A 144179-nucleotide genomic window follows, 5' to 3' on the forward strand; every position below is an offset into this window, starting at 1 on the left:
TTGTCGCGAAGGATCATGCCGACTCCCGCCAACTACCGTCCGTCCACATTCAGCTTGACACGTCCGTCCACATTCAGCTTGACACGTCGCGGGGTAGACCACTGGAGCACGGTCGTATATGCTGCTGCAGCTGTTTTGACTTAATAAAGCGCTCCAAATTTCCATGTAAAAAACAACGCGCAAAGGCACATGGGTTGGCTCATTATACCGATTTCCTCCTCTACCCGTTTTCCTTGTCTGCTAATTTCCTTTTCTTTCCGGGTTTTCTTTTCGGGTTTCTGCTAGTTTTTTTTTCATTTTCTCTTGCCAATTTTCTTTACAGGATTTATTAATTCTTGATTTTCCATTTTATATTGTTATGGTTTTCCTTTTTATTTATCATTTATTGTCTATGTATATATTCTATAATATTCATAAATTTGCAGAAAAGTGTTCACGCTTATGTAAAAAAAATTCATACAATTTAATAAATATTCACCATAAAGCATACATGCACACTACTAGGAAAAATCTTATACACAGAATATTACCAGTAACGCGGTCTAAAATAAGGCGCTGCTGCTATTTAGCAGCAGCGCTTGTTGAAAACAGCGCTACTACTATACAAGTAGCAGCAGCGCGCTAGTAGCAAAACGCGCTACCATTAAAAATGCCACGACGTTGCCACCCTATTAGGTATAGTAGTAGCACCTGTATTGCAGGCGTGCTACTGCTATTGACTTAGCAGTAGCGGTTTATCATATCCCGCGCTACTGCTAAGTTCAACTTTACCTTCCCCAACCGGCCGCCCCCACTCTCCCTCTCCACTCTCACTCCCCCGCACCCCCTGTCGTCTGCCGCCGGCGCCGTTCACCGACCACCGTCGTCGCCCGCCGCCGCCGACGCTGCTCCTCCTCCTCCACTGAGGTAATCCCTCCTCCTACCTCATCCTCCTCTCTCCTTCCTCCTCCTCCTCCCTCCTCCCTACCGCGCCCCTCCCTCCACCTCCGGCCGCCCCCTCCTCCCTCCTCCTTCGGCCGCCCCCTCCTCCCTCCTCCTCCTCCTCCCCCTTCCACTCCTTCTCCGGTCGCCCCCTCCTCCCTCCTCCTCCCTCCTCCTCCTCCTCCCTCCCACCCCCTCCTCCCTCCATCTCTCCTAAACCCTAAACTTTTTTTGTACTGTTCTTGTATAATATAGTTTTTTTACTGTTTTTTAGTAAGAAAATTAATTATTTTTATTTATAGTAAGTGCTTAGTTGAACTAGTTGAATTAATAGAACTAGTTTATTTTTAGTAAGAAAATTTAGATATATGAAATTTGATGATCTAATTAAAATTTTACTATAGAACTAGTTTATTTTTAGTAAGAAAATTAATAGAACTAGTTTATTTTTAGTAAGTGCTTAGTTTAACTAGTTGAATTAATAGAACTAGTTGAATTTATGTCATTATCACTTTGTCATCAAAGAATGCTATATGAGATTTGATGATCTAATTAAAATTTTACTTGGTGGAATATGCAGGCTTTGTAGAGTTGTGTCTCCTTGGAGTGATCGTCATCCGAGCTACCTCTTCTTCCTCTACACCCAAGTCGGTGAGCTAAAAGGCCACCTCCTCCTTCTCCACTCCTCGGTGTTGAATAAAGTAAAACTAGGATATTTAGTTGAGAAATCCAACTCGGTGCCCAGGCTCATCTACTCCCGCTCAGAAAAAATTCAAAACAAATAGTAGAAAAATTCAAAAAAAATCCAATTTTTTGTGTGGTAGATAATTTGATGCATGAGGTCTGCTCCAAATTTCAACTCATTTGGACATCTGAGCAGCTCTCGGCAAAATAGACAAATCAGAGCAGAACAATGCGTAAACAGTAAACTTTTTTACAGACCCTAAATTTGTCTTTTTTGCCAAGAGCTGGTCGGATGTCCAAATGAGTTGAAATTTGGACCGGACCCCACGCATCAAATTATCTACCACCCAAAAAATGGAATTTTTTTAAAATTTTCTACTATTTGTTTTGAATTTTTTTCTGAGCGGGGGTGCAGATGAGCTCGGAAGTAGAAACTCCGCACTTGTATTTAGTTATGCTTCTTAACCAAATGAAGTGTTCGGGTTATAAGATATATTCAAAAAAATGTCAATATTGAACCATTGAAATGCAATGAGCACCGGTTTATGCTCATGTGCGAAGTGTTGATTCGTTTCCGAGTGGCCTATGTTTTGCCGGAGTGTTGATTCATTTCCGTTTCGGCAAATTTCAGGCGCTCGATTTGTCCTATTTTAGCAAAGCTCATGCCGGATTTTTCTGTGAATTTAAGCACGACTTGTGCTAGAATATGTAGGAAATATCGAGTGCCCCGGATTTGCTAGTAAGAGAATCAAACGAAATTTCGAGTTCACTTTAAATCTGTGGGGGCTACAGTTAAAAAATCAGTGAGGGAGAGTCTCCACCATATATGAGAGAAGAAGAATGCCGACTGTTGTCGTGGGGGTCGCTTCTTCTTCTTTTGCTTCTGCTAGATATTTGTAACGCACTAGGGAAAGGAGGAGTAGCAACCATCACCGATGGTAGCAATATGAGAGAGGGAGTGCCCACCATATACATGAGATGAGAGTTTAGGAAGGAAGACTCGACAGACCTAAAGTCAACCCGTTGCATATTGAGTAATAGTGATTTGTGTGTTGAGTTTCCTGCTTGTTGCCTTCGATCGATTTTCAATTAATGTTTCAACTATGAACATAGGAAATGTCTGAGGACGAAAAGGATTTTGGTATGTGCGAATACTGCGAAGACGAGCGCGGCCTGTGCGACAGAAATTTCTTAGTTGATGGTAGGCGCTTCAGCATCAAGCTGGATGAGACCTTCGAAGTGGATACAGTAAGTCACAACGACAAGTCTTTTTTCGTAATTAAGCATGACTTATGCTTCATTTGCTTCAACTTATAATTTTAATTTTTTACTACTCTACTAGTGTATCCCCTGTCATGCATGAATTTTTGTCTTCGATAAGATTGGTTTCAGTCCTATGAAAACTATGGAGGTAAAGAGAGTTCACTTGATGACCAAGCATGGTTATACTTTCGACCCAAAATTATACAATGCAGACACCTACACCTATTTTGAATGCAAAACTTGAAGAGTACTATGCAAGGCTTATGAATTTGAGCCTGATATGCTTATCACCTTTGATATTCGTTCGGAAGATGATACTGAAGGTAATATCGACATCTGGGTCGATGTGCAGACGCCTCCAGTTCTACCATTATGGGAGTTCTCAACCATATTTATGTCTTCGATATTGTTTATTCAAAAATAGTTGACAACTAATTTCTATTGACAGCTTATTTCCATTCAAGCAAACATGTCCGACGCTTGGTAGACATGATCGTCCACTGTCCCGGGGCTGAACTAAACTACGAGGAGATAAGTCATTATGTTTCATGGCTTGAGGATCTTGATGCTGTCAAGACAAATTATTTTCCTGGACTTGAACATCTTAGTACTCAAAACGTGCGACCAATAGTGTTTGTATTGAACTACAGTCACATCTATTTATGAAAGATGATAAGATTTTTACTATTTGTCCTCAGTGCATCTTTTGCATACATTATTTTTAAGTTAAACTTCATTGCTAAGTATGTTATTATACGATGTTCTTTAACAGGGACTCCCGATGATAGTTGTGCCTCATTGGATCGAGACTAAAGGTCACATGTCCATGGTTAGCTTACGGCCAAGACATCATACATTGCACTTTAGTGAATTCAAGATTTGTAAAAGCGAGCAAGTCTTAATAGTCAAAGACTGGAGCAAAATTGTGAAGGATCGCAGAGAACTACTAGGAGGCAGCAATCAGAAGCGCGGCCCACAATTAGGAGACATGTTCATCTGCATGCTCCAATATGATGAAGCAGGAGTGCTACACATGTTTTATGCTATTTTACCTGAGAGAGAGTAGCAGGAGTGATTAGCTAGCTAGAATGAGTTTGAAGATGATGATGTGCTACACTATGACTATGATGATTAAATAGTTAGTGTTGGTGGTAATGACTATGATGATTATTATTAGATAGTGTTGGTGGTGATTAGATAGCTACCGTAGCTAGTGTTGGTGGTGATTAGCTAGCTAGAAGGTGTTTGAAGATGATAATGTGCTACACTATGACTATGATGATTAAATAGCTAGTGTTGGTGGTAATGACTATGATGATGATTAAATAGCTTGTGTTGATGGATTAGATTTAAGTGGAGGCAATATGCGGTGCACATCCAAAGTACTACTAATCCAAACTAGATCAAGTTTGGATTAGTAGTATAGTTTCGAGATGCACCATATGCTGCCTCCACTTGAACCTAATCCACCTTTATTTCACACACTGTTATGGACATAATGATATAACAACCTCATAACTGGTATTGTACCAAAATTTGTATAATGGCGTATAAATACACTAAAAATAAGAAAAATGAAAAAAATATACTAGTAGCGCTGGACCGAAAACACGATAATACTAGTTATAATAGCAGTAGCACTGGGAACAACACACGCTGCGGCTATGTGTCTTAGCAGTAGCGTGTGCCGCACGCGCTACTATTAACGAATAGCTGTAGCGCCTTACTAGTAGCGCGGTGACACGCGCTATTAGTAGGCTTTAAACCCGTGCTACTACTAGGCTTTTTCCTAGTAATGGCAATTGTCAAAATTGTTTGCTTTTTGGCCCAGGACGGCGTCTTGAGACGTCGACTCTGCTCTATCTCTCTCCCGGAAGAATTTATGTAGTTCACCTGAAGTAGGATCTTTTTTCTACTGTTTGTTTTGTGATCGGATCAGCTGCTTGGTCATGAGAGCTTGAGGCTTGGAGACTCTCCAGAACTTGTCGTTCCCTAGCGAGTAGTGATTGAAAGTTGGGGTTTTCTATTCTCTGGTGGTGGTGCTGTCTGTGCGTTTTTTCTGTCCTCCGGCACCGCGAGCAGGGTGACCAGACCCAATTAACCTGGAACTGCCGGGCCTGGGAACACCCCAGCAGTTCGAGCTTTGCTGGATGTGCATCCCCAATGTGATGTTCTTGTAAGAGGCTCACCTTGATAGTTATCGGCTGGGTGTTTGCGGAAGGGATTGAAGATGGATCACAAAATAGTTTGTATGAGTGATGGTAGAAAAGGAGGTCTCGATCTTTTCTGGAATAGCCATGTTCATTGATGTAAAACTTAAAGGAACAACTAATACTAGTTCACGTTTGACTGGTATGTATGGACAATTTAAATGGGAAAATAAACACCTAACTTAGAGCCGCATGAGCCAGCTCCATCAGGCACATAATCTCCCGTGGCTTCTCAGAGAGATCTAAATGATAAGGTGGGTGGGAACACGAGACCACCAAATCCCCCTTTCCCCTCCTCCCACGACGCTCCCGCGAGCGTCCGGGAGGCTAAACCTAGCGCCGCCGCCCACCCTCCCCTCCTCCTCTCCCCCTCCCTTGCCGCCGCCAGGGGGCGTGAGCGGGCGAAGCCCGGTCGTCGCCGGCGGCGGCGAGGTCCTCTTGTCTCCTCGCGCGGGGGGAACGGCGCGAGCCGGATCTCTCGGGCCGGGACGTGGTGCTCGTTGCCGGGCGCGGCGGCGCAACGGCGCTCCGGCGTGGGCCTGCGATGGTGGCGTGGCGGCGGCGTGACAGGCAGCAAGGAGGAGGTGCAGGCCGGTAGGTGGTGTCGGCGGCGGCTGCTCCCTGCAGTGCCCCGGCGTCGCCTCTGGCGCTGCGGGTCGAGTTCGACCGGGTCGCGGGCGGCCCTCTCTCCGTGGCTCGGGTGGGGGAGGGGGGCGGCGTGACAGCGGTGGCGGTGGGCATCCCCGTTCAGCCGGGCCCTTTGCGGCGGGACGGCACGGGGAGACCCCCCCTGCTGGCTCCCCTTGGGCCCGGCGGCAGCCGATCTGGTTCCCCTTCCCCTTCTTCGGCATGCAGAGGCGACCGGTGCGCCCCGGTTGGTCCGGGCCTGTGGCTTCGGGGGCGAACATGGTTTGGGGGGAGGCTGGCTGGTGGAGGGGGGCGCTTCCGTGTGCCCCGTCGCCGATCTTGGCCTTGGGCTGCTCCGTCACCTCCCCCTTCCCCCGGACCGGCATATGGCCGCGGTTCCTCTCGTGGCAAGGTGTCCGCCGGTGGCTTCGGAGTCGGCTGGGGGCGTAGATCTGGTCAAAGGTATGCTCTTTGGTGGCTGTCGCAGTGGTTTGGTGGTAGGGCGGCGGTCCTGGCGGTGGAAGGCGCGTATGTCGTGGGCGGACTGCACGTCTCGGTTGCGGGCGCGCAGTCATGGCTGCTTGGGCGGCATGGCTGCGAGTGGTTGGCGGATCGGGGATGCGACGAAGGGATTGAAGCACCGGGGTTCATCACCTGTCCAGTTCGTGCACTGGCCAACGGTGGTGGCATTCGCGGATGTCGTGTTCCTCCTTGTAGGCTCCGTCGTGTTGCTCCCTCTCCTTCGTCTCGCTACGGGTGAAAACTTAATCTTTGGATCGGACGGTGGCGACATTCCGTGGTCGTACCCTTCTTGGAGGCATCGTCTTGGAGCCCTCGGTCCGGCGTGGTTCGTCACACACCCTCCCGGACGATTACTCTTGGTGGTCTCCGTCGGCGCTAAGCCGTTCCTTTTTTGCACATCTTGTAGGTGTTTGGTTGTCGTTGAGGGTGTGTTTCGTTGCCCGGCTTCCTTGTATCTCGCCTTGGGTATGTGTGGTGTGCGTTTATATCGATGCTTTGGATGTGAGTGGTTGTTGCTTTATAATATAAAGCGGGGGAAACCCTTTTTCGTAACACGAGACCACCTTAGTACATGCAGACTTCCCAAGATGCAATTGATGATTGTGAGCTGCACGATCTTGGTTCATCGGTGACCGCTTTGCATGGTCCAGAGGAAGGATAAAAGAGCGGTTTGATCGTGGATTGGTGAATGATGCCTGGTCTAATTTGTTTCATCGTGGTGCGTTGGAAAATTTGGAATTCAACCACTCTGATGATCGCCCAATCTTGGTTGATACTGAATACTATAACCGGCCATTGGCAGGTAACCGTGCACAATCCAAGAGATTTGCGAGCTGGCTTTGAGAGGACAGTTTCCAAGTTACAGTTGAGAAAGCTTGGAATGAAGTTGCAGCTGATCCCTTGGTGAGCAGTGTTTACGAGAAGCTTAACAAGATGCATGCTTAGTTTCATGATTGGGACCAACATGTCCTCAAGATACCCAAGAAACGACTCCGGAGAAAATTATGTCGGGGCCGACGAATGATGTAAGTGAGAAGGAAAGAAATCGCCGAGTTGATAGAGTATCTCATTGAACTTGATGAAATACAAATGATGCAACGGTCCAGAGCAAACTGGCTAAAGTATGGAGATCGTAACGCGAGCTTTTTCCAGGCGTTTGCATCAGCGTGGAGGAAAAAGAATTATGTAAAGAGACTTAAAGATGGAGGAGGGTGTTGGATAGAAGGTATGCCGGAGCTAAACAATCATATTTTAAACTATTTAACTCAACTATTTAGCTCGGAAATGCAGCACACAGATCCTAGTATTCTGGAAAAAGTGCAACGGGAAGTGACCGAACAAATGAACAATTTCTTGCTGGCCCCGTTCACTGCCAATGATGTTAGAGAAGCAGTTTGGAGTATTGGAGATGTAAAGGCCCACGTGCCAGATGGATTGCACATGATGTTCTTTAAAAGGTATTGGCACTTAATTGGGGAAGATATCACTAAAGAAGTATTGTCGGCTATCAATTCAAGAAAGATTCCTGATGAGTGGAATGATACAAGCGTTGTGATGATTCCCAAGATTGACACACCGAAATTGGTAACACAATTTCGCCCCATTAGTTTGTGTAGTGTGCTATATGAAATAATCTCCAAGATGTAGGCCTCTAGACTGAAAAACATTCTGCCTCAAGATATCTCTCCTACACAAAGTGTGTTTGTGCCAGGAAGAATGATCACAGATAACATCTTGATAGTCTATGAATGTGTGCATAAGATTAAGAATATATGAGTTGGCAGACTGGATTATGTGCAGTCAAGCTTGATATGCACAAAGCTTATGATAGGGTGGAATGGTCCTTTCTAGATGATATGATGGTCACCTTAAGTTTCGATAAGAGATGAATTGAGATGATGATGGCATGTGTGAGCTCAGTTATGTATAAAGTGAGGATCAATTTGCAGGAAACATACTTTTTTATTCATACAAGGGGTATTAGGTAGGGAGATCGCCTTTCTCCCTACCTATTTATTTTGGGATTTTCATTTTTATGCTCCTCCTTAATTAGTTCTACTCAGTTTTGCCCATGGCCCATAACATTCCTAACTTTTCCCCTCCACCACTCGGCCCATTCTCATAAATGACCAAATGGAACCTTGCCGTTGGGTCAAAGCAGTTGACCGTTACCTCATGCAGTTACTGACAAGTGGGACCAGGGCTCTTATGACAGGTGGCCCGAGGCCGCTTGTGGCAGGTGGGCCGAGTGATCTTATAACGAGTGGGACCTAGGGCTAGGCTATCACTATTTATCGCCTAAAATAGACCGACCCGCACGCCCGACCCCCATTTAGCCACCGCCCCCACACAGCCCCCACGTAGCTGCCGCCGCCGTCGTTCCGCCGTCACCTACTTCGTCCGTCTTCCTTGGGAGAGCTCTAATGACGCAGGTACCTTGTGCAGTGGCGTCACCCTTTGGCCCATCGATTCAAGGGGTACCAGGTCCTTGGCCATCAGGTAAGTATCAAATCCTAACCCTAGAAACCCTAATTCAAGCCCTACTAAATAGTCCTGAAATATCTAGTGAATATGTATAGAATTAGTTGATAGGGCCACTGGACTTAGCAAATTGGAATAATTATTTACCAATTTGTGAACTAATTAGTTAGTTTGGACCCCCCTCAATACTGATTTTTTGGTTCAATCAATTCTGCTTGTAGGTCAGTGATGGAAGAGTTCTGCGCCGGCGATGAGCTCTTGGTTTCAAAGTGCAAGGAGATAAGCTCCTGGTTTCGTAGCCAAAAAGCTCTCATGAAGCATGCGTTGAATCTGACGTTGGAAGCGTTGGTAGAGGAGGTGATGAAAATGATGCTTGTAGAAAAATGGGTGCTTTCTATTGATCGAAACTATGCTTTGGGCAATGAAGGAGGCGATGGAGGCGTCGGATCCTCAACAGTGAGCTCGCTGGCATGAGTACCGTTGTCGCCTCTCCTCTCTGAATTCGTAGGTTGAAGGGCCGGCGAATTTGCGGATTACCGAAGTGGTCGACGAGAAGACAGTGGATGAGGACAACATGGACGAGGAGGAGGTGGACAACGAGGAAGAGGAGAAGGATAGTGAGGAGGAGGAGGTTGCAGACAAGGAGAAGGAGATGGAGGAGGAGGATGTCGTCGATGGTCCCGGTTGGTGCCACGAACCGGGACTAATGCTCTTGGTATATAAGTAGCACTTAGGAATTTTGCAGAGTTCATCACCAGTTGCCCCCGACGACGCCGAGCACATTGACACCGCCAGGCTGCCCCGTCGCTGTCCGCCGCCCCTGCCGTCGCCGTCGCTCTCGTCGCCGTCGCCGTCGCCGTCGCCCGCGCCCCTTCCCCGGCCCGCCCCCGCCGTCATCGTCGCCGTCGCCGTCGCTCGAGCCCCTGCCCCGGCCCGCCCCCGCCATCGCCGCGCTCTCGTCGCCGTCGCCCGGGCCCCTGCCCCAGCCCGCCCCCATCGCCGCCGCCACGTTCGGTCCGGCCGCCGGCCTTCCCCTTTTTTCCATATATTATGATGTTTTTTTTTCAGATTATGTGCATATGTGTGTATATATGATTATACGTCCTATTTTTTTCAGATTTTTTGTTCGTATATATGATGATTTGTTTTTTTGCTTTTTTGTAAAAATGTATATATGTATGTATGTTCTCTGTGTATATATGTTCATACACGCAAAATTTAGATTTTTAGAAAAGTTTTATCTATGTATGTTCTCTGATTTAGTGCATTTTAGGTTAGTTTCATTTTTAGAAAAGTTTTATATATTTAGGAAGAAGGAAGAGAAGGAAGAAGAAAAAGTTTTATATATGGAAAAGTTACATTTTTAGAAAAAAATTATATATCTAGCTAGGAAGAAGGAAGAAGGAAGAAGAAGAAAAACTTTTATATATGCAAAAGTTACATTTTAGAAAAGTTTTATCTAGGAAGAATGAAGAAGGAAGAAGAAGAAGAAAAAGAAGGAGAAGAAAAAGGAAAATAATAAGAAGAGGAAGAAGGAGAAGAAGAAGGAGAAGAAGAGGAGAAATAAATAAGAAGAGGAAAAAAAGAGGAGAAGAAGAAAGGAATAGAAGAGAACAAGAAAAAAAATAGAGTAATTTCTATTTTTTTCTACTTCACCTCTATTCCTTTCTTCTTTTTCTCCTCTTTTTTTATTTTTTTCTTTATCGGGTATGTCGTTGTCGATATACCACCTCCCCGATAACTTCGACATGAGGGGGGTCGATATACCCCCTCCCGATAACTTCGACATGAGGAGGAATAGGGGGTCGAGGGTTTGAGGGTCGTCGAGGGTTCGGTTTCTTATGTTTTAGCGGGTCTGTAGTCGTCGATATACCCCTCTCCCGATAACTTCAACACGAGGGGGGGGGGTCGATATACCCCCTCCCCGATAATATTATTTTCCCATGTACGTATGTCGTCGTTGTCGATATATAACCCCCTCCCGATAACTTCAACACGTGGGGGGGGGGGGTCGATATTACCCCCTCCCGGATAACTTCGACATGAGGTGCGGTCGATATATATACCCCCTCTCGACTGTGATAACTTATACCGCGGGAGCACCCCCCGACCCTCTCGCTCGACCAAAACTCTCGAGGACACCCAAACCCTAGAAAAAAACGATGTCGGTCTCCTACCCCCTCCCGCCGCGCCCCTACCCGACAAACTATCTCGAGGCCACCCCACCCGCCGCGCCCCCACCCGCGTCGAGGCCACTAATTAATATGATTCCTTACTGTGATTAGCTAGCTAGTTCTACGTTTCCCACTAATATATCCATATGTCGTCATGTTTGTGTAATAATTGCCATGTTGTAATATTTGCAGAAACAATGGAGCACACACGAGACGAGGAAGCAGAACAGGTGTTGGGGGACATAATCTTAGCCGGAGGTGTTAGTGATATCTTCTCGTGTCTTAACGACAATGATGGTCTGGAAGAACAGGGTGAAGAAGCAGGCTACGGTGATCGAAGAATGGAGGAGGAAAGACATGATTATGATGGCTCCGGTGACCCAATGGCGGTGCAAGAAGGAGACCGTGATGACGGCTCCGATGACCGAACCGAGTCCGGCCAGGTATATATATTAGTTAAGCCTGTGCTGACTAGCTAATTGATGCATTCATTGTTTTGGTATATGTACACATATTAATTAACTCTCGTGTTTCTTCTTTTTTCTAGCCCTCCGGATCGAGCACAACTTCGGTAAGGAGACGAGGCCCGAAGAAAAAGTTGAGCTCGGATGAAAGGTTTGAGATCACAGCAATCGCGCGTGACGGTGAACCGATTGAACCCATCCGGACAAAGAACGCATTTGCTTCTCAGTGCGGGGTTCTTGTTAGGGACAAGATCCCGATCAGCATCCACCAATGGTATAAGCCTAAGAAAGAAGACCCTGAGGTGTCTTATGTCAATGATATGCAGAAAGATGATCTTTGGACTGAGCTGAAGGCAAATTTCACCCTACCGCCAGAGGAGGATCCGGAGAAGCCAGTTAAAGAGCAATTAATCAAGTCTTTTGCTCTTAAGAAGATGGCAGACCTATTCAGGAGGTGGAGGAAAGAGCTGAAAAATTTTGTCGACAAAGGAGAGACACCAGAATTCATCGGCAAATATGAGAAGATCAGAGATCACTGGCCCGCATTTGTGGCCCACAAGACATCGGAAAAGAGTAAGAAGATGGCGGCGACAAACAAGCAAAATGTCGCGAAGAAGAAGCTTCACCATCGCACGGGGTCAGGTGGCTACCTCAGAGCCCGACCTAAGTGGGCCAAGGCTGAGAATGATCTGCTTGATAAAGGGATCGAACCAGAGACAATGAACTGGCCAGACCGTTGCCGGACTTGGTTCTTCGGGGCTGGCGGAACCCTGGACCTGTAACAGGGAAGTGCCATTGGATGGACGAGCAAATGAAAATACCAGTCAAGAGGCTTCAGCACTATATCGATGCAGCGCAGCAAGGGACGTTCGTTCCAGACAGAGAGAAGGACGAGCTCACAATGGCCCTCGGGAATCCTGAGCACCCTGGACGGACACGAGGCACGCCAGGCTCCGTTCCGTGGAAGGTTGGTTTTCCGGACGCAGGCGGTTACAAATGCCAGGAGAGGAGGAAGAAAGTGCAGCTTTCCGAACTGCAGGCGCTGCATGAAAGGGTACAAGGGCTAGAGGAACGAGAAGCCGAAGCAAATCGTCGCAGCAAACGAACTGCCGAAGCTTCCCCCGAAGCTACCCCGCCATCTCAGCGGAGAAGCAGCGTGGCTTCCACCGAGCTGCTTCAGCCAGAGCATGTCTTGACGGCTCCTGCTAGCTACCCCGTGGATTTTATCACGGAGTCTCAAAATTGCCACCTTATGATGCAATGCCAGAACTTAAAAGTCAAGGTGGCTGTCGGCCAAGTTCGACCTTCTGAACCCGGCGCAACTTTTCACTGTCGTCCGATTCCAGAAGGATATGCTAGGGTGACAGTGGACGAAATAACGGAGGGATTTGAGGACCTCCAGCTTGACCACCCTACCGGTGAAGGGGAGACTCGGCTGGGTTCTGCTCTGAAGACTCCATGCATATGGCGGAAGGAGTTCATCAACATTCCGAACTGGACGCCTCCGCCTCCTCCTCCTCCTCCGGCGAGTGACGATCAGGGCACTCAGCCTCCTTCTCCGGCGCGTGGGGGCACTCCGCCTCCTTCTCCGCCTGCGCCGGTGCGCCCGAGCAGCCAGCAGTCTCCTCCTTCTGCGCCTCGCCAGCAAGGGCGGAAGAGACCCGCCACCGCCCCGGCTGCTCCGGCGCGTCGTAGTCCTTCTCCTCCGCCTCGTAAGCAAGCACGAAAGAAGACAGCCGCAGCCGGTCCGTCTGCTCCGGCGTCCAGTAGTACAGCCAGAGGCGGGAGGCAATACAAATACGGTCCATCGTCTCTCAAGCCTCTAGAGAAGTTACCGTACGAGATGACCGAGGAGGAAAATGTGAAGATCGTGCGGACCGAAGTGAACGACTTCTTTGAAGGGCAGAAACATCCACCTCCGCATGAGAAGATAGATCCGGTGAGAGTGAAGCATACTCTGGCTGCCCTGAGGAAACCACCAAAGTCTCCGCCGAAAGGCAACTATGAGCGCATCCTTGAAAAGTCATTTGTCCAAGCGGAGCGGTCGGGAAGTACTGTCAGTGATCAAAGGTTAGCAGAACGATGAGCTGGGAAAAAAATTGCCCAGCTCGGCGAACAAGCGAACCAATCGCTCCCCCCGCTCCAGGTGTCTAGCGATATCGTCGCTAATGTTCCGGGCGGGATGGTGGCTGGTTATAACAATCCTGGAGATTAGCTGCCCGACGATGTACATTATGATTTCTTGGAGGTGGACGAACACAGATACGTGTACGGGAAGCCTCTCGTCAAAGATGAAAGATCTCTAACGACGATGATGCAGAGATTCCATGATTGGTACATGAAAACCTGCCGAGAGTCTGAGGGGAGGAATATTTTGATGCTAAGAGTTAGAGAGGAGAATGACCTCGTTGGAATTGAACTGTTGAATGTTCCATTTGAGGAGTTCTTCACGTTTTTCAATCTAAAGGCCCTCGATAAATTAATGGTCACTTGCTACTGCCTGTAAGTAGTACTACTTCTGTCATTAATTAAGTCTTTATATATAGGTCAGCTCTTTCATTGCATGTATTTTTAATTATCCTCACTATATTATGCAGATTCAAGATCGCCGAATTGAAGAAAAAACAAGTCGGTGATATTGGGTTCATTAACACAAATCTCATAGATAAATATATGGTTGAATCTCATGCCAAAGATACCGAGGCCAAGCTGCTACAATCGTTTGTATTAAATCAAAACAAAGCTATAATACTCTTTCCTTACGAAGTCAAGTGAGTGTTACTGTCTTGTGCATATCCCTTATTAGTCGAGGTTATGGTAATGTAATTGATGAGTTATGCATGCTTGCGCAGGTACCACTATATTCTCCTAGAGATTAAGCTTGAGCAGGGACAAGTAACCGTCTTAGACTCGAGACGAAAAGATCCCACGGAGCATGCGGACTTGACTGAAATTCTAGAGAAGTAAGTTAAACCGATCATTATCGCACCATATCGGCAACTTTGTTCATTTCGTGATATCAAGTAATTGTTCTCTTTGTCTGGCAGGGTTTGGAAAAAATTCTCCTCAAAAACTCCGGGACTGCCGAAGAAGCTGCAATTTAGATACCCGAAAGTAAGTACTATAGTAGCATGTTCCACGCATCTCCTAGTGATTCAAGCGCTAGTTTCATCAATACCATTTAGCATGCTTGCTAATTATCAGTTTGATTGACCTCTATTCTTCCTTGTAAAGTGGTTGTGGCAGGAACAAGGGAATGATTACTGTGGATACTAGATTTGCGAGTCCATCCGCCACACGACCTGTGAGCGGGGCTACACTGCCAAACAATATGAAGTGCGTAAATAATAATATTCACAATTTTATTTTATTACCATCATTTGTGTTCAGTTTCATTTATTCATATATATGTATTGACCCCTTCTTCAAATTAGATATTTCGGATGCGGGATGAACTCCTAGCACCAGATCGTATGCGAGGAATTCAAGAGGAATTGGCGGCATTCTTTCTTGACCACGTGATCGCTAAAGACGGAGAATACCATGTGGACCCTGATCAGTTCGTTTTAAATTAGGAGATTATATTGTAAGAGATACTTATATTGTATATATGTAGCCAGTAGCGTCGGATAGATATACGAGAACTTGTTGTTCGACCAATCTCTCAGAGAAGGAGAGGTGGTCGATATCACTTCTCTCTGTATGCATATGTTCATGACGATCTTCTGTTTCCTTTAATTGCTTACTAGCTAGCAAGCGTGTCTAGTCCTCTCTATTCGTATATATAGTACGTAGCGTCGACCAAGCACGGAGATATAAGAGAGGACACTTCTCTCTATTATAATTAGCTAGCTAACACAAACACCTAAATTATTAACCCCCCAAAGCCGGCCCCGTGGGCTCACGAACCGGGTCCAATGCCCCCATGGGTCCCGGTTCTAGATCGAACCGGGACTAATGGGCTGACCCGGTCTGGACCAAAGCCCCCTTTTCTACTAGTATGACCAGGGGGGTTTGGAGATCATCGCACACTACTAGGGAAAAACCTAGTAGTAGCACGGGGTTAAGGGCTAGCAGTAGCGTGGGTGCCCGGCGCTACTTCTAGGGCGCTACAGCTAGTTGTTAGTAGTAGCGGGAGTCTGACCCCGCGCTACTACTACTTGTGTCTAGCAGTAGCGTGGGGTTGGACCTGTGCTATTGCTAAATAACAACATCGCCGGTTGTTTCCCCGCGCTACTACTATTCGTGCATATTTCATTTCTTTATATTTATACTGTATTTATACACCGCTATACAAAATTTATACAGTAGCAATGAAGAGGTTGTGGAAGAAACACAGATTATATTAAAGTGGATGGATCCAAGTGACCAAGTTGAATTAGTAGGAAGATATGACGTTGGAACATCACGCCATTATACAAGTGTTGAAGTGCTTGCAACTAAGATGGTCAAGGCTCCTCTCTTTCATGTTGAGAGGAGTCTTGACCACCTTAGTTGCAAACACTTCGAGTGATTTTACTTTAGATGATGCAACAACCTCCTTATATATGCCCCCAATGCAAATTGGACTTGATAGGCATTTTCTTCATTCGACACTTGTGTACCATCCTAACATCATATCGTTCTACTAATTCAACTTGGTCACTTGGATCCATCCAATTTAATCTAATACGTGTTTGTTCCATCCCAATGATATAACAACTCATCATCATCGTAGTCTGTTACTTGTATACTGCATTGAGTTTTTTCCCGAAGAGGAGGGGTGAAGCAGTATAGTAGAGATAAGTATTTCCCTTATTGAGAACCAATAGGAGCACCAAGCAAACTCCAATGAGCAGCGCCTACACACAAAAAAGCAAATACTTGCACCCAACACGGGCAAGAGGGTTGTCAATCCCCTTGAACTCGTTACTTGTAAGGATTAATTCTGATAGTGATAGATAGATAATAATAAAATTATAATAAAAAGTATAAAATTCCAGCAAGGTATTTTTGGTTTTATGTTATGATAAAGGTAAACCCGAGGGCCATAGTTTTCTAATAGTTTTTAGTTGATAGTTTGTAGTTTATATATAACACTTTGATTTAGTATGGTTAACTGAATTAGCAAATATTTAGACATAGTTAATAGTTTTAGTTGGTATATAACACTTTGATTTAGGATAGCTTCTAGGGTTTAGTTGATAGCTTATCTCCCAAGGAGAGCCGACAACTCCCGCATGAGATTCATGCTAGCACTTGCGGGCACCACATGGCTCCTCGAACCCTGGTGAGCAAGGACTACCGTGCAGGCTTCTATTCTCCTACAACAAGGCAGACATAGTGGACCTCGTCAACAAATGCCTGGGATGCTAGCTTCTCGCTAAAGCCAACCACTTACTGGCTAAAACCCTTAAAACAGTTGCAATAACATGTCTTTTTGTGGTCTGTGGGGTGAACATTGTTGGACCTTTGTGCAAAGGCAAGGGCGGTAATAAATACCTCTCCTCTTCACCAAGTGGATTGAAGCAAAGCTGGCCATCAGTCAAGCTGCCGAGACGGTCATTTAAATTTCTGTCCGATGTGATTCATTGTTAAGACATATGCCCCATAGCATCATCATGGATAACTGGAAGAACTTCACATCGGGAGCGGTCCAAGGTTACTATGAAGAGTGCAACATCAAGATGGACTTTGCTTCCATGTATCACCCGCGGACCAATGGGCAGGTTGAACGAGCCAAAAGACTTCCTCGGCAATATCAACCCGAGGTTGATCAAATCGCTAAGAATGTTGACGGGAAGTGGGTCGAGGATCTCGACTCTATCTTGTGGAATCTAAGGACTATGTCCAACTGATCTACCAACAGCACCGCATTTTTTATGCTTTACGATGCAGAAGCCAACCTCCCCAGGGACATGCTGCAGAGCTTTTTTCTTTCCCTTTTTACTTTTGTTTGGCATCAAGGTATAGAAAGGTACTCCAGTAGCAGAAAAGTTCAGCAAAAATATAGAATTATCCATCTGCTTAAAGTAGTAAAATATCCTGACTTAAAATCTACTCCCTCCGTCCAATAATATAAGAACGTTTTTTACACTACACTAGTGTAAAAAACTTTCTTATATTATGGGACAGAGGGAGTACTAGATTACAAGTGAAAGCATCGCACTTGGAGAGCACAAATGCAAACATAGTCTTGGTTTGTATAACACAGAATAGGTGGAATAAGCCATGATGAAACATCCAAATATTCACTTGCAGTCAGAATCCATAGCATAGTCATCAAAACAACGATACATCTGACTTGCCCTTCTTCAGAAGTTCCACATGAATGTTGTCCTTCAGCCATGCCATGTATATACATCTTCCAATTTATGCCAGCCAATGATATACTACTCCCTCCGTTTCTAAATATAAGACCTTTTAGAGATTTCAATACGGGCTACAAATTGATGTATATAGACATTTTTTGGAGTGTAAATTCACTCATTTTGCTCCATATGTAGTCCACATTGGAATCTCTAAAAAACAGAGGGAGTAATAGATGACAGAAACTAGAAATGTTCAACTTTCAGCATAATACACTTCAAACATAACTGCTTCCATCCAGTACTGCCAAAAGGCAGAAACAACAAATTCAATATACCACTCCATGACAATATAAACATATAACTTAGTTCGCTACAAACATTACTTGATCCATTACATCATTTTGAAGCATGATAACACAACCCTCACTTCATAACACCACAACTTTGTTTGTCATGTTACTACAGGATTACCGCCTATAGTCCAGCATGGACCAGAAGACCTTCACTTGAAGCTTGGCAGTACCACAAGAGAACTCTTTTTTCTCTTCACCACGGTGTTGTGGTGTGAATTCAACTTTCTGTTTTCTAGTAGCAGCACCACCAAGACCACGGACTGCAAAGCCAAGTGTGAGCATACCATCCAGACGGAGGGTCATGACACGCCGACGGAGTGTGATATCTGTACGGCCTTCACAAGACACCACACCGTCTTCCTTGCTATTATAAATCACAATCCTAGGTTGAATGCCATTTATGCCAGCCGTGATATTTCCACAGAAACGTCCCTCAAGTAACTTGATCTCGAACGTACCCTCGACAGCATGAAGAAGAGTTGCATACCTCACGTCCACAATACTAAACCAGCTCTCAAGAGTTTGATGTGCAACAGCAACCTTTTTGACTCTAGGCAGAACTCGTCCATCAATCATAAGCAAACCCTTGCTGATTTGCTCGCCTAGAGGCTCCTCGCCAACCTTGATTTTAAGATCAATCTCCAGATATATGAAATCAAGTAATACCAGACCTCGACCTGGGCCAGTTAAGATCAAATTTTCATCCTGTGAAAAGCAATAGCTCAAAAGATTAGATTATGATAATCCAAATATCAATAAAGCCTCCAACGGAATATGCAATAGAGTTACAAAATAAATAAAATCAAGAGGCACATAAGCAGTGATTTTCAAGCAAAGGCGTACGTACCCTTGACTTGATAGGTTGGCAATTGTCCCTGGTGCGGTTAAAGAGGTACATGCACTTGTGGTCGATGCTGTCTCTAGCGATGATAGTGCCATACACATTGATTGGGAAGCCTTTATCCGAGGATACTATCTTGACAGTAAGTATGTTTGCAGTGTCTCGGAGTTTCAAACCATGTACAGACCTCTTGGTGTATCGCATTGGAGGGATAGGCGCTGCGATGGAAAAAACAAAAGCAGCAGCAGCTAATTGTGAGGGACAAAAGAATTATGTAAAGCAAAAAATGCAATACAATTCAGTTTTCGTATTCACATTCATACTGCGAGAAATTCACTTTTCAGACCATGTTTGCGTCTCACTCAACACAGCAAACTATTCTTATTTCACTTAGACAGTAGTACAAATCAAATCACTCAACAACAACCGCATATATAGTTGATGCAAACAACACGAGACAGATAAATAACAAGACATGGTAAGAATGAAACATTTTCTGTTAACTTTAACAATTAGTCAGGGTTTGAGTCAGCAAGCATAACAAGTAAGGGTATGGAAAAAGAGAAGAGTTGCACAGGACGCAAATCTTTTCTGTTGTGTCTAGACAGGAATCTATGCTACTCTTGTTGGTGTATTAATTTTAAACAATGAGCCAACAAATGAGCAGTAATCAACAACATATAATGCGCAATTGTTGTGAATTATGAAATATGGGACTGAATATTGTGCAATTGTTCTACATAACTATCTGTAAGGGAGATTCCAGCAGTGGGGCTAGCAATCATGTAAACAACTTCCAAGAAATGTAAACACACAATTGGAAATGTACGCCTTTAAAACGGAATCGGGATCTAGGTTTCGATGGGCAACTTACACTCCTCGTTGATGTCGAAGACCGAGAAGTCGTTGAAGGAGTAGCGGGTGCAGACCTTGCGCTTCGTCTTGGGGTCGTACTCGACGATGGATGCCATGACCCGCTTGTGATCTAGGCCTCGCCGCCGTCTCTCCTCCGCCTTCCGCGCCTTCTCCTCTTCCTGCCGCGCCTTCTCCTCTTCCTCCCGCCGGGTCATCTCCAACGCCCGAGCTCGCCTGGCTAGATCCCTCGCCTCATCGTAGAAGATAGGCTCCACAAAGCAGAAGTCATCCTCCTCGACGCAAGCCATGACGATCCCTGTCGCAGCCGCCGCCGCCGCCGTCGCCGATGAAGCTAACCCTAAGTCGAGGCCTGCCCGGCTCCACGCCCTCCTCCTTTATTTCCCTATCGCTCTGCTGCTAAATCCTTCAGGCTAGGCCAAGGCCCAACTGGCCTGCTTCTTTGGATGGGCCCATTTCTGACAGCTGACGACCAATTTGTAGGAATGTTCAAGAACCTAGAGCCAGGTTTTGGGAAGGTTACCATCACCAAGATAGGTATTTTTATATTCTGTTTGTACTGGTTTTGGTTATCGTTCTTTTTTATTTTTACTTTTATTTTATTTAAAAATGTTATTTTTCGCTTTATTTTTACTAGGTTCAACATTTTCAGAGTTACCATCACCAAGAATGTTATTTTTATAGCCAAGTTTCAACATTTTCAGAGTTCGTTTTGTAGTGATTTTCAATTTCACAGTCATTTAGCTCTCTAAACAAATCGGTAAATGACTGAAAAATAGCAAATGATGTTAGAAAGTGTTGAAAATTGACGACGTCGCTTTGAATGGTGCATAAGGAACGCAAAAAAATTCTGGAGTTCAAATAAGTTTAAAAATATAAAGTGCCCGCGTAACAGATGAGTTCTCGTCCGAAACCCTGATACTCCGAAAGAGATTGTCCAGTTTGTACATGAAGTGCGTCCAGTTTTTGCCGTGACCCTCTCTATTCTTTTGCACATGCTATGCGGGTGAAATGATGATACCATGCCAAGTTTCAACATTTTCAGAGTTCATTTTGTAGTGATTTTCAATTTCACGGTCATTTAACTCTCTAAACAAATCGGTAAATGCCTGAAAAATAGCAAATGATGTTAGAAGGTGTTGAAAATTGATGACGTCGCTTTGAATGATGCATACGGAACACAAAAAATTTCTGGAGTTCAAATAAGTTTAATAAAATGAAGTGCCCGTGTAACAGATGAGTTCTCGTCCGAAACCCTGATACTCCGAAAGAGATTGTCCAGTTTGTACACGAAGTGCGTCCAGTTTTTGCCGTGACCCTCTCTACTCTTTTGCACATGCTATGCGGGTGAAATGATGATACCATGCCAAGTTTCAACATTTTCAAAGTTCATTTTGTAGTGATTTTCAATTTTACGGTCATTTAGCTCTCTAAACAAATCGGTAAATGACTGAAAAACAGCAAATGATGTCAGAACGTGATGAAAATTGATGACGTAAACATGTAAAAATATACATAATTCTACACATAGAGTTCAATGAAGACCAAGTGCTTGTGATAGTTTGAAAAGTAACATATTTAAGGTGTTAAAAATCCTGCTAGGGGAGCGAGGTGGGACTAAAAACAGCCTGCCACAACCTCTTTAGTATCGGTTCATACCACAAACCGGTACTAAAGGGGCTCGCCGGGCCCCGGCCTCTTTAGTACCGGTTCGTGGCATGAACCGGTACTAGAGGTTCGTTCCGAACCGGTACTAAAGATCTCCTCCCGCCTAGCCGTTGGAACCGGCACTAATGGACACATTAGTGCCGGCTCAAATTCAAACCGGGACTAATGTGGCTCACATTTGACCCTTTTTCTACTAGTGATACCGCCACTAGTGAAGCCGAGGAAGTTGAAGTTCCGCTGCTTCTTCCTTTTCTGACACATGCCCTGTTGTCTTCTTGACGCAACTTGTCTTTTTGGTCGTTGTACATGATGTATTCCAAACACTCATAGTGAAATAAAACAAACCGATGGTGTTTTTCGGAAAAAAAAGTTGCATTCTTCTACAACGTCATAACCGAAGCCATGCCGAAAGAGACTCAGATGTAGATAATGAAGAAATTATGTGGAATTCGGACAATACCCAATTAAGATTTTTCTTCTTCTTTACTTTGATGGATCTTGGAGGCTACAATAGGGATAGCCGAGTCCATAGGAGCCTGGTACACCGCACGATCATAGCATCCACAATTGGGATATATAATCTTCAATAAGTATTCATCAAGAATTTCCTGGAGACCTACAAGCGGACAACAATGTGTGGCATCTTGCCCTTTGTGTTCAAGAGGAGAGGAGGGTGAATCATACTAAGACTACATCCACCGTTTCTCCCTGAAGAAGAACCACCCGAAGGACATCACAAAGGGCGAGGTCATCTCTGCCTTTCAAAAATGTGTCTGGGACGAACTCCTGACTCACATGTTAGGGCGAGTATGTCCTAGGACCACTCGCCAGCTCTTTGACCAAACCAACAAGTACACCGTCGTCACTGAGGCCGTCCACATTTAAAACAGATGACCGAAGAAAAGGAAAAAAGTATCCCCATGTCTTTTCAAAGCTAAAGGATAGTGTCAAGTAGTCTATGAAAAACAAAAACCACAACAAGCACAAGAGTGGCGCGGGGCACTAGTGGTAGTGGAGGTGAACTCATTGACGATGCCGACATTACAATCAGCGCTCTAATCATCTATTTGAATGGCGTCAACCACCTCCCCATTCTCTTCACTTCACCTGCTATTTAGTCACCTCACCTCTCCTATCATCAACCGGAGCACACCTCCAATCCCACTGGGCTATAGTCACGTGTGGTAATAAAGGCCCAGTAACCACATTGTGGCCCAAGCCCATGACTCAGAATCCACGTACACATCTTCACCTTGCCGCACAAGACATGCAAACTTCGATAGACGTACCACAGATTCGTTAGCTAGGACTAGCTCTCATACGAGGCTAGAACAACCAATCCAATTCCAAACAAGCAGGAAGAAGGGTACTACATCGACCCGAAGATCTGAACCTGAGTAAACCTATCTTCATGTTCACCACACATAACACTGTTATGCCGCATCAGGTAGGGGTTGCGTGTGCCAGAGACGGGTCTGGATTGGATCCAATTTACATTCTGGCGGCATCGTTGAAGGCCAGAGCTTCCGCTATGGTTCGCTCAACTTCACCTACGACTCGGCGGGACAACGAGCGGTCACCGACAGTCTTACCTTAGGCTGCAGACTCAAGTTCAGGGGTCATAGCACAATCTTCTCTTCTTGTCTAACGAACATATACACACCACTTTGTTAATTCCAAATAATGAAATCATACATCATAATTCATCTTTACTAGAAAATATTACATCATAAACTCGTCTTTACCCAAAAAGGATACATTAAAAAATTCATTTGAGGAGTGTTACCAGAATAAATTACATCATCAACTTGACTTTACGAGAAAAGGTTACATCATAAAGCTCGTCCAAATCTTCCAAGTAGTTGCTAGTTTATTCATTCACTACTGCTGATTTATTTTCCTCAAGCATTTGTTAAGGAGATATATCCATTCTTTCTCATCCACTCCATACTCCAGTGGTTGTTAACGTTCTTGTAGGTCCAATAAGCCCGTCCAAAGGTGGCTTGCCGATACACATCCATTTGTGCATTCCCGAACCTCTGGTAATCTTCCTTCGTTGCACCGGATACCTTCCACTCAGCCACCCATTCACCTGCACAAAACATGGGATGCATGAGATGTTGTAGACCTACTTGGTTTTCACTGGAAACACTTAAGTTCATGTATGACAGTATGAGTTGCGGAAAAGAATGACGGAGCTACAGCTGGGTGAGGGGGAGCCATGCCCCATCTATACTTCAAAGTTTCATGTGAAGTAGTAAAAGAAATTGTGTTTGGCTACCACAATGATTGGTAATTTCATCTATTGGTAGCCCCTTCCCTGGCAAAAATTTCATGCATGCTCCAACTTCCAAGCAGGACCCGATTTACAATATCACACACTTACCAACAAATGTGAGAGCGCCAATTCTCCTTGAGAGAGTCCTGAGATCATTGGCAATGGTGTTCCTCACGTAATCAATGTTCTGCTGCACAGTGAAAGTACTAAACTTGTTGTCGAACAGTGTGTAGTAGTGCACGTCAATGACAGATCTCGGGAACATTCCAGCGAAGTCGAGGAGCTCGGTCGAAGGTGCCGCCAGATGGTTGGACATGATCACATAGGTCGTGAGCGAGTGCTTTGTCACGCCCACGATGCGGCTATATCTCCCACGTGTCGAGGCACGACTTAGAGGCATAACCGCATAGTGGTTTTGTCGCAAGAAGGGTCATCTTCACACAATCCCATGTAATGAACAAAAATGGGATAAAGAGTTGGCTTACAATCGCCACTTCACACAATACATAAATATTATTCATGTTGGAAATATGCCCTAGAGACAATAATAAATGGTTATTATTATATTTCTTTGTTCATGGTAATTGTCTATTGTTCATGCTATAATTGTATTGTCCGAAAATCGTAATACATGTGTGAATACATAGACCACAACGTGTCCCTAGTAAGCCTCTAGTTGACTAGCTCGTTGATCAACAGATAGTCATGGTTTCCTGACTATGGACATTGGATGTCATTGATAACGGGATCACATCATTAGGAGAATGATGTGATGGACAAGACCCAATCTTAAGCATAGCATAAAAGATCGTGTAGTTTCGTTTGCTAGAGCTTTTCCAATGTCAAGTATCTTTTCCTTAGACCATGAGATCGTGCAACTCCCGGATACCGTAGGAGTGCTTTGGGCGTGCCAAACGTCACAACGTAACTGGGTGACTATAAAGGTGCACTACGGGCATCTCCGAAAGTGTCTGTTGGGTTGGCACGGATCGAGACTGGGATTTGTCACTCCGTGTGACGGAGAGGTATCTCTGGGCCCACTCGGTAATGCATCATCATAATGAGCTCAATGTGACTAAGGCGTTAGTCACGGGATCATGCATTGCGGTACGAGTAAAGAGACTTGCCGGTAACAAGATTGAACAAGGTATTGGGATACCGACGATCGAATCTCGGGCAAGTAACATACCGATTAACAAAGGGAATTGCATACGGGATTGATTGAACCCTCGACACCGTGGTTCATCCGATGAGATCATCGTGGAACATGTGGGAGCCAACATGGGTATCCAGATCCCGCTGTTGGTTATTGACCGGAGAGGCGTCTCGGTCATGTCTGCATGTCTCCCGAACCCGTAGGGTCTACACACCTAAGGTTCGGTGATGCTAGGGTTGTAGAGATATGTGTATGCGGAAACCCGAAAGTTGTTCGGAGTCCCGAATGAGATCCCGAACGTCACGAGAGGTTCCGGAATGGTCCGGAGGTGAAGAATTATATATAGGAAGTCAAGTTTCGGCCACCGGGAAAGTTTCGGGGGTTACCGGTATTGTACCGGGACCACCGGAAGGGTCCCGGGGGTCCACCGGGTGGGGCCACCTATCCCAGAGGGCCCCGTGGGCTGAAGTGGGAAGGGAACCAGCCCCTAGTGGGCTGGGCGCCCCCCCATGGGCCTCCCCCCATGCGCCTAGGGTTGCAAACCCTAGGGTGGGGGGCTTCCCACTTGCCTTGGGGGGCAAGGCAACCCCTTGGCCGCCGCCCCACCCTAGATGGGGTTTGGCCGGCGCCCCCCCCTCCCAGGGGGCCTATATAAAGGGGGTGGAGGGAGGGCAGCAACATCTCAGCCTTGGGCGCCTCCCTCCTCCCCTGCTACACCTCTCTCTCTCGTAGAAGCTCGGCGAAGCCCTGCCGGCATCCCGCTACATCCACCACCACGCCGTCGTGCTGCTGGATCTCCATCAACCTCTCCTTCCCCCTTGCTGGATCAAGAAGGAGGAGACGTCGCTGCACCGTACATGTGTTGAACGCGGAGGTGCCGTCCGTTCGGCACTCGGTCATCGGTGATTTGGATCACGGCGAGTACGACTCCGTCATCCACGTTCATTGGAACGCTTCCGCTCGCGATCTACAAGGGTATGTAGATGCACTCCTTTCCCCTCGTTGCTAGTATACTCCATAGATGCATCTTGGTGAGCGTAGGAAAATTATAAAATTATGCTACGATTCCCAACAGTGGCATCATGAGCCAGGCCTATGCGTAGTTACTATGCACGAGTAGAACACAAAGCAGTTGTGGGCGTTGATGTTGCCAATTCTTCTTGCCGCTACTAGTCTTTTCTTGTTTCGGCGGTATTGTAGGATGAAGCGGCCCGGACCAACCTTACACGTACGCTTACGTGAGACAGGTTCCACCGATTGACATGCACTAGTTGCATAAGGTGGCTAGCTGGTGTCTGTCTCTCCTACTTTAGTCGGAACGGATTCGATGAAAAGGGTCCTTATGAAGGGTAAATAGAAATTGGCAAATCACGTTGTGGTCATACGTAGGTAAGAAACGTTCTTGCTAGAAACCTACAAACCACGTAAAAACTTGCAACAACAATTAGAGGACGTCTAACGTGTTTTTGCAGCAAGTGCTATGTGATGTGATATGGCCAGAAGATGTGATGAATGATATATGTGATGTATGAGATTGATCATATTCTTGTAATAGGAATCACGACTTGCATGTCGATGAGTATGACAACCGGCAGGAACCATAGGAGTTGTCTTTATTATTTTGTATGACCTGCGTGTCATTGAATAACGCCATGTAAATTACTTTACTTTGTTGCTAAACGCGTTAGCCATAGAAGTAGAAGTAATCGTTGGCGTGACGACTTCATGAAGACACAATGATGGAGATCATGATGATGGAGATCATGGTGTCATGCCGGTGACGAAGATGATCATGGTGCCCCGAAGATGGAGATCAAAGGAGCATAATGATATTGGCGATATCATGTCACTATTTGATTGCATGTGATGTTTATCATGTTTTTGCATCTTATTTGCTTAGAACGACGGTAGTAAGTAAGATGATCCCTTATGATAATTTCAAGAAAAGTGTTCCCCCTAACTGTGCACCGTTGCGAAGGTTCGTTGTTTCGAAGCACCACGTGATGATCGGGTGTGATAGATTCTAATGTTCGAATACAACGGGTGTTGACGAGCCTAGCATGTACAGACATGGCCTCGGAACACATGCAATACACTTAGATTGACTTGACGAGCCTAGCATGTACAGACATGGCCTCGGAACACGGAGGACCGAAAGGTCGAGCATGAGTCGTATAGAAGATACGATCAACATGGAGATGTTCACCCATCTTGACTAGTCCGTCTCACGTGATGATCGGACACGGCCTAGTTAACTCGGATCATGTTTCACTTAGATGACTAGAGGGATGTCTATCTGAGTGGGAGTTCATTAAATAATTTTATTATATGAACTTAATTATCATGAACTCAGTCTAAAATCTTTACACTATGTCTTGTAGATCAAATGGCCAACGTTGTCCTCAATTTCAACGCGTTCCTAGAGAAAACCAAGCTGAAAGATGATGGCAGCAACTATACGGACTGGGTCCGGAACCTGAGGATCATCCTCATAGTAGCCAAGAAAGATTATGTCTTAGAAGCACCGCTAGGTGAAGCACCAATCCCAGAAAACCAAGACGTTATGAACGCTTGGTAGCAGCGTGCTGATGATTACTCCCTCGTTCAGTGCGGCATGCTTTACAGCTTAGAACCGGGTCTCCAAAAGCGTTTTGAGAAACATTGAGCATATGAGATGTTCGAGGAGCTGAAATTGGTTTTCCAAGCTCATGCCCGGGTCGAGAGATATGAAGTCTCCGACAAGTTCTTCAGCTGTAAAATGGAGGAAAATAGTTCTGTAAGTGAGCACATACTCAGAATGTCTGGGTTGCACAACCGCTTGACTCAGCTGGGAGTTAATCTCCCGGATGACGCGGTCATTGACAGAATCCTTCAGTCGCTTCCACCAAGCTTCAAGAGCTTTGTGATGAACTACAATATGCAGGGGATGGAAAAGACCATTCCTGAGGTATATTCGATGCTGAAATCAGCGGAGGTGGAAATCAGAAAAGAACATCAAGTGTTGATGGTGAATAAAACCACTAAGTTCAAGAAGGTCAAGGGTAAGAAGAATTTCAAGAAGGACGGCAAGGGAGTTGCCGCGCCCGGTAAACCAGTTACTGGGAAGAAGTCAAAGAATGGACCCAAGCCTGAAACTGAGTGATTTTATTGCAAGGGAAGTGGTCACTGGAAGCGGAACTGCCCCAAATACTTAGCGGAAAAGAAGGCCGGCAACACCAAAGGTATATGTGATATACATGTAATTGATGTGTACCTTACCAGTACTCGTAGTAGCTCCTGGGTATTTGATACCGGTTCGGTTGCTCATATTTGTAACTCAAAACAGGAACTACGGAATAAACGGAGACTGGCGAAGGACGAGGTGACGATGCACGTCGGGAATGGTTCCAAGGTCGATGTGATCGCCGTCGGCACGCTACCTCTGCATCTACCCACGGGATTAGTTTTAAACCTCAATAATTGTTATTTAGTGCCATCTTTGAGCATGAACATTGTATCTGGATCTCGTTTAATTCGAGATGGCTACTCATTTAAATCCGAGAATAATGGTTGTTCTATTTATTTGAGAGATATGTTTTATGGTCATGCCTCGTTGGTCAATGGTTTATTCTTGATGAATCTCGAACGTGATGTTACACATGTTCATAGTGTGAATACCAAAAGATGTAAAGTTGATAACGATAGTCCCACATATCTGTGGCACTGCCGCCTTGGTCACATTGGTGTCAAGCGCATGAAGAAGCTCCATGCAGATGGACTTTTGGAGTCTCTTGATTACGAATCATTTGACACGTGCGAACCATGCCTCATGGGTAAGATGACCAAGACTCCGTTCTCCGGAACAATGGAGCGAGCAACCAACTTATTGGAAATCATACATACCGATGTGTGCGGTCCAATGAGTGTTGAGGCTCGCGGAGGATATCGTTATGTTCTCACTCTCACTGATGACTTAAGTAGATATGGGTATGTCTACCTAATGAAACACAAGTCTGAAACCTTTGAAAAGTTCAAGGAATTTCAGAGTGAAGTTGAGAATCAACGTGACAGGAAAATAAAATTCTTACGATCAGATCGTGGTGGAGAATATTTAAGTCACGAGTTTGGTACACACTTAAGGAAATGTGGAATAGTTTCACAACTCACGCCGTCTGGAACACCTCAGAGAAACGGTGCGTCCGAACGTCGTAATCGCACTCTATTGGATATGGTGCGATCTATGATGTCTCTTACCGATTTACCGCTCTCATTTTGGGGCTATGCTTTAGAGACTGCCGCATTCACTTTAAATAGGGCTCCGTCAAAATCCGTTGAGACGACACCGTATGAATTATGGTTTGGGAAGAAACCTAAGCTGTCGTTTCTAAAAGTTTGGGGATGCGATGCTTATGTCAAGAAACTTCAACCTGAAAAGCTCGAACCCAAGTCGGAGAAATGCGTCTTCATAGGATACCCTAAGGAAACCATTGGGTATACCTTCTACCTCAGATCCGAAGGCAAGATCTTCGTTGCCAAGAACGGGTCCTTTCTGGAGAAGGAGTTTCTCTCGAAAGAATTTAGTGGGAGGAAAGTGGAACTTGATGAGGTGATAGTCACCCCTTCCGAACCGAAAAGTAGCGCAGCGCGGGAAGATGTTCATGTGGTGCCTACACCGACTGGGGAGGAAGTTAATGATGATGATCATGAAGCTTCGGATCAAGTTGCCACTGAACTTCATAGGTCCACAAGGACACGTTCCGCACCAGAGTGGTACGGCAACCCTGTCCTGGAGATCATGTTGTTAGACAACGGTGAACCTTCGAACTATGAAGAAGCGATGGCGGGCCCGGATTCCGACAAATGGCTAGAAGTCATGAAATCCGAGATAGGATCCATGTATGAAAACGGAGTATGGACTTTGACTGACTTGCCCAATGATCGGCGAGCCATAGAAAACAAATGGATCTTTAAGAAGAAGACAGACGCGGATGGTAATGTGACCATCTATAAGGCTCGACTTGTCGCTAAGGGTTATCGACAAGTTCAAGGGGTTGACTACGATGAGACTTTCTCACCCGTAGCGAAGCTGAAGTCCGTCCGAATCATGTTAGCAATTGCCGCATACTATGATTATGAGATATGGCAGATGGACGTCAAAACGGCATTCCTTAATGGCTTCCTTAAGGAAGATTTGTATATGATGCAGCCGGAAGGTTTTGTCGATCCTAAGAATGCCAACAAAGTATGCAAGCTCCAGCGCTCAATCTATGGGCTGGTGCAAGCATCTCGGAGTTGGAACATTCGCTTTGATGAGATGATCAAAGCGTTTGGGTTTACACAGACTTATGGAGAAGCCTGTGTTTACAAGAAAGTGAGTGGGAGCTCTGTAGCATTTCTCATATTATATGTGGATGACATATTATTGATGGGAAATGATATAGAATTCTTGGAGAGTATAAATGCCTATTTGAATAAGTGTTTTTCAATGAAGGACCTTGGAGAAGCTGCTTATATATTAGGCATCAAGATCTATAGAGATAGATCAAGACGCCTCATTGGTCTTTCACAGAGTACATACCTTGACAAGATATTGAAGAAGTTCAATATGGATCAGTCCAAGAAGGGGTTCTTGCCTGTATTGCAAGGTGTGCAATTGAGCACGGCTCAATGCCCGACCACGGCAGAAGATAGAGAAAAGATGAGTGTCATCCCCTATGCCTCGGCCATAGGGTCTATTATGTATGCCATGCTGTGTACCAGACCCGATGTAAACCTTGCCGTAAGTTTGGTAGGAAGGTACCAAAGTAATCCCGGCATGGAACACTGGACAGCGGTCAAGAATATCCTGAAGTACCTGAAGAGTACTAAGGATATGTTTCTCGTTTATGGAGGTGACGAAGAGCTCGTCGTAGAGGGTTACGTCGACGCTAGCTTCGACACAGATCTGGATGACTCGAAGTCACAAACCGGATACGTGTATATTTTGAATGGAGGAGCAGTAAGCTGGTGCAGTTGCAAGCAAAGCGTCGTGGCGGGATCTACATGTGAAGCGGAGTACATGGCAGCCTCGGAGGCAGCACAGGAAGCAGTCTGGATGAAGGAGTTCATTACCGACATAGGGGTGATTCCCAATGCGTCGGGCCCGATGACTCTCTTCTGTGACAACACTGGAGCTATTGCCCTTGCGAAGGAGCCCAGGTTTCACAGGAAGACCAGGCATATCAAGCGTCGCTTCAACTCCATTCGTGAAAGTGTTCAAAATGGAGACATAGATATTTGTAAAGTACATACGGACCTGAATGTAGAATATCCGTTGACTAAACCTCTCCCTAGAGCAAAACATGATCAACACCAGGACGCAATGGGAGTTCGATTCATCACAATGTAACTAGATTATTGACTCTAGTGCAAGTGGGAGACTGTTGGAAATATGAGCTAGAGGCAATAATAAATGGTTATTATTATATTTCTTTGTTCATGGTAATTGTCTATTGTTCATGCTATAATTGTATTGTCCGGAAATCGTAATACATGTGTGAATACATAGACCACAACGTGTCCCTAGTAAGCCTCTAGTGGACTAGCTCGTTGATCAACAGATAGTCATGGTTTCCTGACTATGGACATTGGATGTCATTGATAACGGGATCACATCATTAGGAGAATGATGTGATGGACAAGACCCAATCTTAAGCATAGCATAAAAGATCGTGTAGTTTCGTTTGCTAGAGCTTTTCCAATGTCAAGTATCTTTTCCTTAGACCATGAGATCGTGCAACTCCCGGATACCGTAGGAGTGCTTTGGGTGTGCCAAACGTCACAACGTAACTGGGTGACTATAAAGGTGCACTACGGGCATCTCCAAAAGTGTCTGTTGGGTTGGCACGGATCGAGACTGGGATTTGTCACTCCGTGTGACGGAGAGGTATCTCTGGGCCCACTCGGTAATGCATCATCATAATGAGCTCAATGTGACTAAGGCGTTAGTCACGGGATCATGCATTGCGGTACGAGTAAAGAGACTTGCCGATAACGAGATTGAACAAGGTATTGGGATACCGACGATCGAATCTCGGGCAAGTAACATACCGATTAACAAAGGGAATTGCATACGGGATTGATTGAATCCTCGACACCGTGGTTCATCCGATGAGATCATCGTGGAACATGTGGGAGCCAACATGGGTATCCAGATCCCGCTGTTGGTTATTGACCGGAGAGGCGTCTCGGTCATGTCCGCATGTCTCCCGAACCCGTAGGGTCTACACACTTAAGGTTCGGTGACGCTAGGGTTGTAGAGATATGTGTATGCGGAAACCCGAAAGTTGTTCGGAGTCCCGGATGAGATCCCGGACGTCACGAGAGGTTCCGGAATGGTCCGGAGGTGAAGAATTATATATAGGAAGTCAAGTTTCGGCCACCGGGAAAGTTTCGGGGGTTACCGGTATTGTACCGGGACCACCAGAAGGGTCCCGGGGGTCCACCGGGTGGGGCCACCTATCCCGGAGGGCCCCGTGGGCTGTAGTGGGAAGGGAACCAGCCCCTAGTGGGCTGGGCGCCCCCCCATGGGCCTCCCCCCATGCGCCTAGGGTTGCAAACCCTAGGGTGGGGGGCTTCCCACTTTGGGGGCAAGGCAACCCCTTGGCCGCCGCCCCACCCTAGATGGGGTTTGGCCGGTGCCCCCCTCCCAGGGGGCCTATATAAAGGGGGGAGGGAGGGCAGCAACATCTCAGCCTTGGGCGCCTCCCTCCTCCCCTGCTACACCTCTCTCTCTCGTAGAAGCTCGGCGAAGCCCTGCCGGCATCCCGCTACATCCACCACCACGCCGTCGTGCTGCTGGATCTCCATCAACCTCTCCTTCCCCCTTGCTGGATCAAGAAGGAGGAGACGTTGCTGCACCGTACGTGTGTTGAACGCGGAGGTGCCGTCCGTTCGGCACTCGGTCATCGGTGATTTGGATCACGGCGAGTACGACTCCGTCATCCACGTTCATACAAGGGTATGTAGATGCACTCCTTTCCCCTCGTTGCTAGTATACTCCATAGATGCATCTTGGTGAGCGTAGGAAAATTTTAAAATTATGCTACGATTCCCAACAATTCATACATCATCCAAAATACAAACATATAGACCGACTACGGTCAAAATCCAGATGAAAATAAGACAACCCCAAATGCTAGATCCCCGATCGTCCCAACTGGGCTCCACTACTGATCATCAGGAAAAGACACATAGTAACGACCCCGTTCCTCGTCGAACTCCCACTTGAGATCGACCCCATCATCTGCACTGGCATCGTCGGTACCTGCAACTGTTTTGGTAGAATCTGTGAGTCACGGGGACTCATCAATCTCACACCCGCGAGATCAAGACTATTTAAGCTTATAGGAAAAGGATGGTGTTGAGAATATAGACCTTAGAGTCACCCGCCAGGAGGGGCCGGGTTACTCATATGGTCATTGCCAGAAGCCCGGCGCCAAGCCTGAAGACGGTGGGCCAAAGATGGGCTCAAGACCCGGATATGGCTTAAAGCCCGTAGTTGCAATCATTATTACGCTAGAACTTGTAGTGTAAGGCAAGGATAGTTGAGAGTCCGAGCCGGACACTCTTATGAGACGGCCGGGACTCTGAGAGCTGCTGGGCGTCAGCCTCCCTATATAAAGGGACGACCCGGCAGCGGTTTAGAGACAGGAACAATCTCATCGAAAGCCAGGCATAGCGGTTTAGCTCCCTGGTGATCGTAACCCTAATCAATACCACCTCAAACTAGACGTAGGCTTTTACCTTTACCGTAAGGGGCCGAACCAGTATAAACCCTCGTGTTCCTTGTCCCGCATTAACCCCTTCAAGCCTCCTAGCTGCGATGGCTCCACGACTAAGTCCTAGCTCGAGGACATCTGCTGTGACAATTCCATGACAGTTGGCGCCCACCGTGGGGCCAGCGCACGGTGGATTTGAGTTCTTGAAGGGCAGCTTCGAAGGGCTCAAGGGATACGCTGTGGGCCGGATGACCAAGAGTCGTCGCGGCAAGCTCTACATTGACGATGCAAACTGGGCCCCCGACGCCGGCTCAATTGAGTACGGGTACCGGGTCCCCTTCGGCGGAATTCATGTTTTCATTGGCAAGATTGGTGAGCCGGTCCCTGAGCCGGGTCTCTGCGCCGATCTCATCGAGACGGCTCAGCGTGCGCGACCCGCCCGGGCCCGGCCGGCCTTAAGGCATGCTTTTGTGGGGTGTATCCATGGAGGACTCTCTGATCGATCTGGATCTGGTGATGAGACGGCCGCCGGCTCTGACGGCGAGTCGGCCACCGAAGAGTCAAACTCGTTGTATCAACTTCAAGATGGCAGGCTCATGGGTTGTTCCGATGGTGACAGTATTCCGGACCTATTTGAGCCGCCAAGCCGGGTTGGAATCTTTATGGCCGGTGCGCAGCCTGTTCAGAACCCCGCTGCTGGGGCGGGAAACCCGGTGCCTTCTCCGGCTCAGGTGCTGATGGATCTCATGGACAAGATGACGGCCCTGTTAACCGCCACGGTTGACCCGGCAGATCAAGCTCAGCACGATGCGGAGGTGGCACAGTTAAAATTGGATCTAGTGAAAGCTAAGGAGGGTCTTGCGGCGGAAGGGATCAGGATGGCTGCGGAGAGGGCGGCTCTTGATGCCCAAACTCAGCTGATCCAGGCGCAGTCCTTCCAACTCACGATGGATCGGAACGCGTCCAATGAGGTCATGAGAAGGAGGCATCAAAAGACCCAATCTCGACTCCCTCCGGTTTACGATCCACGCAACCTCTTCAACACGCAAGGTGCAGGGTCTAGTAACCCGCCAGGGGTCATAGTGCCCGGGTCTGGACCCCTTATTCAGCCACGGGTGATGGGGCCTCCCCAGGTGCCCCCTGCCCCGCCTCAGTACGTGCTAATACCCCCGGGTCATTATAATAACCCGCTGGAGAACATGGTTGCTGCGGCAGCACGGCTGGCGGCTCTCCCAGTTGACGGCGACTCTCCGACGGCTATTGAAGCCCGCCGGGTCAGGGAACTCCTTCAGACAGCACTGGCACAGCAAGAGGCGTACTCCTACAGCCGGGACAGGATCCACTCGACCCCTCGCCCAGGCCGGAGCCCGAGTTATAGCAGGCACATGGTCTCAGCGACCGGCTCAAGTAACGTCCAACGCCATGACCCGCCCCCTGGCCATGGCCCGGTTCATGACGGAGCCTTCCACGCAGCAGACCAGGACAGAGCGCGGCAAGAGGCGGAGCAGGTGCCTCAATTGACGGCTTACCAGACCCCCCCGGCTTATCCGACGACTTCCGTTGACGTGGGTATCCCTACCAGGACTGGGGGTGTCCCTTGTTTAGTGCCAGCTATCCGCAATGAGCGTCTACCCAAGGACTTCAAAGGCCCTAGGAAGGTGCCCAACTACACGGCTGACTTACAACCCGCAGCCTGGATCGAGAGTTACGAGATGGCCATGGAACTACTGGAGGTCAGTGAGGCGGCAATGGCCAAGTACTTCACCATGATGTTGGATGGGACTGCCCGCACTTGGTTGAAAGGGCTACCACCAAACTCCATCGGGTCTTGGGCTGAGCTGAAAGCCCGGTTCATCCAAAACTTTAAGGATACCTGCAGGCAGTCTATGGCAATTGTGGATTTGACTAACTGTAAGCAGCAGGAGGGTTAATCCACGACGCATTGGGTTCGCCGGGTTAAGGAGATCATACACTCGTCAGATAAAATGGATGCCGGCTAAGCAGTCTTAATGTTGGAGCAGAATTGTCGTTTTGTGCCCCTGAAGATGAAACTCGGGCGGCTTAAGCGCGACTGCAATGATATGGGTACACTAATGGCGGCTCTTGTCAAGTACGCCGATTCTGATGGTACCAAGGATCCCCCTTCAGATGATGAAAGGACAGGGAAGGGAAAGAAGAACGACAATGGCAAGGGTCCTCAGCATAACCCGGGGAACCAAGGAGGAAGCAAGCGCAAGGCTGATGGCAGCTTAGAGTTTGTAGCCAACGCCAGCTCACAAGGTAATAACCAGCGACGCAAAGGGAGGCCCCCTCCCCGAGGCGGCGGGTCAGGCCCGACGCTGGAGCAACTATTGAATGAGACTTGTCCAAGGCATGGCACTAGAGAAAAGCCAACGACTCATCTATGGAAGGACTGTGCAATCATGAAGGCCTTTAAGAATTACAATGGCCCGGGCGGCGGCTCTGGCGCCGGCGGTTTTCATGGCCCGGGCGGCGGCTCAAATTCTAATCCTCAGAACGGTCAAGGGGGCTTCAATCAACAGTCTGGCTAGGGTCATCAACAGCAGCAGGGGGTTATCAGACCAATCCAAAGCAGCTTAGCGGTGGACAATACCATGTGTTTACCACCAGCCTGTGTAAGCGAGATCAGAAGCTTCATAAGAGGGCTGTGAATGCTGTTGAGCCGGCGGTTCCACGCTACTTGCGGTGGTCTGAGCAGCCTATAGTGTGGAGTAGGGAGGATCACCCTCCCCGGGTGGATAACCCGGGCCACTTGGCCCTAGTGGTGCCTCCTCAAGTGGGGGGATATAAGTTCACTAAGGTGCTCATGGATGGAGGCAGCAGCATCAACATCCTCTATTATGAGACGTTCCGTCGTATGGGGTTGATTGATAAGAACCTCAGCCAGTCCAACACTATTTTCCATGGTGTAGTACCTGGTAAGTCGGCTTATCCAGTCAGCAAGATCTAATTGGAAGTGGCTTTTGGAGATGAGAACAACTACAGGGTGGAAAAATTGACCTTTGAGGTGGTTAAGATAAGAAGCCCGTACCATGCTATATTTGGGCGGCCGGCTTACGCCAAGTTCATGGCTCGGCCGTGTTATGTGTACTTACAGCTCAAGATGCCGGGTCACAACAGGACCATTACGGTTCACGGCAGCCGGAAAGTGGCCCTGGAGTGTGAGGAAGGCGATGCAGCTTATGCAGAATCTGTTTGTGCAACAGTGGAGTTGAAGTTTTACAAGGACAATGTTGACCCAACTGATATGACCTCTCTGAAAAAGCCGACTACGGAGCATGAGCCGGCAATGAAATTTAAGTCAGCTGATGAGACTAAACTTGTTGATTTCGTTCCAGGAGACTCATCTCAGCAATTTAGCATCAGTGCCAATCTGGATCCAAAATAGGAAGGCGCGCTCATCGAGTTCATCCGTGAGAATAGGGACATCTTCGCATGGAAACCTTCTGACATGCCAGGTGTACCTAGAGAACTCACTGAGCACACTCTCAATGTTGATCCGAAATTTAAGCCGGTCAGGCAGTTCCTTCGGCGGTTTAATGAAGAGAGGCGGAAAGCTATTGGCGAAGAGGTGGCCCGGCTTTTGGCGGCCGGGTTTATTGTTGAAGTCTTCCACCCAGAGTGGTTGGCTAACCCGGTGCTTGTACTCAAGAAGAACGACACCTGGCGGATGTGTGTGGACTACATGGACTTAAATAAGGCGTGTCCGGCTGATCCTTTCGCTCTTCCCCGTATTGATCAAATTATTGATGCTACGGCCGGTTGTGCGTGTTTAAGTTTCCTGGACGCTTATTTCGGATACCATCAGATTAAAATGGCGGTTAAGGACCAGGAGAAGACGGCGTTCATCACTCCCTTTGGAGCCTTCTGCTATGTGTCCATGCCTTTTGGGCTCAAGTGTGCACAGGCGACTTACCAGCGTTGTGTACAGAACTGTCTTCATAAACAGATTGGGCGCAATGTTCACGCTTATGTGGACGATATTGTGGTTAAGTCCATAAAAGAGGAAACCCTGATAGATGATTTAAGGGAAACCTTTGATAATCTCCGGGTCTACAAGATGATGCTTAACCCGGCCAAGTGTGTTTTTGGTGTTCCTGCAGGCAAACTTTTAGGTTTCTTGGTTTCTGACAGAGGCATTGAAGCTAACCCGGAGAAGATCAAAGCTATCACCTCCCTGGCTAAACCGGCGTGTATAAATGACGTTCAGCGCTTGGCGGGTCGCATCGCTGCTCTAAGCCGGTTTATAAGCCGTTTGGGTGAGAAGGCCATGCCATTACATCAGTTGATGAAGAAAACCGATAACTTGTCTGGAATGATGCAGCTAATACTGCCTTTGAGGAGTTGAAGAAGCAGCTGGCAGAGCCTCCAGTCCTTGCGGCTCCGGTTGATAAAGAGCCCTTATTATTATATGTGGCGGCGAACACACGAGCCGTCAGTGTGGCTATGGTGGTGGAGCGCAAGGAAGAGGGTAAGGAGCATCCGGTTCAGCGGCCGGTTTATTATGTCAGCGAAGTGCTCATCGAGTCCAAACAGCGGTACCCGCATTGGCAGAAGCTTGTTTACGGTGTGTTCATGGCGAGCCGGAAACTTAAGCATTATTTCCAGGGTCATCCCATCACTATGGTCAGTTTTGCCCCTCTTGGTGACATCATTCAAAATAGAGAGGCCACAGGGAGAGTGGCTAAGTGGGCTATCGAGCTGGGACCTCACGGTCTCAAATATGTGCCACGCACTGTTGTTAAATCTCAGGCCTTGGTGGATTTCATCAATGATTGGACAGAGTCACAAGTGCCCGAGCAAAAGCCGGATAACACATATTGGACTATTCACTTCGATGGGTCCAGGCAGTTGGAGGGCTCCGGGGCTGGAGTTGTATTGGCTTCCCCTAAAGGTGACAAGTTCCATTATGTGTGACGGTTGATGTTTCTTTGCACTAACAATGCGGCTGAGTACGAGGCATTGCTCCACGGTCTTCGGATGGCTAAGGAGATGAGCTTGAGCCGGGTAAGGTGTTTCGGCGACTCAGACTTGGTGGCTCAACAAGTATCAGGCAAGTGGGACTCTAAGGACCCTCTCATGGCGGCTTATCGCCGCGAAGTTGATGCCATTGCTGGGCACTTTCAGGGTTACCAAGTGGAACACATCGATCGCAGGAAGAACGAGGCGGCGGATGCTTTAAGCCGGCTGGGCTCTCAGCGAAAACCGGTGCCGCCTAACACTTTCCTGGACGTCCTGTATAACCCTTCTGTTAAGCTGCCTACAGAGGAAGACTTGGCTGTCCCTGACCCGGAGGCACGACTGGTGGCGGCTCTCCACATCATACCAGACTGGACAATGCCCTATTTGGCTTACATGACCCGGGGGGAGTTGCCTGAGGATGAAACTTTGGCCAGACAAATAACCCGGCGGGCTAAGTCAATGATTGTTATCAATGGTGAGTTGCATCATCGCAGTGTTACAGGAGCTTTTCAGTGTTGTGTCTCCCCTGAGGAAGGTCAAGAGATCTTGCGTGAGATTCACGAAGGGGATTGCGGCCATCACGCCGGCTCAAAGTCTCTTGTGGCCAAGGCTTTTCGCCATGGTTTTTATTGGCTGACGGCTCATGCTGATGCAGAGGACTTGGTCAGTAAATGTGATGGTTGCCAGAGGTTCTCACGACGGGCTCATGTGCCGGCTCAGGAGCTGAGGATGATCCCAATTACTTGGCCCTTTGGGGTCTGGGGAGTTGATATGGTTGGGCCTTTCAAACGATCCAAAGACAAGAAGACTCAGCTATTGGTGGCGGTTGACAAATTTACCAAGTGGATGGAATCTGAGCCAGTTAGCAAGTGCGATGTGGCCACGGCGGTTCAATTTATGAAAAAGGTGATTTTCCGCTTTGGCTTTCCGCACAGCATTATAACTGACAATGGCACCAATCTATCCAAAGGCGCCATGGAAGAGTTTTGTCAACGAGAGCATATCCGACTTGATGTCTCCTCAGTTGCTCATCCTCAATCCAATGGACAAGCTGAGAGAGCTAATCAGGAGATTCTGAAGGGTATCAAGCCCCGGCTTTTGGTCCCTTTGCAACGGACGCTGGGTTGTTGGGTGGAGGAGTTGCCCTCCGTGTTATGGAGCATCAACACTACTCCTAACAGATCTACAGGCTTCACGCCTTTCTTCATGGATTATGGGGCAGAGGCCGTCCTCCCCAGTGACATCCGTCATGACTCACCTCGAGTGGCGGCTTATGTTGAAGCAGACAATGAACAGGCGCGCCAAGATGCTCTTGACTTGTTGGACGAACAGCGTGATGTGGCCGCAGCTCGCTCCGCGATTTACCAACAAGACCTGCGCCGTTATCATAGTCGCCGGGTTAAAACCCGGGTCTTCCAGGAAGGCGATCTCGTGCTCCGGCTCATCCAGGATCAAACAGATGCGCACAAGCTCTCCCCGCCTTGGGAAGGACCCTTTGTGGTCAGCAAGAACTTGCACAACGGGTCATATTACCTCATTGACATTCGGGAGCATAAAGATTCACGTAAGTCGGAGGAAGAGACCCGTCGGCCGTGGAACATAGCTCAGCTTCGGCCTTACTACACTTGAGTCACCAGCTCTCGTGATGTACATATTTCTCTCAGCCATGTATATATTATGATAAGCAATAAAGCAGGACCTCTGTCCCTTTTTCTCCTCCAAATATGCACATGTTGTTTTCATTGCAAGATTACACGATGACTTGAAGGAGGATCCGGCTTATGATCGTATTCGAATCTAGCCATAAGCAACAAGGTCACTTGGGGGCTTCCTGTTCAAACATGGGTCGTATTCGAACCAAAGAGAACATAGCTGTCGATACCCATTTGATTGGCAAAGTGCCGAGCTCATTGGGGAGTTTTCCTTGATCATATTTGAATCATGGTTTCACCCCTTTGGGAACCGACGTGAATCATATTCGAATCAGCGTCGTTAAACAATTCTTAAAATCACTTGGGGGCTTCCTGTTCAAACATGGGTCGTATTCGAACCAAAGAGAACATAGCTGTCGATACCCTCTTGATTGGCATCGCCACACCCACTGGGGGCTATATGATCGTATTCGAATCTTAGCATAAACCCTTTGGGCCGGATCTCTGGTCGTATTCGAATCGGAAGCCCCTAAGTTCTTCTAGTTTATAGTCAGTTTTGTCTGATTATTCCAAGTGTGTACGGCCGGGTCTCACTTTGCCGGTTTAACTTGGGTTTACAGTATTGCTGAAACGCAATGGGTGTTATAAGGCAGGTAAACCGGAGTTGCGGTACCAACCTTCTTATCCGGGTTATCTAAATCGGGAGTATGCTTGCAGGCCGTTAAGTATGTTCTTACGGCTGTATTCAAGATATCATTGAAGACAAGTCCTTTTTTGATTCATATTCCGGGTTATCTAAAACTTATGATTCTCAGGGCAGTAAGCCGCCTCGAGACTTGTGATTTGCCCTTCTATGCAGGATAATTAAAGGCACCTCTTTTGAGGTTAAGAAAAACAAAGGATTGCTTATGACCCGGAGAAACATCAAAGAGGCAACTTCAAAAGACTTCAGCATTCAATACGTGCACGATGGAACGGCAGAGATAAACTGTTGCACCTACTCTATTACAAAACTCATCAAGTCTAAAAGGGTGGAGCATTGTTTGGTAAACCGGCTGCGGAAGTTAAGACGCTTGCTGGGTGGAAGTCTCCGGCTCATCTCTTCCTTCTCCTCCGGTTGATCCCAAGACCCGGAAGGTTGATGACTTCCAGTCGATGCCGCTGAGAGCTTCGAACTGGGCTTCCTCGTCAATTAACCCGGAAGGGTCAATCTCCGGGGCGAAAGTGTGCTGACGAGCCGGCGGGATCAAGTTGAGGGCTTCATAGCGCGGAGTAGGAATCCTCTGATTTTCTGCGTTGTAGCCCGGCTGGTACTTGGTCAAATCTGTATCGTTGCCAATAAGAGTGGCCACCGGGCGTACGGCCTTCACGCAAGCTGCGAAGTCCTTCTGATCAAAGGCGGTGCCGTCTTCCTTCAGGCTTGGGTAGCCAAGGACGATGTCCGTCGGGTCTAACTCCGGCAGGAACGCCTTGGCCCGGCTTAGCGCGGCGATCGCTCCGGCTCTTGCAGAGGCCCGTCGCAGCTCTTGGATCCGTTGAGGCAGTACAGCGAGCCGGCGAAGGACTTCTGCCAGGTGAGTCGGCACCTCGTTGGATAGGGCCACCACAGCTAAGGCACGCAGTGACCCGGTGTAGAGCTGCTCCACCAGGGTATACACGGCCTTCAACTTGGTTACCACGCTCTGGTTGAGGTTGGCACTTCTGGGACCTGTTTAACAGAATCAGATAAGCCGCCGACAAGGATGAATTATGAGATGTAAAAATTCTAAACTTGATGAAAGCCGGTGAGGCGACTTACCGAAGATCGCGGCCACCATCTGGGACACTTGGCGCTTTAGGCCGGAGAGCTCGGTGGTCTTCTCGGAGAGAGCCTTCTCCGCCTGTTCAGCCCGGGTCACCAATGTGGCCTTTTCTTCGGCCCATGCTTTCCGCTCAGCGTCGAACTCCGTCTTCAGCTTCTCTTGCGCGGTGATGCTGGATACAAACTTGGCGTTTGCCTTCCGGGTCTCCATCTCCTGCATCTTCAGCCGGTTCTTGAGATCAGCCATGTCGGCCTCTAGCTTCTTGCCAGCAGCCTGCATACATTTCCGGGTTATGACATGAACAGTTACTATATAAGTCCCAAGCATTTTCCAAGCAAAGACACTTGGCACTTGGGGGCTAATGCATATTGAACGTATCTATCTACAAACTGCCGGCTCAATTGAGTAAGCCGGAACCTAAGTCTACAACATATTCAATCATAAGTCGTCGACTTGGGGGCTAGCATGGTAAAGGTAACTATGCAGTAAGTAAGAGGACAGCAGAATGATACCTCAGACTTCTGCTGGATCTGGTTCACCATGGCAACCTCTGCGTCCCGGCTCTTGTGCCCTTGGCTGATGTAGCCAGAGACGAGCTCTCCGATGCTCAGGTTGGCGTAGTCGGAGAGGTCCAGGTTCACCTGGTGGGGCTGCAGAAACTCCCCCTTAGTGGAGCACTTGGCCAGCACGGTAGGTCTCCCCGGCTCAACGAACTCCGTCCGGGTGATTACCACGTCCGGGTCATTTGTTGGTTGAGCCGAGCCGGAGGCCTCCGGGTTAGCAGAAGCTTCTACAGGTGCCGTGTCCATTGGAGTGGTGGCTTCGGGGGCGGAGGCAGCTGGCGGTTCTTGGATCGTCACCTCCGGCTCAGGCAAATCCGGCTCTCCGGCCGACTTGGTTTTCTTCGCCCTCTTGGTGAGCTTTGCCTGGGCACTGAAAGAACAACAAAGGTTAGTATAAAAAGTATGAGCAAAGACCAGAACAAATATAAGAGGGTTATCATTACCCGGGCACGGTCTTGAAAGCCGGCAGACTTGACTGCATAGAGTCGCCGGAAGAGGGGGAGGTCTGCTGATAATTTGAATCAGAAGAATTGAGTGGCTGACGTATAATACCCGCCAACGGATGAAAATGGTACAAGTGGGAAATAACCTCAGTTCGGCGCTTCCTTGATGCGTCAGGTAACCCGGAGGAGAGGTCGGTGTCCTTGTTGGTCCGGGTGTGACGCCGGCTCTCATGAACCTGTCGCTTCAAAATAAATTGAGGATCTTGATAAGCTAAAGGATGTGAAAAGCTTACTTTCCGGGTTACCCTTCGGACTTTCAGCCTTGGCAAGGGCTCCGAGTCGGAGGAAAGTGACATTACCTCTTCAACCACCGGGTTACTTGCGCCGTTGTCATCCTGTCAATGAACAAGTATTGATAAGGCGGATAGCAGCAAACAACAAATATAGCAAGGACTTAAAAGCTCAGGGGTTACCTCTGACTCGGAGCTGTCGCTTAATTGCATCAGCTCTGAAGCAGTAGGCCTGCTTCCTTTCTTGCGAGGGGCGGTTTTATTGGCGGCTTTCTTCGCCTTTCTGGCCTTCCTGGCTGCCTCATGGTCATATTTGACCCGCCAGAACTTATCATCAGCCTGAAAAATTATATACAGAAGAAGATAGGATGATCAGATTGGCGGCTTACCGCTGGGGCTGGGTTGGTCTTGCAGAAGGGGGCTAACCCGGTCCTTCCGTAGTCTGCCAGGCTCTCGTTTAAAAGAGCCTTGGTCATCTCCTCTGCAACGTCTTCAGGAAGATCGTTGCGGCTGTGTCTCTGAGGGTCATCCTTTCGGCCCGTGTACTCACACATTAAGCCAGGGCGGCGGCTCAACGAGATCACCCACCACGATATCCAGACCCAGACCAGATCAATTCCATTCAGACCATTGCCCAGGAGAGCCTTGATCTTGTTGATGGTGGGGAGCAGAGGTTGGCGCTCCGCTTGAGTCAGCTTGTCGGACAGTGGGTGAGTCGGCTCTAGACACGAGGGGCGAAAGCTGGGCAATGGACTCTCGTCAGCCGGTGACGTGTCTTGGCAGTAAAACCACGTCAGATTCCAGTCCTTGGGGTGGCTGGGTGGCTCTGCGTAAGGGAAAAGGCAGTCCCTACGCCACTGGATGGAGATGCCACCTAACTCCAGACTCGGCCCATTGGCGCACTCATTCTGACGGTTCAAATAAAAAATCTCTCTGAAGAGCAGCAGACTAGGTTCTTCTCCAAGGTAAACTTCGCAGAATACTTGGAAGTTGCAGATGTTGGACACTGAGTTGGGTCCTATGTCCTGAGGCCGCAGATCGAAGAAGTTCAGAACGTCTCTGAAAAACTTTGAACCGGGCGGTGCGAAGCCCCGGCTCATATGATCCGCAAAAATCACTACCTCCCCGTCCTTTGGCTGTTGTCTCTCTTCTGACGGGTCAGGGGCGCGGTAGGACATGACGTCCTTCTTGGGCAGATATCCGGACTTAACAAAATCCGCTAGGGTCTCATTGGTGACATTGGACCTCATCCAGTTGCAAGTAATGGAGGCTTTGGGAGCTTTGGGAGGCATGGTGAAAATCGGCAGTCTATGATAAAAGGAAAAACGCCCGGGTTAATTATGAGCCGGAAAAAATCTACGGTTCAATGTCAAGGTGGCGGCTTATAAAGGGGACTAATGGTATACATTTAAGTGCATTGGGCTATTTAAGCCGCTCGAGGGATTGAGAGTAATTTGATTGTCTACAGGCTTTATCACAGCTAAGCCGGAAATTTTATGGCGCATGGTTTTCTTTAAGCCGGAAGGATCTACGGCGCGTGGTTTCTTTAAACCGGAACTGTAAACCGCCGAGATTCAATGATTGCAAATTTTTACTAAGTGTGGTAAAACAGGTTTCACACATCGCAGTAAAAGTTTTGGATCAAAACAGTCGGGCAAAAGAAAAGTTTCTAGACCTAGAAACAGATGCTGGAGAAGTTCTTGGGCTCGAACATGGTTTTTATGCAGTAAAAAGAGAGCTGCTTGCATGTAAAATGGGTGCTAAACAGTCACCGCAACGGTTCTATGTAAAGTCTAAGATCAGTAAAAATCAAATCTACTGAGGCCCATGACGAACCACGAAGAACACGGACAAACTACTCGAGCCCTAGTGCGGATCTACCCTATGGAGTGGCGAGGACTCACCAGAGCTGAAGAGGAGCGGAGGTAGCCGCCGTTTATCTGGACCGGGTGAGGGTGATGCAGCGGCCAAGGTTGACGAAGTCCGGGGGCGCGACGGCGGCGACAGTAGCAGAGCTCGGGCAAGGGAGCAGTGGCGCGAGGAAGAAGATGAAGGAGAGAGAAGTGGCTGAGAGCCCGTCGGGCCGGCCTATTTATAAGGCGAGCTCATAAGTGGGCGCGAGAATCAAGGAGACCACGGCGTGGTTATCTCCCCACGAAACGCCTCGATTTTCAGGATGACAGTAAAGAAAAAGATCCGTTGCGGATCTGGCGGAGTAAAAAACGAGCTTAATGGAAGATGACGTCATGGCAGATTATCCGGAGTCCGGAGGATGACGTCACGCCGGGTTATGGCCTTCACACAATTGTAAGCCGGAGGTTTTCTGTCGAAGGAATGGAAGATTGACATGAGCCGGCTCAAATCAATCTGGGGCCTAATGTTGAGAATATAGACCTTAGAGTCACCCGCCAGGAGGGGCCGGGTTACTCACATGGTCATTGCCAGAAGCCCGGCGCCAAGCCTGAAGACGGTGGGCCAAAGATGGGCTCAAGATCCGGATATGGCTTAAAGCCCGTAGTTGCAATCATTATTACGCTAGAACTTGTAGTGTAAGGCAAGGATAGTTGAGAGTCCGAGTCAGACACTCTTATGAGCCGGCCGGGACTCTGAGAGCTGCTGGGAATCAGCCTCCCTATATAAAGGGACGACCCGGCAGCGGTTTAGAGACAGGAACAATCTCATCGAAAGCCAGGCATAGCGGTTTAGCTCCCTGGTGATCGTAACCCTAATCAATACCACCTCAAACTGGACGTAGGCTATTACCTTCACCGTAAGGGGCCGAACCAGTATAAACCCTCGTGTTCCTTGTCCCGCATTAACCCCTTCAAGCTTCCTAGCTGCGATGGCTCCACGACTAAGTCCTACCTCGAGGACATCTGCCGTGACAATTCCACGACAGATGGTGTAATGAGGTGGAGCTGCAGCGGCAAAAGCATATATGGTGGCTAACTTACGCAAAAGAGAGCGAGAAGAGAAGCAACGGAACGGTCGTCATCTAGCAATGACCAAGAAGTGATCCTGAACACCTACTCACGTCATTCATAACTCAGGCCGTGTTCACTTCCCGGACTCCGCCGAGAAGAGACCATCACGGCTACACACACAGTTGATGTATTTTAATTGGGTCAAGTGCCAAGTTCTCTACAACCGGACATTAACAAAATTCCCATATGCCTCATAACCGCGGGCACGGCTTTCGAAAGATAATACCCTACAGGGGTGTCCCAACTTAGCCCATCATAAGCTCTCACGGTCAACGAAGGATAAACCTTCTCCCGGAAAGACCCGATCAGTCTCGGAATCCCGGTTTACAAGACATCTCGACAATGGTAAAACAAGACCAGCAAAGCCACCCGAATGTGCCGACAAATCCCGATAGGAGCTGCACATATCTCGTTCTCAGGGCACACCGGATGGGCAAGACGTCGGGTTGGCATAGACCTTGGTTGCCCAGGGGGCGCCGGACATCGCCCAGTTTGGGCCAGCACTCGAAGGAACACTGGTCCGGGGGTTTAAAATAAAGATGACCCTCGGGCTCGCGAAAACCCGAGGGAAAAGGCTTAGGTGGCAAATGGTAAAACCAAGGTTGGGCCTTGCTGGAGGAGTTTTATTCAAGGCGAACTGTCAAGGGGGTCCCATAAATCACCCGACCGCGTAAGGAACGCAAACTCAAGGAATATAATCCCGGTATATCAGTAACTAGGGCGGCAAGAGTGGAACAAAACACCAGGCATAAGGCCGAGCCTTCCACCCTTTACCAAATATATGGATGCATTAATTAAATAAGAGATATTGTGATATCCCAACATATCCATGTTCCGACATGGAACAAACTTCAACTTCACCTGCAACTAGCAACGCTATAAGAAGGGCTGAGCAAAAGCGGTAACTTAGCCAAACAACGGTTTGCTAGGAAAGGATGGTTAAAGGCTGACATGGCAATATGGGAGGCATGATATAGCATGTGATAGGTAGCGGAGCATGGCAATAGAGCGAACAACTAGCAAATCAAAGATAGAAGTGATTTCGAGGGGTGGTCATCTTGCCTGCAAGGTTCTCAGAGTTGTCGAAAGCTTGATCCTCGTAAGCGTACTCAACAGGTTCCTCGTTCACGAACTCGTCTCCCGGCTCTACCCAAGACAAGAACACAACCAAACGGAACCACAATCAACAACGAGAAATGCACAAGCAACATGATGCAAAACAAGTATGATATGCAAGATATGATATGCGATGCATATGCGTGCTCCGGAAGAAAAAAGATGAACAAGGCAGTAACTTGGCAAACCAAGCATGCCACCGGAAGGATGAGATGATTTCGGTCGAAATCGATATAAAGATCACCGGAAACGGATGCACGGTTTGCAAATGGCAAGCAAAACAAGAATGACACGAATCTGCGATTAACAGCATGATAGCACTTAAAATGCAACAAGCAACATTGCTACAGCACTCCAACATAGCAACAAAGCATATTACAGTAATTTAAAGGAGATGCTTGACAAAAGATGAACACTGAGCTACGGCTAGATCACAACATATCAAGCTCAAACAAGCATGGCAAAAGTGCAAAAGATAACAGGATCACAGACTTAGTGAAAAACTGGACATGGCAGAAAACAACATCAGGTAGCAATGATCAGGCATGGCAGTGTTCTACTAAATGCATATGACAAAAGTCCCTTACTGACCACAAGCCAAAAAGGATCAGAAGATATGATGGCAAGCATGTAAACATAGCAAGTTTCGTTATCAGGTTTCAGACTTAGCAGAAAACAGAGCATGGCAGAAATAATAATATTTAGGCCTCTTTGTGAGCTTGATGCACTCACTACATAGAAATGCATGACAAACCAAGCATATCTACAGCAAGATGGCATGTTTATGAAGCTAACCATGGCAAGAACAATAGCATAGCATTTATGGATCAACTACAATAAGCTTGGCAAAATTGCATATCATGTTAATAATCTGCCAGAAATATTTTATAGCAAAAGTAGAGCAAGCTTGAGTCATGCTATGGCACTCCATAATTGCAACCAAGGGCAGGAATGGATCAATTACAACTATAGCTACAAAACATTCTTACTGAACATCTCCAAAATATGCATGGATCTCTCTGTAGCATCAAGTTTACATGGCAACAAAATAACAGCAGACAAGGACTTGGAGAAATCACTGTCCCTGAAATCAGAAACATTACGGAGCCTACTTTGCATGCTTGTGCTAGTCACCACAGAGATCACAAAAATACATGTACTACACCACTGGACAGATGGCATGGTATAGTTCAAAACACAAGTAGAGCTCACGCCCATAAGATGCACAGATTAAATGATACAAAAATGACAAATCTCCAAGTTCTGATAAGAACCAGCAGATAACAGCAACTAGCCCTCTTCCAACAGAGATTTGGGCATCAGGATGACCTCTAATGAACATGGTGCAATTGAACAAAATGAAGAGCATCATGAGGCGAACAATTTGACATATTACACGCGTGAATCGGAGCTATGCACAGTGAGTTATGCAACGAGGAACAAGTGCACATAATAACAAAATGCAAAAAAACTTTGGAAAATTGAGGGGCTCGGGGGAAAACTCAACCGTACGGCTCCGGATCTGGATCAAGCCCGTGGCTCGTGCTCGGCCTCGCCGGCGATGGACGGATGAGGAGAGGTGGCCGGCGATGGCGACCGACGCCGGAGGAGGAGGGGAGGCCGGAGGGCGCGGCGGTGGAGCACGGCGCCGGGCGGCGAGCGGCGCGGGCGTGCGGCGGCGGCGGCCGCGAGCAAGGCGGCGGCCGCGCGGGCGCGGTGGAGGCGGCAGGCGCGGGGCGGCGAGGGTTCGGGCCGGCGGGCCCGCGGCGGGCCGGGCGGGCCGGCGCGGTGGAGATCCAGCGGCGACAGGTGGCGGCGCGCGATTCGTCGGTCGGCGCGGGCGGACGTGTCCGGCGCGGGTGGACTTTGTCCGGCGGCGCGAGGTGGAAGACGCTAGGGTTTAGACTGCGATTTCGTTTCGGGAGGGGATGCTCTTTTATAGCTAGAGGGAGCTAGGAGAGTCCAAATGAGGTGCGGTTTTCGCCCACACGATCGTGATCGAACGACCTAGAGCATGGAGGAGAGTTTGGTGGGTTTTGGGCTGGTTTTGAGGGGGTTTTTGCTGGACAATCAAATGGACTTGCGGATGCCCGGTTAACCGTTGGAGTACCAAATGGAACGAAACTTGACCGGTAGTCTCCGGGTGGTATATTAAGGCCACTTGACAAGCCTCGGTCCATTCCGAGAAAGTTTGACACCCACACACGAAAGAAAACAAGAGGGGTGCGCCGGAGGAGATAGGAGCGCCGGATTGCAAAACGGACAACGGGGAAAATGCTCGGATGCATGAGACGAACACGTATGCAAATGCAATGCACATGATGACATGATATGAAAATGCATGACATGACAAAATGCAAAACGAAAGACAAAACCCGACCACGGAGGGAATATCATATCACATAGCCGAAAATGGCAAGAGTCGGAGTTACAAATATGGCAAGTTACATGCGGGGTGTTACAACACTCCACCACTACGAGAGGATCTCGTCCCGAGATCTAGGACTGAAAGAACTCCGGATATTCGGAACGGAGATGGTCCTCGCGTTCCCAGGTGGCTTCCCGGTCGGAATGGTGCGACCACTTCACTTTCAGGAATTTGATTCACTTGTTGCGAGTCTTGCGCTCAGTTTCTTCAAGAATAGCAACGGGGTGCTCATGATATGACAAATCTTCTCGGAGGTCAATCTCTTCGAAGTTGATAGTGCGCTCAGGCGTCTTGAAGCACTTGCGGAGCTGTGACACGTGGAACACATCGTGCACGTTCGCGAAGTTGGAAGGAAGCTCAAGTTGATAGGCGAGGTCACCTCTTTTGCCAACGATCTTGAAAGGACCCACGTATCTAGGGGCAAGCTTCCCTTTGATACCGAAGCGACGAGTGCCTTTCATTGGAGAGACGCGGAGGTAGACATGGTCTCCGATCTCGAAAGCCAAATCACGATGCTTACTATCATAGTAGCTCTTCTGGCGCGATTGCGCGGCTTTGAGATTATCACAGATGACTTTACACATTTCTTCGGCTTCAGTGATTAAGTCATTGCCAAGAAGTTGGCGTTCACCAGTCTCTGACCAATTGAGAGGAGTACGACACTTTCTGCCATAGAGAATATCGAATGGGGCCTTGCCCGAACTCGCTTGGAAGCTGTTGTTGTAGGAGAACTCAGCATATGGAAGACAATCTTCCCATTTTATGCCAAAGGAAATGACACAAGTCCTGAGCATATCTTCAAGAATTTGGTTGACTCGCTCGACTTGGCCACTAGTTTGAGGATGGAAAGCTATGCTGAAGCGAATGTTTGTGCCCATGGCCTTCTGGAAGGAGTCCCAGAACTTAGAGGTGAAAATGCTTCCACGATCTGAAGAAATCAATTGTGGAATGCCGTGCAAAGAGACAATTCTGGAGGTGTAAAACTCTGCCAACTGAGCTGCTGTGATAGATTCTTTGATTGGAAGGAAATGAGCCACTTCAGAAAGCTTGTCGATGACAACGAAGATAGCATCATTTCCACGCTTGGACTTTGGAAAACCAGTCACGAAGTCCATTTCGATATGATCAAACTTCCATTCTGGGATAGCAAGAGGTTGGAGGAGACCAGCTGGTCGTTGGTGTTCTGCTTTCACTCTTCGACAGACATCACATTCATTCACGAACTGAGCAATTTCTCGCTTCATTCGAGTCCACCAATACGACTTCTTGAGGTCATGATACATCTTCTTACTTCCAGGATGAATGGAAAGGAGAGAATTGTGCGCCTCGTTCATAATGACTTTCCTTAGATCACCTTTAGGAACCACAATCCGGTCCTCGAAGAATAAAGTGTCTCTGTCATCAATGCGATAGCACTTGTATTTGGCAAGACCCTTGTCGATACCACGTTTTACCTTCTTCACCATGGCATCAAGGAGTTGTGCCTCACGAATTTGATCTTCCAAAGTAGGAGAGACTATGAGGTTGGCAAGGAGGCCTTGAGGAATAACTTGGAGATTCAGCTTGCGGAAAGCTTCACAAAGATCCGGTTGGAAAGGCTTGAGAATTAAGCTGTTGCAATAAGCCTTCCTGCTTAAAGCATCTGCAATGACATTGGCCTTGCCTGGAGTATATTCAATACTCGGATTGTACTCTTGAATCATTTCGACCCATCGAGTCTGCCTGAGGTTGAGGTTGGGCTGAGTGAAGATGTACTTGAGACTCTTGTGATCGGTGAATATGTATACTTGTCTTCCCAACAAGAGATGTCTCCACGTTATTAATGCATGGACAACTGCCGCCAACTCAAGATTGTGAGTGGGGTAGTTCTTCTCGTTGGGCTTCAACTGACGAGAGGTATAGGCCACAACTTTCTTCTCTTGCATTAACACAGCACCGAGACCTTGGAGAGAAGCATCACAGAAAACTTCATACGGCTTGGATTCATCAGGAGGAGTCAAGACAGGAGCTGTGACTAGTTTCTCTTTGAGAGTGTTGAAAGCAACGTCACACTCAGGAGACCAGACATACTTCACATGCTTCTAGAGGAGGTTGGAAAGAGGCTTTGCAATCTTAGAGAAATTCTCAACGAATCTTCGGCAATAGCTTGCAAGACCAAGAAAACTGCGGAGCTGCTTGACATTCTGAGGGGGTTCCCAATTCACAATTGCGGATACCTTCTCGGGGTTAACAGCGATGCCCTTGGCAGAGATGATGTGACCAAGGAAAAGAACTTCATCAAGCCAAAACTCACATTTGGAGAACTTCACATAGAATTGATACTCTCTGAGCTTGTCGAGCACCAATCACAAATGTTTGGCATGATCCTGCTTATTCGTGGAGAAGACCAAGATATCATCGAGATACACCAGAACGAATTCATTGGTATAGGGGTTGAAGATGAAATTCATCATCCGAGAGAATACTGGAGGAGCATTGACAAGGCCGAAAGACACGACAGTATATTCATAAGAACCAAAGCTTGTTCTGAATGCTGTATTGGGAATATCTTCTTCACGAATGCGAATCTGATGACAACCCATACGAAGGTCAAGCTTCGAGAATACTTTAGCACCTTTGAGTTGCTCAAATAGCTCATTGATGTTAGGAAGTGGGTACTTGTTCTTGATTGTCTTCTTGTTCAATGGACGGTAGTCGACACAAAGTCGGTCGGTGCCATCCTTCTTCTTGACAAAAATAACACCACAACCCCATGGAGAAGAACTCGGTCTGATCAAACCCAGACGCTCTTGTTCATCGAGCTGTTTCTTTAATTCCTTCAGCTCGTTGGGTCCAAGCTTTTATGGACGCTTGCAAACGGGTTCAGTGCGAGGCTCTAGTTCGATAACGAACTCAACTGGCCGATGAGGAGGCATACCCGGAAGCTCTTCTGGAAAGACATCTTGATACTCACAAACGACTGGAATTTGAGAGATAGCATTCAATTCGCCCTTCTCATTGAGAGAAAATAACCAAATGGTTTCATCACGAGCGGCAAAAACAATCACATCCTCAGAAGAGTGTGTCAAAAGAATTTCCCTGGCAGCACAATCAAGTTGAGCCTTGTGCTTAGAAAGCCAGTCCATCCCGAGAATTAGATCAATATCCGAGTCACCAAGAACCATTGGAGAAGACAGAAATTTATAATTGCCCATCTTGATAGAAACATCGGGAGCTGTTGAGGATATAGACCTTAGAGTCACCCGCCAGGAGGGGCCGGGTTACTCTAATGGTCATTACCAGAAGCCCGACGCCAAGCTTGAAGACGATGGGCCAGAGATGGGCTTAAGACCCGGATATGGCTTAAGGCCCGTAGTTGCAGTCATTATTATGGTAGAACTTGTAGTGTAAGGCAAGTATAGTTGAGAGTCCGAGCCGGACACTCTTATGAGCCGGCCGGGACTCTGAGAGCTGCTGGCGTCCGCTTCCCTATATAAAGGGATGACCCGGCAGCGGCTTAGGTACAACAACAATCTCACTGAGAGCCGGGCATAGCAGTTTAGCTCCCTGGTGATCGTAACCCTAATCAATACCACCTCGACTGGACGTAGGCTTTTACCTTCACCGTAAGGGGCCGAACCAGTATAAACCCTCGTGTTCCTTGTCCCGCATTAACCCCTTCAAGCTTCCTAGCTGCGATGGCTCCACGACTAAGTCCTACCTCGAGGACATCTGCCGTGACAATTCCACGACAGTTGGCGCCCACCGTGGGGCCAGCGCACGGTGGATTTGAGTTCTTGAAGGGCAGCTTCGAAGGGATCAAGGGATACGCTGTGGGCCGGATGACCAAGGGTCGTCGCGGCAAGCTCTACATCGACGATGCAAACTGGGCCCCCGACGCCGGCTCAATTGAGTACGGGTACCGGGTCCCCTTCGGCGGAATTCATGTTTTCATTGGCAAGATTGGTGAGCCGGGCCCTGAGCCGGGTCTCTGCGCCGATCTCGTCGAGACGGCTCAGCGTGCGCGACCCGCCCGGGCCCGGCCGGCCTTAAGGCATGCTTTTGTGGTGTGTATCCATGGAGGACTCTCTGATCGATCTGGATCTGGTGATGAGACGGCCGCCGGCTCTGACGGCGAGTCGGCCACCGATGAGTCAAACTCGTTGTATCAGCTTCAAGATGGCAGGCTCATGGGTTGTTCCGATGGTGACAGTATTCCGGACCCGTTTGAGCCGCCAAGTCGGGTTGGGGTCTTTATGACCGGGCGCAGCCAGTTCAGAACCCCGCTGCTGGAGCGGGAACCCCAGTGCCTTCTCCGGCTCAGGTGCTCATGGATCTCACGGACAAGATGACGGCCCTGTTAACCACCATGGTTGACTCGGCAGATCAAGCTCAGCACGATGCGGAGGTGGCACAGTTAAAATTGGATCTAGTGAAAGCTAAAGAGGATCTTGCAGCGGAAGGGATCAGGCTGGCTGCAGAGAGGGCGGCTCTCGATGCCCAAACTCAGCTGATCTAGGCGCAGTCCTTCCAACTCACGATGGATCAGAACGCAGCCAATAAGGTCATGAGAAGGAGGCATCAAAAGACCCAATCTCGACTCCCTCCGGTTTACGATCCACGCAACCTCTTCAACACGCCAGGTGCAGGGTCTAGTAACCTGCCAGGGGTCATAGCGCCCGGTTCTGGACCCCTTATTCAGCCACGGGTGATGGGGCCTCCCCAGGTGCCCCCTGCCCCGCCTCAGTATGTGCCAACACCCCCGGGTCATTATAATAACCCGCTGGAAAACATGGTCGCTGCGGCAGCACGACTGGCGGATCTCCCAGTTGACGGCGACTCTCCGACGGCTATTGAAACCTGCCGGGTCAGGGAACTCCTTCAGACAGCACTGGCGCAGCAAGAGGCGTACTCCTACAGCCGGGACAGGATCCACTCGACCCCTCGTCCAGGCCAGAGCCCGAGTTACAGCCGGCACATGGTCTCAGCAACCGGCTCAAGTAACGTCCGACGCCATGACCCGCCCCCTGGCCACGGCCTGGCTCACAATGGAGCCTTTCACGCAGCAGACCAGGACAGAGCGCGGCAAGAGGCGGGGCAAGAGCCTCAATTGAGGGCTTATCAGAACACTCTCCCCCCCGGCTTATCCGACGACTTCTGTTGAGGATATAGACCTTAGAGTCACCCGCCAGGAGGGGCCGGGTTACTCATATGGTCGTTGCCAGAAGCCCGGAGCCAATCTTGAAGACGATGGGCCAGAGATGGGCTTAAGACCCGAATATGGCTTAAGGCCCGTAGTTACAATCGTTATTATGGTTGAACTTTTAGTGTAAGGCAAGTATGATTGAGAGTCCGAGCCGGACACTCTTATGAGCCGGCCGGGACTCTGAGGGCTGCTGGGCGTCAGCCTCCCTATATAAAGAGACGACCCGGCAGCGGTTTAGGGACAAGAACAATCTCATCGAGAGCCGGGCATAGCAGTTTAAGCTCGCTGGTGATCGTAACCCTAATCAATACCACCTCAAACTGGACGTAGGCTTTTACCTTCACCGTAAGGGGCCGAACCAGTATAAACCCTCGTGTTCCTTGTCCCGCATTAACCCCTTCGAGCTTCCTAGTTGCGATGGCCCCACGACTAAGTCCTAGCTCGAGGACATCTGCCGTGACAATTCCACGACAGTTGGCGCCCACCATGGGGCCAGCGCACGGTGGATTTGAGTTCTTGAAGGGCAGCTTTGAAGGGCTCAAGGGATACGCTGTGGGCCGGATGACCAAGAGTCGTCGCGGCAAGCTCTACATCGACGATGCAAACTGGGGCCCCGACGCCGGTTCAATTGAGTATGGGTACCGGGTCCCCTTCGGCGGAATTCATGTTTTCATTGGCAAGATTGGTGAGCCGGGCCCTGAGCCGGGTCTCTGCGCTGATCTCATCGAGACGGCTCAGCTTGCGCGACCCACCCGGGCCCGGCCTGCCTTAAGGCATGCTTTTGTGGGGTGTATCCATGGAGGACTCTCCGATCGATCTGGATCTAGTGATGAGACGGCCGCCGGCTCTGACGGCGACTCGGCCACCGATGAGTCAAACTCGTTGTACCAACTTCAAGATGGCAGGCTCATGGGTTGTTCCGATGGTGACAGTATTCCGGACCTATTTGAGCCGCCAAGTCAGGTTGGAGTTTTTATGGCTGGTGCGCAGCCTGTTCAGAACCCCGCTGCTGGAGCGGGAAACCCGGTGCCTTCTCCGGCTCAGGTGCTAATGGATCTCACGGACAAGATGACGGCCCTGTTAACTGCCACGGTTGACCCGGCGGATCAAGCTCGGCATGATGCAGAGGTGGCACGGTTAAAATTGGATCTAGTGAAGGCTAAGGAGATCTTGCAACGGAAGGGATCAGGCTGGCTGCGGAGAGGGCGGCTCTCGATGCCCAAACTCAGCTGATCCAGGCGCAGTCCTTCCAACTCACGATGGATCAGAACGCGGCCAATGAGGTCATGAGAAGGAGGCATCAAAAGACCCAATCTCGACTCCCTCCGGTTTACGATCCACGCAACCTCTTCAACACGCCAGGTGCAGGGTCTAGTAACCCGCCAGGAGTCATAGCGCCCGGGTCTGGACCCCTTATTCAGCCACGGGTGATGGGGCCTCCCCAGGTGCCCCCTGCCCCGCCTCAGTACGTGCCAATACCCCCGGGTCATTATAATAACCCGCTGGAGAACATGGTCGCTGCGGCAGCAAAGCTGGCGGCTCTCCCAGTTGACGGCGACTCTCCGACGGCTATTGAAACCCGTCGGGTCAGGGAACTCCTTCAGACAGCACTGGCGCAGCAAGAGGCGTACTCCTACAGCCGGGACAGGATCCACTCGACCCCTCGTCCAGGCCAGAGCCCGAGTTACAGCCGGCACATGGTCTCAGCAACCGGCTCAAGTAACGTCCGACGCCATGACCCGCCCCCTGGCCATGGCCCGGCTCATAATGGAGCCTTTTACGCAGCAGACCAGGACAAAGCGCGGCAAGAGGCGGAGCAAGTGCCTCAATTGACGGCTTACCAGACCCCCCCGGCTTATCCGACGACTTCCGTCGATGTGGGTATCCCTACCAGGACCGGGGGTGTCCCTTGTTTAGTGCCAGCTATCCGTAATGAACGTCTACCTAAGGACTTCAAGGGCCCCAGGAAGGTGCCTAATTACACAGCTGACTTACAACCCGCAGCCTGGATCGAGAGTTATGAGATGGCTATGGAGCTGCTGGTGGTCAGTGAGGCGGCCATGGCTAAGTATTTCACCATGATGTTAGACGGGACTGCCCGCACTTGGTTGAAAGGGCTACCACCGAATTCCATTGGGTCTTGGGCTGAGCTGAAAGCCCGGTTCATCCAAAACTTCAAAGATACCTGTAGGCAGCCTATGTCAATTGTGGATTTGACTAACTGTAAGCAGCAGGAGGGTGAATCCACGACCCATTGGGTTCGCCGGGTTAAGGAGATCATACATTCATCAGATAAGATGGATGCCGGCTCTGCAGTCTTAATGTTGGAACAGAATTGTCGCTTCGTGCCCCTGAAGATGAAACTTGGGCGGCTTAAGCGCGACTGCAGTGATATGGGTACACTAATGGCGGCTCTTGTCAAGTACGCCGATTCCGATGGTACCAAGGATCCCCCTTCAGATGATGAAAGGACAGGGAAGGGAAAGAAGAACGGCAATGGCAAGGGTCCTCAGTTTAACCCGGGGAACCAAGGAGGAGGCAAGCGCAAGGCCGATGGCAGCCTAGAGTTTGTGGCCAACGCCAGCTCACAAGGGAATAACCAGCGACGCAAGGGGAGGCCCCCTCCCCGAGGCGGCGGGTCAGGTCCGACGCTGGAGCAGCTGTTGAATGAGCCTTGTCCAAGGCACGGCTCTAGAGAGAAGCCAGCAACTCATCTGTGGAAGGATTGTGCAATCATGAAGGCCTTTAAAAATTACAATGGCCCGGGTGGCGGCTCAGGCGCCGGCGGCTTTCATGGCCCGGGCGGCGGCTCAAATTCTGGTCCTCAGAGCGGTCAAGGGGGCTTTAATCAATAGTCCGGCCAGGGTCATCAACAACAGCAGGGGGGTTATCAGACCAATCCAAAGCAGCTTAGTGGTGGACAGTATCATGTGTTTACCACCAGTCTGTGTAAGCGAGATCAGAAGCTTCATAAGAGGGCAGTGAATGCTGTTGAGCCGGCAGTCCCACGCTACTTGCGGTGGTCTGAGCAGCCCATAGTGTGGAGTAGGGAGGATCGCCCTCCTCGGGTGGATAACCCGGGCCAATTGGCCTTAGTGGTGGCTCCTCAGTGGGAGGATATAAGTTCACAAAGGTACTCATGGATGGAGGTAGCAGCATCAACATCCTCTATTATGAGACTTTTCGCCGTATGGGGTTGGTTGATAAGAACCTCAGCTAGTCCAACACTATCTTCCATGGTGTGGTACCTGGCAAGTCGGCTTATCCAGTCGGCAAGATCGAATTGGAAGTGGCTTTCGGTGCTGAGAACAACTACAGGGTGGAGAAATTGACCTTTGAGGTGGTCAATATAAGAAGTCCATGTCATGCTATATTTGGACGGCCGGCTTACGCCAAGTTCATGGCACGGCCGTGTTATGTGTACTTACAGCTCAAGATGCCGGGTCACAATGGGACCATTACGGTTCACGGCAGCCGGAAAGTGGCTCTGGAGTGTGAGGAAGGCGATGCGGCTTATGCAGAATCTGTTTGTGCTACAGAGGAGTTGAAGTTTTACAAAGACAATGTTGACCCAATAGATATGACCTCTCTGAAAAAGCCAACTACAGAACAAGAGGCGGCAATGAAATTTAAATCGGCTGATGAAACTAAACTTGTTGATTTTGTTCCAGGTGACTCATCTCAGCAGTTTAGCATCAGTGCAAATCTGGATCCAAAATAGGAAAGCGCGCTCATCGAGTTCATCCGTGAGAATAGGGACATCTTCGCATGGAAACCTTCTGACATGCCAGGTGTACCTAGAGAACTCGCTGAGCATACTCTCAATGTTGATCCGAAATTTAAGCCGGTCAGGCAGTTCCTTCGGCGGTTTAATGAAGAGAGGCGGAAAGCTATTGGTGAAGAGGTGGCCCGGCTCTTGGCGGCCGGGTTTATCGTTGAAGTCTTCCACCCAGAGTGGTTAGCTAACCCGGTGCTCGTACTCAAGAAGAACGGCAATTAGCGGATGTGTGTGGACTACACGGACTTAAACAAGGCGTGTCCGGCTGATCCTTTTGCCCTCCCCCGTATTGATCAAATCATTGATGCTACGGCGGGTTGTGCACGTTTAAGTTTCTTGGATGCTTATTCCGGTTATCATCAGATTAAGATGGCAGTTAAGGATCAGGAGAAGACGGCGTTCATCACTCCTTTTGGAGCCTTCTGCTATGTGTCTATGCCTTTTGGACTCAAGTGTGCACAGGCGACTTACCAGCGTTGTGTGCAGAGCTGTCTTCATAAACAGATTGGGCGCAATGTTCACGCTTATGTGGACGATATTGTGGTTAAATGCATAAAAGAGGAAACCCTGATAGATGATTTAAGGGAAACCTTTGATAATCTTCGGGTCTATAAGATGATGCTTAACCCGGCCAAGTGTGTCTTTGGTGTTCCTGCAGGCAAACTCTTGGGTTTCTTGGTTTCTGACAGAGGCATTGAGGCTAACCCGGAGAAGATCAAGGCCATCACTTCCCTGGCTAAGCCGGCGTGTATAAATGACGTACAGCACTTGGCGGGTCGCATCGCTGCTTTAAGCCGGTTTATAAGCCGTTTGGGTGAGAAGGCCATGCCCTTATATCAGTTGATGAAGAAAACTGATAACTTTGTCTGGAATGATGCAGCTAATACCGCCTTTGAGGATTTGAAGAAGCAGCTGGCAGAGCCCCCAGTCCTTGCTGCTCCGGTTGATAAGGAGCCCTTACTACTGTATGTGGCGGCAAACGCACGAGCTGTCAGTGTGGCTATTGTGGTGGAGCGCAAGGAGGAGGGTAAGGAGCATCCGGTTCAGCGGCCGGTTTATTATGTCAGCGAAGTGCTTATTGAGTCCAAGCAGCGGTACCCGCATTGGCAGAAGCCGGTATATGGTGTGTTCATGGCGAGCCGAAAACTTAAGCATTATTTTCAGGGTCATCCCATCACTGTGGTCAATTCTGCCCCTCTTGGTGATATCATTCAAAACAGAGAGGCTACAGGGAGAATTGCTAAGTGGGCTATAGAGCTTGGACCTCATGGACTCAAATATGTGCCACGCACTGCTGTTAAATCTCAGGCCTTGGTGGATTTCATCAATGATTGGACAGAGTCACAAGTGCCCGAGCAAAAGCCGGATAACACGTATTGGACAGAGTCTCAAAGGGTGGAGCATTGTTTGGTAAACCGCGAGCCGAGTTACGACGCTTGCTGAGTTGAAGTCTCTGGCTCGTTCCTATCTTCTCCTCCGGCTGATCCCAAGACCTGGAAAGTTGATGACTTCCAGTCGATGCCGCTGAGAGCTTCGAATTGGGCTTCCTCGTCAATTAACCCGGCCGGGTCAATCTCCGGGGCGAAAGTGTGCTGACGAGCCGGCGGGATCAAGTTGAGGGCTTCATAGCGAGGGGTTGGAATCCTCTGATTCTCCGCATCGTAGCCCGGCTGGTACTTGGTCAAATCTGTGTCGTTCCCGATAAGGGTGGCCACCGGGCGTACGGCCTTCACACAAGCTGCGAAGTCCTTCTGATCGAAAGCTGAGCCGTCTTCCTTCAGGCTTGGATAGCCAAGGGCGATGTCCGCCGGGTCTAACTCCGGCAGGAATGCCTTGGCCCGGCTCAGCGCGGCGATCGCTCCGGCTCTCGCAGAGGCCCATCGCAGCTCTTGGATCCGCTGAGGCAGAACGGCGAGCAGGCGCAGGACTTCTGCCAGGTGAGTCGGCACCTCGTTGGATAGGGCCACCACAGCTAAGGCACGCTGTGACCCGGTGTAGAGCTGCTCCACCAGGGTATACACGGCCTTTAGCTTGGTGACCACGCTCTGGTTGAGGTTGGCACTTCTGGGACCTGTTTAACAGAATCAGATAAGCCGGCGACAAGGATGAATCATGAGATATAAACATTCTAAACTTGATGAAAGCCGGTGAGGCGACTTACCAAAGATGGCGGCCACCATCTGGGAAACCTGGCGCTTTAGGCCGGAGAGCTCGGCGGTCTTCTCGGAGAGAGCCTTCTCCGCCTGTTCAGCCCGGGTCACCAGTGCGGCCTTCTCTTCGGCCCAGGCTTTCCGCTCAGCATCAAATTCTTTCTTTAGCTTCTCTTGAGCGGCGATGCTGGATACAAACTTGGCGTTTGCCTTCCGGGTCTCCATCTCTTGCGTCTTCAGCCGGTTCTTGAGATCCACAAGGTCCGCCTCTAGCTTCTTGCTAACAGCCTGCATACATTTCCGGGTTATTAACAGTTACTATATAAGTCCCAAGCGTTTTCCAAGCAAAGTCACTTGGCAATTGGGGGCTAATGCATATTGAATGTGTCTATCTACAAACTGCCGGCTCAATTGAGTAAGCCGGAACCTAAGTCTACAACATATTCAATGATAAGTCGTCGACTTGGGGGCTAGCATGGCAAGGGTAACTATGCAGTAAGTAAGAAGACAGCAGAAGGATACCTCGGATTTTTGCTGGATCTGGTTTACCATGGCGACCTCAGCGTCCCGGCTCTTGTGTACTTGGCTGATGTAGCCAGAGACGAGCTCTCCAATGCTCAGGTTGGTGTAGTCGGAGAGGTCCAGGTTCACCCGGTGGGGCTGCAGCAACTCCCCCTTAGCGGAGCACTTGGCCAGCACGGTAGGTCTCCCCGGCTCAACAAACTCCATCCGGGTGATTACCACGTCCGGGTCGTCTGCTGGTGGAGCCGAGCTGGAGGCCTCCGGGTTAACAGAAGCTTCTGTAGTTGCTTGGGTTGTTGGGGCAGCGGCCTCAGGTGCCTTGTTGGTTGGAATGGTGGCTTCGGGGGCGGAGGCAGCTGGCGGTTCTTGTGCCGTCACTTCCGGTTCAGGTAAATCCGGCACTCCGGCTGACTTGGTCTTCTTCGCTCTCTTGGTGAGCTTTGCCTGGGCGCTGAAAGGACAGAAACGTTAAGCACAAAGAGAGTAAGTACAGACAAGTATAATATGAGATGGTTGTCATTACCCGGGCGCGGTCTTGAAAGTCGGAAGACTCGACTGCATAGAGTCGCCCGAAGAGGGGGAGGTCTCCTGATAATTGGAGTCAGAAGAATTGAGTGGCTGACGGATAACACCCGCCAACGGATGAAAAGGGTACAAGTGGGAAATAACCTCAGTTCGGTGATTCCTTGTTGCGTCGGGTAACCCGGCGGAGAGGTCGGTGTCCTTGTTGGTCCGGGTGTGACGCCGGCTTTCATGAACCTGTCGCTTCAAAATAAATTGAGGGTCTTGATAAGCTAAAGGATGTGAAAAGCTTACTTTCCGGGTTACCCTTCGGACTTTCAGCTGTGGCAAGGGCTCCGAGTCGGAGGAAAGTGACATTACCTCTTCAACCACCGGGTTACTTGCGCCGGTGTCATCCTGTCAATGAGCAAGTATTGATAAGGCGGACAACAACAAACAGTGAATATAGCAAGGACTTAAAGGCTCAGGGGTTACCTCTGACTCGGAGCTGTCGCTTAATTGCATCAGCTCGGAGGCGGTAGGCCTGCTTCCTTTCCTGCGAGGGGCGGCTTTCTTGGCGGCTTTCTTCGCCTTCCTGGCCTTCTTGGCCGCCTCATGATCATACTTGACCCGCCAGAATTTGTCGTCAGCCTGAAAAATACAATGATGATTTCTTCAAACGATTCAGATGAAAGTTATATACAACAGAAGATAGGATGTTCAGATTGGCGGCTTACCGCTGGGGCTGGGTTGGTCTTGCAGAAGGGGGCTAACCCGGTCCTTCCGCAGTCTGCCAGGCTCTCGTTTAAAAGAGCCTTGGTCATCTCCTCTGCAACGTCTTCAGGAAGATCATTGCGGCTGTGTCTCTGAGGGTCATCCTTTCGTCCTGTGTACTCACACATTAAGCCGGGGCGGCGGCTCAATGGGATCACCAGCCATGAGATCCAGACCCGGACCAGGTCGATTCCGTTCAGACCATTGCCCAGGAGAGCTTTGATCTTGTTGATAGTAGGGAGCAGGGGCTGGCGCTCTGCTTGAGTCAGCTTGTCTGACAGTGGGTGAGTCGGCTCCAGACGTATTGGGCGAAAGCCGGGCAGCAGACTTTCATCAGCCGGGGACGTATCTTGGCAGTAGAACCCAGTCATGTTCCAGTCCTTTGGGTGGCTCGGCGGCTCTACGTAAGGGAAAAGGCAGTCCCTACGCCGCTGGATGGAGATACCACCTAACTCCAGACTTGGCCCATTGGCGCACTCATTCTGGCGGTTTAAGTAAAAAAGCTCTCTGAAGAGCAGCAGACTAGGTTCTTCTCCAAGGTAAACCTCGCAGAAGACTTGGAAGTTGCAGATGTTGGACACTGAGTTGGGTCCAATGTCTTGAGGTCGCAAGTCGAAGAAGTTTAGCACGTCCCTAAAAATTTTTGAGCCGGGCGGTGCGAAGCCCCGGCTCATATGATCCGCAAAAATCACTACCTCCCCGTCCTTTGGCTGTGGTCTCTCTTCTGACGGGTCAGGGGCACGGTAGGACATGATGTCTTTCTTGGGCAGATATCCGGACTTGACAAAATCTGCTAGGGTCTCATTGGTGACATTGGACCTCATCCAGATGCAAGTAATGGGAGCTTTGGGAGGCATGGTGAAAGTCGGCAGTCTATGACAAAAAGGAAAAACGTCCGGGTTAATTATAAGCCGGAGGAGATCTACAGTTAAAAGCTAAGGTGGCGGCTTATGAAGGGGACTAATGGTATATACCTAAGTACAGCGAGTTATTTAAGCCGCAGGGGGGTTCAGAATAAATTAATTATCTACGGCTTTATCACAGCTAAGCCGGAGGATTCTACGAAGCATGGTTTTCTTTAAGCCGGAAGGTTCTACGGCGTGTGGTTTCTTTAAACCGGAATTATAAACCGCCAAGATTCAATGATTGCAGTTTTTTACTAAGTGTGGTAAAATAGGTTTCACATATTGCAGTAACTTTTTTGGATCAAAATGGTCCGGCAAAAGAAAATAATTTCTAGACCTAGAAACAGAGGTGAGGGAGTTCTTGCGCTCGAACAAAGTTCCTATGCAGTAAAAAGAGAGCTGCTTGCGTGTAAAATGGGTACCAAACAACCGCCGCACTAGTTCTATGCAGATCTGAGAGCCATCATTTTGGTATTCATGAATAATCCCGGAGAGGAAACCGCTATCGGCTTAGGCAGATCAACAGTATGCAAATTGTTCATGGATGCAAAAGGTCTTGATATGAACGAAATAGATGCACCAGTATCAAAAAGAACTTTTGCAGGAATATCATTAACAGGAAGATTACCCATTATCACATTAGTATATTCCTCCGCTTGAGCTGCATTCATCATGTTCACCTTTGCAGACTTTGGATTATGCTTGACCACTGCATTGCTGGAAGATCTGACAGGAGGAGGAGGAGGCAGGCGCCTTTGGTTGAAGCATTTGTTAGCATAGTGACCTTTCTGCTGACACTTGTTGCAAGTCACCTCTGAGAGTGGACGGTGATAAGGAGCATTGGACTTTGGAGCTTGATTCTGAGACTTGTTCTGATAGCCAGAGTTGGAAGAGTTGGAAGAACCATGGCCACCTTTGTTCTTCTGCTGGTAAGGCTGACGAAACGGAGGAGGAGGAGGCAACCAGAACTTCTGTTGCTTAGCTGTCACAAGTGAGGAAGAAGAAGACTGAACTGCGTCCCTGACTCTTTTCTTAGAAGCCTCACACTTGAGCTGAGCAGCCTCTTGCTTCAGTGCCATATTGTAGAATTGATCAAACTGAGTAGGCTCAACAAGAACGAGAGCTAACTGCAGATCCTCTTTAAGGCCACCTCTGAAGTGATAAATCATGCTCTTCTCATCAGGAACGTCTTGTTTAGCGAAGCGAGCAAGTTTCTGAAACTGGATGTTGTATTGATACACAGACATGTTGCCTTGCTTGAGATTGCGGAACTCCTCACGCTTGCTCTCAACAACACTTTGTGGAATGTGGTGCGCTTTGAAGTCCCGACAGAAGTCAGTCCAAGTGATCACACGACCTCCTCTGGAATCTTTGTATTGCTGAAACCAATCAGCAGCTTGGTCCTTGAGCTGGAAAGAAGCGAACTTGACATAGTCCTCAGGCCTGACATTGCTACATTCAAAATGCTTGTTGATGTCCACGAGCCAATCATCGGCATCCGTGGCCTCGGCACAGTAGCTGAAAGACTTGGGCTGATTTGCGAGAAACTGGTTGAGAGTAGCAAAGTGAAACTGATTGTTGCCTTGACCTTGATTGCCTTGATTGCCTTGCCCTTGAGTACGTTCTTGCAAGAGTTACAGAATCATCTGAGCATTGGCGTTGGTGGCTGCCATGATAGCTTGCCATGCCTCCGGAGGTGGAGGTGGTGGCGGAGGGTTCGCTCGACTCCCTTCATTGCGATCCGGATTCTGACGCGTTGGCGGAGCCATCCTGAAGAGGGTGACATCCGTTAGCATCTTGATAGACAAATAGATAAGTAGAATCAACAGATAGAAATTGCAACATATAGTCTTCACAATAAACATTCAAACGAGGATGAACAAATGAATTCCGTAGTAAATCCTCACACTTCCATAAGTTGAGAAGCCACTTAGAAAAAGATATGGAATCAACATATGATTTCGAAGCAACTCGAATACCACAAAACAAAACAAAACAAAACAAAGTATTGGCTTGCAAAATAAGCCGGAACAAACATATGATAAAGATTTCGTCCGAAGTTCTCGTGGTGGGGCCCACACGGGCTCAATCGTACAGCACCATAATGTACAAGGATGTGCACATGACATACGAAGCGTCCCCGAGTCGGCATAGCCATGGACTCTTTAAGACACTACGAGGCCACTGTAAAATCAACCGTGTACAGGCGGACCACTAGACGTCGAACCCCAATCTCATATCATGCGTCTGTCGGAAAGATATCCTAAGGCTACTAGAATTCCCACTTATAAACTCCCGAAACTTTCTGGTTATGCAATCTGGTGTTGGGGATACAGGGGACACAAAATATATCACCCAAACTAGCAATCCCTAGATCCAGCTGTATCCATCCGTCAACACATAACCAAGAAATCTTCGGAAATCGTTTACCTCAACCTTCGAAAAACATCCGTTATACAAGTTATGGCAATACTCCCGAACTCCCGCCCCAGTACTTGGTGGCGTCGAGGTGATCTCACCAACAACTGCATAAAAGAGATTTCGATGTCGGCGAAACTCAGGTATTTCAGAACTGCAACGATAAAATTGTGACGACAACACCTCGGAGCTCAACTCCCCGGGGCACTGCCACATCCCCTAAATGTCAGGAAGCACCAAGAACAATGTTCTCGTCACAAAACCATCGGAACGATTCCAAGACACCCGCGTGATCCTAAAAAAAATTTTATTGAAATTTGAGGAGAGAATAGTCAAAACTTCTACGTCAGGAGACCTCACCAGAGCGACGAAGGGACTGAGGAGTAAAAAGAATCCTACTCTCCGATATATATAATCCTAAGACTCAAAACATTTTTGTTCTAGACTCAACAACGCCAGCGATTCGATCAAGCAGGGGGCTCCTAAGTCGGGGATGGCTCTGATTACGAACTTGTCACGCCCACGATGCGGCTATATCTCCCACGTGTCGAGGCACGGCTTAGAGGCATAACCGCATAGTGGTTTTGTCGCAAGAAGGGTCATCTTCACACAATCCCATGTAATGAACAAGAATGGGATAAAGAGTTGGCTTACAATCGCCAGTTCACACAATACATAAATATTATTCATACATCATCCAAAATACAAACATATAGACCGACTACGGTCAAAATCCAGATGAAAATAAGACAACCCCAAATGCTAGATCCCTGATCGTCCCAACTGGGCTCCACTACTGATCATCAGGAAAAGACACATAGTAACGACCCCGTTCCTCGTTGAATTCCCACTTGAGATCGACCCCATCATCTGCACTGGCATCGTCGGCACCTGCAACTGTTTTGGTAGAATCTGTGAGTCACGGGTGAAGGGGAACGCGACAGAAAACAAAAATTTTCCGACCTACGCACCAGCCCAGGACCACTATGGAGACTGCATACATGGTTTGATATTTTTCGTTACCGACTCGTAGCGCAGCGGAAAGTAGAGTCGATGGCGATCGGCGGTGCAGATCCCCGCAGCTAGGATTTACAACCTCCCAACCGCGAGGATGTATACCCTCATCTGCTCCTCAGACAGCCCTCCGGGAGGCGGTCGAACAGCCCCCCGGACGGTGTCGCGGACAGACCTTCGGGAGGACCTTCGAAACTCGAACGGTCACTCGGACAGCCCTTCGGGAGGACCTTCGAAACTCAGACGGTCACACGGACAGCCCTTCGGGAGGCACTCACGAACTAAGACCGAAACTACGATCTCTCTACAGAGTTGCACACATACGGTGTCATCTATCCGGCAGGGCTTCGCCGTCCAGAACTAGTTCCTGCCGGAACCCAGACAGCCTTACGGCTCTACGAAACTCTTTTCGTGGGAGGGAGAGAAGAAGCCAGATAATGCATGGCATGTGTATGAGAGCAAGGGATGAGTGTGGAGGGCTGCCCCTCCACCTCTATTTATAGTAAATCCCAAGGGGGTAGGGTAGTTTCACAAAAAACCCAAAATGCACATGAATGAAGTCCTTCCACAAGGACCTAGGAGTGAAACCTAGGAACAAGAGGGTCCCCAAGGGGGGATACCCCATGTGGCCGGCCACACCCCCATGAGGGGCCCAAAAAATGGCTCCTATCCATCCATGTCATCCCCAAGATCTTTTGGAGCAAAGCCCCAAAAGGTGGCTTTCCATAAAGTAATCATAAAGCTGATTTTCACTATTCACGACGACATTTTTCAGCGTCTGATCGAACTGAAAATATTTATGTGGGCTAAGAACATTTCAAGTACCCACTAAAATGATTTTCAACGCGTTCCGAACAATTCCGGTTTTAGTGATTTTCATCTGCGAAACGCATCTGAAGTGGCTCCGGCAGCTCCGGAACATTTCCGGTTTTTATCTCAGAAAATTCCAAAAAGCTTCCAGAATGATTCTGGCATCCTCCAAGAATTATCAGGCATGTGCCGAAACCAATTTTACTTAATGGTGTATCCCGAAACAACTTTTCGGTATGATCGAAACTTATCCGATGACCTCTCTCTGCGGTACGATTCCGCTGTCCGAAACTTTTCGGTGTCCGAAACTTTTGGCAAGAATCACTCCTTGGCGTTTTAAATGCTAAAAGGTTTTAGCATCTTGTCAATATGTATTCATTGCTTAGCCCCATTAGGTAAATCTATCTCCATAGATCATCATGCCTAATATTGAGGCTATTTAGCCTAAGCACTTCATCGAAAAACTATTTTCAAATGAAGTCCTAGTTTGTGTCAAGAAATTTATTTCCAATTACCAATGTGCCAAGCACATAAGGTTTTTTAGAAATATTATTACGCTCCCACTTACTTTCTTGAATTACAAGCATCTTCGTTACCCATTGATGAAGTCAAAACCCCTTTGACCATTTCATCAAAACACGAAGATTCCAACTCCATTTTGCTCTCTTTTGTCCATTGCTGGAACTCTGAAGTTTGCATACCTACTAGCATCCTCTGGATCGACAAATTACTTTGGACTGCATCATATACAAGGCCTAGCTTTCATTTCCATCAGATGGAAATCCTTTTATCATCCATGTTTCATATCTCATGATTGAAATATGTATTAATTGCTAGTTCAACCCGAACCGACTTTAAGCATCGCTACGATGAAAACAACCTCATCGTATTATTTCAACAAGTCGAGCTTTATGGATAAAACATTTTATCCGTATCAGTTTTAAGTTCCATAAATATTCGTTAGACTCTAAGTCTTCCGAAAGGTGTATCAAGGTTTTAATCTTGAATCACTTATATGGAAACTAACTCGGGTTGTATTGGCATTTAGCCAATTCCGGAGTCAGGGCCCATCAACACTTCCTTGTGTATCGTAGGTATAATGTTGTCTAACAACAATATCTCGTTTGCGCACCAGAGAGGTTTGCACGAGCCTTGCCTACGTGGTTCAGCTGCAAGTTCGACCGAAGTTCATACATTTTATTGTAGAGACTTCTGTATCAGTCGCAGTAGGAAACTCTGGAATTTCTTCCAAGGTCTCTTTCCTTTGATCTGATGAAGATACTGTTTATCTCGTCGAGTTGCACTATTCTCCCACTCACCTTTTAGAAAGAACCATTCTCTTTAAAAGCACACCGTTTCGCGGCAAAACTATTTGCCTCGGTATAGTGAGGGAGGAATACCCAACATTTTGGTATAACCTACAAAGTAGCACTTGTCTGATTTGGAATAGGTTTGTAACCTTTTACACAAGCCCCATATTCCAAATGTTAAGAAAAGATATAACATGGTTGGGCATACCATACCATGGCTTCATTTCAACAGACCCGATGTAGCTCTTTTCAGTGTAAAAGCCGCAGTCTCTAAAGCATCACTTTAAAAGGGATAATGGCAAATTTATTTATGTCATCTTTGACCTTACCATGTCATAAATGGTTTGATTACATCTCCACGGACTTTCCACTTGCAGTGGTGTTCCGGGAGGTGCAAGTTTATGAAACCCCTTTCACAACTCATCAGACATTCGCTAAACATGTAACTCAAATATTCCTTTGTGCAATCAAATTGCAGAAACATAATTTTCTTGTTACAATAACTTCTACTTCATTTTTGAGAACCTTTCGAATGATTTCAAAAGATCCAGACTTACGTCTCATCAAGTAAATATCCATATATCTACTTGAGTCATTTCTGAAGATAAATAAATCCACCACTAACAACACTTATCGGACTACACACATCAAATGTATGATCACTAATAAGTTTGTTGTTCGTTCCTTATGGCCTGTGAACGGTATTTTAGTCACTTCACTTTTCGGAGGAAAGTTGCAAGTGTCAGATGATTCAAAATCAAAAAGACTTCAAAATCCATCATAATGGAATTTTCCATGCGGGTTTCTCCAATGTGACCAAATGTAGTGCCACACTTGTGTGGTATTCTTTTAGTCTTGCGACATTTAGCGTCAGTGTTATGGATGTATCATATTACCCTCAATATTCATAACATACGTCCCATCGATGATGGAAGTATGGCCCTTATGTTATTCATAATACTTAACAACAATTGTTGTTTTTATGAACAACTCTTTTGCAACAAACATTGTGCAATGGGCTAGAGTGTATGAAACTCTAAAATGAATTATGAAAGTAAACCCAGAGGTATTGTATTATTATCAATATTCATAACATACATCTCATTCATAATGAAAGTATGGCCCTTGTGTTATTCATAACATCGAACATAAAAAGTTCTCTTATGAACAACCTTCTTGCAAGATGCCTTATGCAATGGGATAGAGTTTGTAAAACTCTAAATGAATTATGAAAATAAATACAGACGACAATACACCGATGGAAGGTATAGTAACATTTACTATGTTCCCTGTGTATACCTTAACCTCATTTCTAGCTAGTCTTTCAGGCCATAGTAGTTCTTACATCGAGTTGCAACAGAATGCAATCGAGCGGGCATTTTTGTGATGAACTCACAATACCCAAGAATTAGTGATTAACATGTTTAACCATAATTCGCAAGAACTATATCTTTGACCAGCCTTCTATACATCAAAAACTTGTATGACATTCATACATGAGCTGGATATTCCAGTCTTCTTTCCTTTTGCCTTTATACTTCTAGCAGTTTAACTTTTAGTATTTCTCCTACTCTCAGAAGAAGCACCCAACTTAAGAGTGGCATTAGCCCCGGACTTCCTAGGCGTGTAAGTCATACTAACACCCTTTGGACACTTCCTTTCTCTTTAAGTTGTTGTTTTATTCACCTTCCATTATATGACAGGCGTTCTTCTGGATCCCTTTCCCAACAGTCAAATGCATAGTAAACACTTTTACTAATACTTGCAAACAAACATTGCTTTGTTTGTATCTGAAAATAATTTTCAGTTCCATGAATATCATATAACTATCCCAACTTTCGAAGTTTGGGTTTCATGGAAGCAAACATATTCCACTTGACCGTAACAGAATTCTAGCTTTTGGATCAAAGGACGAGAGTCACATGATCCATAGCATTAGCGGGAGGATACGGAAAGCATGCGATAGGACAAAGTCCTTCTCGGCACTTTTGAGGACAATCCTCATATTACGGTACCAATCGTAAAGTTTTAACCAGATATTTAACAGCTATTCAATTTTAACAGGGAAGGTGGAAACGCGAGCCATTATTCTACAACTATTTTGCATATAACACTTAGACAATGTTCATAATTAATTGCACTAAGAATTAAACATGTTAATTCAACAGTGCGCTCCCACTCAAATCAATATCTCTCAAAATTGATTGTGAAGGATACAAGACCCACATTTCAATTGTTCGCCATTGGTGTAACACCACTGATGACGAAAAATCTCAACCGGTAGGCCAACTTGCCAATCACATCTCTATGTGACTCTTGTTCATCTTTCGATGCGTGTGTTCCGAGCTCATGACGGTCATGCCTGAACGTCAAGACAACCAAGTGATCTCGCTGCGAGGTCTCAACTCACCCGCCTCACACTTCTCTAATCGTTCGTACCCGTGTGACATGGCGCACCCCGAAAAGATAAGTGCCGTGACGGTGCTACACTTGGGAGAACACTAACTACTTGGTATTTTAAGTGAGAGATCACCCTAATAAAAGCGACTACCGCGCAATCAAGAAGGGTGCATCATAAGGGATAAACATCTCAGGCAATTCATAATAGCATGATATGGTATAGCCCTTTCTGACGGAGAAGTCTTTCATTTCTTCGTCTTCGGCATTCGCGTCGGTGTTCACCTTCGCGAAGATTGCCACCACCTTGTCGATGCACCAGATAATATTGCTATCTCTATAGCTAACAAAATAATGCGTTACAACAAGGTTGACACGCAGGTCATTAAAGTGCAATCATATGGCTCCAACCATCATGCCGAATCATGACACGCAGGTCATGTTAATCAAATTACATCATATAGTCATCTCATACATAATCGAATTAGTATGAGCACTGCTATACCACATCATATGCACATCCTGCAAAACCAAGTTAGACGCCTCTAATCGGTTTATGCAAAATTTATTTTACGTGGCTTCTAAGGTTTTGACTTAAACCGCAGCGACCAACGTTTTATCATCAAGTATGATTATTCAAGTTGCTAGATTAACATCTCGGGGTGTATGAAACACGGGATAATTAAATCTCGAGCCCCATACTAAACTTCGTCATACGCATGACCCCCGTGCAGATCATATCTGCAATGCCCTTTCATCTGTGAATTTCATCTTTCTTTTGACTACGGCAGAACCCAAAGAACTGATAGCACTTCCATGATCAATCAGGATCACGGATTGCCAGAACTTTGTCAAATTCCACCATGCTGTCTCGAGATTGAGCAAACGCAAATTCTAGGGAAGCAACAAGAACCTCGGGTAACAGATTTCATCTGTCACCCGCATAAATAATTTTCAGCAATAGATCTCATCTAGTACCTAATTATATTATGCAATACCCATACATCTCCATGTATTCTAGATCGAAACCTGCATCTACGCATAGCACGGCTCTTGATGCCACTGAAGGGGAACGCGACAGAAAACAAAAAATTTCCGACCTACGCACCAGCCCAGGACCACTATGGAGACTGCATACATGGTTTGATCTTTTTCGTTACCGACTCGTAGCGCAGCGGGAAGTAGAGTCGATGACGATCGGCGGTGCAGATCCCCGCAGCTAGGATTTACAACCTCCCAACCGCGAGGATGTATAACCTCATCTGCTCCTCAGACAGCCCTCCGGGTGGCGGTGGAACAGCCCCCCGGACGGTGTCGCGGACAGCCCTTCGGGAGGACCTTCGAAACTCGAACGGTCACTCGGACAGCCCTTCGGGAGGACCTTCGAAACTCGGACGGTCACACGGACAGCCCTTCGGGAGGCACTCACGAACTAAGACCGAAACTACGATCTCTCTACAGAGTTGCACACATACGGTGTCATCTATCCGGCAGGGCTTCGCCGTCCAGAACTAGTTCCTGCCGGAACCCAGACAGCCTTACGGCTCTACGAAACTCTTTTCGTGGGAGGGAGAGAAGAAGCCAGATAATGCATGGCGTGTGTATGAGAGCAAGGGATGAGTGTGGAGGGCTGCCCCTCCACCTCTATTTATAGGAAATCCCAAGGGGGTAGGGTAGTTTCACAAAAAACCCAAAATGCACATGAATGAAGTCCTTCCACAAGGACCTAGGAGTGAAACCTAGGAACAAGAGGGTCCCCAAGGGGGATACCCCATGTGGCCGGCCACACCCCCATGAGGGGCCCAAAAAATGGCTCCTATCCATCCATGTCATCCCCAAGATCTTTTGGAGCAAAGCCCCAAAAGGTGGCTTTCCATAAAGTAACCATAAAGCTGATTTTCACTATTCACGACGACATTTTTCAGCGTCTGATCGAACTGAAAATATTTATGTGGGCTAAGAACATTTCCAGTACCCACTAAAATGATTTTCAACGCATTCCGAAACAATTCCGGTTTTAGTGATTTTCATCTGCGAAACGCATCTGAAGTGGCTCCGGCAGCTCCGGAACATTTCCGGTTTTTATCTCAGAAAATTCCAAAAAGCTTCCAGAATGATTCTGGCATCCTCCAAGAATTATCAGGCATGTGCCGAAACCAATTTTACTTAATGGTGTATCCCGAAACAACTTTTCGGTATGATCGAAACTTATCCGATGACCTCTCTCTGCGGTACGATTCTGCTGTCCGAAACTTTTCGGTGTCCGAAACTTTTTCGGTGATTTTCTCTCAGACTCCCTGTCTAGTATTCAGCAGATAGATGACCCTTAAGCGTGTGACCCTATAGGTTCGGTGAAGTATAGACATGACCCGGAACCCCTTCCGATCAATGATCAACATCGGAGCCGTGGACACCCATATTGACCCCTATACCCACACGAATAAATATTCGAGTGAACCTCCATTTGCCGTGTGCTATTCCTGTTGCTTCGCGATATGTTACAAATACCCGAGGTGAGACATGTTGGCATTCCCGTGGATCAACAACTTGTCCACTATGCTAGTTACCTCGTTACCGGTATTGTTCTCTTTTCTCGTTATCGTATTCCGGCATCCCCGTGATCAAATCACAAAGTGTCTGGCCAGACGATGATGGATACCGTAACACCGAGAGGTCCCAGAGATATCTCTCCATCGTCGGAGGAGCAAATCCCAATCTTGAGCTATCAAGTTACTTGACACACTTTTCCATGAACCCGTAAGCCGCCGTAATAGCCACCCATTTACGGATGACGTTTAACAAACCCCAAAGTTCATGAAGCAAGCATGAAGAAACTCGATACTCTCATGGTCTAAGGAATCATGCAAACGTTAACCATCTCTGTGTTATGTACCAATAAACTTGTGACGAATGAATCTCATAGCATAACATCAATCCGGGTCGATTCAACACAAATGTTCTCTTAACATTGTGCCCTCAAAGTTGCTGGCATAGACATGCCCATGACCAAGAAAACAGAATCATCATGCAACACTTGAGCTAGTCTTAGAGGCCAGACTAGGAATACTTCTTACCGTTTATTATTCCACACGTGCATTTGAGTCTTCCTCCGAGCCTCGTGGATATTGCAGACTCGAGAATCATTGCAGTTATAGCATGGAACATAAACATAATTATGAACTCGGAGATAAATAATATCATTTATTATTGCCTCTAGGGCATATCTCCTACAACTGGGACTCAGCAATCTCACACCCGCGAGATCAAGACTATTTAAGCTTATAGGAAAAGGATGGTGTAATGAGGTGGAGCTGCAGCGGCAAAAGCATATATGGTGGCTAACTTACGCAAAAGAGAGCGACAAGAGAAGCAACGGAACGGTCGTCATCTAGCAATGACCAAGAAGTGATCCTGAACACCTACTTACGTCATTCATAACTCAGGCCGTGTTCACTTCCCGGACTCCGCCGAGAAGAGACCATCACGGCTACACACACAGTTGATGTATTTTAATTGGGTCAAGTGCCAAGTTCTCTACAACCGGACATTAACAAAATTCCCATCTGCCTCATAACCGCGGGCACGGCTTTCAAAAGATAATACCCTGCAGGGGTGTCCCAACTTAGCCCATCATAAGCTCTCACGGTCAACGAAGGATAAACCTTCTCCCGGAAAGACCCGATCAGTCTCGGAATCCCGGTTTACAAGACATCTCGACAATGGTAAAACAAGACCAGCAAAGCCACCCGAATGTGCCGACAAATCCCGATAGGAGTTGCACATATCTCGTTCTCAGGGCACGCCGGATGGGCAAGACGTCGGGTTGGCATAGACCTTGGTTGCCCAGGGGGCGCCGGACATCGCCCAGTTTGGGCCAGCACTCGAAGGAACACTGGTCCGGGGGTTTAAAATAAAGATGACCCTCGGGCTCGCGAAAACCCGGGGGAAAAGGCTTAGGTGGCAAATGGTAAAACCAAGGTTGGGCCTTGCTGGAGGAGTTTTATTCAAGGCGAACTGTCAAGGGGGTCCCATAAATCACCCGACCGCGTAAGGAACGCAAACTCAAGGAATATAATCCCGGTATATCAGTAACTAGGGCGGCAAGAGTGGAACAAAACACCAGGCATAAGGCCGAGCCTTCCACCCTTTACCAAATATATGGATGCATTAATTAAATAAGAGATATTGTGATATCCCAACATATCCATGTTCCGACATGGAACAAACTTCAACTTCACCTGCAACTAGCAACGCTATAAGAAGGGCTGAGCAAAAGCGGTAACTTAGCCAAACAACGGTTTGCTAGGAAAGGATGGTTAGAGGCTGACATGGCAATATGGGAGGCATGATATAGCATGTGATAGGTAGCGGAGCATGGCAATAGAGCGAACAACTAGCAAATCAAAGATAGAAGTGATTTCGAGGGGTGGTCATCTTGCCTGCAAGGTTCTCAGAGTTGTCGAAAGCTTGATCCTCGTAAGCGTACTCAACAGGTTCCTCGTTCACGAACTCGTCTCCCGGCTCTACCCAAGACAAGAACACAACCAAACGGAACCACAATCAACAACGAGAAATGCACAAGCAACATGATGCAAAACAAGTATGATATGCAAGATATGATATGCGATGCATATGCGTGCTCCGGAAGGAAAAAGATGAACAAGACAGTAACTTGGCAAACCAAGCATACCACCGGAAAGATGAGATGATTTCGGTCGAAATCGATATAAAGATCACCGGAAACGGATGCACGGTTTGCAAATGGCAAGCAAAACAAGAATGACACGAATCTGCATGATAGCACTTAAAATGCAACAAGCAACATTGCTACAGCACTCCAACATAGCAACAAAGCATATGACAGTAATCTACAGGAGATGCTTGACAAAAGATGAACACTGAGCTATGGCTAGATCACAACATATCAAGCTCAAACAAGCATGGCAAAAGTGCAAAAGATAACAGTATCACAGACTTGGTGAAAAACTGGACATGGCAGAAAACAACATCAGGTAGCAATGTTCAGAGCACGAAATCAACATGCTACAGGAACTTAACATAGCAAAACAAGGCATGGCAGTGTTCTACTAAATGCATATGACAAAAGTCCCTTACTGACCACAAGCCAAAAAGGATCAGAAGATATGATGGCAAGCATGTAAACATAGCAAGTTTCGTTATCAGGTTTCAGACTTGGCAGAAAACAGAGCATGGCAGAAATAATAATATGTAGGCCTCTTTGTGACCTTGATGCACTCACTACAGAGAAATGCATGACAAACCAAGTATACCTACAGCAATACAGCATGTTTATGAAGCTAACCATGGAAAGAACAATTGCATAGCATGTATGGATAAACTACAATAAGCTAGGCAAAATTGCATATCATATTAATAATCTGCCAGAAATATTTTATAGCAAAAGTAGAGCAAGATTGAGTCATGCTATGGCACTCCATAATTGCAACCAAGGGCAGGAATGGATCTACTAAAATTATAGCTACAAAACATCCTACTGAACATCTCCAAAATATGCATGGATCTCTCTGTAGCATCAAGTTTACATCGCAACAAAATAACAGCAGACAAGGACTTGGAGAAATCACCGTCCCTGAAATCAGAAACATTACGGAGCCTACTTTGCATGCTTGTGCTAGTCACCAAAGAGATCACAAAAATGCATGGACTACACCACTGGACAGATGGCATGGCATACTTCAAAATACAAGTAGATCTCATGCCCATAAGATGCACAGATTAAATGATACAAAAATGACAAATCTCCAAGTTCTGATAAGAACCAGCAGATAACAGCAACTAGCCCTCTTCCAACAGAGATTTGGGCATCAATATGACCACTAATGAATATGGTGCAATTGAACAAAATGAAGAGCATCACGAGGCGAACAATTTGACATATTATACGCATGAATCGGAGCTATGCACAGTGAGTTATGCAACAAGGAAAAAGTGCACATAATAACAAAATGCAAAAAAACTTGGGAAATTTGAGGGGCTCGGGGGAAAAGTCAACCGTACGGCTCCGGATCTGGATCGAGCCCGTGGCTCGTGCTCGGCCTCGCCGGCGACGGCCGGAGGAGGAGAGGTGGCCGGCGATGGCGACCGACGCCGGAGGAGGAGGGGAGGCCGGAGGGCGCGGCGGTGGAGCACGGCGTCGGGCGGCGAGGGGCGCGGGCGTGCGGCGGCGGCGGCCAGTGGCGGGCGAGCGCGGCGCGGGCGGCGGCGATGGCCGCGGCGGCGGCGGCGGCGAGCAAGGCGGCGGCGGCGCGGGCACGGTGGAGGCGGCAGGCGCGGGGCGGCGAGGGTTCGGGCCGGCGGGCCCGCGGCGGGCCGGCGCGGTGGAGATCCGGCGGCGACAGGTGGCGGCGCGCGATTCGTCGGTCGGCGCGGGCGGACGTGTCCGGCGCGGGTGGACTTTGTCCGGCGGCGCGAGGTGGAAGACGCTAGGGTTTAGACTGCGATTTCGTTTCGGGAGGGGATGCTCTTTTATAGCTAGAGAGAGCTAGGAGAGTCCAAATGTGGTGCGGTTTTCGCCCACACGATCGTGATCGAACGACCTAGAGCATAGAGGAGAGTTTGGTGGGTTTTGGGCTGGTTTTTGTGGGGGTTTTTGCTGAACAATCAAATGGACTTGCGGATGTCCGGTTAACCGTTGGAGTACCAAATGGAAAGAAACTTGACCGATAGTCTCCGGGTGGTATATTAAGGCCACTTGACAAGCCTCGGTCCATTCCGAGAAAGTTTGACATCCACACACGAAAGAAAACAAGAGGGGTGCGCCGGAGGAGATAGGAGCGCCGGATTGCAAAACGGACAACAGGGAAAATGCTCGGATGCATGAGACGAACACGTATGCAAATGCAATGCACATGATGACATGATATGAAAATGCATGACATGACAAAATGCAAAATGAAAGACAAAACCCGACCACGGAGGGAATGTCATGTCACATAGCCGAAAATGGCAAGAGTCGGAGTTACAAATATGGCAAGTAAATGCGGGGTGTTACATGCTTCCTGACTGTGTTGTACGCGTCTCGGTAGTACCTTTTCTGGCTATCCAGGGACACACCAGGAGCCAGCGGCTCGTAATCAGCTCCACCGCGAGCAGGCCTGGTCTCCCAGCATACCTGTATATATGCACATTAAATGTAAAGAGGAATAAACAAGGAGATCAAATTACTCAGCTGGTTTCCTGAATGCTAGGAATAATCTTGGCGTGTGCTGTTAGGTTTATTTTAATATGTTATTGAGATATTTGGTGTTGCCTTTTTTCTTATTACGGCAAACTTTGTAGCCAATCTAGATATACTAAGAAAATGTGACTAAAATTTTGTTTCACTTTTTAGGTGAATTAATTAACAGATACTCCCTCCGTTTCTAAATATAAGTCTTTAGAGAGATTCCACTATGAACCACATATGGATGTATGTAGATGCATTTTAGAGTGTAGATTCATCCATTTGCTCCGTATGTAGTCCATAATAAAATCTCTACAAAACATATATTTAGGAATGGAGGGAGTAGTACATACCTAGCTGCGAGGAAATCAATCACTTGCACGGTTTGCGCGATGTTGGAGTCGGTGGTTCCCCAGCTCTGTGTGCTGTCCCTTGTAGAGCAGTGCTCATTGGGGCTCTGCCCCCAGGAGCTGCATGCAAGTCTATGATCACGCCCAGCTTGTGTGCCCTGAATGTACACAAAAATATTCATAAATAGTTCCTTTCAAAAATTATGGATAACAAATCTGAGGGGTCTTATTCCAGTTTGTGAATTAGACTACGTACTCTGCCCATCTGAAGGCGTTGTCCAAAGCTTGGAGAGAGCCTCCATCTGAAGGGTTATCGTCGCTGGCGATCCACCATCCCACCGGGATCCTTACTGCGTTAAGACCGTTTGCCGCCATGAAGCTGAAGTCGTCTTCCACGATGTATGTGTACCAATGGTTCTGCCAAGTGCCAGACATGGAATCAACAAAATTGAACTGCCAACAAATGATACTTATTCGGAATTGCTTGAGATACTAAGCTTGATTTAATCACTAGAACACTGAAATTAAATCAATATAATAACTCTAAAGACTATGGAGCTACCAATTGAAACACCAGATAGCTTGCTAGGCTAGAGATACAAACCCAAAAAGAATTGGCAATTTGTTTTAATTGAAACATTAGCTACCAATAAATAAGTCAGGCTCATCTTACTTACCCCTCATGACCACTGCAGCTTTCTCTGCGCCGTAGCCATTGCAGACTTGGTACTCCCCTTGCAGCCCCCCGACTATGGTCACCGCAAACACCGACGGGTCATCGTCCCCTCAGCTCGTGCTGTCGCCGAAGTCGGCACTACTACAAAAACAGCTATAGCCAATATGAACAATAATGGCGCACTGTGCATGTGGTGCGCCATTACTAAATAGCAATGGCGCATCATGTGTTGGTGCGTCATTAGTGTGTAAATACTAATGGCGCACCACATGCACGGTGCGCCATTAGTAAAAAAAAATATTTATTTTATTTTTTCAAAACTAGTAATGGCGCATCAGGGGATAGTGCACCATTACTAGTTAAACTAGTAATGGCGCACCACACCCACAGTGCGCCATTAGTAATTATGTTTCAAATTTTTTTTATTTTATTTTTTAAACTACTAATGGCGCACCGTGGGAGTGGTGTGCACGATGCGCCATTAGTAATTTGGCCCAAACATTCCCCCGAATGCACCCCCCGACCACCTTTTCAGTTTCAAAAAAAAAGAAAATGATAGAAATGTCAAAAAAATAAAGAAAATAAGATTCCCATGTGATATGTGGTCTAGTTGTTAGCAAAATTTACAAACATGAATTTTTGACTTTTTTGCAAAATCTCTCGAGAATTTGTAAAATGGACATAACTTTTGCATACGAACTCGGATGAAAAAGTTTTTTATATGAAAAATTATCTACTCAAAAAGATACATCCGAATTTAACACCCGTTAAACATTTTCAAAATCCTCAAAAACCTAACAGAAAAAAAGATACGGGGCTTTTAAGATCTGGAGAGGCAAAAAATTTCAAACTTACTAATGGCACACCTGCCAATGGTGCGCCATTATTATCTTCCCGCCTTCAAAATTCAAAATAAATCAAAAAAATAAAAAAAGTTAGTAATGGCGCACCTGCCCACGGTGCGCCATTACTATGCCGTATATATGGCTGGGCGTGGTCCTCTCCTCCTTACCTCTTCATTCTTCTCCTCCACTCCACCTCTCCTCCACTCCATCTCCTCCTCTCCTCCACTCCATCTCCCCTTCTCTCCTCCACCATACTACCCTCCTCCTCTCCGGCGACCTCCTCCTCCCTCCTCTCCTCCCCTCCCCTCACGGTTTCTCCTCCCTCCCTCCTTTCCGGTGAGCTCCTCCTCCTTCCTCTCCTCCCCTCCCCTCATGGTTTCTCCTTCCTCCTCTCCGATGCTCCGGTGAACTCCTCTCCGGCGACCTCCTCCTCCTCTCCGGCGATGTAGGCGAGCGCCTCTCCGGTGACCTCGGCCCTCCTCTCCGGCGAACACCTCTCCGGCAAAAGAACACGACAAAAGAACGTACAAGATCCAAAAACGAGAACAAAATTTGAAAAAAAAAACGAGCAAAAAAAAGCAAAAAATGGACAAAAAATCGCGATCCAGATCCAAATTCAAAATTCAAAAATAGCAATGGCGCACGGTGGGGGTTAGACGGTGCGCCACTACTATTTTCCCGCCTTCAAAATTCAAAAATACTAATGGCGCACCGTGGCCTATACTAATGGCGCACCAGTGGTTCGCCATTAGTAAAAAATACTAATGACGTGGTACTAGTGGCGCACCAGTAGTGCGCCATTAGTAGGCAAAACTGGTGCGCCACTAGTAGGCCTTTTCCTAGTAGTGCGGCCGTCAATGAACCATCTTTGTTTGCCTGCCAGTAATGAGAATTGACTTGTAATTTAGGAGTATGAATATAGTACTAAGAAATTAATGAGGTCAACTGAGTAGCACTTCAAAAAAGAAAACATAAATATAATGAGGTCAACTGATCAGGACAGTGTTTATTCTCAACAAAATAACTGACCAGGACAGTGTTACCTGCAGGAAGAGCCCATTTGGTGCTCTGATCCTCATCCTATTCTGGTTGTTGTCATTGCGCACTAACTTGAACGTCTCGGACGGCCCCGGCGTGGTCACCATTGCCACCACAACGCCGGTGCTCCCGACGCCCACGAACTGGTTGCCGAACACCTTGAAGTTGAAGGTCGTCTGGTCGATCCGCCAGAGCTTGAAGGTCTCCCAGCCAGAGGCTGAAGCCCAGTTCGCGATCAGGGCGGCGCCGCCGCCCTGCTCTGCGGCCACATAGGCGTTCTGCGTCACGGACTTGAACTGCAGCTGTGTGCCATCCTGCTCGGCAGAATCACGAGATCAAGAAAACAGCTTTGCGTTTTCTGATAAAACAGCGAGAATCTGGCTAGCTATAGGTCAATTGTTTACCAGGAGATCTTTGTTGGGGATGTCGTCAAAGAGGGAGGGCAGGATCCAGCCCTCGGTGACGAGCCAGCCGCCAAGGTTCACCGCCCGGATTCGGGGGCGAGGAGAAACCGGATTCAGGGGCGGATTAATTGACATCTGGGCTTGGGAGAGGCAGCACAGCCATGAACAGCAGTACAGGAGGATGAGGCAGACGCAAGAGCTCCTCATATCGCTACCACCTAGCTAGCTCTTTGTAAAGCAAAAGCTCTCTGTGTGTTGTGATCCTATGGTCTGCTCAGGTAGCTTAAATAGGAGATTAAGTGGGTCAGTGAAGAGAATATCTAAATGGTATATGGCAGAGTGAGCTGGACGAGTAAGGTGGCTCCAGCTCGGCAAGTGTGGCTATACATCAATTAATAGATATTCTCTTGTATTTTACATTTCTTTATCTTTTGCCCACATATTTTGGAGCATATCCGATGGGTCCCACAAACCTTTATTTTTCGGAAATAAAATGTTCTGAAAATATTTTTTTCAAAAAGGGTCAGATATATCTTTTTTGCATTTTTTAAATTTTCCAATTATTTCAAAGAACAAAAATAAATCTATTTTTAATTTTTTAACCGCTCTGTCATTTTCAAAAACATTACAAACATATTTCAAAATGACCACATAAATTTCAATTATTCCAGTCATATTTTCATCAAATTGAGAAACATTTCATACATGTACCACACATTTCACTGTTCAAAAGAGTTTACAAACATAATTTATAAACATTGACACAAATTTCAAGTAGCCCAGTCATATTTTAATAAATTTAAAAGTTTACAAATACCATTCGTAAATATTCACACAAATTTCAATGACTCCAGCGTATTTCAATAAGTTTCACAAAACTTTACAAATACCATTCTTAAATATTCACAAAAAAAATCTTGGGCGATTGAGGGTGGGTTGTATTGTAAATTTGCTAAAATATCTCATAAGTATCAAATCATCTGAGGGTGGCACATTTCAGTCTGCTATGTAGCGGTTCGGTTAGAAAAAATGGGTTCCATAAAAGTACTGGTTGTTGTTGTCAGACTGTGAATTTGCTTGCATTGAATATGCTTTGTTTAATAGAAGGCTTGATAGCCTGACTTTATATATAAAGTTCATATAGACAAGAAGTCGGGGCGGTAATGATGGATGTACCCGCTTTATAGAGAACCACTTAACAAGCATTAGCATGAAATTGTAAACAAAACGAAACTACAAGGGTAGCCAGCTTAATTAAACACGCTCCACTGCAACCACTAAGACCGATGACTCCATCACTGCCCTAAGCAAGGCACTTGGGGCCATAGCTTGGCTACGAGGCGAATTTGAAGAAAATTCAAATGGAAGATCCACGTGATGAAAGCTTTGTTACCACTATTCCACAAGGCGTATGATAGTCGCAGATCCCAACCAGGTGAGAGAATGAGAATGGTCCGAGATGCTTTGCATGATAGCGAAGAAATCTCCATAGGACGAAGAGGCCCATGTACGCCTAATCATACCCTGCCACAGGACCCCCAAAATGATGACATAGTACCCGTGAAGATAATGTAGTCTTGGTTTTCAGGCATTGGAAACTATTGACAAAACCTATCCCCTGGGCCATGGCTTTTCTGAACTTGATTCCCGCTGTAGCCGAGATACGCTACCAAAGACATTTTATTTATTTTGAGAGGTAGTCTAGCTTTCCAAATATCCTTGCATTCTAAGGTGTTGGTACTACTATGAGGAGCCGGTTAAAGGGAACTTATGGGGAATTTTCTTGACTTTTGCCGCACCCAAAAAATGTAGTGACCCACTGTGACCAACTACACATGCGCGAGCTGTGCTTCGAGCTCACCTTCATTGGGGCGCCACCTAATGGATTGCCGAAACCTAGACCGGCTAAGGTCAAAACAAAGAAATTTTGAATAAAGATCTCCGTGATGAAAGCTTTGTTCCTAATATTCAACAAGGCATATGGTAATGTCGCAAACCCCAACCATAAGAGACAACGAGAATGATCCGAGATGCCTTGCATGATAGCAAAGAAATCCCCATAGGACGTAGAGGCGCACATACACCTAATCGTCCCCCTGCCGCAGGACACAAAAAATGACGACCTAGTACATGATGTCAAACTATGTTAAACTGTGACCGTGTGCATCATTCAACGCAAAGGTCAAGTGTTATCTTCCTTATGGAATTTCTTTTACCATTAGCACTCCGCTAAGGATGGGTGTAAGTTTATATGCCGGTATTTATTTTACAGGTATATATTACTGGTCAACACGTGATTACTCGCTGGGGCGCGTACCATAAACTAGCCAAAATGTTGGGAGAATTTGAGTCCAGGATCTCAGTTTATCATTCCATTTAGACATTTCATCTTTTTTGTGTGGGGAATTTAGAAATTCATCTTGTGAACGACAGTGGATATGTACTGACTTTTATCCTTCATAATAGAAGCCCATCGAGACAATATTGACATGTACTGAGGATTGACTCTCGATCCAAGATGTGGACACACCAGCGAGCGCCAGCGCCGGTGGATGGCGTTGAGCCCGGCACGTTGCCGGAATATACAGCTGAATCATCCATTAGTTCGGCCGGCCGGCCGGCAGCAGAGGTTCATGTGCCCGCACGTTAGGGCTGCTACGGTTTAGTCTCGGTCCCTGTTGACACCGCTTACTATATTAAGTGGAGCGGCATGTCGTCGGTTAAGGCCCTCCCCAGCGTAAGCTCAAATGCCGTTAAATTATTGCCAACTCTGTGTCAGAAGTATATGAGGGTGTTACTGGCGATGCAACATGCGTGTAGACGAATACGAATGATGCATGTACGACTAGTGAACAAGAGCCCTGCATTATCACATGCATAACCAAGCCTCTATATCCGGCGAGCTTTTCATCCCCATGTTTTGCCACTTGGCGGATGGGGACTGGGTAGCCTATAGAATGCAGCCACGTGCATTACTTTGGTAGGGCATGGGGTAAAAATCTAATGTGGATGTAAACTTTCTGCTAAAATTTCCCTAACGTGTGTTGCGAGTTTGTTGTGCGGCTAGCAAATATGTGTGTGTTTGTGGGCCATCATTGGTTGTTGACTTGGGCTTTGGTTCTTTCCTGAACGGTGCCGCCTCCCATCGTTAGTCTAGGCTAGCTATAGTTGTTGACTTGGGCTTTGATTGTCCTGAACGGTGCTGCTTCCCATTGTTAGGTCTAGGCTAGGCCACCGCTTGGCTGCACAGGCGGAGCTCCCGGTAGGGCGAGGCAGGGCGCCCGCCCTACCTTGATTTTGTGCAGAAAGATTAGTACATGTAGTCATACGCTGTCGCTGGCCGGTTCTATGGGCGTGGAGTCATGTTCGCTAGAAAAAAGAAGACTTGCTGCTGCTGCTGTGCATCCTTCGCTATAATTTCAGCCTCAAAAAAATATAAATTTCTACATTTTCATGTTGTGAATTTATGATGTAAATTTTCATAGTAGCTTCACAATCTAGATGGCATTAAAGCTTCATTATCCATTTGTTTTCAGGTCTACTTAAATATGCTTGCATTTCCATTGTATTTGAATTAGTTTAAAATCATGTACAATTATCAGAGCATATTATTATTGTGTATATGCTATTTGATATTTCATCAAATTATATATCACTCCCTCCGTCCCGTAATATAAGAGCGTTTTTGACACTACACTGATGTAAAAAAACATTCTTATATCATGTGGTGGAGGGAGTGGTCAGTGTTCGCCCCACCTAAAACTTTTTCGTCCTCCGCCACTGCTTGGCTGCCTGTTGTATTTTTCTTCATGTTCCTCTGCAAACACGTGTGTGTGTGCGTGCTACACGGTGGTGCTGTTCGATTTGATGAGCTTCTTTTCTTTGGATAGGCCAGCGCAGGGCACACACGACTCTGCGGCGGCGAGCACGAGGCAGGTGGCTTGCAGGTCGACCATGCACGGTGGGCGTTGGCAGGGCTCAGTGTTGCGCGCGGAGGCCATGAGAGCACGTGTCAGCGAGCCGAGGAACGGGTTGCAGGCGGATGCGTCGATGTGTAGGGTAGATACGACCTGTTGCGCGCAAGGAACTCGCCGAGCTCCGGCGAGATAAGGCCGGAGAGCAGCACCATCTAGATGGCCAGCATGTCCAGGTGCTTAAGTCTGGCCGAGCTCGCCGCGAGGGGGCAGAGATGCTGGTCTCTGCGAGGCCGGGCATGGTGAGGTTGGAGCAGTCGAGCAGATGCCGATAAGATCTCTAGCTCGGATTCGAACACTCCGATGGAGGATGCCATGCACTCGACCATCACGTCGCGCATGCAGAAGGTGGGGCTGTCCAAAGGAGATCACGACCTTGAAGGTGGAGCGGATTTTTGGCGCAGCCGGCGCCAGCGTTCTCCCGATAGTTTATGGACGGCCCCTTTTTTCTGTCTTTCTTTTACTTTTGAGCATTTACTTTGCTATATAGGGTTTCTGTTGTAAACTAGATACGTGATCTTTTACATGTATGCATAGATCCAATCATGCACTTGTGGTGTTGGTTGTGTGTTTGTCTGCACAGACAAAAACACGCAGCAAAGTGCAAGAGGTCTCCGGCTGCCAGTTTTGGGAGGAGTGGCAGCTCCTTTTCACGAAAAGCTCAAGGGCTAGCTCAGGCATGGAGCTGGCCACTAGAATCCACCAGCAGAACTTCGGTCTGGAGGTCACCGGTTAGCTGACCGCAGCCACGGTCACCAAGATGATGGTCCCATGTTGCAGCGTCGAGGATATCATCAACGACGCTTCCGTCATGGAGAAGACGGCGAAAGACGGCGGTCCACTGAACGAACCTCTACTCCTACTTCCCGGGGTCACCGTGTTGGCCGCTCTAAGAAGAGACTCAAGTACGCCATCATTCCCCTAAAAAAAAGTACGCCATCATCGTTGTAGACACATTCTGCACGTACGCGCCCACGTCTAACCTCCTATCCATACTCTCTACTACAATGTTAGCTAAATTGAGTCATTTCGGTTAGACTGTTAGCCTGGCTTCCTCCAACACAATGTTGCATGTGTGCGCGTAGCGAACTGTTTTTCTGGTCAGTTTTGGGTATTTGGGGTAGACTATTTGACTACGTGCGTGAGAATATGAACAAATGTGTCTACGATGGGTGACGAGGAAGTTATTTGCTAAGACTAGTGCTCCGGCTGATTACGTTAAGCGGTTCTATTTTTTTTATTCGTGTGTGTTGGATGTGGGGATTTGACGCGTGGTGTTCGACATGTTTCTTCGTAGCCGTTTCTTCTTAGTAAAAGGAATGTTTTACCGTGGACATGTTGTGTTTTGCTAGCTTTTTTTTTGAACTGGTGTTTTGCTACTTTGGTGTTGTTATCCATGGTGGTCTGCGGTGTCATTTCGTTGTTATCTGTTTCATAGTTGCCTCTGGCGAGTGCTGATGTTTTAGGTGGTTCTGATTTGCTGACTGCTTTGCCATTTAAGGCACGAGCAAAGATTAAAAAAAAAAGGCTAAGCCAGTGCCACAAGAAAAGTAGTAATAATACATTTCTTCTCTCATTTTTTCTAGGTGGTCATGTGGTGATACTTTCCATCCTTTATGTACCAACTAACGAAAAAGAATTGCATTCCTGTATAGCACTGGCTTTAACAGCACAGCTACAAGATTACCGATATGGCCATTGGAACAGACAACACAACACTATTCAAGCATGGATAATCATTGATATTATTACTACGAAAGCAACCAGGCATCCGTGAACTCAACCAATCGATGTTCACTGGCAGTGCAAACAACAATACTGGATGAATCCGAGGAAAGTGTCGCTCAGGTCTCACTTGGTCACCTCTATAACAACCACATCATAGACATTGATGATTATAGCATTCAAGCTTCAGGTGCAGAAAACACATACTTTGTTCGCAAAATAGATGGTTCATCACTATATATTTGTTTTTTGCTAATGGTGTATGGTTTTTCTTCAGAATTGTTCCCTACATAAATATGGAAATTTGGTGCAAGCAGAATTTGCCATCAGAAAAGATAGTCTCAAGTTTCTTATTGTTTTAGGACGACATTTCAACGAGGGTCTCTATTCATATATTTATGTACTATTCGCCTAAGATTTGATTCAGCATGCACCTCTTTGCTCTCAAATTAAGGCCTGCCTTTTTTTTTGTTCTCTTCAAAATCAGTGGAAGAACAGAAGAGCTCGGGATGTGCTTTCTTTGGAGAACAAAGAGAATGCTACTCTCCATTTTGGATGAAAAGTAGAAGTTTCTGCTAGGTACTTGAGGCCAACTTTTCGAGTGGTTGAGAGTCCTAAAAGACATGGTATTATTGATGCATAACCAATTGTATCTTTACTATAAAGACGCACACATCATCTATCTCACATGAAATTAACAAAACCGAAATAATCGAACCAAACAAAATAAAAATCATGAGTTAATACCAAACACATGAAACTACATATGAAGATGAAAACCAAACACACTGTGACAAAAACCATACAGTTAAACTTACATGAACCCGAAAAACTCTTGGAAAACACAACAAACCAATTAGCCAAATAGTCAACGCTCTTTCTATCCACACATACAAAACTTTATGTAGCGTCTAGATAATGTTTGAAGATTTTAACATCCGTACCAATATGATGTTTATACACACAGCAATATTAAAAAAGTGAACATGCAACAATTGAGTAGTTAATCAGATAATTATCAAATAAAGTTTAATACCATCGTATACAGATTTTCTCACACGACATATCAGCAGGCGCGGCGTGCCGCTGCACGGACATGGCTATGTAGAGCGGACTGTACACGGTTTGAATATGTACATTTTATTGAAAGTGCATAAATGTGTGTCATTTTGTTTGTCAACATACATCATGCATGGTTCTAATAAATGTACTTCTTTCCCATCTTGAGCTCTTATATCACCTTCCTTGTGTATGCATCAATGTGCTTTTCTTCATGTAATAGCATATAACACGCGTGAAGCCATCACATATATTTTCTTTAGCTTATAATAATGTTTCATGATTCTATCACGACATACAGACGGGCGCGGCGTGCCACCGTGCAGGTTAAGCTAGTAGGAATGATACATGGGATGCGTTCAGGTAACAAGTTTAGTAATACGTAGCACCGCAGATGCGGGATCTAAAATTCTAGATGCTCCTGGTCTGGTAACTCTTAAGTTATACTACAAGTTGGAAATAGTGAATAATACTATTCCTAGTGGTTGTTTGGATAGCGGATAATAACCTCCAGTTTTTCCCTGCAAAACATAAAATAAAATACGGAAAAACTAATGCCCACACATGTTGGCACATTGCCCACACGCCTCCTTCACCACTCATTTTGCCACGTATGAACAGATCACATCAGCAGAAATCTTTTTGGTTTTTGGCTTAAAAATGTTTTATCTCCTAATTAAAAAATCGAATTAAAAATCCGTTTTCACCATTAAATCCGTCTCGACGAGATTTTCAAAACTAGACCCCATGTTGATATGTTTCGACGAATTTTTTTTCCCAAAATTGCCATGATGTTTACACTGCAGTTGCTTAAACTAAAGTTACCATGTGGCAATTTTAATTTGTAGAGCATGACAATTTTAGTTTTCTGATGATGGCAATTCCAGTACTTTGACCATGAAAATATTTTTTTTGTATGAACCATGGCAATTTTAAGTGCATGTATCATGGCAATTTTAGGTTATGGTGCATGGCAAGTCTAGTTTCTTAATTCTCCGTTTCATAATTTGTCAAAATTTACTTTTAAATGTAGAAGAAAATAGTTGAAACATATCATGGCAACTTCAGTGCAAACATCATGGCAATTCATGTGCAATAGACATGACAATTTTAACCAAATAAAAATTCGTCGAAATATATTGTTATGAGATCTAGTTTCGAAGATCTCGTCGCGAGGGATTTAATGGTGAAAACGGATCTTCAATCGGATTTTTCATTTAAGAGATAAAACATTTTGTAAACTGAAAATCCAAAAATATTCCCACATGCATGCATGTGGTGACATGTCATAGTCTGTGTGTTATAGGGCGTGTGGGCGGGTTTTGCTCCCATCACACGTGTGGGCGTTAGCGTTGTCCATAAAATAACATCCATTTTTAGCAAAACTTGGTTTTAAAAGATATTTTGGAAAATCAGTTTTCATAACAATTCTGTGACGGTTTAATAAGATTTCACAACCGTTCATGGATTCGCTACATCCATGGTACCCTTGGTCCCATGCACTTGTCCAGTGCATCTTACTCTGGGGACAACTGTGGGACGTCACCCTGTCGGATGTGCCGGATCGCATCTTCTAGCGATCGACTACTACTGGCGCATACTTGGCTAAGTCTTGCATGGTGATGGTGGATCGACCATCCAGCCAGCATGGTGGTTAACTTGGAAGTCTTGGGCTCCTCTCCGGGTCAAGATCTTCCTATGGCTTACGTACCTGGCCCGCTGTTGGACAGCTGACAGGTTTGCTGGCCGCGGATTGCCCCACATGGCCCTTTGCCTGTTATGTGATCAGGATCCAGAGACTATGCAGCAGCACCTGGCCGATTTCTCTTTCTCGCATCGGTATGGCGAGAGATTCTCTCTTGGTGCCGTGCCATCCACCCTCCCTAGCTCGGACAGCAAGTTCCGTGAGTGGTTCTCCGCTTCCATTCATGACTCACCGACCATATTACATCATGGCCTCGCCACCATGTTCATTCTCACCACTTGGAGAATATGGAAGCACCGCAAGGGCTGCGTGTTCAACAGCGACTGACCCTCGATTGCTAGGCTCACTGATTGCATCAAGGAAGATGCCTGAGCTTGGGTGCGCGTGGGGGCCAAGGGGCTTGGCCAGCTGATCGATGAGACCGAGGCATCCATAGATGGGTCACGCATACCCTCTCCTTGCGCTCTTGTAATTCTCGCTCATGCCGATTCCCGTGCATGTGCTTGTGAGATTACCTCGGTGACCATCATAATCTTTTTTTGCGGGAAAAAGAGATTGTATTCATAGAATAGCATGGGTATCCAATGTTGTTGAGGATAAAATAAACGAATTTGTACACAAAACAATAAGTAATCTTTTTAGAAAACATGGTTTCCAGGTTTTAGAGAACTAGTTTTAGGTATCGTCGAGTCAGTTAGAAAAATCCAAACAAAGATTTAATTTGTTAGTAATCACTACTTGAAAATACCTTATAGGTAGAATGTTAACAGTATCGTGGGGTACAGGGCAACCACTACTGCTACTTAGCGGTAGCGTTGGGCGCAAACCGGCGCTACATGTAATCCTATAGCAGTAGCGCTGACCGCCTACCCAACGTTGCTGCTAAGTGGTCCCGACCTATCCCACCGAGGCTACCCGTGGCAGTAGCGCGTCCTGGGTAAAACACGCTACTGAACTAATAGCAGTAGCGCGGTGATACTGAACAACGCTAACACTACCAGTCTAATGTTCCTGGCTCGTGGGCCCATCTTAGCAGTAGCGTGTTCCTGTAATCCGGCGCTACTGCTATGGCGTTTAGAAGCAGAGATATTCCATAACAAGCGCTGCTGCTAAGCCCATCCTATCTTCTCCGTGCGGCTGCCCCTCACTCTCCCTCTCCACTCCACTCTCACTCTCCCTCTCCACTCTCTCCCCTGCACCGGCCCTCCCCGACGACCACCGCCGTTGCTCAGCCAGCGCCGTCGTCGACGCTCCTTCTCCTCCTCCACCAAGTTAGCTCCTCCCCGCTCCTTCCACCTCCCTCCCTCCTCCTCCCTCCTCCACCAAGGTAGCTCCTCCCCCTCCTTCCACCTCCCTCCCTCCTCCTCCCTCCTCCTTCCACCTCCCTCCCTCCTCCTCCCTCCACCTCCCGATCCCTCCTACCACCTGCCTCCTCCCTCCCACCTCCCTCCCTGCCTCGTCCGTCCTCCTCCATGCCCCGTCTGGCCTCCTCCTCCCTCCCTCCACCTCCCCTCCCTCCCTCATCCCTCCCTTCGTTCCTGCTCCCTCCACCTCCCTCTATTTTTGAAAGTTTAATAATAGAAATTTGTAGGTATTAAATTTAATAATAGGAGTTTGTAGTAAGAAAATTTAGGTATAGCAACTTTCGTAATAGAAATTTTTAGTATGTGTTGAATAGAGTAGAACTAGGGTATTTAGTTATGTCAAACTCACATTGCCAAATTTAGAGAGAGAGAGAGAGACCTATTTAGTTATGTTTCTTGTCCGAATGAAATGTTCAAATAATAAGATATATTAAGAAATTGTTACTATTTTGAACCATTGAAATGCAATGAGCACCAAGTTTGAATGCTCATGTGTGAATGCCCAGGTGGCGCGGGGTAGATCACCGACGAGCCGGTCGACGACGAGCCCGTCGACGACGCCCAGAAGATCACCAACGACACCCACGCGCGGTCAACAACCATCGTCTATAGTGAGTAAACATGGTCTATGTGGTTTCATAGATGTTTTTATAGGTGTAGTAGTAGTGGATGAGTAGTTGTGACAATGTGTATGGACATCTTTGTATAGCAGGGAAAATCCGAGTGGCCTATGTTTTGCCAGAGTTCATTTCCGTTCCGGCAAATTTCAGGCGCTCGATATGTCCTATTTTAGCAAAGGTCATGCCAGACTTTTTCGTGAATTTTAGCATGACTTCTGCTATAAAGTAGGAAATATCGAGTGGCCTTGATTTTTTCCGTGCTTTGCCGAAACATTTCAGCAAACCATAGGTAATTTTTTATGTCATTACTCGATATATGTAACGGGTTGACTGTCATTCTGTCGGGGCTCCTTTTGTGACTTTCGGTCTATTCTTGAAGGAAGAATGCCGACTGTTGTCATGGGGTCTCTTCTCTTCCATCTTCTTGTGATATACGTTGGTAATGCATGAGAGAAGGAGGAGAAGTGACCATCACCAACGGTCGAAATATCTGTGACGGAGTGTCCACCATATAATGTCGAAATATGAGAGAGGAAGAATCCCGACTGTTGTCGTGGGGCTCGCTTTTTCTTCATTCCCGTGTGCTGGTCATTTTGGTGTAATGCACTCGGGAACGAAGGAAGGAGCGACCATCGCCGACGGTCGAATATATCAGAAAGGGAGTGACCACCATATACACCATGTGAGATGAGAGCTTTCAAGAGCTTTATTTGGGCCTTTTCTCTTTTTTTTATGGCCTCTTTTTTTTTAGTTAGTCCGGAGTCTCATCCCAACTTGTGGGGGAATCATAGTCTCCATCATCCTTTCCTCACTTGGGACAATGCTCTAATAATGATGATCATCACACTTTTATTTACTTACAACTCAATTCTTAGAACAAAATATGACTCTATAGGAATGCCTCCGGCGGTGTACCGGGATATGCAACGAATCAAGAGCGACATGTATGAAAGAATTATGAATGATGGCTTTGCCACAAATACAATGTCAACTACATGATCATGCAAAGCAATATGACAATGATGGAGCGTGTCATAATAAACGGAAACGGTGGGAAGTTGCATGGCAATATATCTCGGAATGGCTATGGAAATGCCATAATAGGTAGGTATGGTGGCTGTTTTGAGGAAGATATAAGGAGGTTTACGTGTGATAGAGTGTATCATATCACGGGGTTTGGATGCACCGGCGAAGTTTGCACCAACTCTCAAGGTGAGAAAGGGCAATGCACGGTACCGAAGAGGCTAGAAAATTGCGGAAAGGTAAGTGTGCGTATAATCCATGGACTCACATTAGTTATAAAGAACTCATATACTTATTGCAAAAATTTATTAGCCCTCGAAGCAAAGTACTACTACGCATGCTCCTAGGGGAAGGGTTGGTAGGAGTTAACCATCGCGCGATCCCGACAGCCACACAAAGGAAGACAATCAATAAATACCTCATGCTCCGACTTCGTTACATAACGGTTCACCATACGTGCATGCTACGGGAATCACAAACTCCAACATAAGTATTTTTCAATTCCACAATTGCTCAACTAGCATGATATTACCACCTTTATATCTCAAAACAATTATCAAGCATCAAATTTCTCATGATATTAATTAAAGCAAATTGCCATGCTATTTTAAGATCCTCAAAATAATATAAGTGAAGCATGAGAGATCAATAGTTTCTATAAAACAATTCCACCACCGTGCTCTAAAAGATATAAGTGAAGCACTAGAGCAAAAACTATATAGCTCAAAAGATATAAGTGAAGCACATAGAGTATTCTAAAAAATTCCGAATCAAGTGTGACTCTCTCAAAAGGTGTGTACAGCAAGGATGATTGTGGCAAACAAGCAAATAAAGACTTAAATAATACAAGACGCTCCAAGCAAAAGACATATCATGTGGTGAATAAAAATATAGCTCCAAGTAAAGTTACCAATGGAAATAGACGAAAGAGGGGATGCCTTCCGGGGCATCCCCAAGCTTTGGCTTTTAGGTGTCCTTAGATTATCTTGGGGTGCCATGGGCATCCCCAAGCTTAGGCTCTATCCACTCCTTGTTCCATAATCCATCAAATCTTTCACCCCAAACTTGAAAACTTCACAACACAAAACTCAGCAGAAAATCTCGTGAGCTCCGTTAGCGAAAGAAAACAAAAGAACACTTCAAGGTACTGTAATGAACTCATTCTTTCTTTATATTGGTGTTAAACCTAATGTATTCCAACTTCTCTATGGTTTATAAACTATTTTATTAGCCATAGATTCATCAAAATAAGCAAACAACACACGGAAAACAGAATCTGTCAAAAACAGAACAGTCTGTAGTAATCTGTAACTAACGCAAACTTCTGGAACTCCAAAAAATCTACCAAAAAAGGATGACCTAGAAAATTTGTTTATTGATCAGCAGCAATTGGAATCAATATTTTATCACGTTCTGGTGATTTTTTAACAATTATTTTTGTGAACAGAAAGTTTCTGGAATTTTCAGCAAGATCGAATAACTATCATCCAAGAAGATCCTATAGGTTAAACTTGCACAAACATCAATGAAAACATAAAAACACATCTAACCAGAGGCTAGATCAAATATTTATTCCTAAACAGAAGCAAAAAGCAAAAAACTAAAAATAAAATTGGGTTGCCTCCCAATAAGCGCTATCGTTTAACGCCCCTAGCTAGGCATAATAGCAAGGATAGATCTAGGTATTGTCATCTTTGGTAGGCAATCCATAAGTGGCTCTCATAATAGATTCATAAGCTAATTTTATTATCTTTCTAGGGAAGTGTTCCATGCCTTTACTTAACGGAAATTGGAATCTAATATTCCCTTCCTTCATATCAATAATTGCACCAATCGTTCTAAGGAAAGGTCTACCAAGAATAATAGGACATGAAGGATTGCAATCTATGTCAAGAACAATAAAATCAACGGGCACATAATTCCTATTTGCAACAATATGAACATCATTAATTCTTCCCATAGGTTTCTTAATGGTGGAATCCGCAAGGTGCAAGTTTAGAGAGAAATCATCAAATTCACGGAAACCTAGCAAATCGCACACAGTTTTTGGGATCGTGGAAACACTAGCACCCAAATCACACAAAGCATAGCATTGATGATCTTTAATTTTAATTTTAATAGTAGGTTCCCACTCATCATAAAGTTTTCTAGGGATAGAAACTTCCAACTCAAGTTTTTCTTCATAAAATTGCATCAAAGCATCAACGATATGTTTGGTAAAGGCTTTATTTTGACTATAAGCATGTGGAGAATTTAGCACGGATTGCAACAAGGAAATACAATCTATCAAAGAGCAATCATCATAATTAAATTCCTTGAAATCCAAAATAGTGGGTTCATTAATATCTAGAGTTTTGATCTCTTCAATCCCAGTTTTATCAATTTTAGCATAAAACTCCGAATTTTTGGAACGCCTTCTAGGTAAAGGTGGATCATATTCAGTCTCATCATTATCAAGATTCATATTGCAAAACAAAGATTTAACAGGGGACACATCAATAACTTTTAGATCTTCATCTTTATTCTCATAAAAAATTAGAAGAACACGCTTTCACAAAGCAATCTTTCTTAGCACGCATCCTAGCGGTTCTTTCTTTACACTCATCAACGGAAATTCTCATGGCTTTGAGAGACTCATTGATATCATTCTTGGGAGTAATAGATCTAAGTTTCAAAGAATCAACATCAAGAGAAATTCTATCAACGTTCCTAGCCAATTCATCAATCTTAGGCAACTTTTCTTCAAGCAAAGCATTGAAATTCTTTTGCGAATTCATAAATTCTTTAACACTAGTCTCAAATTCAGACGGATCTTATTAAAATTTCCATAAGAATTGTTGTAGGAATTACCATAATTATTAGAGGGATTACTATGGTACGGCCTAGGATTAAAGTTTCCTCTATACGCATTGTTACCAAACTTATTCCTACCAACAAAATTCACATCCATAGATTCGTTATTATTCTCAATCAAAGTAGACAAAGGCATGTCATTAGGATCAGAAGAAACACTTTTATTAGCAAATAATTTCATAAGTTCATCCATCTTTCCACTCAAAACATTAATCTCTTCTATCGCATGCACTTTCTTAATAGTGGATCTTTCGGTGTGCCATTGAGAATAATTAACCATAATATTATCTAGGAGTTTAGTAGCTTCTCCTAAAGTGATTTCCATAAAAGTGCCTCCCGCGGCCGAATCTAAAAGATTTCTAGAAGCAAAATTCAACCCGGCATAAATTTTTTGTATAATCATCCACAAATTCAAACCATGTGTAGGGCAATTACGTATCATTAATTTCATCCTCTCCCAAGCTTGTGCAACATGTTCATGATCAAGTTGCTTAAAATTCATAATATCGTTTCTAAGAGAGATGATCTTAGCGGGAGGAAAATACTTAGAGATAAAAGCATTTTTTGCACTTATTCCAAGAATCAATACTATTTTTAGGCAAAGACGAAAACCAAGCTTTAGCACGATCCCTAAGCGAAAAAGGAAATAGTTTCAATTTAACAATATCATTGTCCGCATCTTCCTTATTTTGCATATCACACAAATCAACGAAGCTATTTAGATGGGTAGCGGCATCTTCACTAGGAAGGCCGGAGAATTGATCTTTCATAACAAGATTCAACAAAGCAGTATTGATTTCACAAGATTCAGTATCGGTAAGAGGAGCAATCGGAGTGCTAAGGAAATCATTGTTGTTGGTATTGGTAAAGTCACACAATTTGGTATTATCTTGAGCCATCGTGACAAGCAAGCAATCCAACACACGAGCAAACAAGAAACACGCGAAAAAGAGGCGAACGGAAAAGAAAGGGCGAATAAAACGGCAAGGGTGAAGTGGGGGAGAGGAAAACTAGACGCAAATGGCAAATAATGTAATGCGGGAGATAAGGGTTTGTGATGGGTACTTGGTATGTTGACTTTTGCGTAGACTCCCCGGCAACGGCGCCAGAAATCCTTCTTGCTACCTCTTGAGCACTGCGTTGGTTTTCCCTTGAAGAGCAAAGGGTGATGCAGTAAAGCAGCGTAAGTATTTCCCTTAGTTTTTGAGAACCAAGGTATCAATCCAGTAGGAGACCACGCACGAGTCCCTCGCACCTACACAAACAAATAAATCCTCGCAACCAACGCGATAATGGGTTGTCAATCCCTTCACAGTCACTTACGAGAGTGAGATTTGATAGATATGATAAGATAATATTTTTGGTATTTTTATGATAAAGATGCAAAGTAAAATAAAAGGCAATAAAAATAACTAAGTGTTGGAAGAATAATATGATGGAAGATAGACACGGGGGCCATAGGTTTCACTAGTGGCTTCTCTCAAGAGCATAAGTATTACGGTGGGTGAACAAATTACTGTTGAGTAATTGATAGAATTGAGCATAGTTATGAGAATATCTAGGTATGATCATGTATATAGGCATCACGTCCGAGACAAGTAGACCGACTCCTGCCTGCATCTACTACTATTACTCCACACATCGACCGCTATCCAGCATGCATCTAGAATATTAAATTCATGAGAACGGAGTAACACTTTAAGTATGATGACATTATGTAGAGGGATAAACTCATGCAATATGATATAAACCCCATCTTGTTATCCTGAATGGCAACAATACAATACGTGCCTTGCTGCCCCTACTGTCACTGGGAAAGGACACCGCAAGATTGAACCCAAAGCTAAGCACTTCTCCCATTGCAAGAAATATCAATCTAGTAGGCCAAACCAAACTGATAATTCAAAGAGACTTGCAAAGATAACCAATCATACATAAAAGAATTCATAGAAGATTCAAATATTATTCATAGATAAACTTGATCATAAACCCACAATTCATCGGTCTCAAAAAACACACCGCAAAAGAAGATTACATCGAATAGATCTCCACAAGAGAGGGGGAGAACATTGTATTGAGATCCAAAAAGAGAGAAGAAGCCATCTAGCTAATAACTATGGACCCGAAGGTCTGAGGTAAACTACTCACAAGGGTGGAGGGCACGCGCCCCTACCTCGTGCCCTCCTGGTTGATGTCTTGACGTAGGGTCCAAGTCCTCTGGATCACGTTCGTTCCAAAAATCACGTTCCCAAAGGTTTCATTCCGTTTGGACTCCGTTTGATATTCTTTTTCTGCGAAACTCCGAAATAGGCAAAAAACAGCAATTCTGGGCTGGGCCTCCGGTTAATAGGTTAGTCTCAAAAAATATAAAAGTGTATAATAAAGCCCATTAAACATCCAAAACAGAATATAATATAGCATGGAACAATCAAAAATTATAGATACGTTGGAGACGTATCACTTCACCATCATGGCGAAGGAGACTTTTGACGTTTTTACGGTACGTAACGCCGACAAGTATTTTTCCGTAATTAAGCATGACTTGTGATTTTTGGCTTCAACATGTAATTTCCACTTTTTACAATTCGAATAGTTGATCCCATGTCATGCAAGACCGTATGTCTTGGAAATGCTCGGTTCAGAGATAGGGAGAGAACAGAGACGAAGAGAGCTCACCTTAGGACTAAGCATGGTTTCACTTTTTGGGTTAAGCTATTTAATGCACCGAATAGCTCACATTTTGGTTGCTCAACTTAGAGAGGACTTTGCAAGGAAATATGAATTTAATTAAGGAGGATATGAAAACAACCTTCGATATTCGGCCCGAAGATGAAATTGATGATAATATCGACATTTGGGTCGATGTGGACACACTTCCAATTCTACCTCTTTGTGAGTTTGTCAAATAAATTTGTTAAGTAATATATATTGTTTATTTAAAAATCATTGACAACTTATTTCCATTGACAGCTTATTTCCATTCTCCAGAAAATGTATGGAAGATAGTAGATAAAACCTACTACACTTATGGCTCTGACCTAACTTACGACAAGAAAGATCACTTGTCTCATTTATTATTGATGTTGAGACTTTCACTAACAATTATGAAACTCCTCCACATTATAGTCAGTACGTGCCACTAGATCACGTGTTGAACTACGGTAACATCCATGGAAATGGCATGGTGAGAATTTGTGCTATTATGACACCCATGCATCTTTTGCATACATTCTTCTAAAACTAAACTACATTGCTAACTACATTATTATTATGATCTTCAATAGAAAATCCCAAAGGATTGTGTGCCTCATCTGATGCATACGAAAGGTCACATTGATATTATTAGCTTACGGCTAAGTCTGCCTATGGTTCTCCACTATGCATAAACGTTTTCTCGAAGAGATGAAGACCTCACAATCAAAGGATGGAAAAAATTTATGAATAATCGTAGGGAGCTACTTGGAGTCAACATAGTGCGAAGCCCACGAATTGGAGACATGATTATCTCAATTCTCCATAATGGAGAGTCAGGGGCTATCATGTTTTATGCTATTTTACCTTAGAGAGGGTAGCAGGTCCTAGCTAGTACTCATGATCATGTGCTAAGAACAATTAATTTGTGTTGGTTATGACTATGATGACGAGGAGGGGTTATTATTATTATTATTATTATTATTATTATTATTGTTATTGTTATGATGATGATGAGTGATGTGCTAGAATGATGAGTTCTTTGATGACTATGATGATGAGTATGGCTTGTTATTATGATAATGATGATGAGTTAAATATTATTATGATGATGATACTGAGTTGTTATCTCATTATGAGCACGATGAGTTATTATACTAGTGGGTGAAAGAAACATGGATTAGATTCAAGTGGAGGCAACATGGTACAGATCCAAAGTACTACTAATCCAAAGTTGGTGGTGACCAACTTTGGATTAGTAGTACTTTGGATGTGCACCATGATGCCTCCACTTGAATCTACCAACTTTGGATTAGTACTACTTTGGATCTGCACCATGTTGCCTCCACTTGAATCTAATCCATGTTTCTTTCACCCACTGATATAATAACTCGTCATGATCATAAAATAATATGATGAGACTACTGTATAAAACATGTACAAATACATCGCAAATATGCAGAAGAAAATAAAAATACAAAAAAATTAGCAGTAGCGCTGGTTGGACCATGCTACTATTAAGTAGGTGTAGCAGTAGCACTGGTTGGACAAGCGCTACTGCTAGGTAGGTTAGCAGTAGCACTTGTTCAAACCACGCTACTGCTGAACATTAGTTGTAGCGCCGGCCCTAGCGCTACTGCTATGCTTCCATCCAGCGCTACTACAAGGGTTTCTCCTAGTAGTGAATACTGCTAGACAAGCCCAACAAAAATCAGTTCTCCAAAACATGGCTTATCCAAACAGCCTCTTCGATCAACATGTGTTTTGAATATGCGGTTCTAGGGTTTGATGCGATTCGGTTTGAAACAGTGCAACTTCTTTTTAGTGTATGAAACATTACAACTGGGTGTTAGAAAGTAATAGTGGGCCGGTAACCCATGTAACTTTGGTGAGCTTAGGACGAATAGTCATTTTCAGTTTTATTTTAAATTTTTGGCAGTTTTTTTGTTAACAATTAATGAAAAAATAAAAAAGTAAGTTTTTAAATATACCACTTCAAAGTTAGAAATACTCATGAATGTAAAATAACCCAAAAGTTAAAAATTATTCACTAGCTTTAAAAATGCTAAATAGTTTGCATTTAAAATAATGTTAATGAATTTTAAAAACGACGACTTCATGAATTTAATAAATAATATTAATGAAAACAAAAAAGGAAAAAATATGAAGGAAACCCAAAAAAACATGATTAAAATGAAAAATGCAAAAGATAACCAAAGAAAAATTGGTAGAGCGCAAAAACAATTCACCGAAAACCGTTGGACTTGCACAACTGTAAGTACGTGGGCCAGGCCTATTACAATTTATTGTGCGATTTAACGACAGTCTGTCACAAAAGGTGGCGAATAGGAATTTCCATTATTTGTCGCTTGTATTCTAAAGATTCAACCCATGCGAGGCACGAATATTAGACCCGCATGGCAGAGAGGAAAGCCGACCATGAATATTGATTTTATTTGCTAATTCATCATACATACTAGCGGGGTCTAGCACAACACGGAGAACATGGGTACTGGCATTCTGCATGTTGCTGCGAGAATCGATTGCAATATATTTCGATATGATTGAGTTGTGTGGAATATAAATACTTTGATTAATACCATGTGAATCAAAATTACAAATACATAACACTTATTGTATTTTATCATGTATAGTTGTAATGTATTTGGTGAATATAAGTAGAATAAAAGAATATTTTCCCGTGCATTGTTGCATGTCAGAAAGTCTGTTTGTGCGTTAACGGTATGTACCGATAAGATATCCAGCGTCCATCTTAGCATCATGATCGATGACTATGCCATGTAGGAATCACCTCTTTCTGCCATACACAAGCGAATACACGACACAATACAGATGTGTGGGACCCATAACCTAATAAATATCTCACATCATTTACTACACAGCTCCAGCAGCCCACCACCGATCTCTTTCTCATCCCCATTCTCTCACCTTGAGATCTCTCTCTATATATATATATATATATTTTTGATAAAGGATAGATTTTATTAGCTTAAAAAGGAGCATCAAGAGGATACAAACCCAAAGAGCACACATCCGGCCTCTGCATAGCTAGGATGCACACAGCCAACACCAACACACGCACAGCAAAAAACACGTTAGATAGCAAAGTCATATAAGACCAAAGCTATGTGTAGGCGAGTAAAAGAAAACCCGAAGCGACCAGATCCACGATCAGCAAACTATATCAACAACCATATCCGCACCAACCATCTCATGACATCACACAGACGACGAGGTTCTTAAACAGTAACGCCTTCAAGAAAGGAGCAACACTCAAGTGTTGCCGTCACCGGATACAACCACCAAGGCCTGAATCTAGGTTTTCACCCTGAAGAATCAGTGCAAGCATATCCGAGCAATGCCTTCAACAAGGTAACGACGTAAAAAAACATCGCCATTGCCAGGTATAACCAGCTCAGGTCAATCTAAGCTTTCACCCCGGATCTCGCGACCGGGTGCTCACAGCACCACCTTCGAAGTCACTCAAGTGTTGTCGCCACCACTTTTCCGTAATCCCAGCAGGTGCATACGATATATATATATATATAATCCTGGGTGAGGAATAGTTATTCTTCACCCTCCTCTATTTTACCATCAGTGCACTGTAATTTTACATTTCGTAAGTTTTTTCTTACTTCTGACTAAAAAGAGGTTGTAAGAAAATATATAATCGCCGTAAAAAATATTTTATATTATATAAAATTACAAACGTAAAAACATAGTGTAAAATATACATAAACTTCAAATTTTCTTGTCTAATGTCATATATTTTTATTTTCTTATAACAAATTTTACGTAGTGAATCAATAAGAATGTAACTATTTGAATTCCAAATGTAATTTAATTATGAAGTGATCGTAAGATTACCTCGGGTGAAGAATAACTTATTCTGCACCCTGGATGATGAATAACATCACTATATATATATATATACTCTCTATCTCTGGTTTTATATATATGTTCATCTTTTTCTTCGCAGGATTCACCAATAACCGGCAGGCAGCGAGGCCGGATCACACCGGTCGACAACGGATCCAGTGGTGGGCTGGACCTGCACGAATGCATGGCTGGGCAAGCACGGGACCACGCCGGAACTGCGCTGGCCTCACATCTGGTCGCCCATGCCGCTCCTCTGACAAGGCTCCTGCCTCCACCAGCGAATGACGCTCCCGGCGAGCAGTGAAGATAGATGGCCGAGGCGTCCTCCTCGTCGACCAGCTGGATTGGAGGTACTGAGAACCGTTGGGCTACTTCTCCAGGTAATTTGAACTCCTAGCTCCAACATCAGTCACAGGTGGATCTCGCTGTCGACAAGCAATTGGTGGTGGTGCTGCAACATTGTTTGCGTCATGAACCCCTCTGGTGAGCTATGAAGCCAACCCCTCTCTATCTCTGTGTTCTTCAAGATTTCTGGTTTTATTGCGCATGTTTTGAACCATTCAGGTTAGAAATGAAACGCATCTCTCCTAACCTCTCTCTCTACTTGTTTCCCAGATGGTCGGCCTCCCCAGCTCCTTGCCGTTGAATGTAAATATGTGGATTAGTAATCTATGATGTAATATGTCCAATACTGATAAGTGGTATATTAGTATTGAAACTATAATTTGTGGTCTCTGTGAAATATGGTATATGATATTGAATATCTTATATACGTTGTATGTGAGATATGTGATATGTGATATATCTGGTATATGAAACTGAACTTTGTTATATGAAATCTTATATGTGGTATATGAAACTGAATAGTGGTGAAGCTTGCAGCAAATTACTAGGCGGGCTGGGCAAGCCAAACTGCAAGAAATTGGGATTCTCTCGGTCCATGGGCTGACAGTAATAGGAGCAGGTGCTGGAAAGCTGAGCGGGCCATGGCCCATGTGGTCTTGCTATATGAAATCTTATATGTGTTCTGTGTGAGATATGTGATATCTGATATATGTAATGCAATGGTTTTTTTCTTCTGAAATTTGTTGCATTCACGTGAGCTATGTACGATTATAAAATGAACAAATAGTTGTTGCATTTTGTGAAATATGTGTATAATAATTCAGAATGTTGTGGAATTAATTCAACTGGTCCAAAAATAGATTGAAACGAGATTCTGCGTTTATTAAATAGTTCAAATTGATGTGCATATTTGTGAAACACGCCACTGGAAATTGAAATGTGATTCAAAAACAATATGAAGCTAATTATTTTGAAATGTGTAAAAGTTTATTTCAAGAGAGCAAAATATGTTATTTGAAAAATGTGCAATACAGATATATGTGATTTTTGTGAAACACACCACTAAAAATTGAAATGTAGCTTCTGAAAGTGAAAAGCAAGATGAAACTGAAATGTCAACATGTGAAACTGATTATTTAAAAATGTGTGCTAATTTGTCCAAAATACTGAAACAGGTTATTTAAACAGCAATTAAAATAAATTTTATTTTTGTGAAATAAGCCAGTGAAAAGTGAAATGTAGGTTCTGAAAGTGAAAACAAATATGAAATTAAAATATCAACTTGTGAAACTAATTTTTTGAAAATGTGTAACTGCCTATTTCAAAAGAGTGAAATACATTATTTGAAAAATGTGCAGATGAAATAGATGTAATTTTTTGTGAAACAAGTCAGTGAAAATGAAATGTAGGTTCTGAAAATGAAAAGAAATATAAAAGAAGCCAATGGAATGTGAAATGTACGTTCAATTTAAATGTGGTTGAAAATTATTCAGTATTGGTCTTCTTTCAAAGGTTTTGGCGCAAGGAGTTTAAATATAAAAAAAGTTTCAAAAACAAATATATGATTTGAAAGATATGGTTGTTTTAATTAGCTAAGCACATTAGTTTAAAATGTAAAGGCTGGAGCCTGGGATGTTGCTAGTACGTGGGATGAGCACATGTCACGTGGTGGGTCCATGTTGTAACAGGGCTGGAGAAGAAATACGAAGATGGGAAATCAGAGAAAGATGTGAAATACAAAGATACTTGGCCCACAGATGCTAGTTGGCAGCTTGCTATTGGAGCCCATACTACCGGTACCTAGCGTTACCGCTCAAATTTTCACTATATGTTGCATATAGCGGCGGTTCTTTCTCCATGCATGGTTGCATGTTGAGGTGGCTTTATCCCATCCCTAATTGTATGGTGATGTGCCATGCTTGCATGTTGGGATAAATAAGTTAGGGCATGCAGTTCTGCAACTAATTTAACTAGTCAATACCAATTACTATACATGCAAATAGATGTCAGGTTTTCCTCGTTTCAATTTCTGTCGAGGAACTAGAGACCGCGTAGAGAAGAATGACTGCATGCAACCTCCTAGATTCTCTCCCACATTTTTCTGAAATTCATTAAAATATAAATGAAATAATAAAATATCTGAAAATAATGATCATAGATTCAAACGTATTTGCATAATATACTCAATTTCAGTGCTTATTTATGAACACAATTAAAATATTACTATACTGAAATATTTGAACAAGATTAACTCATATGTTGATAAAAATTATAAGTAATTAAGCATCAAATTTTGGTGAAATAAATGAAAATATATGTTAAATGTTGTTAGAATTCCTTGATAAAAATGATTTAATTAATGTTTGGAAAAATGTCACATATATTTTACAAAATGTTTGAACCATGTCTCTACTCTGAAAAGGGGGTGTTGGTGGCGTCCCCTCACATCCCACCAACCCTATATTACGCCGGCAAGCATGTTACAAGCGTCATTTACTCAAAGGCATTCGACTTGGGCTGGCCCATTTGACGGGTGTATTAAATCAATCAAATCGGCACTTTGCCGAAAAAATGTCATGTATTAACTTAAGCGAGTGTTAATTGTTCTAAAAAGTGTTGTGAAATAATTGAAAAGTGAAATAAAATGACAATAATAACTGAATATGTAACTGACGGAAATCCAACATAGTCGAAATATTGGTCTGGTTTAAAGGTCTTCTGACAACGAATTCGTATGTGTAAAAATATATAAATTTAGAAAGTCTATGAAATTAAATAGTTGTGTTTTCTGTGGAAGAGAGACTCAGTTTGCACGCAACCGTACTCCCTCTATAAACAGTATGACAAACATTTTTCAAGGATCAGAGCATCTCTAGCAGATCTGCTATACCCCGTCCCGCAAAACATTTTTCACGCTTTAACGGTACGACTTTTGTTTTGCCAGAACAGACCCTGTAAAAAATACAAGCTCCCGACAAAATTACATAAACTCCCCTAAAAGCGTCATCTAAATTACAATCGAGTCTTTCAATTCCTAGGCCGCGCCTGCGCGGCCAACCGAGCACCCGCACCACGTGCATGTCAAGAGGCTCGTTTGGGCCGGAGGCTCCTCCCGGCGCCGCTATTGGTGTGCACCACGACGGAAGCAGCCGAGCTCCTGCCCGCGCCCATGGCCGAGCCGTTGTTGCTGCCTCGCTCGCGCTAGCTAGCTAGCTAGTGCGTTGCTGCTGCACCGGGTGGCCAGCGGCGAGCTCGTTCGCGGCTGGCAAGTACGGCAGTGAGCGATGGATGCAGGGTGGCAGCGGCGGCAGGCGGCAGCTCGCGGGTGGCGGCATGGGGCAGCGCGTGTGCGACGGCAGAAGCGTCTCACGTCAGTGGTGGCAGGAAAACCGTGGAGGTAGCTGAAACATTCCTCCCGCCAACATTTTTTGTTTAATAGGTCCCTAGAAAAAATACCCCCAATTTATAGCCGAAATGGTGCAGAATATGCAGGATCCTGTAAAAGAATTTAGCAGACTGCCGACTTTGCTATATCTGCTCTGGGCGGAGAAAACCAGCTGGTCTGGTAAACTGGCGGTTATTTTGCTGAACGACCCAGTTTACGGGATTTGCTAGAGATGCTCTCAGAATGGCATATTGTGGCAGCAGTATTACATGTTCCATCGGTGGACACCCTCTTAAGATTTACTATTTTCGCAGTGGCATGGCCTAGGACACAAGGAGGTCAAGCAGCCAATGTGCTACTGAGAAGGGGGAGATGGAAACAAGAAACACTCACAAAAACAATCAAGAATCACACGACAAATCTATGAGTCCAGGGGTCATAACACAGTTGCCTCTTCTTCGCGAATAAACACAGACACCACTTAGTTCATTCCAAAAAAAAATCAAATCATGCATCATAATTCATGTTTACCTGAAAGAAAATTACATCATAAAATCGCCTTTACCCAACAAATCACATAAAAACTTCGTCTTGAGGTGTGTCAATTGCTCGTCCAAATTTTCCAATTAGTTAATAGTTTATTCATGCACGAATGCAGATTTATTTTCCTCAAGCATTTGTTAAGGAGATGTATCCATTCTTGATCATCCACTCCATACTCCAGTGGTTGTTAACGTTCTTGTAGGTCCAATAAGCCCATCCAAATGTGGCTTGCCGGTACACCTCCATTTGTGCATTCGCAAATCTCTGGTAGTCTTCCTTCGTTGCACTAGGTACCTTCCACTCGGCCACCCATTCGCCTACACAAAACATATCACGTGCATGAGGTATTGTAGACCTAGTTAGTTTTAACTTGAAACACGAAAATTCAAATAGTGAGTGGCGAAAAATTCATGCATGTTCCAAGCAAGACCGGATCTATACAATCACAAACTTACCAACAAAGGTGAGAGCACCATTTCGCCTTGTGATTTTCCTGAGATCATCGGCGATGGTGTTCCTCACGTAGTCAATGTTCTGCTGCACAGTGAAACTATTGAACTTGTTGTCGAACAACGTGTAGTAGTGCACGTCAATGACGGATCTGGGAAACTTTTCAGCAAAATCGAGGAGCTCGGTCGAAGGTGCCGACAGCCGGTTGGACATGATCACATAGGTCTTGGGCGAGTACTTCCTGACTTTCTTGTAGGCGTCTTGGTAGTACCTTTTCAGGCTATCTAGGGACACGCCGGGAGCCAGTGGCTCATTCATTAGCTCCACTGCGAGGAGGCTTGGTCTCTTGGCATACCTGTATGTACATCAAATGCAAAGAAGAATTAACAAGGAGGCCTAAATGCTCGAAACGATCTGGGCGCTGCTAAATTTATTTTCTATGTCCTTTAGATATTTGGTATTGCTTTTTTTTTCTTATTTTGCCTATTTGATTGACAAGATCATGGTTTAGGTATAAAATCAACAAACTTCACCACCAATCCCTATATATACCGAGGAAACGTGACTAAAATTTTGTTCCCCATTTTGGGTAAATTAATTAACAGTTATTACTTACCTAGCTGCGAGGAAATCAATCACTTGCACTGTTTGCGCAATGTTGGAGTCAGTGGTTCCCCAGCTCTGCGTGCCGTCCCTTGTAGAGCTGTGCTCATTAGGGCTCTGCCCCCCAGGAGCTGCGTGCAAGTCTATGATCACGCCTAGCTTGTGGGCCCTGCATGTACATCCACAAAAATATTGATAAATAATTCCTTTCAAAAAATTAATAGCCAATCCAATATTGGTTCTCATTCAAGTTTGTGAATTAGACTACATACTCTGCCCATTTGAAAGCATTGTCCAAGGCTTGGAGCGATCCTCCGACGTACGGAGCCGGAGGATTGGCACCGCTGGCAATCCACCATCCGACCGGGATCCTTACTGCATTGAGCCCATTTGCCGCTATAAAGCGGAAGTCATCTTCAACGATGTATGTGTTCCAATGGTTCTGCCAACATGGAATCGACAAAATTGAACTGCCAAGAATGATACTTATTTGAATTGCTCGAAATACTAAGTTTGAGTAACTAGAATAATGAAATGTAAACCAATATAAGAACCCAAAAGAGTACCGAGCGACCAACAGTGAGAAACCGAAAAAGAAGTGGCAACGTTTTTGAATTGAAACACTAGCCAGCAATCAACAAGTTCGAACCATCTTACTTACCCTCATGACCTCTGCAGCCTTCTCTGTGCCGTAGCCATTGCATACTTGGTACTCTCCTTGTAGCCCCCCGACCATGGTCACCGCAAACACCGACGGGTCATCGTCGCCCCAGCTCGTGCTCTCGCCAAAGTCGGCCGTCAATGAACCATCTTTGTTTGCCTGCCAGCAACGAAAATTGACTTGTAGTTTAAGAGTGTGAATCTAGTACTGAGAAATCAATGAGGTCAACACTTAGTACTACTTCAGAAAAGAAAAGAGAAGAGAGGTCAACTAATCAGGACAGTATTACCTGCAGGAAGAGCCCATTTGGTGCTCTGATCCTCATCCTATTCTGGTTGTCATTGCGCACTAACTTGAACGTCTCGGATGGCCCCGGCGTGGTGACCGTCGCCACCACAACGCCAGTGCTCCCGACGCCCACAAACTGGTTGCCGAACACCTTGAAGTTGAAGGTCGTCTGGTCGATCCGCCAGAGCTTGAAGGTCTCCCAGCCCGAGGCGGTAGCCCGGTTCGCGACGAGGGCCGCGCCGCCACCCTGCTCGGCAGCCACATAGGCATTCTGCGTCACAGACTTGAACTGCAGCTGCGTGCCATCCTGCTCGGCATGCAGAAATCACGAGATCATGTAAACAGCATATGACATATTCTGAGAGAAGAGAGAGAAGCTACCTAGCTGGGTCAATTGCTTACCAGGAGATCTTTGTTGGGGATGCCGTCAAAGAGGGAGGGCAGGATCCAGCCCTCGGTGACGAGCCAGCCGCCGAGGTTCACCGCCCGGATTCGGGGGCGATGAGAAACCGGGTTCAGGGGCAGATTAACTGACATCTGAGCTTGAGAGAGGCAGCACAGCCATGAACAGCAGCACAGGAGGAGGAGACAGACGTAAGAGGTCCTCATCTCGTTACTACCTTAGCTAGCTCTTTGTAAGGCAAAAGCTCTGTGTGTGTGTTGTAATTATATGGCCTGCTCGGGTCGCTTAAATAGGAGATTAAGTGGGTCAGTGAAGAGAATATCTCAAGGGTATATGGCAGAGTGAGCTGGACAAGTAAGGTGTGGCTCCAGCTCCGCAAGCGTGGCTATACATCAATCAATACATATTCTCTTGTATTTTCCATTAGTTTATTTTAACACATTTTTTGCAACATACCCGATGGTCTCACGAACCTTTTATTTCGAAAATAAAATGTTCTCAAAATAGTTTTTGACTTTTTTGTCAAAGAGTCAAATATGTCATTTTCGGCAGTTTTCCAATTATTTCAGTGAACAAAAATAAATCAATTTGAATTACTTCAACGCTCTATCGTTTTTTCAAAAATGTCTACATACATATTTCATAATAATCACATAATTTCAATTATTCCAGTCATATTTGAATCAATTTTTGAAACATTTCATACATGCACCACATATTTCATTGTTTCAAAATAGTTTACAAACATAATTTGTAAATAATCACATAAATTTCAATTAGTTCAGTCATATTTCAATCAATTTCACAAAACTTTACAAATACCATTCATAAATATTCACCCAAATGTCAATTACTGCAGTCATATTTCAATCAATTTCACAAAAAAAGTTACATATACCATTCATAAATATTCACAGAAATTCTTAGGCGATTGCGGGTCGGTTATATTGTAAATTTGCTAAAACAGTTCATCAGTCTCAAAGCATGTGTGCGTGGCACATTTCAATCTACTATGTAGTGGTTCCGTTACAAAATTTTGGTTCCATAAAAGCATTGGATATGTTTTGTTTGATAAGTGGCTTGATAGCCCGACTTCATAAATAAAGCCCATATAGACAAGAAGTCAGGACAGTAATGATGGATGTATCCGCTTTACAGAGAACCACTTAACAAGCATTAGCATGAATTATAAACAAAAGGAAACTACCAGGGGAGAGCCAACTTAATTAAACACCCCCAACAAGAACAACTAAGAGCCGATGACTCCACAATCGCCCTAAGCAAGGCACTCACGCCCATAGCTTGGCCATGAGGTGAACGATGGTCTCCAAGCCCTTTACCCACTAAAGATGTCCATAGTTGCAAGTAGAGGATTTCAATTTTAAAAAGAATTCAAATGAATATCCCCGTGATGAAAGCTTTGTTCCCACTGTTCAACAAGGCATATGGCAATGTCGCAAACCCCCAGCCATAAGAGACAACGAGAATGGTCCGAGATGCCATGCATGATAGCGAACAAATATCCATAAGATGAAGGGCCCATGTGCGCCTAATGGTAGCCCTGCCGCAGGACCCAAAAAACGATAAGATGGTACATGTGAAGATGATGTGGTCTTGGTTTTCAGGCTTTCGACACTATGGACATAATCTATCCACTCGGCCATGGCTTTTCATAATTTTCTCCCCGCTGTGCAGCCTAGCCTAGATCAGCTACCAAAAGACGTTTTATCTATTTTGAGAGGTACCCTAGGTTTCCAAATATCCTTATATACTAAGGCGCTAGCAGCACCGCTATGAGGAGGAGGAGGCTGGGCGGAGGCGACTCGGCCTGGTTTGCCTCCGGCCGCCGCACAGAGAAGTGGAGACGGGGGAAAACGAGATTTAGTGTTAGGGAAGGCTCATGACAGTTTTATCCTATGGAGGATATCTGTGGGCTATTATGCACCTTGGGCTGGGCCGAAAATTAAAAAATGGTCGAAATTTTAGACCGGGCTAGCACTTATACCGGGCCCAAGCGTGATGGACGGATTTCGGACGAAATTGGGTTTTTCCAGACGAAATCCAAAACTCTGGAGGGAATTTATGGGGAATTTTCTTGGCTTTTGACGCACCCTAGAAGTGAAGATCCACCGTGACCAACTACACATGTGCGAGCCGTGCTTCGAGCCGTCCTCTACTGGGGCGCCTCCTAATGGATTGCCGAAACCCAGACCGGCTAAGGTCAAAACAAAGAAATTTTGAATAAAGATCTCCGTGATGAAAGCGTTTTTCCTAATATTCCACAAGGCGTATGGCAATGTCGCAAACCCCAGCCATAAGAGACAACAGAGAATGACCAGAGATGCCTTGCATGATAGCAAAGAAATTCCTATAGGAAGTAGAGGCCCACATACACCTAATCATACCCCTGCTGCAGGACACAAAAAACGATGACCTAGTACATGATGTCAAACTATGTTAAACTGTGACCGTGTGCATCATTCAACGCAAAGGTCAAGTGTTATCTTCCTTCTGGAATTTCTTTTACCATTAGCACTCCGCTCAGGATGGGTGTAAGTTTATATGCCGATATTTATTTTACAGGTATATATTACTGGTCAACACGTGATTTCTGCCAGGAAAGAAAACGACTCGTTGGGGCGTGTATCTTAAACTAGCCAAATACGAGCAGAAACGCTAGTCCAAGCGGGGCTTATGTTGGGAGAATTTGAGTCCCGGCTCTCAGCTTATCATTCCATTTAGACATTTCATCTTTTTTGGGGGGAATTTAGAAATTCATCTTGTCAACAACAGAGGATAGGTACTGACTTTTATCGTTAATAATAGAAGCCCATCGAGACAATATTGACATGTACTGAGGGTTGACTCTCGTACCAGATGTGGACACCTGAGCGGCAGCGAGGGCCGGCGGTGAGCCCGGCACGTTGCCGGAATATACAGCTGAATCATCCATTAGTTCGGCCGGCCGGCCGGCAGCAGAGGTTCATGTGCCCGCACGTTAGGGCTGCTACGGTTGAGTCTCGGTCCGTGTTGACTCCGCTTACTATATTAAGTGGAGCGGCATGTCGCTGGTTAAGGCCCTCCCCTGTGTAAGCTCAATCGCCGTTATATTATCGCCAACTCTGTGTCAGAAGCATATGAGGGTCTTACTGGCGATGCAACATGCATGTAGACGAATACGAATGATGCATGTACGACTAGTGAACAAAGCCCTGCATTATCACATGCATAGGAATGATACATGGGATGCGTTCAGGTAACAAGTTTAGTACTCCCTCCTTCCCAAAATATAAGGAGCGGTTTGACTTTTCTGGTCTTCGTGCACAACTTTGACTATTGTATGTCAATAAAATTTGTATATATACATATGAAATAAAATTATGTTGCAAGACAAATACGACGATGCCATTTATACATGTTCAATGCATATACTTTGATATATATTAATGGTCAAAGTCGTGCATCAAAGACCATAAAAAGTCAATCGTGCCTTATATTTTGGGTAGAAGGGAGTAATACGTAGCACCGCAGATGTGGGATCTAAAATTCTAGATGCTCCTGGTCTGGTAACTCTTAAGTATACACAACTTGCAAATAGTAAATATACTATTCGTAGTGGTTGTTGTTTGGATAGCGGATAATAACCACCAGTTTTTCCCTGCAAAAAATAAAAATATATTAACACCCAGTTTTAGCAAAACTTGGTTTAAAAAGATTTTTCAGAAAATCAGTTTTCATAACAATTCTGTTACGGTTTAATAAGATTTCACAACCGTTCATGGATTCGCGACATCCATGGTACCCATGGTCCCACGCGCTTGGCCAGTACATCTTACTCTGGGGACAACTGTGGGACGTCACCCTCTCGGACGTGCCGGATCGCATCTTCTAGCGATCATCTACTACTGGCGCATACTTGGCTAAGTCTTGCTACCAGGCCCAAAAGTGCTTGCAGCTACCAAGCTCCACTGCTCTTGGTATTTGGAAATTTTGAAAAACACACTTTTGGTACTCAAAAATCTCTTTAAAAAATACATGGATACATACACATATTCCTAAGGCCTGGTAAAAATCTGGAAAAGAAATACTTTGTATTTTGGGAAATACAAAAACGAGAAATTTCTGATAGAAATGGCACCCTTTTATCCTACATACTGTCAAAAATTTATTTATTTTCATATAGCCCAAAACAAAACGAGATTTCTACCGAAACTTGAGTCGTGTAATCGGAATGTGTATATGTATACCCGAGAAAAATTTCACATTTTTTTGAAACTTCAAAAACCCGAATTCCAAATGTTTAAATCTAGAGAGCAGTGGAGCTCGGTTGCTGCAACGCCTCTCTCGCTACCAGGTGCTCTTTTCTGAGTCGACCATCGAGCCGGCATGGTGGTTAACTTGGAAGTCTTGGGCGCCTCCCCGGGTCAAGATCTTCCTATAGCTTGCTTACCTTGGCCGCTGCTGGACTGCTGACAGGTTGGCTCGCCGCGGATTGCCCCACGCGGCCCTTTGCCTGTTTTGCGATCAGGAAGCGGAGACTATACCGTACCACCTGGCCGGTTTCTCTTTCTCGCGTGAGGTATGGCAAGAGATCCTCTCTTGGTGCCATGCCACATCCACCCTTCCTAGCCCGGACACAAAGTTTCGTGAGTGGTTCTCTACTTCCATTCATGACTCACCGACCATGCTACGTCGTGGCCTCGCTACCATGTTCATTCTCACCGCTTGGAGAATATGGAAGCACCGCAAGGGCTGCGTGTTCAACAGCGACAGACCCTCGATTGCTAGGCTCACTGATTGCATCAAGGAAGATGCCCGAGTTTGGGTGCGCGCCGGGGCCAAGGGGCTTGGCCAGCTGATCGACGAGACTAAGGCAGAGACGAAGCTCCCTTGTAAGCATTGGGGTCAATTGACCCAATGAATTTAAGTAATCCTTCATTATTTTAGTACTATCTATTTGTAGAAGATGACCCCACTGTCATATACATGACCCCATCAAACTTTTTTTCTAGCGTCGTCCCTCACTGAGGCATCCGTAGATGGGTCATGCATACCCTCTCCTTGCGCTCTTGTAATTCATGCACACACGGATTCCCGTGCATGTGCTTGCGATATTACCTCTGTAACCGTCACAATCTATTCCCTCTACCAATACAGTGATACGCAAATCTTTTGCATATCCATGAAAATAAAAACAATTTTGTGACGACTGTGTTTATAGAATAGCATGGGTATCCAAGGTTGTTGAGGATTAAATAAACAAATCTATACACAAAATAGTAAGTAATTTTTTTCTTCGAAAACCTGGTTTCTGGGTTTTAGAGAACTAGTTTTAGGTATCGTCGAGTCCGTTAGACAAATCCAAACAAAGATTTAGTTTGTTAGTTATACCGCTAAACGAGCCCAACAGAAATCAGTTATCTAAATTTGGCTTATCCAAACAACCTCTTCGATCAACATGTGTTTTGAATATGCGGTTCTAGGGTTTGATGCGATTGGGTTTGAAACATTACAACTTCTTTTTAGTGTATGGAAATTACAGCTGGGTGTTAGAAAGAAATAGTAGGCTGGTGACCCATGTAACTTTGGTGACCTAAGGACGAATAGTCATTTTCAATTGTATTTTAAATTTGTGGCAATTTTTTCGTTAACAATTATCAAAAAAATCAAGAACTTTTCTTTAGTTTAAAAATATATTACTTCAAAGTTAGAAATATTCATGAGTTTAAAATAAGCCGAAAGTTAAAAATTATTCACCAACTTTAAAAAATTCATGAGTTTGGAAGAAATTGTTCATGCATTGAAAATAATGTTACTGAATTTTAAAAATGACGACTTCATGAATTTAATAAAAAATAAAAAATAAAAATGGGAAAAATATGAAGGAAGCCCAAAAAAACCTGATTAAAATGAAAAGGACAAAAGAAAACCAAAGAAAAATCGGTAGAGGGAAAAACAAATTCACTGAAAACCGTTGGACTTGTACAACTGTAAGTACGTGGGCCAGGCCTATTACAGTTCATTGTGCGATTTAATGACAATCTGTCATAAAAGGAAATCCTCAAAAAAAAATCTGTCAGAAAAGGTGAAGAATAGGAATTTCCATAAATTGTCGCTTGTATTCTAAAGATTCAACCCGCGAGTGGCAGGAACACATTAGATCCGCATGGCAGAGTGGAAAGAGGACCATGAATATTGATTTTTCTTGTCTAATTCGTCATACATGCTAGCGGGGTCTATCACAAAACGGAGAAGACGGGTAGTGGCATTCTGCATGTTGCTGCGAGAATCGATTGCAATATATTTCAATGCGATTGGGTTGTGTGGAATATAAATATTTTGATTAACAACATGTGAATCAAAATTAAAAATACATACGACATATTGTATTTTATTATGTATAGTTGTAATATATTTTGTGAATATAAGTAGAATAAAAGAACGGAAAATATTTTCCCGTGCATAGTTGCATGTCAGAAAGTTAGTTTGCGCGTTAACGGTATGTACCGGTACGATATCCAGCATCCATCTTAGCATCAAGATTGATGAGTTTGCCATGTAGGAATCACCTCTTTCTACCATACACAAGCGAATATGCGACACAATACTGATGTGTGGGACCCATAACCTAATAAACTAGATAATATCCCGCGCGTTGCGGCGGTACATTTAGTCAACATTAGATAGAAAATGAAAAAAAGTATTATTCGGAAAATCACATACCGACATAGGCTGAATGTTTGGGTGTTACCATTTGTTGGATTGTTACAATGCATTACACTATGCGCATTAACAATCTATATATGTTTTTTGAGCCAATATAGATGGGCTTCTAAGTGTTCCTCAAATTATTGTAGTATCATGCTAGCAGACAGTTTTTGAGCTTGTGTGCTCCACCAGCATGTGTGTTGGGTTAGAGAAGGAATGCATGTGAGGAAATATTCTCTTGAACTTGATTGATTTTTAGAGCCCGTCTTAGAGATTACACAAAATCATAGATGTAGTGCACGGTCCGAGATTAAGGATTTACTTGCTTGCAGCATATTGTAAACCTAAATTCAATATAGCCATTAGGATGAACAGGACAATTCAGAAACTAATGTTAGTGCCAAAACAAATGTGAAATCTCAATAAGCGAAGTGATCATCCGCTTTTTCTTCAATAAAAATTAATGTCGTACTGAATCATAGATGTAACAATAACCTTTGAATCTCCACAACTTGGCATGAAGTTCACTAACAATTTAGATTGTAAAATTCTAGCCAAAGCCACATATGAAAAGTATAGTGTGAACAAAATGGTCAGGGTATGCTTCACCGTAACGACCTTCATGAGCAAACCAAGGATGTTGAGGAACTGAAAAACAACATGTAAAAACATACATACAGAGCAACCAAACCAGGAGAAGAGTGCAAGTAAATAAATTGTCTTAGCATCATGGAAACTTACCGGCATGGATAAGAATAGTGGGAATCGATGAACCGAATTGATCAAAGGCATGGCATTAAATTCAGCCGCCCGATTGGGTCAATTTGATCCGTTCGATACGTCGCTGTCTTCGTCAACGCACTTGTACGGATGAATCTTTTCTGCATCTCATCGCTCCAGTCCATCTCACCGGCCACGCGTGTTCTCCCGTCACCGCCTCTCGCCAGCCATCCTCGCCAACCGTCCTCGCCGGTCGCCCTCGCCGGCCGCCGCTGGTCCCCGTCCTCGCCGGCCGTCCTAGTCGCCGGCTGCAGCCCTTGCCGTCCAGCCTCGTTGCAGGCTTCACCCATGCAAACAGACGCATTCCTGCGGGTTATAGCTCCTGTGCGGGACGGTTGCAGCTCCGGTGTGCGACGGCCACAGCTCGTCGGCGTGCTCGCCGGCGCTCATGCCCGATACCCCCGACGTAGCTCGCCATCCCCCATCGCCCATCATAGCAAAAATCCTCGCTAGTTAGTAGCTTTTGCGGTTGTCGGTTGAAGCAAAAAGCAAAGCGGTTGTAGCACGGGGTCGACGCCGGTGATGGTTTGTAGCAAAACGAGGCATCGTTCGCCGTCCCGGCCGGGTCGTATCTCTGTCATGAATGGATGTAGCAAAAGAAACAGCCGGTTCCAGCAATAATTTACTCTGGTTCCAGCAAAAATCCCACGAACATCAAACTCCATCAAATTTGATTGTAGCAAAAGAAACAGCCAGTTCCAGCAACAAATTACTCTGGTTCCAGCAAAAATCCCACAAAACATCAAAATCCAACAAATTTGATTGTAGCAAGAGAAACAGCCGGTTCCAGCAACAATTTACTCTGTTCCAACAAAAATCCCACAAACATCAAATCCAACAAAAGTTGATTGTAGCAAAAATAACAGGAGGTTCCAGCAACAAAAAACAGTCGCCGGTCGCAGCTACCCGCGATGACAGTTGCAGCTTAACAACCAGATCACAGAAAGAACGTTGCATCCGCAGGTCGCCGATGCTGGAACCACGCAGTAGAAAGCTACAACCGTATATCGCGGTGCTGGAACCGGCGGGAGAAAAAGCTACAACCGCAAGTCACCGGTGTTGGAGCCGGGGAGAAGAAAAGCTACAACCGCATGTCGCCGGTGCTGGAACCAGGCAGTAGAAAGCTACAACCGTATGCCACCGATGCTGGAACCATACAGTAGAAAAGTTGCATCGCGGTACTGGAAGAAGAAAAAGCTACAACGGTACTAGGAGGTGCAGGAGCCGGGGAGAAGAAAAGCTGCAACCGCATGTCGCCGTGCTGGAACCGAGCAATTGGTGACGTGTTTTGCTCCGACGGGAGGGTGATTTGCTGCGACCGACGACCGTCTTTGCTGGAACAAAATGAGCTATTTGCTGTGACCATCTAACTACAATGGCTGTGTTCGAACCATGGTCGTCGTCTCCCTCGGAGAGGCTTCACAGCAGGCTATGGATGTGTGGCCCGCTCGCGTCGAAGAGGGGCAGAGGGCGGGCGGCCTACCTGGCGGGGAGGGAAGGGGAAGAGTCTGTGCCCAGCTCTCCCGAGAGAGCCGGGTGCGGCGGCGGCGTGTGCAGGTAGTGACGCCCCCGTGAGGAATGAAGGAAGTCAGAGGTAGGAGATGACAGGAGAACGTGTGGACCAGAGCGACTCACGTGTGGATAAGGCTGAAAACTGTCTCGCATGGAAACGTTCAGGAGACACACGATTGTACTAGATCGCACGGCTCGCGCTTGACCGGCCGAATCACTCGGCCGGCATGCCGTACAGAAACATTTCCCCTTTAGTAAACAGAAGATAACTCAAAAAATACTCAAAGATATTTTTTTAATATAGTAGGCAGAACACCTGGTTTTTGTCTAAAAAGGAAGCACATGTGCTCATGTAATAACTTTAAAAATAGGGGTCGAACTGGCAGCTGATTGCATCTATATAAGCAACACACTGACGGACTAACCCCAACACTGGTCGTGCAAAGCACGGCACCCGTACGGCGCGCAGCAAAATTGCATGCATGTAGTACTACAAAATTTACACGTGAAGACCAAATTAGACTGAAGCAGATTGACACCAACTTATTACTCACCTGCGATCCATTGCAGCGGGTTGAAGGTGAGCATCCTCTCATGAAGTTCAGCGCGGCGGGCTGCACCTTCAGAAACTGTCCCGGGAAGGGCAGGAGGGGGAACTACGGCAAGTGCCTCATGTACCGTCTCGCGTCCGGAACTCCGGATAAAGCGTAGGTCGTTGTGGTTTCTCAGCGGGAAGAGGGGGGCGTGGTTGATGAGCTCCCTGAAGATGCAACCAGCGGATTAGACGCCAATGGTAGCGGACGCGGAGTAGTCGATGGAGTTGAGCAGCAGCTCCGGGGCAGGCACCACCGGGTGATCACGTACTCTGTCATCATATCGCTCTCCGACGATGGCCGCACCAGACCGAAGTGGCGGACCTTGAGGTCGCAGTTGGCGTTCAGCAGCAGCTTGCTCGGCAAGACAGGAGATCAAGAATACGGCCATGGAGCGTCAACCTCAATTGGTATGACGGAAGGAAGGCTGGAAGGGGGAGATTAATAACAGATTAAAGCTAAGGTAACTGAAAGGAACAGAAATTGATTTTTTGCTGACATGGCATATCCGGTGATTTGGAGTGCCGCATAGTGAGGGAATTAGTGGTAGTGGGAATTAAAAATCTGATGTGGCATGCATGCTGAGGTGGAGGGTGTGCATGTTGAGAGAACTCTTGGTAGTGGGGATCAACTTCTTAAGAATGTAAGATATCTAACCTCGTTCCCTACACGGCTCCAGCAAATATATTTTCTCATCCCCATTTTCTCGCCTTGAGATTCATCTCTCTCTCTCTCTCTCTCATGTGTGTGTTCATCTTTTTCTTTGCGGGATTCACCAATAACCGGCGGGCAGTGAGGCTGGATCACGCTGACCGACGACGGATCCAGTGGTGCGCTGGACCTGCATGTTAGCTGTATTGAGTTAGTGCTCTAGTATTATGGCTTAGTGCTAGAATGTAGAAGGTCTATAGACCTCACTCTTAATTATCCACTATCTCTTGATGTGTAACTGAACTTGTACGAGCTGTATATAAATATCTCAATACTATTGAGATCAATCACGGCATACAACATCTTCTCACTTGGTAATCAGAGCACGATCCTTTTCCTCACCATGTCCACAGCCCCTGCTTCCAGCAATGGCACCTCTGGCGTGATGGCCTTGTCCGGCTCCGCCTCCATTGCTGCCATCGCCAACTTGATCACCATCCGAATCGTCGTCACTCTAGTTGTTTCGTGCGGTTGGAGCCTTTCGCCAACTTGATGTCAGCAATGCTTTCCTTCATGGCGAACTCTCTGAAACTGCCTATATGCATCAACCGCCTAGCTTTGAGGATCCTCGGTAACCAGGTTATGTCTGCAAACTACAGTGCACTCTGTATGGCCTCAAACAGTCGCCACACGCATGGTACTCCTGGCTCAGTGATCGCCTGCAGCAACTTGGTTTGCTCCCTCTACAGTAGATACGTCCCTCTTCATATTCTCTCATGCCGGCATCACCATGTATATGCTCGTCTACGACGATGACATCATCATCGCTAGTTCCTGCCCGACCGCTGTTTGGCGTCTATTGGATCAGCTAGCCCAGTCTTTCCTGGTGAAGGACCTTGGGCCATTGCGGAATTTCTTGGGCATTCAAGTGGCTTCCAATTCGGGGGGGGGGGGGGGGGGGGGGGGGGGGGGGGGCTCCGTCTTACTCAGAGTGCGAGCTTTCAAATATTTGTCCCACATTCATTCAGGAGGGTATTCCTAAGGGATTGAAGACCATATCAACGGGTGCTCCATCTTGCAAATAGCGCATATCTTGCCTAGACAAATTTTTGGAAATGATCCCTTTATTCCCATGTCTTCCCGCTACTTTACCCCCAACTTTGATTTCACATTTCTGCAAAATATATACACGAACCATTATGTCGAGCGGGTCCCTGTGGATCCATTTCACATCGATAACGCACCCTCTTCCACCTATAGGTAATTTCAGAGAAGTTTCTTTTGAAGTGGACACCGAAATATTCTACCGGCCTGCTTCTTCGTACACATATGGAAAATGCAAGCTAGTGTCAACCCCCATGAATGTGCAAGAAAAGTTATCACACGACGTTGGCCAAGCACTCAATGATGAGGATGCCTTTGTCTACCGTAGTATTGTTGGGGTTTAGGTACTGGGATGTTGCTAACCTGGGATGTTGCTAGTACGTGGGATGAGAACATGTCACATGGTAGGTCCATGCTGTTGCAGGGCTGAAGAAGAAATACGAAGATGGGAAATCAGAGAAAGATGTGCTATACAAAGATACTTGGCCCATAGATGCTAGTTGGTAGCTTGCTATTGGAGCCCATACTACCGGTACCTAGCGATTACCACTCAAATTTTCACTTTAGGTTGCATGTGGTGGTGGTGCTTTTCTTGCATGTTGGGGTGGCTTTATCCCATCCCTAATATTATGGTGATGTGGCATGTTTGCATATTGAGATAAATAAGTTAGGTGGTCACTCTATTAGATATATAGGATGTGTAGTTCTGCAACTAATTTAACTAGTCAATAGTGGTTACTATACATGCAAATACATGTCAGGTCTTTTCTTTGTTTCAATTTCTGTCGGGGAACTAGAGACCATGTATGTAGAGAAGATAGACTGCATGCAACCTCCCGGATTCTCTCCCACAGTATTCTGAAATTGATTGAAATATATGTGAAATAATATAATATCTGAAAATAATGATCATACATTTCAAACGTATTTACATTGTATACTCAATTTCAGTGCTTATTTATGAAAACTATTAAAATATTACTATACTGAAATATTTGAAGAAGATTAACTCATATCTTGATTAAAATTATAAGTAATTATGCATCAAAATTTGGTGAAATAAGTGAATATATATGTTAAATGTTATTTTAGAATTGATTGATATATAAATGACTAAATTAATGTTTTAAAATATGTCACATATATTTCACAAAATGTTTGAACCATATCACTACTCCGAAAGGGGGTGTTGGTAGCGTCCTCTCAGCTCCCAGCAACTATATATTACGGCCGCAAGCATCTTACAGGCGTCATTTCGCTCAAAGGAATTCAATTTTGATCGGGCCATTTGACGTGTGTATTAACTCAATCAATTCTGTACTTTGCCAAAACAACGTCAATGCATTAAATTATTCAAATCAGATCTTAAGAATATCTCTACTAAATCTAAACTTTCTTTTTCTTCCACTACTAGTACCTAAATCAAATCAAGTCTTACCAAAATAACCACTATAATCAATGTTGGCCGGCCCATTTGACGCGTGCGCGTGTTTTTTGTTTTTCATTTTTTTTGTATGATTATTTTTTCTGTTTCATTTTTTCTATGACCAACCTATTATTTTGTACTCGGCACACTATCAGAACAGGCACAAAACTGTACGCCATTCCAATTTGGTAGCGTCGCCTCCATTTGGGTAGATGTTAAAAATCAATCAATTAATGCAACTAACTAGATCAAGTTAAATAGGGATTCTTTTCTCTCCGAATCAATTTGAAAATCGGTTCATTAATTGGGAGGTTGTATGGCCTACATATAATTAGAAGTAGCTACTTTCAGTTAGGAAGGTAATAAATTAATTAGGAAGAAAATTAATCACACAGTCATCAATGCGAAAACAGTTCAAAAATCTAGCGATGAATCCATTTGAAAATTAAGCCTTTAATGCAATCATTTAGCTAGACCGTTAATTACATGTGCACTTAATTAGATCCATTGAAATGGTGATGTTTTCTCGCCAAATCAATTTAGAAACTAAGTCATTAATGCAATTAATGAATTAGGCCTATAAATAATTAAAGTAGGGATTATTTTAGTAAGTAGACAATTAATTAATTAAGCAGATAGTTAATCGTGCGCAATCAGTTTGAAAGCGCTCGCGTGCGAGGACGGCCAGCAGGCTCTCGCTAACGTTGGCGACTACCAGCAGGTTCTTAGCGCACGGCAGACCAACGCTTGCCAACATGGACAACGATCAACAAGCGCTCGCGACATGGGTGACCGAGCGTTCGGCAAGATGGATGTCGGCCATGCTCTGCAGGACGTCTAGATGCTAACGGTTTGCAGGCAACGTCGACGGTCACTCGCTCGAGGTCGACCAAGCGCTGATGGTCGAGGGCTGCGACCGTGCCTTCGAGGACAAAGGTGGCAACCGAGGACAATCATTTTCAATACTAGTAAATTGCTCGTGCGTTGCACGGAGGATACTAGTGGGAATCGGGGTAGCTAGGTTATAGGGATTAGGTGGGCTGCCGGGATGGTTGGTCCCGCTTGGCGGGCTGCTGCTCCTCTCTCTCTTATTCTCATTTCTTTCTAGTTATTAAATATAAACAGAGAGAGCAAAAAGGAGAGAGGGTTAGGAATGTTTTTTTTTGGTATGGGGCTATATTTTTCGGACTCACAAAAATGTTCTTGATCCAGGAAAAATATAAATGAGCGTAATTGAAAAGTTTAAAGGCAAACTCATTTGAATTTCATTAAATGGGTTTGAACTAGAAGTTGGATTTAGGATTTCCCCCAATTGATGAAAAATTCCATGTTGATTGCACTTTGCACAATCTGAATATTGTCAGCTCAATCTGAGTATAGGCAGAAGCCTCTAGGTTGCCACGTTTACATGTATGCGTGGTCGACCTGGCCAATGTTCAACCCGTAGCAATGCACGGGCCTTTTTGCTAGTATTCTATAATTTTCAAATATTGCTCCATCCCGTAGGAACGCAAGAAATAGAGATGGCGAGGTTTTGTTTAGTGTGGGCTCGACCCTTCCTGATTATAGTGATGCTGAAGAGGCTGAAGGGCAGGTGATGCTTTTAGGCATGTGAACATTGGAAAAAGTATATATTGGTCCGACGATGTTCGAGATAGACTGCACGGCTATTTTGTTGAGACCCTCAATGCAAATTCTGTGAGCCGGACAAGATGGTGGGCTACTTACATCGATTCGTTGGACTTGTTATCTATTATGGAGAGTAACAAAGATTGGGAGAGAGAGCAACGTGGCTGCACATAAACTTGCTGCTTATGCTAGAACTAATGGCAGTTCTTTTATGATGGGCAGTGTGCCATGTAGTATAACTGATGTAATCTTGAAAGACTGTACTCCGGGCACAAGTAATATATAAAGCTTTGTTCCCTAAAAAAACCTAATTTATAAATGGGACTTTGTTGCAATTGTTTGGCCCATGTTTAATTGTGTCGTAGATGCCAAGAATAACTTGTAGAAGACATATTAAAATGGCCCGGCTATGTCTCATCTAGATGTGAGATGACATCATCCTATATGTGACCCTTCCCATTGGTATCTAACTAGACAATCTGTTGTATTCTATGTTTGTCTTGTTTGTTTGTTTTTTATCACTCACGACACCCAGACCAGAAACACCCCTTTGCGGAGGTCACGCCCGATTGGGCCGGCCCATTTGTGTCAAACTCGCAGCAAACGGTCACGCGCAAGAGTCCTAAAAAAATGCAAACGGTCACAAACAATGACTAAATTTACAACTAGCCACTGAAACAGACAACTCGTCATGACAAATTAGTAGTGAGAGGTTTGAACAACTAAAGGGAGTGGCGTAACTGAACATTACTTGAAAAATTACAAACAATCTTCAATTCTCGAACACTTTCTACAAATTACGAATGTTTCTTTCTCAAATGCGAGCAATTTTTTCAAAAACAATTGAACATTTTTAGAAATGTGAAGAAGATTTAATATCTCCCAATGTTTGTGAATTTGTGAATAAAACTTAAAGATGAGAACATCTTCTGAAATTCTTAACAATTTCTGAAAAAACGAAAAAAAAACAATTCTATATCTTTTTATGAATTATTAAAAACATTTTTTAAACACAAACATTTTCTAAAATTCCAAAACACTTGTTCAAAAATTGGATTTTTTTAGTTGGTGGACAAACTAGACTTATAAAAAAATGGTATGACTTGAAAAGGGTGTGTCTCATTTTTATACAACTATGATTTCGAAAAAAAGCTGAGGAACTAACTCAATGGGATGGGAACTAAAATAATATAAATATGGTGGCTTTAAAAAAGACACATGAAAACTTGGGTCCCTCCAACTATGTTGCATACCTTTAAAAAAATGGGTTGAATATTTGCAATTAGGACATTGAAAAAAATGGGTTGTGCCCAAAATAATAAAAAATAAAATTTACTGAGCAACTAAAAAGGATAAAAGGAAAAAGTGGACTAGTAACTGCCAGGATCAGGCCTTTCATTTTGCATATTGAAGATGGAATTGCACCTCGGATAAAAATCGATCGCTGACCCGAGCTGCAATTTGATGTGAAATTGCAATTGTGATAAACAAATTGGACCCCAATCACAAGTCAGTGGTGGACTTTCTAGCGGGGGCGGCGAATTAAAGATGACATACTCACAAAAATGAGTGTGGCCTTGTAACTAAGGCAACAAAAAAAGCCATACTGCAAATACAGGGTGGGCTTGCAAAAATAAAAAAAGGAGTGGCGAACAAAAAAGAGTTGGTGCTAGTTATGATCTGAGGGTGTACTTGCAAACTGAGGCGACAAAAAAAAATTCCAGCCATTTGCGAGTATCCTTCTTTCTAGGTATAACCTTTAGCCACAAGCTTTGCCTTGTACTTTTCAATTGTACCATTAAGTCCAAGATTTTCTTGAACATGCACTTACATCCTACAGGTTTGCACCCATAAGGACGATCAGTGATTTCCCAGGTTCCATTAGGTAAGATGGAATCCATCTCGCTACGGACAGTTTCCTTCCAGTAGTCAGCATCAGGAGATGTATAGACTTTTGAAATAGTCCTGGGTGTGTCATCCACGATACACAATGAAATCATCACCAAATGACTTTGCAGTCCTCTGTCTCTCACTCCTTACAAGAGTTTTATTGTCATCCTCCATAGGACTCTCAACGTGTTCCATTGCAATGGTGTGTTCAGGAATTACAACTAATTCATGACTAGATAGAGTAGGTATCTCCTGATTTGATGAACTCGACATATCCTTCATAGGATATATGTCCTGAAAGAAAGTAGCATCATTCGACTCCATAATTGTACCAACATGCATGTCGGATACCTCTGATTTTATTATAAAAAATCTATAGCCAATGCTATGAAAAGCATAACCCAGAAAAACACAATACACGGATTTTTGTCCAAACTTGCGCTTCTTAGGAATTTGTATATTGACTTTCGCCAAACCACCCAAGTACGTAGATAAGAGAGTTTCAACCTTTTCTTTTCTCATTCCCCAAATGAAGTCCTGGTCTTATGCTATGTGGGAACTTGGTTTGATCTGATGTGTCTAACATGGTGTTAACCAAATCAGTTAGAGTTCAATTCTTTCTTTCGGCCACCCATTTACTGAGTTGCGTAGGGATGCGTCCTCTCTTGGATTATACCATGTTCCGCACAAAACAAAAAATCATTGGAAAAATACTCTCCCCCGCGATCGAACCAAAGCCGTTCAATTTTTTGATCAAGTTGGTTCTCTGCTTCAGCTTTATAGTTTTTGAAGAAATTTAAAGCCTCATCTTCTTTTTGTCACAATATACACATAAGAATATCTAGTTGAATCATCAATCAACGTCATGAAATATTTATTTTCACCTTTTATCCACACATCATTCATCTCACAAAGATCAAAATGTATGAGCTCTAGTGGCACCAAGTCTCTTGCCTATGTAATCTAATGGGACTTGCGAGGTTGCTTAGCTTGTACACATACTTGGCCCTTTGATCCCTTTACAGTAGTGTCATGCAATCAAAGTTAATATGACAAAGTCGTGAATGCCAAATATCAGACTCATTGGTAAACATGATTAATAACTTTAGTGTAAATATCTGACAAAGATAGGCGGAACAAGCTACCATACTGATAGCCTTTTTTTAAAAATGTCTACACTTAGAGCTTACAACTTTATTGGACTCAAAAACCAACTTAAAACCATCTCGGCATCAATGGGAACCGCTGCCGAGATTCTTATTGATGGCGGGCTCATGATGAACATTCTTAAAAATCAACACGGGAGAAGTACGTGTGACCTGATTAGAAGAAAACATGGAGGCATCAGCACAAACATGTACATTGGCACCGGTGTCAATTAAGTAATCACGAGAATGACATACTGAAAGATGGTAGAAAAAAATAACGTACCCAGATTTCTTCATATCAGTATCGTTGATGGCAATATTAGTAGACTTGCCGCTCTTCTCAAGTTCACGCTCCTCAAAAAGGTTAGGACAACTCGGAGCCCAGTGATTAGGATCACCGCAAACATGGCATAGTCCCTTCCCTTCCTATGAGAATTATTTTTGAAGTTGGTAGAATGTGACAACTTATTCTTTGCGTCAAACTTGCATTTGCTTTGAGATTTGTTCTTGATATTTTTGGGCTTGTTGGGATGGAAGTACTTCTTGTGTACCATGTGCGCACTAGAAGCTCCCTCAGCAACTCGAGAACGTGTGTCATTTAATCTTGCTTTCTCTTCAATATCAAGAGTACCGATGAGATCCGAAATGGAAAACTCCCGTCTCTTGTGCTTCAAGGAAGTAACAAAAGTACTCCACAAAGTCAGAAGCTTCGCAATTATGCCTCCGGCAACAATTTTTCTGGCAACACACACTTGAAGTACTCAAGTTCTTTTGTGAGTTAATGTATCTTATGAGCCTGCTGAACAACAGAGCGCTCATCAGTCATATTGTAGTCCTAGAATTGCATCATGTTGTACAACTTGCTGCCAGCGTCCGAAGCTCCAAACTTGACCTCCAGCGCTGCCCACATGTGCTTGCCGTTGTCAAACGACATATACAAATCCATAATGGAATCGTCAATTACACTCAGAAGTGTGCCCTTGAAGAGGGTATCGATGTTCTCAAAAGCTTCCTGCTGTGCAGGATTAAAATCGTCCTCAAACTTGCCCTTAGTGGTGTCATAGCAATACATGGTCTGAAACCGGTAAACTGCCCTCCTGCGTCACCTCTTATATTATACCCCTTGAAGGTAGGTGTGACGCCCCCGATTCAATCGTACACTAATCATACACGCAAATGTGTACGATCAAGATCAAGGACTCACGGGAAGATATCACAACACAACTCTAGACACAAACTAAAATAATAGAAGCTTTATATTACAAGCCAGGGGCCTCGATGGCTCGAATACATAAGCTCGAAAACACAAGAGTCAGCGGAAGCAATAATATCTGAGTACAGACATGAGTTAGACAAGTTTGCCTTAAGAAGGCTAGCACAAAAGCAACAACGATCGGAAAGGCAAGGCCTCCTGCCTGGGAGCCTCCTAACTACTCCTGGTCGTAGGCGGTCTCCACGTAGTAGTAGGCACCCTCGGGGTAGTAGTAGTCGTCGGTGGGGTCGTCTGCATCCTGGGCTCCACCATCTGGTTGCATCAACCAGAAAGAAGAAAGAAGGGGGAAAAGGGGTAGCGAAGCAACCGTGAGTACTCATCCAAAGTACTCGCAAGCAACGATCTACTCTACTTATGCAACATTTATCAAAGGAAGGCTGTACATGTGGACTGGGCTGCAGAAATGCCAGAATAGAGAGAAAGCCTAGCCCTATCGAAGACTAGCATCTTCAGCATCTTCAAGCAACTCCAAGCATCTTGCAGCATCAGAAGAGATAAGAGTAGCATAAAATAAAGTAGTAGTACTGTCATCAACCTCGGCCAGAGATCCTTTCGCGACTCCCTGTGAGAAAGCAATCCCAGAGCCATACTATCCATTTCTCATCTCAAGTATCCAGTTATCCAGTTCTAGTTGTATCGATCGGGATACAACTCCAAGTTTCCGTTATCGTAGGACAGGCTATCGATAGATGTTTTCTTCCCTGCAGGGGTGCACCAACTTACCCACCACGCTCGATTAACTCTGGCAGGGACACACTTTTCTAGGTCATGCCCGGCCTCGGCCAAACAATACGCCGCAACCCGACCTAGGCTTAATAGAGCGGTCAGCACGCCGGACTAAACCTATGCCCCCAGGGGTCTTGGGCCATCGCCTCGGGAACTCCTGCACGTTGCGTACGCGGCTGGTGAGCAGACCTAGCTACCTCCTTAAAAAGGCAGGTGCTCACCAGTCCAACCTGGCGCGCGCCGCTCAGTCGCATGACATCTATTAAGCTTTGGCCGATGCATACGACGCAGAACGTCCATACTATGCCCACGTGATGGTTAGTGCTATCAGGCCAGAGGCCCCTCGGATCAAATATCCAAATCGTAGTGGATTAGGAACGCGCGGTAACAAGCAGAGACTCACGAAAGATGTGACCCCGTCTCCCCGTCTCGAGGACTTGCGGCAAGGGCTAAGAATGCCCGGCCACGCCTCGTAATTATCTCGCGGGCACCCTCCAGGTTAACCCGACTCCTCATCACTCGCAATTAAGCTCGCGTGGGTACCCTCAGGGTCTTTAGTAACATGGTTCAGTGTAAAGTCATAGTAACCATATTAACCGTGTGTCTAACACCAAGGGAAAAGTGATGTGCGGTGCCGGGGCCTGGTCTTCGATCCCGTTGACCAGGTCTTCTGGTAATCCAACGGGGCAGTCGGGACAAAGTGGGGGTCTCTACCCAGCCTATACTAAACAGTTTAGGATAAGCAGGTAGGTAACAACAACAGGTTACAATAAACAGGCTATGCATCAGAATAGGAGCAAACAATAACAGTAGCAAAACCTAATGCAAGCATGAGAGAATGGAATGGGCGATATCTGGATGATCAAATAGGGGGGTTGCCTGGTTGCTCAGACAAGAAGGAGGGGTCGTCGGTGACATAGTCGATCACAGGGGCAGCTTCAGCGGTCTCGGGGTCTACCGAAGAGAAGAAGGGGAAGAAACAGTAAATACAAGCAAACAAGTGCACAACAGGACAACAGGCAGAGCTAGACGTGTTCTAACGCGGTGCTACACGATACCGGCGAAGGGGGAAAACATCCGGGAAAGTTTTCCCGGAGTTTGCATTTTTCGGACAGATGAAACGGAGGGGGCGGTTGCATTTTCGCTATGGTAGGGATGTGTGACAGATGAATGGACCGCATATTCGGATTCGTCTCATCGTTCTGAGCAACTTTCATGTATAAAACTTTTTCATCCGAGTTACGGATTATTTTCTATGATTTTTTTGAAGTTTTAAACAATTTCTGGACTATTATTATTATTTCGAAAATAAAGATTAAAACGCACTGGGCTGGGACCCAGCTGTCATGGACAGTAGCTAAAATTATTTTGGTTATTTATTTTGATCTCCAGAGGACCCACATGTCAACTGTACGTAGACTAATCTAAATACTAATTATTCCCTAACTAAAATCCAATTAGCCCATAATCTAAATGGGCTATCCCACGTGAAGTGGCACAACCGGGCACTGGGTGGCTGTGCATCACGCACGAGCACACACAGGCGCCGGCGGCCATGGCGCCAGGAAGCAAGCCGGCAGCAGCTAAGAGGAGGCGTGCAGGCAAGCGAGCAAGCGAGCGCGCAGCGACAGTGGCGCGTGGCAGGGGCGGCCTAGCAAGGCAGGCGGCAGCAGCGGTGCAGTAGCAGCAGCAACATGCCGCAGCAGCAAAGCAGTCAGCGCATCGGCAAGCGGCGCAGCCACAAGCGACAGCAGCAGTGGCAAGAGCAATATCAGTGTGTGGAGCAGCGGCAACAAGCAGTATAAGCAGCAGCAGAGACAGAGAGCAGCGGCAGCAAGCACGCACCTACGCGTACGCGTACGCGGGAGCTCGGACTGAGTTCATGGACGGCGACTACGGCAACGAATCGAAGGGGAAAACGTGGGGAATCAGCGGAGGGCCTCACTGTGAGCACGACGGCGTGGTCGGGGAGGCCGGGGAGGTCATGGTGTTGTAGATCCACGGTGACGACGGGGAGGCAGTGGCGACCGAGGCGGGGAAGACGGCCATGGCGATGGCTACGCGGTGCCCCAGCTTGAAGCGGCGCCTGGAACGGACGAAGGTGACCGTAGAGGACCTTCTAGACGTGCTCCCGAGTGACGGCGTCGACGGTGGCCGCGGGAACGACAGCGAAGAGCTCAATCACCGCGGAGCTTTCGAGCTCGAATTCCAGAGGAAGAGGAAGGGGGCGATGGGGGAGAGAGGGGGGAAAGGATGAGGGCGATCTAGGGTTTCGGCCCGGGGCAAGAGGCGGCTTATAAGCGGGGGTGGCCGGGCGATGGCCGCCAAGGCGCCGGTCGGTGGCCAGATGGCCGCCACGATTCCCTCCCGCTCCTGTAGCGAGGTGGAATATAGGGGAGGTGCGGCTGGGCCGGCATCTTAGCTAGATGGGCCATTGTACCCAGTAGTTTAGGTCCTCCACCACTTCTTTTACCCTTTTCCCTTTTTCTTTGTTCTGCCTATGTTTTCTATTTAAAAGAGCTACCAAACTATTTTTGTTAAATGTGGCACTTTGTACAAAAACATATGGCAACATTGTGAGGCTGCACGAAAATCTTGGGGTCAACAAGGGGTTGCCTAACCATTTTTCGCAATTAAAAAGGCCAATTCAATTGCTGTTAGACCACTTTATAAATTCTTAGGGCTTAACTGGTAGGTCAAATAATGTTGGGTTCAACATGGAAAAGATCAGGGGAAATTATAGAATATTTGTAACATTTTAGTTTTACTGCTAGAAGAAATAATTTATTTGACTTTATTTAAAATTTGAATTTGAACGAGGGTTTGAATCAATGCGAGTTTATCAACAGTAACAGTGGTGATGTGGCATCATTAGCAAAGGTTTACTGTAGCTTAATTACCCGGGCGTCACAGTAGGCAGCTTCAAATGCACAGCAAAACCACTCCTATAATCAGGTTTTTGGATTGTTGAATATATGAACAAATTACTATGAGATTTAATCAGAATAGATAGTAAATAAATCATGTCGACCATAACAGGAAATGAACCAATCATGGGGACTAGCAAGTAGATGAATAAATCAAATCTAAGGCACATAGTCGAAATAGGAACTCTAGTATGATCTCAAACAAAGAGGACAAAATCACATACGGTGCAGCGGGAGCAACACTATCGGCGTTGATGTCAGGGAAGAAGTTGTCGTTGCCGAAGTCGCCGCTGGCAGCAGTCACGCGAGTGCACTCCCCAAAAAACTTGATCGCCCCTATTCCGTATAGGATCACGGGAGGCGTGGTTCTGGAGGCCTGCTGTCTCTTCTCACGGTGCACGCCGGAAGGAGGTGTGGAGAAGACTGATGACCCACAAGTATAGGGAATCTATCGCAGTCCTTTCGATAAGTAAGAGTGTCGAACCCAACGAGGAGCAGAAGGAAATAATAAGCGGTTTTCAACAAGGTATTCTCTGTAAGCACTGAAATTATAGGTAACCGATGTAGCAAAGTGACAAAAGTAAATAAAGTGCAGCAAGGTGGCCCAATCCTTTTTTTAGCAAAGTACAAGCCTGAACAAACTCTTATATAGAGAAAAGCGCTCCCGAGGACACATGGGAATTATCGTCAAGCTAGTTTTCATCACGTTCATATGATTCGCGTTCGGTACTTTGATAATTTGATATGTGGGTGGACCGGTGCTTGGGTGTTGTCCTTACTTGGACAAGCATCCCACTTATGATTAACCTCTATTGCAAGCATCCGCAACTACAACAAAAGTATTAAGGTAAACCTAACCATAGCATGAAACATATGGATCCAAATCAGCCCCTTACGAAGCAACACATAAACTAGGGTTTAAGCTTCTGTCACTCTAGCAACCCACCATCTACTTATTACTTCCCAATGCCTTCCTCTAGGCCCAAATAATGGTGAAGTGTTATGTAGTCGACGTTCACATAACACCACTAGAGGATAGACAACATACATCTCATCAAAATATTGAACGAATACCAAATTCACATGACTACTAATAGCAAGACTTCTCCCATGTCCTCAGGAACAAACGTAACTACTCACAAAGCATATTCATGTTCATAATCAGAGGAGTATTAATATGCATATAGGATCTGAACATATGATCTTCCACCAAATAAACCAACTAGCATCAACTACAAGGAGTAATTAACACTACTAGCAACCTACAGGTACCAATCCCAGACTTAGAGACAAGAATTGGATAGAAGAGATGAACTAGGGTTTGAGAGGAGATGGTGCTGGTGAAGATGTTGATGGAGATTGCCCTCTCCCAATGAGAGGAGCGTTGGTGATGACGCTGGCGATGATTTCCCCCTCCTGGAGGGAAGTGTCCCCAGCAGAACAGCTCTGCCGGAGCCCTAGATTGGTTCCGCCAAGGTTCCGCCTCGTGGCGGCGGAGTCTCGTCCCGAAAGCTTGCTTATGATTTTTCTTCGGACGAAAGACTTCATATAGCAGAAGATGGGCATCGGAGGGCCAACAGGGGGCCCACGAGGCAGGGGCGCGCCCGGGGGGTAGGGCGCGCCCCCCACCCTCGTGGACAGGTGGAGGCCCCCCTGACGTATTTCTTCCGCTCAGTATTTTTTATTATTTCCAAAAATAACTTTCGTGGTGTTTCAGGACTTTTGGAGTTGTGCAGAATAGGTCTCTAATATTTGCTCCTTTTCCAGCCCAGAATTCCAGCTGCCGGCATTCTCCCTCCTTATGTAAACCTTGTAAAATAAGAAAGAATAGGCATAAGTATTGTGACATAATGTGTAATAGCAGCCCATAATGCAATAAATATCGGTATAAAAGCATGATGCAAAATGGACGTATCAACTCCCCCAAGATTAGACCTCGCTTGTCCTCAAGCGGAAGCCGATAACGATAAATATGTCCACATGTTTAGAGGTAGAGGTGTCGATAAAATAAAATACGGACATGAGGGCATCATGATTATTCTCATAACAGCAACATAAATGGATAATGTCATATGATTTCTTATGCTCAAGTAATAATCTATTCACAATGCAAAGTATGAATCAGAAACTTCATTGAGAACTAACAAGCTATAACCTCAGTCATTGAGGCAATTGCAGTTTATCATAACATCAGAAAGAGTCTATGTCAGAGCTTTCTAGCAAGTCCACATACTCAACTATCATTTAGTCTTTCATAATTGCTAACACTCACGCAATACTCGTGGTTACAGAGTTTTAATCGGACAAAGAGAAAGATAGGGGCTTATGGTTTCGCCTCCCAACTTTTTACCTCAAGGGTAATGTCAACAATAATAGTTCATGCTAACCCACATCCAATTATTCGTCACCCTGGGTGAGGAATAGTTATTCTTCACCCCCTCTCTATTTTGACATCAATGCACCGTATTTTTACGTTTCGTAAATTTTGTCTTATTTCATACATAAAAAGAGAGCGTAAGAAAATATATACTTGCCGTAAAAAATATTTTATGTTACGTAAAGTTACGAACGTAAAAACATACATAAAATGCGATATTTCTGGTCTTATAACCTATTTTTTTGTTTTCTTATACCAAATTTTACGTAGTGAATCAATATGAATGTAACTATTTGTATTCCAAATGTAATTTATTTATGAAGCGATCGTAAGATTACCTCGGACGAAGAATAACTTATTCTGCAACCTGGGTGATGAATAGTATTATATATATATATATATATATATATATATATATATATATATATATATATATATACATATATATATCAGGATCTTTCCAACATCCTGTGCTTGCCAAAGGATAAAATGTAAAAAGGAAAGGTGAAGATCACCAAGACTCTTGCATAAGGTAGAAGATAATAATAATAGATAGGCCCTTCGCAGAGGGAAGCAGAGGTTGCCATGCGCTTTCAAGGTTGAATGCACAAAATCTTAATGCGGAAGAACGTCACTTTATATTGCCACTTGTGATCTGGACCTTTATTATGCAGTCCGTCGCTTTTATTTCTTCCACATCACAAGATCGTATAAAGCTTATTTCCTCCACACCAATCAATTATACATATTTAGAGAGCAATTTTTATTGCTTGCACCGATGACAACTTACTTGAAGGATCTTACTCAATCCATAGGTAGATATGGTGGACTCTCATGGCAAAACTGGTTTAAGGGTATTTGGACGCACGAGTAGTATCTCTACTTGGTGCAAAGAATTTGGCTAGCATGAGGGGGAAAGGCAAGCTCAGCATGTTGGATGATCCATGACAATATACTGTATCTCAGATATAAGAAAACATAACCCATTACGTTGTCTTCCTTGTCCAACATCAACTCTTTAGCATGTCATATTTTAATGAGTGCTCCCAATCATAAAAGATGTCCAAGATAGTATATTTATGTGTGAAACCTCTCTATCTTTATTATTTCCTATTAATTGCAATGATGACCAAAGCTGTGTTTGCCAACTTCCAACAATTTTTAATCATCATACTCTTTCTATGTGAAGTCATTACTCTCAATAAGATCAATGTGATCTCTTTGTTTCTTTTTATTCTTTTCTCTTTTCTTTTATTCCCTCAAGATCATGGCAAAATAATCAAGCCCTTGACTCAACACTAATCTTTATTATATATAGCTCACGGACTCGATTACAAAGAAGGATCATAAAGCAAAAATCAAAACTAGATCATACCAAAACTTTATTCTACTAGAACAAGATACTACTAATAGGATCGAACTAAGAAAAAACGGTAAAGATAGAGATGTGGTGGTGATACGATACCGGGGCACCTCCCCCAAGCTTGGCAGTTGCCAAGGGGAGTGCCCATACCCATATGATTATATCTCCTTTGCTGGTGAAGGGATTGTTGATGATGTAGGCTTGTCGTCCATCTTCCAAGCCATAGGATCACCATCATAGAAAGATGATCGGGTCTCTGGGATCCTTAAATCTGCAGCCAAACTCATCCTTTTGAATCTATATTCATACTCACAGTTTTGGTTTTGCAGGTCATAGATTTGGGCTTGGAGGTGCTCGATTTTCTCGTGGAGCTTGAAGATGGCCTCCCCAATGTCCTTGGCATCCAGCTTGTGGTTGTTGGTGAACTCAGTGATCATTATGTGATTGGTGTCAAGTCCACGCTCCACCATCTCCTGGCACTTGAAAACTTGTTGCTCCATTGCTTCAAGCCTTGTCTCCACGCTTCCAGTCCTTCGTGGTCCCACAACATCGCGGATGTGCAGCAACCCGTCACGCATCTCAATGGTTTGAGGGTGTTGCAGCACCTCCGCGAGGTAGGTGTTGATGACCTTCTCGAAGAACTTGTCCTTGGGGGCGCTTGGAGACGTCATGATGATCTAGATCTGTTAGAGAAACAGCTCGAAACAAGAACAGAGGATAATTGCGTGATAACGGTAGTCAAGACCGTCGGGAGATTATATAATGAATTTTTACCGACCAAAATACGTAACGTGCAAGAAAACGGAGTCCGGAGAGCACACGAGGTGCCCACGAGGTAGGGGGCGCGCCCAGGGGGGTGATACGTCTCCAACATATCTATAATTTTTGATTGTTCCATGCTATTATATTATCCATGTTGGATGTTTTATGGGCTTTACTATGAACTTTTATATAACTTTTGGGACTAACCTATTAACCTAGAGCCCAGTGCCAGTTCCTATTTTTTCCCTTGTTTCATTGTTTCGAAGAAAAGGAATATCAAACAGAGTCGAAACAGAATGAAACCTTCTGGAGAAGTTATTTTCGGAAAGAAAGCAACCCGGGAGACTTCGAGTGCACGTCAGGAAATCAACGAGGGAGGCACGAGGCAGGGGGCGCGCCCACCCCCCTGGGCGCGCCCTCCACCCTCGTGGGCCCCTCGTGGCTCCCCTGACGTACTTCTTCCTCCAATATATACCCATATACCCTAAAACCTTCGGGGAACAGAATAGATCAGGAGTTCCACCGCCGTAAGCCTCAGTAGCCACCAAAAACCAATCGAAACCCTCTTCCGGCACCCTGCCGGAGGGGGGAACCCTCACCGATGGCCATCTTCATCATCCCGGCGCTCTCCATGACGAGGAGGGAGTAGTTCACCCTCGGGGATGAGGGTATGTACCAGTAGCTATGTGTTTGATCTCTCTCTCTCTATCTCTCTCTCTCTCGTGTTCTTGAGGTGATACGATCTTGATGTATCGCGAGCTTTGCTATTTTAGTTGGATCTTATGATGCTCCTCCCCCTCTACTCTCTTGTAATGGATTGAGTTTCCCCTTTGAAGTTATCTTATCGGATTGAGTCTTTTAATGATTTGAGAACACTTGATGTATTTCTTGCGTGGGATACCCGTGGTGACAATGGGGTATTCTATTGATCCACTTGATGTATGTTTTGGTGATCAACTTGCGGGTTCCGCCCATGAACCTATGCATAGGGGTTGGCACACGTTTTAATCTTGACTCTCCGGTAGAAACTTTGGGGCACTCTTTGAGGATCTATGTGTTGGTTGAATAGATGAATCTGAGATTGTGTGATGCATATCGTGTAATCATACCCACGGATACTTGAGGTGACATTGGAGTATCTAGGTGACATTAGGGTTTTGGTTGATGTGTGTCTTAAGGTGTTATTTTACTACGAACTCTAGGGCTGTTTGTGACACTTATAGGAATAGCCCAATGGATTGATCGGAAAGAATAACTTTGAGGTGGTTTCGTACCCTACCATAATCTCTTCGTTTGTTCTCCGCTATTAGTGACTTTGGAGTGACTCTTTGTTTCATGTTGAGGGATAGTTATATTATCCAATTATGTTATTATTGTTGAGAGAACTTGCACTAGTGAAAGTATGAACCCTAGGCCTTGTTTCCTAGCATTGCAATACCGTTTACGCTCACTTTTATCGCTTGCTACCTTGCTGTTTTTATAATTTCATATTACAAAAACCTATATCTACCATCCATATTGCACTTGTATCACCATCTCTTCGCCGAACTAGTGCACCTATACAATTTACCATTGTATTGGGTGTGTTGGGGACACAAGAGACTCTTTGTTATTTGGTTGTAGGGTTGCTTGAGAGAGACCATCTTCATCCTACGCCTCCCACGGATTGATAAACCTTAGTTCATCCACTTGAGGGAAATTTGCTACTGTCCTACAAACCTCTGCACTGGGAGGCCCAACAACGTCTACAAGAAGAAGGTTGCGTAGTAGACATCAAGCAGTTTCTGGCGCCGTTGCCGGGGAGGTGAGTGCTTGAAGGTATATCTTTAGATCTTGCAATCGAATCTTTTTGTTTCTTGTTTTATCACTAGTTTAGTCTATAAAATAAAACTACAAAAAAAATGGAATTGAGTTTGTCTCATACAGTTCATCTTTTTAATATCTTTCGTGAAAATGATGGGAAGGAAAATTGTGCTCAAGTACTGGAAGAAGAATTACATAGAATGCTTGGCATAAAATATGTGAATGATGAGCATGATTGCAATGTTGTTAGTATGAATTCCTTGAATATCCATGATGCTAATGATATGCAAAGCCACAAGCTTGGGGAAGCTATATTTGATGAAGATGATATTTTTTGTCCCCCAAGCTTTGATGAGCAAATTTACTATAATGAAAGCATGCCTCCTATCTATGATGATTATTGTGATGACACGTATGCTTTAAAGAATAATGATAACCATGAAACTTGTCATCTTGATCTTAATTTTCAATCATATGATAGTTATTTTGTTGAGTTTGCTCCCACTACTATTCCGATTGAGAAAATTTTTGCTTATGTGGAGAGTAGTAAATTTTCTATGCTTGTAGATCATGAAAAGAATGCTTTAGGTGCTGGTTATATTGTTGAATTAATTCATGATGCTACTGAAAATTATTATGAGGGAGGAATATATGCTTGTAGGAATTGCAATAATATCAAGTTTCCTCTCTATGTGCTTAAAGTTTTGAAGTTATGCTTGTTTTGCCTCCCTATGCTAGTTGATTATTGTTCCCATAAGTTGTTTGCTCACAAAATACCTATGCATAGGAAGTGGGTTAGACTTAAATGTGCTAGTCATATTCTTCATGATGCTCTCTTTATGTTTCAATTCTTATCTTTTATGTGAGCATCATTGAAATCATCATGCATAGCTATGGGCATTAAACATTAGCGCTTGTTGGGAGGCAACCCAATTTTATTTTAGTTTCTTGCTTTTTGGTTCTCTTTAGGAATAAATAACCCATCTAGCTTCTGTTTAGATGTGGTTTTATGTTTTAATTAGTGTTTGTGCCAAGTAGAACCTTTGGGAAGACTTGGGTGAAGTCTTTATGATCATGCTGTAAAAAACAGAAACTTTAGCGCTCACAAAATTAGCTTCAACTTTTTACTGGAGAGTGATATTTAGTTGATTCTTTTTGCATATGATTACTAGACAAATTCCTCAGGTCCACCAATTTATTTTAGAAATGTTGGAGTTCCAGAAGTACACGTTTGATACAGATTACTACAGACTGTTCTGTTTTTGACAGATTCTGTTTTCATTGTGTTGCTTGCTTATTTTGATGAATCTATGGCTAGTAAAATAGTTTATAAACCATAGAGAAGTTGGAATACAGTAGCTTTAACACCAATATAAATAAATAATGAGTTCATTACAGTACCATGAAGTGGTGTTTTGTTTTCTTTCGCTAACGGAGCTCACGAGATTTTCTGTTAAGTTTTGTGTTGTGAAGTTTTCAATTTTTGGGTAAAGATTCGATGGACTATGGAATAAGGAGTAGCAAGAGCCTAAGCTTGGGGATGCCCAAGGCACCCCAAGGTAATATTCAAGGATAAACAAGAGCCTAAGCTTGGGGATGCCCCGGAAGGCATCCCCTCTTTCGTCTACTTCCATCGGTAACTTTACTTGGAGCTATATTTTTATTCACCACATGATATGTGTTTTGCTTGGAGCGTAATTTTATTTTCTTTTGTTTTGCTTGCTGCTTGAATAAAATACCAAGATCTTAAATTCTTAAATGTTAGAGAGTCTTCACATAGTTACATAATTATTTAACTACTCATTGATCTTCACTCATATCCTTTTGGAGTAGTTTGTCGTTTGCTCTAGTGCTTCACTTATATATTTTAGAGCACAATGGTGGTTTTATTTTGAAGAAATAGATGAACTCTCATGCTTCACTTTATTATTTTCAGAGTCTTAAACAGCATGGTAATTTGCTTAATCCTAATATGCTAGGTATTCAAGACTAGTAAAAACTTTCTTATGAGTGTGTTGAATACTAAGAGAAGTTTGATGCCTGATGATTGTTTTGAGATATGGAGGTAGTGATATTAAAGTTGTGCTAGTTGAGTAGTTGTGAATTTGAGAAATACTTGTGTTGAAGTTTGCAAGTCCCGTAGCATGCACGTATGGTAAACGTTATGTAACAAATTTGAAACATGAGGTGTTCTTTGATTGTCCTCCTTATGAGTGGCGGTCGGGGACGAGCGATGGTCTTTTCCTACCAATCTATCCCCCTAGGAGCATGTGCGTAGTGCTTGGTTTTTGATGACTTGTAGATTTTTGCAATAAGTATGTGAGTTCTTTATGACTAATGTTGAGTCCATGGATTATACGCACTCTTACCCTTCCATCATTGCTCGCCTCTTCGGTACCGTGCATTGCCCTTTCTCACATTGAGAGTTGGTGCAAACTTCGCCGGTGCATCCAAACCCCGTGATATGATACGCTCTTTCACACATTAACCTCCTTATATCTTCCTCAAAACAGCCACCATACCTACCTATTATGGCATTTCCATAGCCATTCCGAGATATATTGCCATGCAAATTTCCACCGTTCCATTTATCATGACACGTTCATCATTGTCATATTGCTTTGCATGATCATGTAGTTGACATCGTATTTGTGGCAAAGCCACCGTTCATAATTCTTTCATACATGTCGCTCTTGGTTCATTGCATATCCCGGTACACCACCGGAGGCATTCATATAGAGTCAATACTTTGTTCTAGTATCGAGTTGTAATTTTTGAGTTGTAAATAAATAGAAGTGTGATGATCATCATTTTCTAGAGCATTGTCCCAAGTGAGGAATAAAAGAGAGAGAGAGAGAGAGAGAGAGAGAGAGAGAGAGAGAGAGAGAGAGAGAGAGAGAGAGAGAGAGAGAGAGAGAGAAAGGCCATAAAAAAGAGAAGGCCCAAAAAATGAGAGAAAAGAGAGAAGGGACAATGTTACTATCCTTTTACCACACTTGTGCTTCAAAGTAGCACCATAATCTTCATGATAGAGAGTCTCTTGTTTTGTCACTTTCATATACTAGTGGGAATTTTTCATTATAGAACTTGGCTTGTATATTCCAACAATGGGCCTCCTCAAGTGCCCTAGGTCTTCGTGAGCAAGCAAGTTGGATGCACACCCACTTAGTTTATTTTGTTGAGCTTACATATATTTATAGCTCTAGTGCATCTGTTGCATGGCAATCCCTACTCCTTGCAATAACCTCAATCGATGGGCATCTCCATAGCTCATTGATTAGCCTCGTTGATGTGAGACTTTCTCCTTTTTTGTCTTCTCCACATAACCCCCATCATTATATTCTATTCCACCCATAGTGCTCATGTATTGCGTGAAGGTTGAAAAAGTTTGAGATTACTAAAGTATGAAACAATTGCTTGGCTTGTCATCGGGGTTGTGCATGATGAGAGCATTCTTGTGTGACGAAAATGGAGCATGACTAAACTATATGATTTTGTAGGGATGAACTTTCTTTGGCCATGTTATTTTGAGAGGACATAATTGCTTAGTTAGTATGCTTGAAGTATTATTATTTTTATGTCAATATTGAACTTTTATCTTGAATCTTTCGGATATGAATATTCATACCACAATTAAGAAGAATTACATTGAAATTATGCCAAGTAGCATTCCACATCAAAAATTCTATTTTTATAATTTACCTACTCGAGGACGAGCAGGAATTAAGCTTGAGGATGTTGATACGTCTCCAACGTATCTATAATTTTTTATTGTTCCATGCTATTATATTATCCATCTTGGATGTTTTATGGGCTTTAATATGCACTTTTATATTACTTTTGGGACTAACCTATTAACCCAGAGCCCAGTGTCAGTTCCTGTTTTTTCCCTTGTTTCATTATTTCGAAGAAAAGGAATATGCACTTTTCCCTGTGTTGGTTGAATAGATGAATCTGAGATTGTGTGATGCATATCGTATAATCATACCCACGGATACTTGAGGTGGCATTGGAGTATCTAGGTGACATTAGGGTTTTGGTTGATGTGTGTCTTAAGGTGTTATTTTACTACGAACTCTAGGGCTATTTGTGACACTTATAGGAATAGCCCAATGGATTGATCGGAAAGAATAACTTTGAGGTGTTTTCGTACCCTACCATAATCTCTTCGTTTGTTCTCCGCTATTAGTGACTTTGGAGTGACTCTTTGTTGCATGTTGAGGGATAGTTATATTATCCAATTATGTTATTATTGTTGATAGAACTTGCACTAGTGAAAGTATGAACCCTAGGCCTTGTTTCCTAGCATTGCAATACCGTTTACACTCACTTTTATCGCTTGCTACCTTGCTGTTTTTATAATTTCAGATTACAAAAACCTATATCTACCATCCATATTGCACTTGTATCACCATCTCTTCGCCGAACTAGTGCACCTATACAATTTACCATTGTATTGGGTGTGTTGGGGACACAAGAGACTCTTTGTTATTTGGTTGCAGGGTTGCTTGAGACAGACCATCTTCATCCTACGCCTCCCACGGATTGATAAACCTTAGGTCATCCACTTGAGGGAAATTTGCTACTGTCCTACATACCTCTGCACTTGGAGGCCCAACAACGTCTACAAGAAGAAGGTTGCGTAGTAGACATCAGGGGGTAGGGCGCGCCCTCCACCCTCGTGGAGCCCTCGTGTCCTTCCCGGACTGCTTCTTATTTTTCTATTTTTCTAAATATTCCAAAACAGAGAAAAATTGCCTTTAGAACTGTTTTGGAGTCGGTTTACTTACCGTACCACATACCTATTCCTTTTCGGAGTCTGAAATGTTCCGGAAAGTGTCCCTTATGTATTACTCCGGGGTTACGGTTTCAATAACATTGGTTTCAACATTTATAGGATTACCTGAGATGTAATGTTTAACTCTTTCACCGTTCACCACCTTCGGATTTGTGCCCTCGAAGTTGTTGATTTTTTTGGCACCGGAACGATAGACCTCCTCGATAACGTAAGGACCTTCCCATTTAGAGAGAAGTTTTCCTGCAAAAAATCTTAACCGAGAGTTGTATAGCAATACATAATCACCTACATTAAACTCACACTTTTGTATCCTTTTGTCATGCCATCTTTTGACTTTTTCTTTAAATAATTTGGCATTCTCATAAGCTTGGGTTCTCCATTCATCAAGTGAGCTTATGTCAAATAACCTCTTTTCACCGGCAAGTTTGAAATCATAGTTGAGCTCTTTAATAGCCCAATAATTAAGCCTTATGTTCTAGTTCGAGAGGTAAGTGACATGCTTTTCCATAAACCATTTTATACGGAGACATACCCATAGGATTTTATATGTAGTTCTATAGGCCCATAATGCATCATCAAGTTTCTTGGACCAATTCTTTCTAGATCTATTGACAGTCTTTTGCAAGATTAATTTGAGCTCTCTATTACTCAATTCTACTTGACCACTAGACTGTGGATGATAAGGAGATACAATTCTATGATTAACATCATATTTAGCTAGCATTTTACGGAAGGCACCATGAATAAAATGTGAACCACCATCAGTCATTAAATATCTGGGGACTCCAAACCTCGGAAAAATAACTTCCTTAAGCATCTTAATAGAGGTGTTATGATCAGCACTACTAGTTGGAATAGCTTCTACCCACTTAGTAACATAATCAACAGCAACTAAAATATGTGTGTATCCATTAGAGGCAGGAAAAGGTCCCATATAATCAAAGCCCCAAACATCAAATGGTTCAATAACAAGTGAATAATTCATAGGCATTTCTTGACGTCTACTAATATTACCAATTCTTTGACATTCAT

General features: G+C 45.2%; 2 protein-coding genes and 2 pseudogenes across 2 annotated transcripts; 1 reads left to right on the forward strand and 3 right to left on the reverse strand.

Moving 5' to 3' along the window:
* Window positions 1-11079: 11079 nt before the first annotated feature.
* Window positions 11080-14225, forward strand: LOC123494702 (uncharacterized; annotated as a pseudogene).
* Window positions 14226-17905: 3680 nt separating this feature from the next.
* LOC109765722 (uncharacterized) lies at window positions 17906-20074 on the reverse strand. The gene is made up of 3 exons (XM_020324502.4): window positions 19705-20074; window positions 18837-19048; window positions 17906-18694 (listed from the first exon to the last, which is right to left on the reverse strand). Exons 1-3 carry the CDS (start codon window positions 19991-19993, stop codon window positions 18104-18106), a joined length of 1092 nt encoding a protein of 363 aa, XP_020180091.1. The 5' UTR covers window positions 19994-20074; the 3' UTR covers window positions 17906-18103.
* A 3176-nt stretch (window positions 20075-23250) lies between these two features.
* Window positions 23251-109837, reverse strand: LOC109741994 (uncharacterized; annotated as a pseudogene).
* A 9054-nt stretch (window positions 109838-118891) lies between these two features.
* Window positions 118892-120401, reverse strand: LOC141026696 (mitogen-activated protein kinase 5-like). Its single transcript, XM_073503543.1, has 4 exons — window positions 120324-120401; window positions 119542-119624; window positions 119232-119437; window positions 118892-118926 (listed from the first exon to the last, which is right to left on the reverse strand). Exons 1-4 carry the CDS (start codon window positions 120399-120401, stop codon window positions 118892-118894), a joined length of 402 nt encoding a protein of 133 aa, XP_073359644.1.
* Window positions 120402-144179: the final 23778 nt, after the last annotated feature.

This window comes from Aegilops tauschii, chromosome 1, assembly GCF_002575655.3.
Source record: "Aegilops tauschii subsp. strangulata cultivar AL8/78 chromosome 1, Aet v6.0, whole genome shotgun sequence".
Classification (NCBI taxonomy): domain Eukaryota; kingdom Viridiplantae; phylum Streptophyta; class Magnoliopsida; order Poales; family Poaceae; genus Aegilops; species Aegilops tauschii.

What these genes read in the sequence shown, in the direction of transcription:
- LOC109765722 (XM_020324502.4), bottom strand. Translation starts at nt 19,993, where the DNA reads ATGGCTTGCGTCGAGGAGGATGACTTCTGCTTTGTGGAGCCTATCTTC. An exon ending in CTTCGACATCAACGAGGAGT is followed by an intron (nt 19,049 to 19,704) that starts GTAAGTTGCCCA and finishes TTTCCATCGCAG; the next exon opens with CGCCTATCCCTCCAATGCGA. An exon ending in GCCAACCTATCAAGTCAAGG is followed by an intron (nt 18,695 to 18,836) that starts GTACGTACGCCT and finishes TGCTTTTCACAG; the next exon opens with GATGAAAATTTGATCTTAAC.
- LOC141026696 (XM_073503543.1), bottom strand. Translation starts at nt 120,401, where the DNA reads ATGGCAGCAATGGAGGCGGAGCCGGACAAGGCCATCACGCCAGAGGTG. An exon ending in AAGCAGGGGCTGTGGACATG is followed by an intron (nt 119,625 to 120,323) that starts GTGAGGAAAAGG and finishes TTGCCGAGCAAG; the next exon opens with CTGCTGCTGAACGCCAACTG. An exon ending in CCCGCTGCAATGGATCGCAG is followed by an intron (nt 118,927 to 119,231) that starts GTGAGTAATAAG and finishes TGTTTACTAAAG; the next exon opens with GGGAAATGTTTCTGTACGGC.